Below are 143,508 nucleotides of genomic sequence, written 5' to 3' on the forward strand. Positions count from 1 at the left end.
AAGCTATAGTCACGTCCCTATTTTGATCATGGAGATAGGTGGTCCACCTTGGCCAAATAGTCATTTTACTTTTATTTTGTTAGTTTATTTGGCATGTTGCCATTACTTTGGTTGTTTTCTATTCAGAAATTTTACAAGTTATCCAGGGCTGGTTTTAGGGTGATATAAATATGGGTCAACGCAAAAACGGGATTAGATATTTATCAATTATAATCTCTCTTTTGGGAATAGAACTTGGTTCTTTTTTCTTTCACTCTTGACAGTAGTGAGTTTCCTAGGGATTTGTGGGGTTCTTGTAATGAGCAATTCCTCAAAAGATGTTCCTTACAGTGCGTTGGTGGAACATCCAAATCATGATTGACTCACCAGTGATTGACTCACCAGTGATTGACTCACCAGTGTGTAGGAAGGATTAGGGGATCAAGTATCATAGCCAAAAGCCAAGATCTAAAACAACCTCATGTGAATACATATGGAATCATTGTCATAAAAGCAAAAAGCTTCATTCATTACGGCCACAAGATCTATGCCAAGAAATTCAAACTCTTCGGAAAATTAGCGAAAGGTACCCAACCTAAGGTTTTTAGAAACTAAAGTTGCTGTCTTACTCTCGCCTTTGGAAGGAACTTTAAGGCCACATTTGGATACCTCTTGTTTTTGTATTCGGATTTGGATTTGAGTTTTGGATACAAAATACATCAATCATCTTCATGCTCATGTTGTACAAGAGAGAGAGTGCCACAAATATTGATTTCCAAATAATGTCTTTCAGAACAGATTTGCAAATCGGATTTTTTTCACTGTTGTGGCTGATTTGGAAATCTAAGGATCTGATCCAGTTCCAAATCTCAACTGCAAATGTGAGAAATTCAAATCTAAATTTTTAGGGCATCCAAATGTGGCCTAAGTGTTTTGCTTACCTCCAGTGGAAGAGATTTAAATTCATTATCTCACCACCACTTAAGGAGAAAAGCCTTTGGAAATGCTCAAATCCAATCTTTCAATCCACTCCAGCCGCTTCCTCTCCCACCTGCTTCTTCAAAAAGCATATTCCTTATGAGTAGTAGACAATTCTAGGCAAGGATGAAGAACTGCCTGCTGGTGGCAGCCACTTAGCTTGGACTTTGGGATCACTTTCTCCAGAGGAAGTTATCTTGCTGCAGAAACTACATTATCAATTCCACAAATGATGACCACATTATTGGGGCATAATAAGAAATCATTCTCAATATCATGGACTGGAATAACAACAGAAAATATTTTCTAGTCTAGCAAGGCTAAATGAGAAGTAATGAACTGTCAAAAAAATCTGAAAAGTAAATGATGCATCCTGATGAGAGAGACATTGTTCGAATAATAAGACCCAATAAAATACATTCTCATATTAATAATAATATGGATTCTACTAGTTTATGATTCCAGCTGCGTAACCAAATGTTAAGTAAATATGTTGTCAAACTACTCCTATTGAAAATCTAGCATTGAGAGAGAGGTACTGCCCTTTAATGCCTCCTGCATCCTGATGAGAGACATTGTTCGAATAATAAGACCCAATAAAATGCAATAGCGTTCTCATATTAATAATAATATGGATTCTACTAGTTTATGCTTCCAGATGCCTAACCATAACAAAGACTAACAATTCACCAGGGACCCACAAATGTTGACTAAATATGTTGTCAAACTCCTATTGAAAATCTAGCATTGAAAGAGAGGTACTGCCCTTTATTGTCTCCTTCAAATCTTCCAGGTCCATCACCAACTTTCTCTTCTTTCCATGGTTTGGAACACACCACATTTCCCTCTAACTTCCCTACTATAGAGGCTTGATTCTAAGATCAGTTTTCTTTAGATGTTTGTATTGATTTACGTAAAGCTGATGATTGGAGTGTAATTACCAAAACTTTGGATACCTATAAAAAGTAGTTGCATACAATGTTATGTCACATAAATGGTTTTGAAGTTAAATAGGACCACTTGCAAACATATGACCAGTTGCAACTTGCAAACCCTAAAAACAACGAATCAATGCAAGCACAATTCAGTTCTCAGAGCCTGTCAAAACCCTAAAAGCAGAAGAATGAAGGAGGGGGGAAAAAAAAAAAAAAAAGGATTACCCATGAGTGATGCTTCAAGAAGATTCTTCCCCATGAGAATCTGATCAGTGGGCGAGATCTTATGTAAGTCGAGAATGCGATTCTTGATCTTGAAAATGCTGTAAAGGCTCGAAACCAATACCACAAAAATTATGGCTGAGATTGTCTTCACAATAAGAGGCCCGTTCCCTCGATTTATCAGATCTAAACCCATGATCATCACCTTACGCAAAGGCGTTTTAATCATGAGAAGAAAAACCACAGCCACCTCGGCGGATAAGATCGAAAATAGCAACTGAATCATTTTTATTTTTATTTTGGCTTCCCAACACCTCCCCACAGAAAGAAAATTGTGCTTTCTGATATGCTCCTAGAAAATTGTAGAAAGGGTCACTCAATTCTAGGGAATTTCACGGTCGCAGCTCACTTTTGTAAGGTCCTTTAGAGCTCCGCCCTTGATATTTGATCGAATGGTAGGTATCTATTCAATATTTCCTCCCCAACGTTGCGGGCCAAGGTTTGTTCTAAACCCTTGCTCCGCAAAGCATTTATTTTCAGAGAAACAAAGAAGGATTGAAACAGAATTTTGCTAACTATGACCATAACACTAAACCCAGAACATATAACTCACTTTAAAAGAGAGAAAATAATTTATTACACCAAGGAATACAGAGTGAAAGTTTGGTGGGACATAAAAAATTGTTTAATAGGTTTTGCTAAGGGCACTTGTTAAGCATCATTTAATAGCCTTTTGGATCATGAATTTACAAATGATTTAAGGAAAAAATCTCAAAACTTGTGTCAAAGTATCAAAGCATGTGTAAATTCATGATCCCGATGTCTATTAAATGATGCTTAACAAGTGCCCTTTGGGGTTAGCAAAACCCTTATTTAATTTATTCTCATGAGAGAAATGGATCGTCTTAGATGCTAAAAAATTGCTTGTTACACTAATTCCTAAAAGATACTTATGGGTCTCAATTGTGTCTTCTGTGTAGGGGTATACATGGATATTCGAAAATTCGATTACCGTCCGCATCCGAATCCGTTTAAAGAGAATATTATCTGAATCCGTTTCAAGCGGATATTATCCGAATCCGTTTATAAGATATCTGGCTCTTAGTGGATGCAAATCTGGTAAATTGTATATTTGATCCGTTTAACATATGAATCCGAGAAGTACATCACTTGTAGTTATTATTAATAATATCATTAATATTTCTTTTTAGTAATGACACACTGTCTTTTGTTTTTAAAAGAAAAATATATTTTCTTTTTAGAAAACAAAAAACAAAAAGTGTTTTAGGGAGGATAATCCTATGGATGGATCGGATAATCCTATGGTGTAAGACGTATAGAACTTGTGAGTGCCTACAAACATCTAGGTCTTGTGGCCCACAATATCTTAATTTCTCATTTATCCTGAGAAATTGTATGATGAAAGGCCATATAAATACGTAAAGGTGGTACAACAGAGGTGCCACCCTTGATATTTCATCCAACAGTGAGCTTCCATTGGATCAAATATCAAAGGTGGGATGATGGGTAGGTCATACGTGTTCATGTGGCTTTTCATCATATAATTTGTCAAAAGGATTTTTTAAGTTTTTTTTTTGTATAGGAATTTGCTAGCCACCATCGCCGAGGCCACTTGTCGCCCATCCTTTGCTGCAAAGATTGGCCGAAGTACGATTTGTGCAAAGGTGGGCTAGCAAAAAATAATCATCATTACGGCTATGTGCAAAAAAATTGGCAGAATACTAAGTTTTAAATGAAAAATTACGGACAAATGGAAGCAAAGTAGAAAAATTACGAAAAAAATACCAAAACAATGTAGTAAAATATGACCATTACTGAAAAAACTACAAAGAAAATTCAACATTTATAACAATTACGGAAAAAGGGCAGAATTAAAAGGAGATAGGTGCGTTTTTTGGTCGTATTGTAGGGGTAAGAGGGTCACGGAAATGACGAAAAAAACTATAGAAACCAAGGAGATTTACAAAAGAATAGCTATCAACAGGTGGGACATGAGGAGAATTTCACGAAAAGAACGTGCCGAAAAATATAGGATTCTCCCTTTTAGTATAGTAAGGATTCTAGCCGCGAAATGGCTTTCCGCAAAATTCCCCAACAATAGGTATTTTTGTTACTTCATGAGATGTAATCAATTTTATCATTTTCATGAGATATGGGTATTTAAGCTATTTATAGCATCAATCTCGTAAATTGTAAAGTTATGATCGTCCGATGCACGAGAATTATGATCTATGGTAGAGCCCAATAGAACGAAGACCATTGGACTCCATGTAGACTTTCACTGCCACTACTTATCCACGAAAACTAACCAATAATTCCAATAGGGGAGTGATATCCCTCCCCCTCCCAATCCCCCGAGCGCCTCTGATGGCTATTCCCCCTCCCCCGCCCCGCCCCTCCCCTCCCCTCCCCTCCCCTCTAACAGTTTTCGTTAACTTTCATGCTTTTGGAGTTAACGGTTGCTTCTCCACCCCTTCATAAAAGTTAACGAAAACTGTTTTGGTGGGGGGGGGGAGGAATATCACTGCCCTTCCAATATAAGTACTGTGTTTGGCAGTTCCCATGAGTTTTGGATTAGAGAAGTAAAGAAAGCGTGAAGATACGTGCACAAATAGACAACACAAGGGATCCTTAGCCTTAGCCTACTTCCAATTATTAAATTCCGAAGTCGTTTTACCCGCAGGCCACCCCTTTATTCGGGAGATGTTAAATTCGCTCCCTCTGTACGATGATTCGCACCTTCGTAACATGAATTGGCGTCGAAAAGCGTCAAAAAGTCGTCGACTTTAAGGTCTTTTGACGTCAATTTAAAGAGTGTGAATCATCCTACAGTGGGTGCGAATTTACCAATGACCCCTTTATTTTCCCAATCTTTTTATAAAAGTATGTCGGGAGACTCGTGAGACGCCCCTTCCCAAACAGAACACAACTGGTCCTCATCCAACGGTTAATCGGCATAGACACTGGCACATCCGACGGTTGTTATAAAAGTCCACTCCCGTCTAAAGAAACTGACTTCACTATAAAATATCAGAGTAGCTAAGCTTGCCTGATGAAACCCTGTTTCTCTTCTTTCCTCTTTGTTCACTCCCACTGCTAATCCTCCGATCGGTAATTCGATTCTTTTCTGTAACTTTTCCATGCTTACTTTGATTTCTGACTAGGTTTTTATGCTCGTCTTTTTAGTTCTCAGATCAGATTTTTCTAGTAAGTGATGAAGATATTTCTAGTTTTAGAATAAAAATTTCGTGTAATCATCGGTCTTGTATATCTCAGAACAGATTGTTTAATTTGAGTTTGATTTTTGGGTTTTTTTTGGTAAAAATCCGAAATGAATTTGCGACAAAAACCCTAATTTTTAAAAACTACTTGCGACCATGTCTTATTCTCATTTTTTTTTTTTTTTGGGCTTTCAAAACCCTAATTTTTAAAACCTACTTGCTTTGATTTCTGACTGGGGTTTTGTGCACGTGTTTTCAGTCCTCAGATCAGATATTTCCAATAAGAGATGAAGATCTTTCTCGTTTTAGAATAAAAATTTCTTGTGTAACCCTAAGTCTTGTATATCTGAGAGCAGATTATTTAGGCCCTGTTCGTTTGGGATTGTGGCAACCGATTGTCACCTCTAATCCGATTACTGGACTCAAAATTAAAATGTAATTTTGAGTCCAATAATTGGATTGGGGGGTCCCAATCGGTTGTCATAATCCCAAACAAACAGGGTCTTAATGTTAGTTTGATTTTTGAGCCTTAATGTCTTATTCTCATTTTTTTTTCTTTGAAAACCCTAATTTTTGTATAGTGGACCAACAGCTCTAATGGCAATCGGATTCCCCCAAAACCCTAGGTTTTTTTTTTGGTGTGAATTCCGAAACGAATTTCTGATAAATATTGTTCTACACCCATCATGTCTTATTCTCAATTTTTTTTGCTTTGAAAACCCTAATTTTTGTGTGATGGATCGGCAGCTATAATGGGAATCAGATCCAGACTCATAACGGTCTCTTTGCTGCTTTCTTTCCTTTTGCTGCCCTCGTTTCTTCCTGTCTCTGCCGATGGTTTCGTAAGAATCGGACTGAAGAAGAAGGCACATGATCAAAATTGGCTTGCATCACGAGCTGCAGCAAATGATGAGGAGCCCTTCAGAGCTTCTACTCGGAGGTATGGTCTTCGGGGGAATCTCAGGGATTCAGACACTGATATTATATCGTTGAAGAACTACTTGGATGCTCAGTATTTTGGAGAGATCAGTGTAGGCACTCCACCTCAGAAGTTCACTGTGATATTCGATACCGGCAGTTCCAACTTGTGGGTGCCCTCTTCGAAGTGCTATTTTTCGGTGAGTTTCCTTGCCATGCCTTTTCTGTTCGTTTTTTTGGGTTTGCATTTTCATTTTCATCTGTTCATTTTATTCAATTTTGCTGGTTTGATTGAATAGATGAAAATTTCAATGTTTTTCTTTTGACAGCTTGCGTGCTTCTTACATAGCAAGTACAAGGCCACCAAATCTAGTTCCTACCACAAGAATGGTTTGTTTCTGCCTCCTGTTATCTTTTGTTTACTTCTGAATTTCCAGTTTTCTTTGATTAATACAGTGGTAGTTCCGTATTTATTTCGATCATATGGCTATTCAGAAAAATTGGGAAGTATGCAAAACCTCTTCTCATCTATATAAACGATTAAATGTGGTGGTCGAAATGAGATGCAAAATAATTTTCTAATGGCAATGATATTAATTGAAGAACCATTGGCGTTTTGTAGCCTCTACTAATATGCATAGATTTTATGATTTGTATAATCTCAATCATTATCACGTTTCTGAATTAGTTTATGCTTTTAATCTTCTATTATGTTTTAGTTACTGTGTAAATAATAAGAAATAAAACTTAGACTACAAATAGATAGATTTTTTTTTTCAATTAAGGTATCACCTTGCCCTTCATTGTTCATATCAGTGTATTATAATGCGGATGCGGGTTAAAATACTGCCAAAGCAAATTCTAGTTGACTTGGCACGGCGCAATTGAGTACTTTTGATGCGCCTGAGTCCTCGATGGATGCGGTCATAACTCGGGAGAGTCAAAAGAATTTTGACCGACTTCGTAGGGAAAATGCAGACCCAAACAAGAACACAACCGAGGTAAAAAGGAGTCGACTTAGGCGAGTCGATGATGACATGGGAGAGTTTTGAAGTTATGGTTCCTATAAACAAAAAAAATATTGTAATGAGCATCACTATTTCTCACCTTTTTACCTTTGTAGACTCGTTTTTTAATTATGGAAAGTTTTAAAATCTACAAGTCATTTGATTTAATTGAACCCAATCAATGCAATATGTTCAATGTGAAGTGGCGACCCACATATTGTTTTGTGTCAAATAGTTGAATTCTATAGTTAGCCGAATAATTGCAATTAAAGGAGACATCACACTGAAACATGTCATGGAATAGTTTTCTTGGTAATACTTAATCGGCACTTGGTTTGGTTATTTCTTATTTGACTTTTAGTCTTACACATTGGCACCTAAGATAAATGCTATCTCTCAACTGATATTTTGTATCAACTCTGGAAGCTGTTTGACCCTTTCTTCTGAGTATAGCAATGTGCTAGATACTTAAGCAAGGGTCAAATAGAGGTCACAGCTACACTCTGCCTTCTTAGTCCTTTCTGTTGATGTCTGGGAAGCCTCATCTGGTAATTTAGTAATGGCTACTGGTTTTTCAGAGGTCAATTAGAGTTTGCCGCTATGCTCTGCCTCACTAGTCCTTGATGTTGATTTTCTTTGGTGCTAATTTGTAATTGTTTGGTTCATCAAATACACAACTTAATATTAACTGCTGATTTTCTTGTCTGTACTAAAAATAGTTATGTAATGTATTTGTCTCATGCACAGTATTAGTACTATGTTCCTCAAGTATTTTTTCTGATATCCTGTTATGATTCTCCGTGCATACTTCCTTGTATTTACCTTAAATGTTAGTTACGTCCTTGGCTCGTTACATCTGTGAAACTGCCTAGATCATGGTACTCCTTACTCATGATCACCGATGATCTCGACACTAGCACTATAAGATAGAAATTTTCTATGAATTTTACTTTTCATGATGTTATTTCTGAAGAGCATGATTCAGACATATTATGTGTCCTTTTTTTGTGCAGGGAAATCTTGTGATATTCACTATGGGACTGGAGCAATTTCGGGTTTCTTAAGTGAAGACCATGTACAACTCGGTGACCTTGTTGTCAAGGATCAGGTAAATTCTTTAAAAATTGTCTTCATATGAAAGATCAAAATTTGATCACCCCTAATATTCATTCTGGAAATCTGCCGCAGGTTTTCATTGAAGCCACTAGAGAGCCTGGCATCACATTTTTGATGGCCAAGTTTGATGGCATCCTTGGACTTGGATTTCAAGAAATCTCTGTTGGGAATGTTGTGCCTGTATGGTATGCTATCATATCTTGACTATTAATTGATTTCTTTTTTTTTTATGTTATAATGCGATTGTCTTATTGTAGATTGTGTTGTCTATGTTACTTGCTTTATTACATTAAACATGGATTGGCAGTGGGGTGCTCGGAGAGGTTTGATTTTTTGCTTATAGATGATATCTGTAATGGTAAATCATGAAGTTATAGCAGTAGTTTATGGTTGAGGCTTTAGGGATTACTTAATTGACAATGTAACCCAATTAGCTTATAATTTGGTAGGTACAACATGGTCAACCAAGGTCTTGTCAATGAACCTGTTTTCTCCTTTTGGTTTAACCGAAACGCCGAGGAAGAAGAGGGGGGTGAAATTGTGTTTGGAGGGGTTGACCCTGACCATTATAAGGGCAAGCACACTTATGTTCCTGTGACCCAGAAAGGTTACTGGCAGGTGAGTCTTTCAAAGTCTCACATTCCTACCATACATGATAAAATATTATGTTCTTCTCCAATTCATATTTTTATTGTTCTTCTGTTTCAGTTTGACATGGGAGATGTCCTCGTTGGTGGTCAAACAACTGGTAATTTACGGGTGATTTCTGTTGTGTTCATTTTTTTAGGGACATGCGCCTTTTCTTTTAAGGTTATAGTACCTATTCATTGTTTTATTAATAGGCATTTCGATTCTCAGGATTCTGTGCAGAAGGTTGTTCGGCAATTGCAGATTCTGGAACTTCTTTGATTGCGGGTCCTACAGTACGTATCGGCATTTATATTTAGTCAATTTCTAGGATCTACTTTTTTTTTTTGGAAAATGTCTCATTGGATGCATGTGGTGGCATGCATATTTAATTCATGTCTAATATGGGTGTAAGAGGAAACTTGATTTGTAGTTTTACTTATGTTTTGCATTCTTGTTTATGCTATAATTAATTCTGTGTCTTAGATGCCTTTGTTGTATTTAGTATCTTTTTACATATTTATTGTTCCCTTATATTTTTATTATAATTTGCATTGCAAATTAAGATTTTTCATAATCCAATTGTTGATATGGCGCACTTAATCCCTTACTTCTCTTCTATATTCTCTTGTTCATTTCGATGCATTCTAATGCTCAATTTTTTATAGGATGCTCCCAGGTGTTAATGCTGGTTGCTCTAATTTCACTTTTCCATATTGAGGCTTACTACTTGTTTGTTGTTGGTGGATTCTCACCTAATTTTTGTTATTCTCTTAATTATATGCAGACTGTTATTACTGAAATCAATCATGCCGTTGGAGCTGCTGGAGTTGTTAGCCAGGAGTGCAAAACTGTAGTGTCACAATATGGTGAACTGATAATGGAAATGTTGTTGAGTGAGGTATGTCCTTTAATTTTCAAAAAAAAAAAGTGGTATGTCCTCTAACATATTCAAAGCATGTGATTACCTAAAGAAGGCTTGCTCATTTCTTGATTTATGGGTGTAATTATACAGGCAAATCCGAGAAAAATCTGCTCTCAGATTAGTTTGTGCGCTTTTGATGGAACCCAAAGTGTTAGGTCAGCTTCCTATTTATCATTTTTTTCAAATTTTTTTTCCTTTCATTTTTCATCAATATGTAATACAATGTGATCTTGTCTGTGGACAGTATTGGAATCGAGAGTGTAGTGAATAAGGACGGTAAGGGCAAATCTGTTGGTGTGGGCGATCCAATGTGCTCTGCTTGTGAGATGGCGGTTGTATGGATTCAAAATCAGCTTAGGCAGAATAAGACACAGGATCTTATATTGAACTACATCAATGAGGTGAAGTAACGCCAAGCTTTGCAAACTGTTCCACAAAATGCTTGCATGTTGGCTCATGGTTGTTGGTTATGTTACAGCTTTGCGACCGACTGCCTAGTCCAATGGGAGAATCAGCTGTCGACTGCAGTGTTCTTTCTTCCATGCCCAGTGTTTCTTTCACCATTGGGGGCAAAACATTTGACCTCACCCCAGATCAGGTATGTTATAATTCTGGATGTTCCTAGAATATATCCTTACTTTGTACTTATTTACAGATAATTATTTGTGAGTTGCAGGCGATTGGCCTTCCAGCCCTTCCCTAACCATGTTCCATCCATATTTGGCATGACAATCTCCTTTCCAAAAAAAAAAAAAAAACATTGGCATGACAATCTACCATTTGATCTTGTTTCAGCTTCTTTTCTCCTTGTATATGTCGGAAAAATGACTATTATTTTTGTTGGGACAAAGGCTTAGAGTTGAGTTGAGTTGAGCATTGGAAAAGTGGAAAAACATATTTAAAATATGTAAAAATATAAATTTAATAACAAAATTAGGACAACAAATAATATTGTGAATTTATCAGGATATTTTCGTAGTAAAAAGTAAAATATGAAGATATCTCTAAGATTTTTAAGAATCTCTGTAAAATTTTTGGATTTTATCATTTTATCAAAATATCGCAAAATATCGCGATATTTTTTTGAAAACACCTCCTAAAATATCGGAAGGCTTTTGTGACTATGCCTCACACACATATTTCCATTTAGTCATCCTTGTTATCCTTAAAATTTACAAATGTGGTTCTTTGTTTTCTTTTTCATGGGAAATCTTAGCATTGCATCTTACTGTCATTCTTCTTAAGGGCGTGCTTTGCTTTATCTTCTCCTCAGAACAAGAGATTCATAACAAGAAAAGTAGTAGTCATGTGCTGGACTTCTGTTTGGACTTCATCTGCTTTTTATATTATTTTCTGTTATGTTTGTTGTGTGCATTGGAATTATGTGGATCTCTTACACCATTACACCCGTAGGGATATAACACAAATAATGATCTCTCGCCTTGATTGCGGTGCAAGTCCTGTGTAAATGTTGCATGATAATTCCTTCTTGGAAAATTCTCGAACTTTGCATTCCTCAATGTGGGAATGTGATTCATCCATGAATAATGCGCTGTTTGCCACAATTTTTCCAAATGTTTTGTAGATCCTTCAGCTTTGTTTAGAATAACTATCATGTAAAAACATGCTACTATAACATCCAGCATGTCCTCAAAGGGGAGAAAGATGAAGAAAAGCAGTCCGTGGACGGGGATGTTATTCAAAGATGGTTCCTGATATCATGTTTCCATTGACAAATGTCCAATCCATTGCCGTAATTAGTTCCATTATGTGTAGGGAGCTAAGTACATGACTACATCCAGCCTAGGCACCCAAAAAAACTGTGAAACAACCAGTTACTACAAAAGCTTAAGCTGTTGGAGAAGGCAGTATTTAATCTTTTATACTTTAACACTCCCCCTCACGTTTGGCCCCTCTTTCTAGGGTTGGCCTACACATGGCACGTGTGGCCCCTCTTTTGGGTTTGGCCATTGTGGATTTTTGCTATCGGAGGAGGTTTGAACTCTCGCATTTGCTCTGATACCATGTGAAACAACCGGTTACTCCAAAAACTTTAGCTGTTGTAGAAGGCAGTATTTAATCTTTTATACTTTAACAAAAACAAAGGTTAGCAGTTGGCAAATGTGCCCAGACTACACATTGTGAAACTAGCAGACTTTCTTATCCTTTGGTCACCATTTAATGGTGAGTGCAATAAATTCCCTCTACAACTGCCTTTCTATTCCATCTAAAGCTGTAGGAGCTTATGCCTGTGTGATGATGGGGTATAAAAGATAAAACACTGGCAAAACATTGGGAAACTTCTCTCTTTTATTTATTTTATTTGATTTTGATTCGAATTTTCTGATGAGTTTTAGATGGGGTTTAAGAATTATTTTACTAAACATATTTAGTTTTGGGTTGGAAATGTCTGTTTTTATATTTAGTTATAATCTGAGTTGACCTCTAGAAATCTTTTAGGTCAGTTTTAATGTTGGAAAGTGTCTATGATTTGGAGTCCTTTCTTTGGGAAGGTTTTGGAGTTGTAAAAGAAGTATTTCTTTTATAAGAATTTGGGCTGGTTTTATGTCTATTTTGGGAATTGAGGCAAGTTGGTCTTATTTTTTATCGGCTTTTTTTTCCTTTGAAGCTGCACCTTATCATTTTTTTTCCGGAATGGTAACAGTGCCATTTGTTATTAGTTGAAAATCAGAAAGTGCAATGGGATGAGGTGTCCCTGAAATGGAGAGCATTATGCTTATAAAACCAACCCAAATACAAAACATCAGTCCATAAGAGTCTACTGCTGCACCCAGCACACGTGACTACATGACGTCGCATGATGCAGGATGATCGAATGAATGACTAATGTGTTGCTCTAATACCAAATCTGATGTAGGACCGATGTAGCTCTAATATCAAATCTGATGCAGGATCATCGAGCTATGATACTAAATCTGATGCAGGACAATCAAAGGAAGGACTAATCCTTCGCTCAGATACTAGACTGATGTAGGATGGATCTATACAAGGAACATTACCGTTGCAAATGATGGGCGGGTAATGTTTCGTGTCATAAAATTTGTGCGTAATTGGAAAAATATTTCTACTACGTTTCCGTTAGGTTTAGAAGGGTCAAGACATATGCCACGAAGGTGCATGCAAGGGTTTCATGCAAGATTAAGGGGTGTAGGGTTTAGGTTGAGATGGGCACGGTTTTACATTTCGGCCGAAATACCGAAATTTCCACTGAAAATTCGGATTTTGACTGGGACCGAGACCAAAATTTTTAAAAATACGGCCAAAATTTTATGATTTAGACCGAAATTACAAAAATTTCCACAGTTGAAACTGAAATTTCAAACCTTGGAGATGGGATTAGTAAAAAAACGAAAAATTATGGTTTTGAGGTTTTAGGCACGGTCCCTGGCAGATTGTTTTTGTAGAAGAATAAAAAGAAGAAGAAACATGAAGCGACAAATATCAAAGTTGGAATCTCACCAACCATCGTACCAAGGGGTTTTTAGGCATCACACTTTAGGGAATATCATGGCATCACGCCTTCACAAGAGAAGTTTTCAAAATCTTTCGTCAATCATCATTCATGTATCATCCATTCATCATTGTCATCATCGTTCATAAAAGAAAAGTGTTTTGGGGCTTAAAACATATAAGAAAAAGAAGAGATCTAAAAAGTTCTAAAAACCTAAACAAAACATAACAATGAGGGGGCAGCCCAGTGCATGAAGCTCCCGCCATTGCGGGGTCTGGAGAGGGCTAGATGTACGCAGCCTTACCCCTGCTTTGAAGAGAGGCTGTTTCCGTGACTCGAACTCGTGACTTAAAACAAAACATAACACTGCTAGACTAAAATACCCTCTAATGACTTAAAACCCTCTCCCCACTTAGAATTCTCGTAATACGTGTGTGGGGCCTATTGAAACAAAGTAATGTTAGTAGAAACAAAGTAATATTAGTAGAAAAAGACCATGGTACCCCACCTATAACTTCTTAGTTGTTAGGGATTTGTTTCATTTTGTTGTTGTTTAATAAAGATCAGATTTGATCTATAGATGTAGTGGGATTAGGAAGTTGCAAGTGGAATTGTTAAGAGTTTGAGTCTCAATGTTTAGGTAAGAGTCTATGTAGTGAGTAAGCCTTCTTTTATTTATTTTATTTTTGAAAATCATTGATACTTCTTTTATTTATTTTATTTTTGAAAATCATTGATAGGCAGTGGGGGTTGCCCATGTCGACAACTATAACTTTAATGCATTTTTTGCTCTTTTGGATGATCATAAAATTTAGGGATTGGTTCTTGGTATTTTAGGTGTGAAACCTTTTATTTTCAAAGAGGTAATCTTGAAGCATCTAGGCGGGAAGCCCAGATTTGGGAGTGCGAATCTTCCAGGTTTGATCGTAGTGCGAAGCAATCCTGAGTGTGCGAAGTCTTAGGGGAGATCCTGGATCGATTCCAGGTTTACCCATCATCTTTGCTGTCTTAGTTCTTTTCTTTGTTTATTTTCTTTACTCTTTCAAGATCATTCTCCCATTTTCATATTCCCCTTTTTGTCGTTCAATCCAACAAAATCCCGTCCCTCGAGTGTTTTCCTTTTCCTCCCCCACGTAGGGAATCAACAGCCCTAGATTTGGATATCTGCTAGGCTTATTTAGTCATTGTTGATTCCAATTCTTGTTCTGATCCCAAGATCAAGAACTGTCCTTGAGAACTGTCCCTTGCGGACCCCATAACTTTCGATCCAACGGTCCGATCTAGACCAAAATTTGGGGGTAATTCCTACTCAATAGCTGCTATAACACATCTGAATACGGAAAACTAAAGTAATCTAACGGTTAGATCTGTATCCGAGATCAGATATGAACTGTCCATTTTCCAAAACATGCATATCTTTTTCTTTCTTCCTAGATTGACGATCCGATGGTCTCATTGGCATCTAACTTTGTTAGATTGATCTTAGCTGCCTATATCCGATGATGCACCAGATCCGACGGTCGGATCTTCATATTACTCCAAAATTACAGATATGTCCAGATTTGCAACCTATTCAAACAACCCCAATTCCAGATATTTTGGGTGTTTCATCTCCTTGAGATCGTCCTACGCCAATCCCCTAAGTGATCCCTAAATGCCCCACCAATACCAGCAGATCCATGGTTACTCAAAGATGCTCTATCAAAATTACGCTTAATAGATCTGAAGGATGAAGGAATCCATTTGGGGTGGCACTTCTCCTTCGGCACCCTGGCTAAAACTGGCTAAAATGATAGAAGACCAATTATGAGTACACTCCTTCCGCCGCTAGCCCACTACATGATCAGCCGGCTCATATAACCCGCAGTCCCAATGATACTCTTCGTGTTATCCTTTAAAGTACTATGGTTCATACCTATAAAAAGAGTACTATGGTTCATCTCTTACCGTAGGCACCAATTCACCACGAACGGACTCATGCTCCGATGGATTCTCCCTTTCTGACCAAGGTGCTTACAGTTCCACCCCTCCAAAAGTGGTAGGAAAGAGTGTGGAATTACCCACAAAATGTTGCACCACCTATGAAATGTGTCTCAACTCTCAACACAATTCTGGCAACTGAGCAATGGATAAATAAATAATTGCCAATCTCCTCGTTGACATTGCAGACAATGCACCTGTACGTCGGAAAGCATTGCTTGCATTAATGGATATCTGTGGTATTGATCTTCCATTAGCGAACGTCCACCCAAAGCAAATCTTGTGAGCAACGGACGGCAAGGATGCCTAACCAAACAAGAGAAGAACAACTGAACCATAGCATAACCAAGCATGCTATGACAACACTATCAGGGCCTGGAACAAGAGCCCAAATCCTACATTCCTCAAGGTAGAATGCTATGACAACACTACCAAGACTCCCAATGACATTTTATATGGCAAAGATCTTCACGTTTTTAAGATGACGGCACTCCCATTCCCATCCTCGCACTGAAATCCCACCCAACCTTTCGAAGCAATATCAAACTCTAACTCCCTTCTAATAGACAATCCTATAGTGGCTCAGAAACTCAAGACAAAACAGACTGTGACCCAACTACACATCCTTCCAGAATTGAGGCCTATCCCCCTTCCTCACGCTATTCCTAATAAACAGGGAAAACACCTCTTTGATCCCGAAACACAACTGTTAGGTAACTCTCTTCCCACACTCCCTTCCCAACCCTCCCCATACTTAGCCATGATTAGTCTCTCCAAAGAGAATTGCACTCCTCCAAAGCATTGTGCCGCATTCAATGATTTGAAATGTGGAAAAGACAAATGATTCCTCTGTGTAGATTTTTTCAGGCCTTAAGTTTAAAGTCTCTTATCTTTCCATGAGAATTTCAAATATACTTGTATTGTTCATGATCAAGTCACAATAAGAACGAACATAATCAAAATTCTGTTTTGGTCGTCCTCAAAAGCCAAATTTTGCTGCTGCATGTTATTGAGAACTGATTTTTCGAGTTAAACGTTGCAAATGAAATTTGCTGATAATCTCAATTTGTGATACAATACAACATATTAATGCTTTTGTGTAGACTGACTACTCTCTGAATTGGCCATGAAAATTTAGTTTGGTTCCAGAAATGAGGTAATATGTTTTCCCAGTTGTTTTGCAGGTCTAAGTGGTGGGATGAAATTGGCGAACATGTTTCTTTTAACAATTTTCAATATAGAGAAGGCAGTAATCATAAAAATCAAACTTTCTATTTTTTTCATTTTACTTTTGAAGCCTGGAAATTCTTCTCGACCAGTTTCTATTCAGTGCATATTTTGTTTTTTGTTAGTATTTTATGTTTATCCGATATTCATTATCATCTACAGAAAGAGTCTTTTCCTTTGATTTGATTAGCTCCTTATCGTTAACTAATATGGTAATGGTAATTTTTGTTTGTTTGGTCATCATCTATAGGGCAATGGTCCTATAATGCTATCTGATAGGAAGAAATGATTGCTAATGAAAACCGGGGACATCTGACATAAAACATGATTATAACCTTTTCTAATCAGACATTGCTTACATTATTTTTAGATGTTTCTAACGGTGCTACTGCCCTTGTGAACAGTACATCCTTAAAGTGGGCGAGGGACCTGCAGCTCAGTGTATTAGTGGATTTACTGCTTTGGATGTACCACCTCCCCGTGGTCCTATCTGGTAATTGCCCTTACCAATGGTTCTGAAACCCCTTCTATTTTGTTATTTTTCTAGTGACAATGATGATGATGATGATCATTTCATAGATGATTATATGCAGTTGAATGGTGCTCTTGCCATATATCATTGTATAATTTGTGAGGTATGTATTGTTTCCATGCAGGATCTTGGGTGATGTCTTCATGGGAGTCTATCACACCGTGTTCGATTACGGCAACTTGAGGGTTGGGTTTGCAGAAGCAGCTTAAGCCATGTCTTGGTTACCCGTTGTTAATATCCGACATCTTTAACAAAACTTTTACATGATCTAAGCAGTTCATGTATGATACTTACGGTAATGTGTGCTTGTACATATCTAGCACCTGTCATGTTTGGCGTTTTCTAGTATTATATATAAACAATGAATTGTATTAGACTTGCAATTGGAATCGCCTTTATCATACCTGTCTTAGACTTGCAATTAGACTTGCATCCATTCTCTGATTTTCATGTCAGTTTTGTTGTAGTAAACATTTTCTTTGCTCTCCTATGTTGTTTAGACATAATTTCTTTCAGTTTGTCGGGGAAGAAATGGGAGCTCAAGAAAGATAGCAGAAGGAAGCAGTAGTAGTTATTGAGGAATGGAAAATTGAAGTCTAGATACCATGTAAGGAAATTGGTGTCATTTTGAGTTTAAATCCATCGTGCAACTCGCTTTGAATCAGAGTCAGAGAAGCTCTGGCGAGGGCTACAAATGCGATTACCAAAGCTTTTGGCTTGCGCCCAATACGAAATATGATTCTGTTCTAAGAAACCCATACTTTAGGCTGGTATCAGAGTGAGCTTCCCACCAGTGTCTCCCTTCAATCCCAACCTAAATTGCTTCTATTTTTTAGATCCTTTCCACTGAAAAATAGCGGAGAAAGTAGAGTACATGAGAATTCCTTTCTTCTTCATTTTCTTATTTTGCTCTTGGCGAGGGGCCTTTGCTGAGAAAAATGTAATCTCGCATTGTAGGTCTGCAGACTTGATTTAGGTCTTAGAAAGAAGTAAATATGGTACCCAAATAACGATAGATATGTAAAAAGCAGGTCCGATTACGCCTATTTCTAATCCTAAATGGAATGTAACGACGTAGGGATCCATATGTAAACATAGTATCTATTTACATACGCTCGAATGACCCCTTCTCATAATAAGAATGTACATAACCCTATTCCGGTCTGGTCCGGTATGGAATGAACTTATAATCTGATGATCGAGTCGATTCCATGATTATAAGTTCATAACCCCAGCCCGTTCCCATTTTGGGCCCAACAAAGAACGTTTAGGATGAGCGCTTTTACCAACTGATGACATCAATCTTCTAAATTTGCCAAAAGAAGGCCAACTGATAGGATTTATGAAAAAACAAGGACCCTCTCAGTGGACAGAGAGAGGCATAACAGAGTGAGATAGTGCTCCGGCTTCCCGATCATATTTTCGTATTGCCGATGGTGAAAAATGAGGGTCGGGTAGGTTTAGGGGATGTTTGGATTTAAGCATGAAAATTATGCAAAATAAAAATAAAAATCCAGGGTAGCTTATTGATGTTGCCCTATATTTATGATTGTTCTTACCATTCAAAGTATTTATTTCAAGTGCCATTTCCTTTCCCCCACATTTGCATTTTTAGTACCTTTACGTTTTCATCACAATACACTCCTTTTTTTTTTTAAATGATATCCCCACTCATATTTTCGAGAGATCACATGGTTGATTTTGTGCTTCACGTTGAAATTGGCCGAACACATTGAACCACAACTGGTTCTGTCACCGCCATGAACGCTCACCATTGGCCAGAGTGGTCAGATGAACCAAATCTCACCAACAGTACTAATATTTTTATATATGCTGTGTACATCTTTTTTAGTTCTTAATATAACTTGAAACCGATGTGGTCCACGATTGTAGGGCTGGACATGGTTCCGGTTTTAACCGAAGAACCGAACCGAACCGGCTGCTTCGGTTCGGTTCGGTTCGGTTCTGGAACTTCACGGTTCGGTTCTGGGTCCCGAATCTGGGAACCGATGGCTTTCGGTTCGGTTCTGGGTTTGGGGACTTGGAACCGAGAACCGAACCGAACCGACAATTATATTAACTAATAGTATTAAGTGGGGGGTGTTGATATCATTTTTAACTTTATAACAAATTCGTATGACAAAAGGGGCTGCTGATATCATTTTTAAGACAAAAGAAATTAAGAAAAAAGAAACAAGAAAAGATAAGAAACCAGATCTTTTTTTTTGAAAAGGTTTCAATGATTTGATGCTCCTTTACAGGGAGGGAATGGAGGTAGATCTGTTCTAGGCTTCGGATTTTTCCTTCTCTTACTAGACGGCCTAGTTTTGTTATGGGCACCCATTTTTCTTCCTCCTCACGACGGCCACCGCCACGTCGGCCACCACGGCGATCGCCTCGGCCTCGGTTGCCTCGGCCTCCGCCTCGGCCGAATCCGCGTCTAAATCCGCCTCGCTCGCCTCTTTCAGCCATGGATTTGTTTTTGGGGGGTGGAGGGAACAAAAGGAGGGGTTTTGAGAGAAGAAACCAGATCTTTTTTGCCTCCACTGTTCTAACTTAACGAAACCCTAGATCGTTTCTGCCTCCACTCCGGCATCGATTGCTGCCGTGAGAAGATGAAGAAGAAAAAAAAGAAGAAGAAGAAGAAGAAAAAGAAGAAGGTATGTATTAATCCCTCTTTATCCCTCTTTCAATTTCTGTTTTCTCTTTCTTCTTCAAGAACTTTTTCAAAGAATCAAGGTAAGTTTCATAGTCCTCTGCTTTTTTACTCGATTTTTCACATCTAGTACTTGTTTCCTGGCTGATAAATGGATCTTGTACTCTGATTTTTATTTGTGGTTTTTTTTTTTTTTTGTAATTCCTTTTTTTTACTGTTCAACATTCATATTTCTGGTTTTGATTACATTTGGAGGACTCTGATTTGGTTTGTGTACTAGCAGAACTGTTCATTCATGGATTTGAGATATATTTTAGTCGAATTTGCTCCGAAAATGTCTTTTTGGTAGTGTCTCATGTTTGTTCTACCTAGGGTTTCTGGTTTTGATAGCATTTGGAGGACACTTATTTGGTTCAGTGTTTAGTATGAGGATGTATTTCAGAATTTTCAGGTTCACTTGGTTTAAAAACCAACCATTTTTTTTTTACTGTTGCAAACCCAGAACCGAACCGAACCAGAACCGAATAATTCGGTTCTGGTTCGGTTCGGTTCCAGGTTCACATGGTTCGGTTCTGGTTCCAGAACCTGGGAACCGACAATAGGTGGTTCGGTTCTGGGTTCACCCCAGAACCGAACCGAACCGAACCATGTCCACCCCTACACGATTGGGTATTGCACCTTTTCTTAGCTATTGAGTCGTTGATGAGTCAACTCGTTTTGTTGGCGAGTAGAGTGGTCTTAGACAAGTTTGCCTAGGTATGTGACACGTTAGCAAGTAGTCAACTTGTCCGAGTCTGCCTAGGTACGTAGGAGACTAGGTGGAACCGAACCTGCAGTATGTTACATGTTTAAAGGGCCTAGCCTAACGCATTGCATCCGCTCTGGAGCTTTGGTCTATTGGTTAGGTACCTAACATTGTCCTTTTCCACTTTTCAAGCTATTATTAGATTCCAGTTTTGAAGACAGTGGCAAAGTTGTAAATAAGTAAAATGATTATAAAGTGAATTTTTTTTATTATAATACTTAGGCCCTGTTTGTTTTGGATTTTGAGAATGTGAGTCCAAAACTGATTATTGGATTCAAGTTAAACATAACTTTAAGTCTAATAATCAGTATTGGGCTCACAATCGGTGCTCAAAATCCAAAACAAACAGAGCCTCAGTATTTTTAAGACAAGGCATTTCCATGAAGGGACAGACTAAATGACGGTGTGGATCATGGTGACTTCAAGTGGGTTGGTGAGACCCAACCACTAACGGTGCTCACGGTACTCGCTAGTTGAAGACTCGTTGGTTTCATTTCTATTCAGTCTCAGATCCAAGAGAGAGTGATCTCTGCACTTCATATTCGTTGTTTACGCGAAATGCGAACGTATGAATGAGAGAAAACAACAGAAAAGACGTAGCTTGTGGGTGTCTTTGATTGTTTCCATAAGAACTCACGGGAAAAACTGTCTTCCCTCTCTCATATTTTTATATATTTCATCCCTCGCTTTGTTTCCTTGATATGTCATAATTATTTAGCAAGTCCCTTGAAAGGAATATGCTAGTCTTTTGGCTCCTTTCCTACCAAGTGGAATCCACCCCCTTCACAAGATAGATGAGGCGTTTAAGATTAGTTTTTAGAGGAGAGTTAGTCGGTGACAAGGATAATTTTGTCACGGCAAATCTCTCTCTCTCTCTCTCTCTCTCTCTCTCTCATCTCTAACAAGCAAGACAAGTAGGTGATGATGTGTTGTAGAGGCTTGGAGAGGTTTCGTTTCACATGTTTCACGAGAAAGTTTTTAGGCTGCGTTGGGTGAGATTGGTTGTTGAAATATGGGCAAATTAATAAACAAAGATACCAGACCCGAGAGTTGAGCATCTTTCTCGCTATGTTTGTCGGCATCTAAATCAGTGGTCTAAAATAAACCATGCGTGTTGCATAAGGGACTATTAATTTACACAAACGACCGACATAATGGGGCCAATTTTATCAAATATCAAGGTTGACACCCTTATAGAATGATCTACCTGGCAGGGTCCCACATAGTGGATCAACCATAGCCATTCGATCAATGGGGTCTTACTCATCCTTCATCCATATCCGATAAGTGTAAATTTGGTTATGGCCTACCAATAGTTGGGCACCAGCCCACCAACATATGGAAGGTACAGATTTTCACATATCAAGGTTGATAACTGGGTTCACGGGCAATACATGGAAGGGCCCATCCCATGGATAACCATAACCCTTCGATCAGTGGAGTTTTACTCATGATTATCAGTCTGATAAGTGTGAACTGGGTTATGGCCTACATGCAGTAGGGCCCACGAATCGGACGGTTCAAGAGTTACAGCTACCCTTTAGCTTTGTCATTAATTGACCCTCGACTAGACTACTATGGTATCTTTAAATGAATGCAAATTGGGTCTAATCCCAAATGGGGAAAGACGAAAAAGGGACCCACAAGCCCCTACAATTCTACAAACAAGGGAAACATTTCCTTTTTCTTTTTTTTTTCTTTTTTTTTTTGAATGGTAAAAAAATTAATTAAGGAAAATGAAAATAACAATGGGAAACCCCACCAATCGAGATGATAAAAGGAGAACAAAACAATAACAAACCACCCCGTTGATACAACTCTGGGAGGAAGGAAATCAAATACTTCCAACTCCTACTTAGAGCACCAACATCAATATTCCGTTGTATGCTGCCCCGTATCTCCGCCTCATTTGAGTCTGTGACTCCAATTGGGCCCAAAAATGTCCATAGAGTATTCCCATCTTCATCCTTAAGGATTCCTCCAGTTCCCACCGGTCCAGATTGCCCAAGCTTGATCTATCAAAATTCAACTTTAAGAATAAGCTCCCAGGGGGCCCCAAACTTGGGAAATCGTTGGTTTTAACTCCTTACTATTGCAAACCACTTCACATGCCAACCTTGCCATAACTCATGAGTTGAAACAAGGGAAACATTTCTCACATGGGCGACTCCAATATGAAAGAGATAGTTAGACAACTTTAGTGAGATTTTGGGTAAGTCTGCCGCTATGTTGACTATGGAGATGGCTGAGCTCAGATGTAATCTTTTTCTAAACAATTAAAAAAAAAAAATGCTTAGACAAAAAGGGGTTTGCTAGTGGGGTCATGGTGATTTGCAGACCTTTGAAACGTAAAGAAAGAGTTTGAAAAGCGGTAGGAGCAAGGCATTGTTTTTTAATTTCCTTCTTTCTTTCCGGGAAACTACGTTGAGAGAAGAAAAAATAAATAAAAAATCCCGAGACGTGAGAGAGAGTGTGTGAAAAGGCGGACAACGAAAAGTATCTATTCATCTATCACGGAACATAAATATGATAGAGAGAGAAAGAGAAAGAGTTGAATTGAAAAGGAGGAGGTCTGGTCTGGCCCTTTAAATTTCCACAGCCGTGGGGCTCCAAAGTCCACAGTTTTTCTTTATTTTTGACCCGGCGGTTCTCAATATCTATAGTAATCCATCGACATAGCTCCAACCTTTTTTTTCCACTTTCTGGGTCGGCTGCCAGCCTTGCCACGGGGACTTTTCTCCTCAACATAAATCCTAGTCAAATATCCTTTTCCTACACTACCTTCTCTCCCAAAGCGTTTTCTTAAAGCTTGCATTGATTATTAGAAGTAATTAGGGGTGAAACTCCGATCGGGTTGGGTTGAGGCCTATCCGACCCGACCCAAGGAACCCTTTTTTTCAACCCAACCTGAACCAACACGATTTCTAACCCGACCCAAGGAGCCATTTTTTCCAACCCAAACCCGACCCGACCCGAGTTCAACCCGACCCATCCCGAGTTTTTAAGCTTACAAATAATAATAATAATAATAATTGATAAAAAAATGTGGGTTTTCACTCTGGTCGGGTTACCAAAACCCGAGACCCTAACCCGACCCGACTTTTTTTTTTTCCACCCGAATTGCACCCCTAGAAGTAATAGAAAAATAAGGATTTGGTAGGGACCATAGAAGAAGGCATTTCGCGGACTGCATGAGAGGGCAAGCACCACAGATGAATTAAATGAATAAGACAAAATCTGTTGAAAAGTGAGGCTGTCAGGCTGCGTTCTCATGCAAGAGCCGGCACAAGAAATGTCTTCTGGGATGGTCCCTAGCAAATCCCAGAAAAATAATAATATCACCATCTAGAGAATAGTAAGCATACCTACATTGCATATATATTAAGATCCCCGTTATGGATGGGCATGGATTGGATGATCCTATCCGTCCAATTAGTCATACAAGTAAATAATGATGACTCAAATACACGCAATGCTCAATTTCAAAGTGAAAAAGTCCACTAATTTGGTGGCGGGGATCATTCTGTTTAAACAATTTCACGTGTGTCACATGTATAGAAAAATGGAGCAATGCAAGAATGCCGTTACTTTGGCTCCAGTATCATATGATTTTTCATTTTTCCTTTCTATACATCTTTGTTGTAGTAATAAATCTAAGTTGTCAATATGAATTTGACAACTAGTTGTATGTATTGTTGGAGTTTATATTTATTTCCGTTGGTTGGGAACAAAAGGAAGAAGGAATCCAAATGTAAACATGGATTTAAAATGTCTTCGCTTGTGTTGTAGACGTGACCAACGTTAACTCCTGAAATGTCTTCGCTTGCATCTTCAGAAAATGTCAAGAAATAGGAAGATGTGAAGATTTTACTTAGTATTTCCATAAACTTACGACAATGTGCAATCGGAAAAGTATGTTCTGACTAGGGCTGCAACAGGGTCGTGTTTTTCAAAACCCTAGCCCAACTCTGGATCCTAATTTCTTGGCCCTGACCCGCCCTAACCTTGATCAGGGCCTAAGAATCCTCAACCCAATACCCGCCTTGCAGGGCTCGGCGCAGCTCTGACCTGCCCTGATTGACCCTAGTACAAATACACTCTTTTGAAAAATCAGGGACTACAGCCTACACCATAGGATGATCCAAACCATCCATTTGATGGTTGTGCCCCAAACAGTAATGGGCGTACAGTTCTTTTTTGAAAAATGCTGGACTACACAGCCACACAACATATAAAATATCAAATCTTACCGTCCATTTGATTGTTGTGCCCCAAACAGTAACGGGCATACAATTATTTTTTGAAAGATGCTAGTCAACACAGCCACATAGCGTATAAAATATCAATTCTTCTTAATCCCACCAAAGAGACAAATACCACGTCCCAAAATCTTATATTATATAATATGGTGTAGTTATATGGTGCATGATCTTATTCTCACTATAGTAATTCTCTAAGAAAAAATATGAGGAGCTGTGCTGCAGTAGTACAAGTGGCTATCAGATTCCATTTGAATTAAATACTATCAATGGAACATTTTATGCCCATTTCTTTTAGTGTTATTTTATTCATCTTGCATCCTTCATCTAGTTGTATCTTTGAGCTCATGTGTAGTACAGGTTTGGGAGTTTCAATTTGATGTCTTTGTTCTATCATCAAATGCAGTGGCTTTGCAAGGTCAAGCTTTTTTCCCTCAAAGTGATACATCATGTTTTTCTCATAGTTGTGTTCAATATTCATTTCTAGATCATCAAATATTCATTTCCGGGTTAGGGGTAAATTGCAAAACAGAATCAGGGCCGGGTCGGGTCGGGTCAGGGCGGGTCAGGTGTAAAGTGTAAACATGGCCGGGCCGGGTCGGTCAGGGCGGGTTAGGGATAAAGTGTAAACAGGGCCGGGTCGGTCAGGGCGGGTCAGGGGTAAAGTGTAAACAGGGCCGGGTCGGGTCGGGTCGGCCCAGGGTATCAACCCTGAGCCTGACCCGACCCTAAGTCAGGGCCTAAAAAATGCACCCAAACCCGCCCTTAGGGTCGGATTTTCCAACCCTGACCCTGTTCGGGCCCAGGGCGGGTCAGGGTTCACAGGGCCAAACTTGCACCCCTAATTGTGACGGTTAAAGAGACTAAAATAGACGACATTGTTTTGTGGCGTGAAGAAAGTAGTAGATTGACTTTATATTAGGCTACTTATATTCCCACTGCAACATTTCGATAATTGGGCGAACTCACCATGTCTTTTACTATTTAGGGAAAAATACACCTAGATCCCTGTGGTTTCTGACACATTCAACTTAACCCCTAATGTTTAAAAAGTTACGAGTAGACCCCCTGTGGTTTCAATTTGTGTAAGGTAGACCCCTCAGTTGACGGTTCGTCCACAGATGGAAGGGTTAGGATGATCCTATGGAGCTGATTTTTTGGGCCCACCCTATCTATGTCAGGGCCCATCAAATGAAAGCATTGGATCATCCAAACAATGTGGTCTTCCACTATAATTAGAAAACAAAATTACAAGGATTACAATGAGATTAATCCGCAAACTCGCAATCCGCAATCTGCAACCCTTTTCGATCCTTGTCCTTCCAACCAAGATCATAGAAAAGAGGACCCAAGGTAGTGTTTGGATTCAGGTATGGGGTTTGGGCCCACTACCAAAAACACAGTGGGCCCACATTGTTTGGATGATCCAAAGCTTTCATTTGATGGGCCCTGACATAGATAGGGTGTGCCCAAAAAATCAGCTCCAACGGATCATCATAACCCTTCAATCTGTGGACGAACCGTCAACTGAGGGGGTCTACCTTACAAAAATTGAAACCACGGGGGGTCTACTTGTAACTTTTTAAACATTAGGGGTTAAGTTGAATGTGCCAGAAACCCCAGGGGGTCTAAGTGTATTTTTCCCAATATCAAAATATGGTTGTGCTGATAACATTTCCAAAAATATATTACGGGGCACTTTCGCTGCGAAATAATGACAATTCTGCAATTGGAGGGGTGAAGCAAAAATGCCTAAATATTATAAGGCAATTAGAGTGACAATCTTCGTTAATGGTCATAATTTGCCTAACAAGGAAAACAATATTGTACGAAATGGAACCACTGGAATGTTTACGTTCATCACAAGTCAGGCCCACAATCCCTGATCCCGCCTGATCTAGCCCCTTGTTTCATTTCATGCCTTAATCTTGTGAATGCGATCTCTTTTCGACTTTTGTCCGAGCTTCGATATGGCCCACGAGGTTCCCGGCCCCATCTACATATGGGTCTCAGGTACAGTGCATTTCCTAACCCCAGGTCCCCAGCATGCCTATCACAAAAAACAAGTGCAATTGCTGATTTGATCATTTATATTAGGACAAATTTTGTGAATATATTTTCAGTCGTTCACAATTTTTTGAGAAGATTTGCTAGTGTCCAATGCGAAAGGCATTTCGCAGATGGCCTGTGGCATGTCAAAGCAGCCACACAGGCTTACTTTTCAGCATATCTTGAAGTATTTGCGGATAACGTACTTCTCTGATCCTGTCTCTGAATTTCTTTTTTAGCATGTGAATTTTAAAAGGGTTTAATATTTTTACAATTAAGATAAAATCTTATAGATCATTGAATAGACCACTCAAAATATAATTCTGAAAGAAAATTAGAATATTTCTATTTATTTTCCAAAGCAGATCAGATAGGTTCGAGTTTGGATTTTTGGGATTATGATCAGTTCCAACTTGGGCAACTTTGTGGATAAGTAGAATATCCTCTTTCTCCACCTCTTAGATTTTGCCCCGCATTACTAGAAGGAAAATGATATGGAGACCTAGAGTACCACCTAAAACCGGACCTGCAATGAGAATATGCCACGTGTTAAAGAACAAATTACTTTTTGGTGATTTCCCTAAACTTAAGGAATTGCTCACGTCATTAGTGTTGTTGTGGCATGAAACAATTTGTTCGGTCCCCTTTTAGGTCTTACTCTCGGTTTCCCTAGCATTACTCGAGAAGGTAACCGATAGTGGAACCGAACCGATCTCTCCATGCTACATGGCATTGGAGCGTAGTGTTGCCATTTTATGGAAAAGAAAGCCAAAAAATTAGGAAGTAGGTTGCCCACGTGTGAAAAGCCTAGTTGATCAGTTCCACTGTTTGGTTCCACTCTCAGTTACCATATCATTATGGTTGAGATATAAATCGATATTGGCACCTTCTAATTCCTTTCGAGAACATCAGAAGAAAAATTCCAAATTGGATCCAAAATTGGCAGGTATGTGTGAACTTAGCCATGTCTTTTTGCACTCTTCGGATAGGAATCCATCAATGGTTGCATTTCAAGAAATTTTAACCGCCATATTTTGTAATAAATAAAAAGTTATTATTTTACAATATAAGAAATTAATTAGTGGCAAAACATTAGAGCCTTATGTAGAAAGAAATGAAATTCACCTTAAAATTATAAGTGATAATCCTCAATTAACAAAAAGAAATTACTTAAGTTTTACAAACAGAAATAAAAGATTGAGTTTAACGTACCCTCAGATTCTGCGAGGTATAAGATAGACAACCACCCCCATGATACACGCAAAATCATCATTCTCTTCACAATCTGCATAATCGAAGAGATTTGAACCACGCAAGTAGTAACACTCCTAATTGCTCGATCCAACGAACAATAATGGAATGAAAATATACAAGAAAATTTGCTCTACTTCTAATTGCACAAACCAAGATTAATGAAATGACAATAGAAGAAGAAAATATAGACTGCTTGTTTCATGTTCTTAATGGAAGAGAACAACTCTTCCTATAGCCAAAACACGACTCTTGAAGGTGTCCTTTCAAAATGTCCATTGATTTTCATGAACATATGGCTGTGCATGCACGTGCAGCCCAAAAATACAATGAAACCTACGATTTGGGTGATTTAAATCATTCATTTGTTGTGCTATGACATAGATTAATAGGGCGTGCCTAGTAAATCTTCTCCGTTGGATGATACTAACCCTCCAATTTGTGTATGTTTAAAATGGAAGACATAGTATATATACATCTGCGGATAACAGGGTTAGGATCATCCTATGGAGAAGATTTTCCTGGCATGCCTTCTCTACATTATGGCCCAACAAATGAATGGTTTAGATCTCTCAAACAATGTAGGCCCCATTGTATTTTTGGGTTGCACGTGCATGCACAGCTGTTCCGTATAAATTCTCAAATCTCATGATTGAGGGTGCAACACTTTCATGATCCAAAGGTCGGATCAATAAGATAATCGACAGTCGCATGTGGAGAAATTAATTTGAATAGTAAAATAATGTAATAAATAAAAAATTAACATATGGATAAAAATCACGGATAGCCAGGCAGGACGCATTGTGTGATATTGGGCGTACCCAATTTAATTGATTTTTGGACTGTTTTGCTCAGATCCTTCTACTTGGACCATTTGATGATAGTATATGTAGAGGGGTTTGTTAGGCAATTTCTCGACAAGCCATTTGCAGCTCACTTTTGCAGGAGAGAACAGCCATACAGTCTCGCTTTTCAGCAGATTGTCTTATTCATTTAATTCTTGGAGGTGGCTGTTCTCTCCTGCAAAAGTGAGCTGCGAAATAGCTTTCCCCATTGCATTGCAAATCCCATATCCCAACTGATTCATAATCACAAGTTCTCCTTTTCCACTTGCAAAAATCAGCTTCAAGGACACCCTTATTAGTTGATTTCTGCAAAGTCGACACGGTTTCCACTTTTTTTTAGGAGCCATCCACTTATTTTTGGTGCCACACTTTGCAGAAATTAACCACTAGGGGTCGCCCTTGAAGCTGATTTTTCCAAGGGCACCCTCCATTCTATCATTCTATCATTTCTTTTATTTATAAAACGTCATCTTTATATTGAAATACTTAATATTTCTAGCGTTAATTAAGGCATTTCCATGGAGGGACCGACTAAATGAACGGTGTGGATCATGGTGATTACAAAAGTGGGTTGGTGAGACCCAACCACTAACGTTGCTCACACTACTCAGATACAGGCTTCTCGTTGTATCATCCGTGTTAGTTGTTGCTTAATTTTTTGTAGCTAGCTAGTTCCAGACGTGTTGGTTCCAAAGAGAGTGACCTCTGCACTTAATATTCCTTCTTCTTCTTTTTTTCGATGGGTTCACTTAATATTCCTTGTCTAAGGCTTATCAGTTGATTATGAAATTCAAAATCTAATCAATGAGAGAAAGCAACAAAAAAGACGCAGCATGTGGGCTCTTTGATTGTTTTCATAAGAACTCACGGGAAAATTGTCTTCCCTCTTTCCGTCTTTCATATCAAATCCCCCCTTTCTTTCCCTGTAGTTCTCTCTTTACGTATGACTAGTCCCTTCAAAGATGCTGTCTTTTTGTTCCTTTCTTTCCGAGTGGAATCCACTCCTTTTTGAGATAGTTTTTAGAGGAGCTAGTCGGTGAAGAAGATAGTTTGTCACGGCAGAACTCTCAAGCAAGACAAGTAGGTGACGATCGATGTTTATAGAGACTTGGAGAGGCTTCGTTTCACATGTTTCACGAGAAAGTTTTTAGGCTGCGTGGGGTGGGATTGGTTGTTGAAATATGGGCTGAGAATTAAACAAAGATACCAAACCCGAGACGTGAGCATCTTTCTCACTATGTGTGTCGGCATCTAAATCAGTGGTCTAAAATAAACCATGCGTGTTACGTAAGGGACTATTAATTAACACAAAAGACCAACATAATGGGGCCGATTTTTATCAAATATCAAGGTCGATACTTGATACCCTGCTAGAAGGTGACACTTGGTAGGGGCCCACACGGTGGATGAACCATAGCCATTCGATCAATGGGGTTTAACTCATCAACCGTCCATCTGATAAGTGTGAATTTTGTTATGGCCTACGAATTGCAGGGTGCGAGCCCACGAACACAGGAATGGTTCGATCAGTTGAGTTTTGCTCGTCGATCAACCATCTGATAGGTGTGAAGTAGCTTACGGCCTACAAGCCACGAATCGGAGGGATCCAGAGTTGTCATTATTTGACCACCGACTAGACTAATATGGTATCTTTTGATGAATGCAAATTGGGTCTAATCCCAGATGGTGAAAGACAAAAACAAAAGGGACCCACAAGCCCCTAAAAACAAGGGAAACATTTCTCACATGGGTGACTCCAATATGAAAAAAGATGGAGACAGCTTTAGTGAGATTTTGGGGTAAGTCTGCCGTTATGTTGACAATAGAGATGGCTTAGCTCACATGTAATCTTTTTCTAAACAATAAAAAAAAAATTACTTAGACAAAAAGGGGTTTTTAAGTTTTTTAGTGGAAAAACGGTAGGGGCAAGGCATTGTTTTTGAATTTTCTTCTTTCTTTAATACCCATGACGACTTCCTTCCAGGAAACTACGTTGAGAAAAAAGAATAAAAAAAATCCAAGACGTGTGAGAGAGAGAGAGAGAGAGAGAGAGAGTGTGAAAAGTAGACACCGAAAAGTATCTATTCGTCTTTTTCGTCTATCACGGAACTTGAATATGATAGAGAAAGAAGGAGAGAGGGTGAATTGAATTGAAAAAAGAGGAGGTCTGGTCTGACCCTTTAAATTTTCACCGCCATGGGGCTCCAAAGTCCACAATTTTTCTTTATTTTTGACTCTACTACAGGGTGGTTCTTAAGTTCTAAAGTGATCGACATAGCTCGAGCCATTTTTTTCCACCTTCTGGGTTGGCTGCCAGCCTTGCCACGGGGACTTTTCTAGCCAATATAAATCCCAGTCAAATATATCTATCCTTTTCCTTCACTATCTTCTCTCCCAACAACCCTTTTCTTAATAACATGGGATTTGCTAGGAACCATCGCATGAAGGCCTTTCACGTACCGGCTGTTGCATAAGAAGGCAGCCACCTCAGATGAATAAGACAAAATCTGTTTAAAAGTGAGGCTATGTGGCTGCTCTCTCTTGCAAGAGCCGGCCCACGAAATGCCTTATGGGATGGTTCCTAGCAAATCCCAGAAAAATGATGGGCATGGATCGGATGACCCTATCCGTCCAATTAGTCTTACACATAAATAATGAGGACTTAAATACAGGTAATGCTCAATTTCAACGTGAAAAAGTCTAGTAATTAGGTGGCGGGATCATCATGTTCATGTGTATAGAAAAATGCACCGAAGCATGAATGCCGTTACTTTGCTCGAGTATGCTATGATTTTTTTCATTTTCCCTTTCTATACATCTTTGATATAGTAATAACTCTATGTTGTCAATAAGACTTTGACAACTACTTCTATATATTGTTGTAGTGCATATATATATATTTCCGTCGAATGGGAACTAAACGAAGAATCCAAATGTGTAAACATGGATTTAAAATGTCTTCGCTTGTGTTGTAGACGTGACCAACGTTAACTCCGGAAATGACTCGTTTACGTGCCGTGTCTTCAGAAAATGTCATGAAAGAGAAAGATGTGTACATTTTAATTACTATTCCCAGAAACGTAAGGCAATGTGCAATGGGAAAAGAGTATATACGGTGTGACGGTCACAGAGACTAAAATAGACGACATTGTTTTTTGGGGTGAAGAAAGTAGATGACATTTTATTAGGCTACTTATATTCCCACTGCAACATTTCGATAATTGGGCGAACTCACCACGTCTTTTATTACTGTTGAATTAGCTGTTGAGAGCTTTTTGGAAATTGTAATAGCCTTGGATAGCTTGTTAAATAATAAAAGACAAAATGAGTTAGGCCATTATCAAAACAATGTAGTGCGAATATCAGTAGTCTATATGTATGTATTCCTGGCCACTCAATGTATTAGTGTAGTGGTGGGCCCACCTCATCCAAGCATGAGGTGTAAAACGGTGGGCCCTACCCTAATGCATAGGTTAGGGTAGAGATGGTGGGTTCCACCCCATTAATAACATTAGGGGTAAAATGGTTGGCCCTACCCGATCATAATCTTGTTGTAAAATGGTAGGCCCTCCACCCTATAAAAAACATGAGATTTAAAACGGTGCCCCGTCTCATCACTAACATGAAGTGTAATATGGTGGGCCACACCATATGTAAAATCATTGCTAAACCTATTTTTTAGAGGAAAGAAAATGAATGGCTATTGAAAGAAGGGTTTCGTTAACAAGTCATCGGGGCGCGCACTCGTTAAGGTGCATTCAAAATGTAAATCGACAATAAATTTACATAGGGATTAAGCATTTTACATGGCTTTTTATTATTTTTTTCTCAAACAATGTGTAAATTTACATTTTCAATGCACCTTAACATTGTCCCGAGGGCACCCATTAACAAAGCCTTATATACAGGATATAGTGCAAAATCATATGTTGATAATGGTAATACTCACTTTGTTTTACAATTTTCTTATTCGATTTTGATAGCATCTTGGATATTACATCTGCGTGAAAAGCTTTTTAAAAGTTTAAAACAAAATGAGTAGTGCCATTATTAAAATGTGCTAGTGCGGATATCATTTTCTACTTCTTTTTTTCCGTTCTCCGCAGCAGAAAATCCGCATAAGCCCTTCCGTGAATACTTGCCGAACCCAACCCAAGGTTATCTTAAGTTAGTCTTATTGTAAATGGGATACTAAGGCACATGACGGATTTGAGGACTTTATTAGAAGTGAGACCATAAACATAGTAATTCCATTTTAATTAGCCCATATATATAGTACATAAAGATAAAGATAGATAAGTAGAAGTATTATAGCCATTATTTGCAAACACGTTATTTGCAAATAAGATTCTGTGTAATGGATTATTTTGCCATAAATTCATTTAACAACTAAATATCGATAATTATCGGCCTGTTCGTATTATTTTGTCAATATTAAAACATTAATTAGTGAACATATTAAGAGAACACTAATTAAAAATAATAATAATAATAACAAAAGAACAAAGCCATTTCGCGTCATCTACAAAGTAAAAAGTGAGTAAACCCTAGAAAGTGGCTGCTTTTTTCTTAAGATGGCAACTAATAATCTATGGTTTTGATACTATAGACTACTCGTAGGATGGGGATTGATCTTAAGGTTTCGTTAATCCAAAAATCACTGCAAATGTTACATCTCAATTATAATCTAGCCTAATATGTATTGGATTTAGTCAGTGATGGTCGCTTAGGAAATGGTGGGGCAGAGCTTGTGACTCGGTCCTACCATAGTCGACACCGAAAGAGTCAACAAAGACGATCGCAAAATAAGGGAAACCATATATTCCCCCCCTTTATTTCCCCAACCCACCCCACTTCCAGTGTAAAAAACTAACATAGATACACTAAAGAGGGTGGACTAGGACAAAAATGAGGTGAATATATCTCTAACCAAAAATAATAAAGATCTAACTTCACATCTAACACGTGTGGGCCGAGAGTGCCGGTAAAGAAGACGTCTAGAATCTTGACTGGGTGGGGCCCGTGATTAACCCAACAAGGTCAAAAGAGGCAACGTGGAGGGACTGCTCATCCCAATCGGGTGGGCCCCACTAAGGTCCCACCTTTCGTTGACGTGGCTCTCTCTCCGAGTCACGTGGAATCCCTGGCCCAATCGGAAACTCTGCTTTTTTAGAACGCGTCAACGTGGCCCTTGACTCTCTCTCTCTCTCTCTATACACTTGCCGTCTTTTTGCCGTGTGGCCTCTACTCTCCGCACAAAGTCCAGCTGTCCTATCTGACGCACAGGCTAACGTCATTCTAATAACAATTCAAAGCATGAGTCTTCGTCCAAACACACCCCAATCGCCCTTTTTATTGGCGTGAGATTTGCACCAGAAAAAGACTTCAAACACTTCTCCTTCTCTTCTCTCCCTCTCTTCTTTGTTTATTTTCCTCCAATTTATGGAGAAAGGTGGAGGACTCACTGTTCATACAGATTCTGTTGGATTGTTCGTAAACAACTCCAGTTCATTTCTAAAGGCCATTCAACCCAAGAGGAAGAGAGAGTTTATGGATTCTGCTGATCACTTTTCGGGAATCGATTTTCCAATGAATCTAAATTCCAGAGAGGACCCAGATGAGAAACGAGTTGTTATGGATGAGATGGATTTTTTCTCTGATAGGAATAGGTTGTCAACTACTACTGCTACTATTAATAATAATAATATCAAGGAGGAGGACTCACATGAAGCTGCTGCAACTCGGTTGAAGTTTGATGTAAATGTAAGTAATTGATCCGTTTTTTCTTTTCGTTCTGCTTTTGATCAGTTTCAGTGATTCAGAATTGCTGAACTTTTCTCTATCTTTAATTTATAGACGGGTCTGAACCTTCTTACTGCAAACACGGGTAGTGATCAATCCACGATCGACGACGGGATCTCACCCGATATGGATGGCAAAGAAGGGAAAGCTGAGGTAAGAATGTTTTGAATTTGGGATTTGGGTTTTAAAATTGGGATTGAATTTTTGGGTTTTCTTGTACTAATTATGTTGAATTGCAAAACTCGTTTTCAGCTGGCGGTGTTGCAAGCGGAGCTCGATCGGATGAACGAAGAGAACACACGACTGAGGGGAATGCTTAATCAAGTGAGCAGCAACTACAATAACCTTCAGATGCATCTTGTTTCATATATGCAACAACAAGCAACCAAGAGCGAAACCCGCCAAGAACTTGAGGTACCTTATTTATATCTTTAATATGATGGCTTTAATTATTTTTTAGATATATGATTCATAGTTACTTAGATTGGTTCTTTTCCTTATTTCAGAATCTAGATGAAAAGATACAAGAGAAGAAGGATGATCTCGGTGGAGGATTCATGGTGCCGAGACAGTTTATGGATCTAGGCCCAGCTGCTACAGTTGAAACTGATGAGCCTTCACATTCTTCGTCTGGAGGACGAAGCCAAGAGCGCTCTGGAACGCCTCTTAACAATGTTGAAGTGGTGTCAAAGGAATACCACTCCCAAAATAATATCAATCACAGGAATGAGATAGTTCCATTTAATCAGGATAAGAGTGATGCTGGAATTGGCAAGGAACAGAGCCCAGATCGAGCGTCCCCCGGTTGGACACCTAATAAAGCCCCAAAATTAATAGCCCCATCGAAGAATGTTGAACAATCCACTGAAGCCACTATGAGGAAAGCTCGTGTCTCTGTTCGAGCCCGATCGGAACAGCCCATGGTAATGAATCACCCATACCAAATTCACTATTGATCTACGTCTAATTATCCGTAATTGGGAATAGTTAACTAAATAAGTTGATAATTTTCAGATAACTGATGGATGCCAATGGCGAAAATATGGGCAAAAGATGGCAAAAGGAAACCCTTGCCCACGAGCGTACTATCGGTGTACCATGGCAGCTGGATGCCCAGTTCGCAAACAAGTATGTTGCTCATTTCATTGTTGGATTTGTCATGTTGATTAGTTCATGTAATTAAGTCTGATTAATATGAATTCATCCAAAATTTTATGTATGTCTAATTCGAATTATCCTAATTGTGGCACACCCCAGGTTCAAAGATGCGCTGAAGATCGTTCGATCCTGATAACAACTTATGAAGGGACCCACAATCACCCTCTTCCGCCCGCGGCCATGTCTATGGCATCGACAACATCTGCCGCAGCAACTATGCTTCTATCTGGATCAATGACGAGCACCGACGGGCTAATGAATTCGAATTTCTTAGCAAGAACACTCTTACCTTGTTCAACAAGCATGGCCACCATATCTGCATCCGCGCCATTCCCTACAGTCACACTAGACCTCACCCACACTCCCAACCCATTACAATTCCAAAGGCCACCCTCACAATTCCAATTGCCCTTCCCCAATGCACCTCAAGGCTTCTCATCTCAACCCGCCCCACCCCCACCGCAGATCTTCGGCCAATCTCTCTACAATCAATCAAAATTCTCTGGCCTTCAGCTCTCTCCCAACATGGACCCCGCCCAATTCGCGCCCCAGCAACCTCAGCCCTCATTGGCTGATACAGTAAGTGCGGCCACGGCCGCCATAACGGCTGATCCAAACTTCACCGCCGCTCTAGCGGCCGCAATATCTTCAATTATCAGTGGTGGTCATCATCCCATAAGCAATAACACTACCACCACCACCTCCAACAATAATAGTAACAGTCCCAAAATCAGCAATCCCAACTTCCCACCTTCCTAAAATGTGTAGATGATCTTATTTTTGTTTTTGTCCATTTTTTTGGGGGAGAGAAAAATGAGGATACACACAATTCCATTCTTTGTTATGATTTTACATTGAATAATGACAATCCAAATTGTTGTATGTGGATAGATATTTTTGATATCAGCTTTGGCAAGTAATGTGATTTTTCTCTCTTGCAATTGATTGGGTTGGGTGAAGTGAGTCTATCTCGTTTCCTTTTTCTTTGTTGACCATTTCCCTTGATTGAACTGAGTTTATTACGGGTCAAGGAAAGCGTCCTTTAAACAGAAGAGACTAACTCTCACACGGAAATACGTGTTTGGTGTTAGTTGGAGATAAGATCGGGAGAAGAGGAGACTTTTGTCGTACTTTCTAGGAAGCTGCTTGCGTACACATCAGCATAAGCATCTCGAAAATCTGGTTGCAACGTGGCGTACATATCAGAGTTCTTCCATGCAAGAGAAAGTGACAATGTGTGTTGGATTATTACCAAAGGAACTGATCTAAAAAATGGATTTCACATGGTATGTCCGACCAAAGATTGCGATTTGGTGGTGGCCCACAGTATATGGTGGACCCATTAACAAAAAATCCTTAATTAAAAGAAAATAATACGAATAAAACAAGGGTGGAAATATAAAATACAAAATGCACTCGATCTACAATATTTTTTTTTTTGATGAGTAAGCAGGGGTTAGGCAAGACCCCAACCTGCATTAGGAAAAAAAAGAGGAACAACTAAGGGGGCTGAAAAGCCAACAAGAAGGGAACAAGCTCCCAACAACAGAGAATCCAAAATACAAATTTACAAGACATGGAGGAATTACATTCTACAGAACTCAGTGCCACTCCTATCCGAATCCAGGAGCTGAAGGAGAGCCGGGGGAGACAGGAAAGGAGGGATATCGATCCCTTTGCATGGGCATTTCCATTTGGATAGAAAATCAGCAACACTGTTTCCTTCCCTCAATATGTGAGAGATTTTCCATTGGAGAAAAAGAGATAAGAGCTGATGAATGACCTTAATACGATGGAAGCACCTCCAAGGAATTTTCGAGTTCCCGTTGATCACATCAGCAGTGGTTTTAGAGTCAACTTCCACCCAGATTTTATCGATGCCTAAAGATGCGGCCAGCTGCAAACCTTCGAGGATAGCACGAATTTCCAGAGCAAGAATATCCTCCCCCTCCACGTTCACAGAGAACATGGAAACAAGGAAACCATTTTTGTCCCTAATTGCACCGCCAATACCACCTCCTTCAATATCCAAAGAAGCGTCGGAGTTGATTTTAAAAGACCCAAGCAGCGGCTTGATCCAGGAAACGGCTTGAGGTGAACAGATTTTCGGACATAAGGTACAGCCAAAGTTGGAAGCTATAGAGGGATTGCTTTGGTTATCAACATCCTCAATCTTCAGGCCCTGAATCTTTGATCCTCAAAATGCACTCGATCTACAATATTTGTATCAACACGTGAGGATTGCCTTGATAGGGCAGAGTGGGTCTGTTTTTTGAGTCCCCAATGGCTCAAATTATTAAGGAATTCATCACAACCTAACATCAAATACAGTGTATGCTGAGAAAGATCGGTGTCCTATTAGGTTTCCAAATACACATATTTCCTATTAGGGCCCGTTTGGATACCTCATGCATTTGGATTTGAGTTTTGGATACAAAACACATCAATCATCTTCATGATCATGTTTTAAGAGAGAGAGAGAAAGAGAGAGAGTGAGGGAGGGAGGGATGTCTCGCTGCTGCCAGAGTAACGTCGAGGAGCAGCGATGGTGACGAAACTTGCCACAAATATTGATTTCCAAATAATGTCTCGCGGAAAAGATTTGAAAAATCGGAATGTTTTGCACTGTTGTAGCTGATTTGGAAATCTAAGGATCTGATCCAGTTAAAAATATCAACTAAATCTAAATCTAAATCTTGCTGGTATCCAAACGTGGCCTCAGTGTATTTGTATTTGCCCCCATTTTCTTCCCAGAGCCAATACTCTTTACACTAGAAGGGTTTTTCTAGGGAAGAAAAAGGGGTGACTATATCATTTCCCTTTTTATATCAGAGCGATTACTAAATGCGTCACTTGAAAATCTGGGCCTTAAAAATCGGTGAAGAAAAGTTATTTAAGGCAATATTGGTAGTTAAGAAAATCTTGTGAGATTCTGGTGGCTAGATAAGTTTTGATGTAGGGTGTTACTAGTTTCTAGCAGTTTTTCCTTTTTTCTGTTTTGTTTTTCGTGAAAGGTTAAGGTTTAAAAACATTTTTTTGGAGAGATTCATCTCAGCCCTTCATAAAAAGGTAATAGGCTGATAAAAGGGGTGACTATATCATTTCCCTTTTTATATTAGAGCTATTAGTAAGCGCATCCCTTCAAAATCTGGGCAGTAAAAATCGGTAAAGAAAAGTTATTTAAGTCAGTATTGGTAGTTAATAATATCTTGGGAGATACTGGTAGATAAGTTTTGACGTAGGGTGTTTCTAGCAGTGTTTCCTTTTTTGTGAAAGGTTGAGATTAAAAAGCATGGCTTTTGGAGAGATTCATCTCACTCCTTCACAAAAAGGTAAAATGCCTGATTTTTGGGTGAGACACAGGGTTATGTTGAGCCCGATAATCATGGTCGCTGACAATCGGTTGCCACAAATCTAAAACGAACAGGGCCTACATACTTAGGATTGAATTATAGGCGTGATGATTTGGCATATGAGATCCGAATAAACCTGTACGGGTTTGGCTCTTTGGCTTAAAGTCACGGGTATGCTCCTCATTGATGCGAGTTTGAATCCCCGGGCTTATTCGATGCCTGTGGTTTACGGGTGATTGCGTGCATCCGTATAGGGAATAGTCTCGCCCTAAAAATTGGGTTGGGGATACCATGCCATAAAAAACAAAAGAAAAAAAAGAGAGATCCAAATCCAAGCCAAGTAGGAGGTTTGGTGCAATCAAAGCTGGGTCTTGTTATGCTATAATGAGGACGCGCCTTACCTAAGAACTCCTTTTTGTAGCATAAAAAAAGCCCCTCATTTGTTGTTTTATGGTCAAAACAAGTTTTGGAAAATATTTTCTTAAAGTTGTTTTGAAAAAAGAAAAACTCTTTTTTGAAAAAGTTGCTTTTTAATTTTGTTTTTAGAAAGAATGTAGAAGTGCATTGAAAATATAGTCCCACATTGCTTTGGAGAAAAGTTGGAGATGGGTATTTATAACTTTACCCACTCATTTCCCTTATTTGGTTGCAGAATGGGTCTTAGCCTTTGGGTTGAACCACGGGACTTGTTGCACCAATGAGCTGTAGGGCGCTGGACTTGTTGCACCGTCCGCACGCTGCGCAGTGGGCTGTAGGGCGCTAGTGGTATTTTTTTAGGCTCACTCACTGCAGGATTGATCTGGATCATTGAATTGCGAATGGGGGTGATCTAACGACCATACTTTGCACTCACTCAAGGATTAATCTGGATCGTTGAATCGTGAATGGGCGCGATCTAACGACCAGAGTTCAAACCAAACTGGAAAGACACTGTGCAGAAGTGCTTTTCACAGTGAAAAGCCACCATAGGCTTTATAAAAAGGGTTAGAACCCAACTATTTCAAGAAAGAAAATGAGTCTACCCATTTCTGGTGCAATTCTAAAAGTTCCAGTTCATTTTTTCACTCTTTTATATTCCACCAAAGTCTTTTTTACATACTGTTTTCACTGTTATTTCTCTAATTGCTGTTATACTGCTGAGACAATAATTAAAATGATTCTCTAAGGCTTTCTATCCCACCAAAGTCTGACTGTTATTTCTCTAATTCCTGTTATACTGACAATAAATAAAATGATTCTCTAAGGCTTTCTATCCCACCAAAGTCTTTTTTACATATTGTTTTCACTGTTATTTCTCTAATTATTGTTATACTGCATAAATAGTAATTAGACTGATCCGCTAAGGCTTGTTATTCTCTGCGGGTATTTCGGATTTGTCTCTGCTTGTGCATAGCGTCGTTAAATTTCCTACTGGCTTCATTGTATCTTGGAAGCAGTTCGCGGATCCCCTTTGCACACTTCTGGTGGGGAAGAAATCTGTCTTAAGGAAAGCGATTTCGCACCTTGAAGCAAACCGATTTCTATTATTTCATCTCCAATAGATACAATTCTTCACCAACACTCATTAGATTACATAATTGTGTAATGATTTTAGATAAGGGAAATCTAGTCATTGTCTTGATAATGGCATTCCTCGCTTTGCTAAAACTTTTTTTTATATTGTCTGTTGATCGTTTAATTTTATGGGAATTATGACGGTTTTTAAAAGATAATTAACTAGGCAAGGGCAAAATGAAGAGGCAAGTCTCATTATTAAAACAAGGTATTGCCGATATTATTTCTCATGATTTAGTGCGGAAATAATCTTAAGATGTGGGATTTATGGAATGAAATGACCAAGAAGTCGGCTCGTCAAGACGATGAGTCCTAGGTTAAATTTAGCAACCAAGAATTTTTATCATGATAAATTAAATTTCTCAAGTGGTGAGAGTGATCCGGCGGGTGAGAGGAGAGACTTGAGAGCACGCAAACGAGTATAGAGTGAGAAGTGGCTAAAAACCAAGGAAAACATCTTGAGTAGGGTTTCTTTGTTTCCTTGTTTTTCAGGCTTTTCCTCCCCTCTCCTCACTAGTCTCTCTCGTGTCTATTCCTCTCCCGCCCATTAGGGGCAGGAATTATTGGTGGCCAAATATGCCCTAAGAGACAACTTGCCATCATTTCTCGCCCATCAAATTTGACGCCCGAAAGCAATAAATTGAGCAAAGTGCTCATATTGACTAGTCACAAATAATAAAAGATTGACATGCTTTTCATCTATTATTCCATCGGGTTCTTTCTTTATTGAAGTATTCAGTAATCAAGGGACCTGACTGTGATTTATTTGGGTCCCATTCGTGAAGGGCAGACTAGGTGCACCAGATCAAATATTACCTCCAGAGCTATCTGTAGGAAGCTAATTGATTGGGGAAATGGTTGGCAGTGAGCGGTTGTTGAAACAAGCCCCATTGGTGGAACCAAGGAGGGACCTCATAAAATAAAATGATAGGGAGCATCTTGCATATGCTAAAGGGTAATGGTATTCCACTCTTTAAATTAAAAGAAATAAACCATTTGAAGGGGCGCATTGTCTAGAATGGAACATCCTTGGGCTTTTAAATCTTGAGGAAACAAGAATCCAAAGAAGCACTTACAAAAACACAAGATTTACAAACGTAGGGAATAGTGGCTAATTCTAGGAACATATTCATGATAGCCAGGAGGAGTGTATCTTTGATTTGGGCTCTTTAGCAGGGGCCGATGTACTTCAATCTCGCAAATGAGATCCCGATTTGTTGTCAGGCCCCCACTCACTAGGTTAAGCTGTGATGGTCCATTGATCATCAAACATTATGCCATGTGTGTTGTGCCTTTTTTATATTTCTTTCATCAAAAGGGTATTCCTTCTTGCTAGTCAGCTTCTAATTAACAATGAACAAATCATCGCAGCTGACTTGATTTGGCATTTTGAAATCAAAGTAATAGACACTAGGTCTCTACTTTGAAGACAATTCTCGATAGAGAGGTGGAAGAATGTGTAGGTTATTGGCTGCTATCTATAATATATACTAGAAATTCATTTTTCCATTGTCTTTTGTGTTTTTTTATGATAATTTTTTAATGCAAAACTTTTCCGTGGACAATTATTTATTGCGATTTTTATACCTACCAATGTTGAACTCCATCATTTTACAACACATGTTTTGATAAGGGCTGTGAGGCCCATCAACATACACTCATGCCTAGCATGGGTGGGGCTCAATTTTTTACACGTCATGTGTTGATATGGGCCCACCATCTCTACCCAAACCCATTCATTATGTGCCATCCACCATTTATACCTGTTAGTGGGCCTACCATCTCCACCCAAAATACTTGCATATGGCCGGGCCCACCGTCTTATTGCATGTTTTGATAGCGTCGGTCACACTAACTCCACTCAGATGCATACGAGGCCCACCATTTAACCTCATGTTTTTATGCAATGGGGTCCTTGATCTCCCCCAAGCCCATTCATAGGGTGGGGCCCATCATTTCACACCTCATGTTTTGATGTGGTAAGACCCATTATTTTTCACCCCTGCATAGACGCATAGAATGGGCCCAGAATGCTAATGGTTTTATGAGTGGGCGACTGCACATTGAAAAATTCATAGTGGAGGAGCAAGGCGATTATGCAACCACCATTAAAAAGAGGGTGCCTGTTAAGCTCTCTTTAAGAATCACTTTTGGGGCTACATGTGGACGTGATTGGGTCTAACTAGTGACCATAATTCTGGTCTATTGTCGCTGACCTCGCCTTGATCAGATAAGCTTAGACTCCTTCCATAAAAGTGTTCCATTAAGCTTGTCTCCTATGGGTTTTGCTGGGCATTTTAAGATTCTCTCGAGGAAAGCTAAAACGTTGATTCTTGTAATTGTTTATCTTGGGCATGGGAAATGGCCAAGATAAACCACTTGAGTAATTTTGTGATAGTCTAGAAGATCAACTGTCTCAATTTTTAAACACATGGCCCTGCAAGGACTGGCCGGTGACTTTGCCGTAAGACTTTCTCCACTCTACAAAAGTCATAGTCCATGTTGGGTATTGCCGTATTGGAAGCCCTAATGAGATAATGTGGACAGCTCCTTGGTCAATTCATCATCATTTTTCCTCCATGTTGGGTATTGCCGTATTGGAAGCCCTATTGAGATAATGTCTGACAGTTCCTTGGTCAATTCTTCATCATTTTTCCTCAAGGGTCTCTTTGGATGTATGCACAGTGCAAGGATAAGTAGAATAGAGGGAGGAAGCAGGAATCGGAAAACCCAGGAATTACTTGGCTTTTCCATTGTTTGGTTGCTTGAAATCCAAAATCGCAAAAAAACAAAAAGCAAAATTGTTTAAGCTCATTTTCGGGCACGACCGATCATTAAGAGATCAAATCACCAGATGATTACTAGTTCGGACGGCGTAAAGGAAGTTATTGCCGGGCTAGCATTTAGTGGGAGCAAAGAGAACATGCGAGTGGTGGAACCTACGGAAAATTATTCTGAGTTCCCTCCTACCTACAAGTTCGATCGGTCATGGTGACCAGACTAGGTCAGATATGTGGCACACCTGATGTCACTTGAGGGAATGTGGCCACCTAGAAAAAAACGAGGACACGCAAATAATAGAGCTTGAGATAGGCAGTTACCAAAAGCGTTCCTCATGAGAAAGTGGGGTAATGAGGAGTGGTTACTCGAATAAAGCTGTATAAAGAAATGTCTATCTCCAAGAGAAGGGTCCCAGAACCAACATTAAACATGTTTTTGCATTAATCTTTTATCATTTACTTTCATTCCTCCCGGGCTAGGCTCTCGCTTGTCCAGTTCTGTACTGTCTTTTACTTGTTATAGTTACAGACTTACAATTTTATAGATTAAGGAAGTAATGAATTCATCTTCCCAGGTGAGTCTTTCTCTTTAATTCAATTAACTCTCGCACCCCCATCACTTTTTTTTTTCCTGGAAGATGACTTTTATTAATACCAAAGCAGGTTACAATAATAAGGGGACAAGCGGTTCTCATAATAGAAGGGAAAGATCCCTTCATCAATGCATTAGATCAAACAAAAAGATAGTCAGAGATGTTGATCATAAATGAGAGGATTGTTTATGAAGAAAAATGAATATGGATTCGCATTCATATACATGAGAATTATATAGGAACAAGAAGAATCTTTGATTCAGCAAGTCGCTAACGCATACTTGCAAGGAAGCATGCGGCTGCGAAGAAGCTACACGGGGGAACGTGGGGTTGAGGCGGAAATGCACGCTCGATGCGGCCTGCCTCAGCATGACAGAATGGCTGATAAGATAATCGACCATTCAATTAGTGGCCCCTCACTTTCATTGATCTGTTGGTTAGTTAGATCGAACGATCACTCAACTTTGAAAGTTGTTTGCGTTCAGCATGCATTGGCGGCGGCGTTTGTGTTTGGCACAAATCGACGTTTCAATCAACCCTGAGAGCCGTTCATGTTTTTCGTGTGTCGATGTGTCGTTCACATTCTGTGTGTGACGACATCCCCACCTTTTGGCATAGCGTTTGCATTGTAAAAAGTATTTTCCATCTGTTTAAAAGGCAGAGGAGCCTAAGGAAAGGAATAAGTGCCGTTCCCCTCTTCTCAGTTGCCTGAAATCCAATCACAGCCACAAAAGATGGAAATGTTTCGGTTGTCGACCACTTGAATTAAGTTTCTGATTTTGCCTCTGAGGAGGCTAGCACACCTGCACATCTCACTCACACGCTCACACACTCATTCAAGATTGGTGCACTGACTGACCACGCCGGATCGATTTTAGACCGAACACCCATTCTGTGGCACGCCCGGTGGGACTCGGACCCACAATCGCTTGATTAGAACCATGTTGAATCATTGGCATAGATAGACCCCTGCCAATCATCAAATCTCTTCTGTTGGACAGGCTTGTTACCTTGCCAAAGCTATTTTGTTAGAAAGTAAACCAAGCAATCTGTCTACCTTGCTTGGAAAAAATCATTAAGGCTGTTTAGCAATAATTTTGCCAAGTAGGGACTAATTGGCAAAACTCTCTATTTTCTTTCTAACTTGACTGGAATGAGCTCTAAAACATTGATGAGCATGATGATACAAATTCAAAATAAAAAGAGGTGTGTACCTATACAAAAAAGGGGGCCTTCAACACTCAGTCTACACTCTACACCATAGATATAAGCTTTGGTCGAGAAAACTCTAGTCAGAATTACTAGAACACTTGCAGTTCTGGCTACCATATACTGGAACAACGTCTTGAACCGCCTCTCAGCCTCTGTGGCCCACCGCCACATTCTCCTCAGTTACTCCTCCATGCTCAAGGACGGGGTTCCACCTGACCCTTACACATTTCCCACTTTACTCAAAGCATGTACTTCCCTCGGCTTGCTATCACATGGTCGCTCAATCCATCAACATATCATTGTCCACGGTTATGCTTCAGATGTCTACGTGGCCTCTTCTCTCATCCATCTCTACGCTAAATGTGGCGATTTTCATAGTGCCCAGCAAGTGTTTGACAAAATGCCCCAAAGAAATGTTGTTCCTTGGACCGCCATAGTGGGCTGTTATTCGCAGATGGGTGATGTAGATATGTCCTTTTCTATGTACAATCAGATGCGGCAACAAGGAATTCAACCCAACTCGGTTACCATTTTGAGTTTGCTATGTGGGGTTTCGCAGTTTTTGCATTTGCAATGTATACATGCTTGTGTGATTCTATCTGGGTTTGAATTCGATATCGTCGTTGTAAACTCTCTGTTGAATGTGTACTCTAAATGTGGAAGAGTAGAGGTGGCAAGGCATTTGTTTGATACAATGCATCATAGAGACATTGTTTCATGGAATTCTTTGGTTTCGGGTTATGCCTGGAACGGATATGTAACAGAGTCAATTGATCTGTTAAACAGAATGAGGCTTGGGGACGCAATGCCCGATCAGCAGACCTTTGCGTCTCTGGTATCTGTAATTGCAGAGGAGGGATCAATTGAATTAGGAAAGGTTATTCATGCTCAAATTGTAACGTCTGGATTTGAATTGGATATGCACATTGAAACTACTCTAATAGGCATGTACTTGAAATGTGGAAATGTGAACCAAGCTTTTCAGCTATTTGAAAGGATCACGGATAAGGATGTGGTTTTGTGGACAGCAATGATCTCGGGTCTTGTTCAGAATGATAGAGCCGATGCCGCACTATATGTCTTTTATCAAATGTTGAGATCAAGTTTGACGCCCTCCACTACCACCATAGCAAGTGCTCTAGCAGCTTGTGCGCAGATGGGTTCGTTCGACAGAGGAACTTCGATCCATGGCTATGTTATTACGCACAGAATTCAATTAGATGTAGCTGCCCAAAACTCTCTTCTCAGTATGTATGCGAAGTGCGGCCATCTGATAGAGTGTCAGGCTCTGTTTGATAGGATGCGCGATAGAGATGTGGTTTCCTGGAACGCAATAGTGGCCGCTTACGCTCAGAATGGCCATTTGAATAAGGCTTTCTTATTCTTCAACAATATGAGAATCGCATGTCAAAGACCTGATTCGATCACTGTCGTTTCCCTTCTCCAAGCTTGTGCTTCCCTGGGGGCGCTCTATCAAGGAAAGTGGATTCATAATTTCATCCTCAGAAACGAGCTGAGATCGTCTATCTCAATCGACACAGCTCTAATTGACATGTACTCTAAATGCGGCAACTTAGAAACTGCTCAAAGGTGTTTTGATGAAATGCAGGAGCGAGATTTAGTCTCGTGGAGTACAATCATTGCAGGATATGGGAGTCATGGCAAGGGGGAGATTGCCCTGAGAATGTACTGGGATTTTTTGCTGACCGGGATCAAGCCTAACCACATCATTTTTCTATCTGTACTTGCAGCATGTAGCCATGCAGGACTTGTTTCTGAAGGCTTAGAAGTATACCAATCTATGATAGAAAATTTCAGCACTGTACCCAAAATGGAGCACAATGCGTGTGTGGTTGATCTCCTGAGTCGAGCTGGGAGGTTGCAAGAGACATTTGAATTCATCACGAGGATGATGCCAGAGCCCACTGCAGATATTCTAGGGATACTCCTTGATGCTTGTAGGGTTCACAGAAATGTGGAACTTGGGGAAGTCATCGCGGGGCAAATCCTTGCATTGAAGCCTGACAATGCTGGAAATTACGTACAGTTGGCACACAGCTATGCTTCAAGGAATAGATGGGATGGTGTTGAAGAGGCATGGATGCGGATGAGATCCCTAGGGTTGAGAAAGGCACCTGGTTGGAGTTTCATTGAGTTACATGGGACCGTTACATTGTTCTTTGTAGATCACACCTCCCATCCTCAGTATGAGGAAATGATGTTGACTTTGAAGATATTGGGCATTGAAATGAGAGAGATGAACCTTAATTCGATGCCTGCTGGCAATAGATTTAGAAACCCAGAAACCCAAGCCCCAAAATATACTCTTGCAACCTATGGTGTTCAGTAGGGTGAGAAGTGGAAGAAATACCTTGAACACAAGGATTGGTATCAATCTCAAATACGTAGAACCATGATTGCTAACAACATGACCCTGACCTTTGCTCTCAGCTCATCAGGAACCTCTGTGACCTCAGATGGTTGAGAATCAGCAATTGATGGCATTGATCCCTCTTGAAAATTATCCTTCATGCTCTCCATGATATCCAAGATATTGACATCATCGGGTGCAGAACTACCCTTCCCTCTCTCTACCCACAAGACCCATCTGTTTAGCCCCAGAGAGATTTGAGGCAGCAGCAGTCCCCTTACAACCTGACTCCAGTAAGTCGGAAAGTGGAGAATCTAGTGCTGAACTGATAGACGAGATAATGACTCGCATTGTGGGAACCACTCTTCATCATAGATGCGAACATCTTTGCCCGTTTCAATCTCTCTGCCTTCTGCTTCTGCTCTCTTGTTAAGCACACTTTAGATGAATTTGCTTCATTGGCAGCCACAATGGCCACTGTTTTTGCAATAGCCTTGGATACTGATACATCACTGGTTATCCACACTTTTCTTTCTGATTGTCTAACAGATTCAGACAATTCAACTGGCATGGTAGAACCTGGGTCCCCATTGGAAACAGGCTTTGAGATGGAACTGTGAGAAATAAATGGAAACGAAAAAATGCCACTGCTTGAGGTGTGTCCACCCTCACTGATACTCAGACCTGTACCAGAGTCATCAAAAGATGTCCTCAGGAGGTTGTCCGATTTGGGGTCCCTTAGATCTCTAGTTGCTGCCAGAAAGATAACAACAGCATCTGCACTCACCCTACATTGTCGATTGGTGGATTTGGAAGGCTGATCCTGTACGTCCTTTGGTGCGCCAATTACCATCTTGAACTTCTCTTTCCTCTCACAATTATATGCCCCTTCCAATTCGTATGACATGTTTGCTACTTCTACAATAACTCATCTAATGCTTTGCACACATTGGCATGCACTGTACTGGCCATCTCTCAAAACAGATTATGTAGATACACCAATCTCATGAACAGCCCAGAAAATGTTTGAAGTGCATGGTAGAAGGGGCAGCTGCAACTGAATTTTGATGAAAGAACAAAGACACGACACCCCTACCCATGCTAGACTCAGGGTGTCATATCTAGTCAAAGCAAAGCTAATTAGCATTTCTATTGGGATTGGTACACTCGCACATCTACCTATTGTAGTGTTATACATCAATTATGAAGCCGTAATTGCTATCAGATGGCTCAAACTTATGCAATTAGCTCTCTTTTCTTTCCTGGACAATGGGCTTTTTTTTCCCAAAATCCCTTGTGATTGAGCATTTTCATTGAACATTCACCACTGGATCTATCATATTCATAACGGGCTGATACTTCAGCAGATAATTTGGTAAATTGTAAACGGTTTGAAATTGAAGTTCTACAATTAATCTTCTGTTTGTGCCAGACTTGTAACAATCATTAGCTTTGCTCTTGCTCCGAGTTATTGTCCATATCTTGTTTATTTAATAAATTGACCACTGCTTGTGAAAAAAATAATTAAAAAAAGATCCAGACCATCCAATTGGTGGCCTGTAGCGATCTGTTAACAACTGATCAGATGGCTAGGATCATCTGATTGATGCAATTTGGACTCTAGCCCATCCATAGCAGAGCCCATTGGATGCACAATTTTGATAGCGGGGCACCTCATATACGGCGCAGCGCCAAGCTGATTGCAAATTCAGGAGTATGAGTCTTATAGATCCCATGGAACCCAAGATGTTAAAGCAAAACTGTGCGATTTCGGTACTTAACACACCAAAGCCCCAACAAAGGATGACTCCTTTCAGATCCAAAGTCAGCCTATTGATAGAACACCAATCATATCTATATCAGTAATTCAACTCTAAACATCATAAATCTTCATACACACATAGATTTTATAGAGAGCCGGTCTTTAAGTAGAGATACTTCATAAACTTTAAAAAAGATAGTTTACGATAAAAATGGTGTAAGCTAGTCATGGAGATAAGTAGCGAGACATCCAAGAACGAAAACGAGACCATGCCAACTCAACAGCTTCATTGCCCTCATGGTACATCCCCATTTCCTTCCTCCTCTTGACACCATCAGAGGATCTGTTCATAAAGGCATGCCCAATGCCAGGGTAGATATGCAGCTCACAAGGAACGGCTGCGGATTTCAGTTTTTCGTCCAGAGCCTTAGCAGCCTGAAAACAAAAATGGAAAGCAAAGAACAAATGAAAATATATAAACAAGAGTTTGAGAGGTTTAATTCCTAGCAACTTCAGTCTTACACCAGTTATATCCATGCACAACAAATAAATATCAAACAGCAATTTCTCTGCGTGATATTATAGAATCTATACATAGTAGCCATGAGGACCGGGTTTTTAATCCATTTCCTTTAATAATATTCTTGCCTTTGCTCTAAGAAAAAAAATTCCAGTGACTGTGCTTGCAAGTTCTTTCTATAGAATCTACAATAATATAAAGAGTAATGTGCTGTCGTCCTATCTCTCATTACAACAAACAAATATGTCTAAGCTTTCAACTGTTTTGTTGACCATTACTTCTTTATGTAGGGCAGCTTTCTTCCTTCTACATGCGAAGTGCACCCCACAAAATTTCATTGGTTACTTTTATCATTCTTTTGTTCTTTTTCAGGAATTGGCCTACCTCTGGCATTGCTCAACTAGTTTCTCTTTCAGTTCTTGTTCTAGCAACCTTGTCTCAACCCCCATATTAGTTCAGGCCTTATCTGTAGCACACTTCCATGCACGGATATAGCCTTCATATTTTTTTGTTTATGGTAAGTTAACTAGCGTATTGAGTTTGCCATTACTTTTTTACTATCTTGAGCATAATTTCAAAACTCCCCCGCGTCGACTCCCTTATACATTGGCCACGTCTTTGTCCGAGTCCATGTTTTGTCCTATAAAGTCAATGGAAATTTCTCTGACTCTCCCGAGTTATGACTGTGCCAACCTAGTGCACAGCTGTGCCAACCAAGAATTCGACCGCGTTGTGCTGAGTCGACTAGGATTTGCTTTGGCCCCGTTATGATCCGCATTCATGTTTTGAAACAGTGATCTTGAGTAATCTTTGGTGACTCTCAGACACAGTTTTAAAACTCCCCCGCGTCACCATGGACTCCCCCGAGTTGACTCTACCGAATTATGACCCCATGAACCAAGTACTCAGCCATGTTAGCCTGAGTACTTGATCACGTCGTGCCGAGTCGACTAGGATTTTCTTCGGCCGCATTCCGCACCGCATCCACGTTTTAAAACACCGCTCTCCCAAGTTGATAGTCATTTAACACTCAAGCCTTTGCAATTTTAAGACAGTTTGAAAAGTAATTTTTTAGATGAAGAAAACATAGATCAATTCCTTCATAATTTGCTCAAAAAAATTGAAGTATTATCTCACATACTCAAAACTTCATGAGCAACTTCATATAGCCTTCATATTTTTTTGTTTATGGTAAGTTAACTAGCGTATTGAGTTTGCCATTACTTTTTTACTATCTTGAGCATAATTTCAAAACTCCCCCGCGTCGACTCCCTTATACATTGGCCACGTCTTTGTCCGAGTCCATGTTTTGTCCTATAAAGTCAATGGAAATTTCTCTGACTCTCCCGAGTTATGACTGTGCCAACCTAGTGCACAGCTGTGCCAACCAAGAATTCGACCGCGTTGTGCTGAGTCGACTAGGATTTGCTTTGGCCCCGTTATGATCCGCATTCATGTTTTGAAACAGTGATCTTGAGTAATCTTTGGTGACTCTCAGACACAGTTTTAAAACTCCCCCGCGTCACCATGGACTCCCCCGAGTTGACTCTACCGAATTATGACCCCATGAACCAAGTACTCAGCCATGTTAGCCTGAGTACTTGATCACGTCGTGCCGAGTCGACTAGGATTTTCTTCGGCCGCATTCCGCACCGCATCCACGTTTTAAAACACCGCTCTCCCAAGTTGATAGTCATTTAACACTCAAGCCTTTGCAATTTTAAGACAGTTTGAAAAGTAATTTTTTAGATGAAGAAAACATAGATCAATTCCTTCATAATTTGCTCAAAAAAATTGAAGTATTATCTCACATACTCAAAACTTCATGAGCAAGTTATAAATGAAAACTTACATATTTTCCTACAGATATATTCCCAGATCTTTCCTAAGCCTTAAACGCACCCTAGATTAATGTAAATTTTGACCACACCATTAACACTACAAATGCATTTTCACATGGTATCATAAGATCCATTATTTTTCAGCAAGATTGTCCAAGGAAAATCTTCTTTTGGTCTTCAGATAAGACATGTATATTTCAAGAAGTGATATGATGCTTACACATTGTGCATGAATGGGTGAAATAAAATCTGAGGAATTTTCACAAATTTCATAAATCTTATTGAAGGGATAGAAATGTGTTTATAGCTTATTTTCTGTACGCCAGATGCATGTATCCTTATTCACTTTAAAAAAATAAAATAAAGAATCATAATTGCTCCCAAGTTCACCATTGACATAATTAATTTCATTTAGATCTATTCACACAATAAAACAATAAGCTCACTCTAATGAAATAAAAGAAAAAGTTTCTCATGCAAGGACTTTAAACATTTGGAGTTGCACTAGTGTAACCAAGAGTATAAATGTGTTTCCACATCCAAAATTTCAGAATAAAAAATCTAAACTGTGTTTTACTTTGACTCAAATTGAGTTTCATCAACATTCTTCAAATTTAGAGTATGAGCATCTTCTAAACAAGCCAGATAAGGAAACATAAATAATTTTAAAAAGAGAGTACATTACAAAATGTAAATATAATTATCTAACGTAAAACTGTAAAGTAGAACAAAGATACCGTGATGTCTGAAAAGCCGACAGCGTTATCAAGCTCTCCAAAATGAGCCTGCACGGGTGCCTTAACCATTGAGGGATCTGCAAGCTCTGACGAGGGGACCCCATAGAAGGCAACAACAGCATCAACCTCGGGGACAAGAACAGCACTTGCAATGGACAGAGCACCACCCATGCAATATCCTGTCACACCTACCTAATTGAAACCCAAAATAAAGTAGAAGGCTTAGGCATAACCATTGTTTTGAAAATCTTACTATTTACGGTTCGATTTACGATTCGATTTACGATTCTTAGGCAAAATGATTTGAATCCCATGATTGAATCTTAATATGTATGAATCTTATGTTTTTTTATTGAATCTTACGATTCGATAGTAAATCGTACGATTCATACGATGTATGCGATTTATCCAAATTAAGCTTTGTATAAAAAAATATGTCTTTCTTTCAAAAGATCTCATTTCCTTTCTATATTACAGGAAGCCTTTGACATCCCTCCCATTAGAAGGAAGAAGACAGAGGAGGAGTAGGACTTCGAACGAATCGAAACCAATCGAGCACAAATCATTTGTTGAGGGCATTACTCACATCGAGGTGGGAGTCGAGGTGGGAGACTACCATAATAAAGACAACATTGATTCCCGTCTTTTATGATTGATATTTATCATTTGATGTTTGAGACTTTGAGAATTGATATGATCTTGTGTCTTTTTTTAAAGATTATTAACCAAGATGCATGGGTTTGGATGAGAATTAGATGATTAGTATGTGTCAAGTTTGTCAGTAAACAAGTAAACAATTCATATTCTGATATTGAATGGTAATCATGATAGTTTCTGTTTGAATTAATGAATTTTGATGAAAAATGAATAATTGGCTTATTTTATTCTTTAATTTATTTATAATTCTTTATTATACATAGTTTTTATATTTTTGAATGAATCTTACGATTTACGATAAGATTTATAATCCGATACGATTCGACCCCGATTACGATTTACGATTCAATTCCGATTTTCAAAACATTGGGCATAACAACAATTCAAATCAATTCAATTAAAAGCATTGCTTTATTTGAAATGAAGTTTAAATTCATCTATTGTAATATTTGAGCTTTTCAGAAAGGTTTTCATATTATACTTGAGACATGACAACTTTATTATCAAAATGTTTGGAAGTGTATAAGCATATGCAAAGCAGTTACACCGAGGGCAAAGACTGTGCAGTACATGTGTCAATCTTAGTGCTTCTTTGGCTAGAAAATCTGTTATTTTGTTCACCTCAGATTACATGATTAGACGACACTTATAGCCCACTCTCCACATCCATGATCTCCTCAATGATGCTAGCTAATCTCCACAGCCAGAATCATCTTCAATGATCACATGGTGGAATTACTTGAATCTTCTTTCATTACCAGCTCCGGCATGGTATAAGTGGAAGGAGGCGACAAAAGGGTTAAGTGAAACAAAAATGGAGGTATCTATAAAATGCAGAACTGAGCATCGATTTGAGGTAATTACAATTTAAAGATTGAAGAGGCTGTTTATGTCCAAATATTTGAATGAAATAAAATATGGCACAGACTGCACAAGTTATGTGTGAGCATGCTGAAGATGGGAACGTACACATGGGAAACCAAAATCAATGTTTAAGAACTCAACTCAGAGAAGAACTCAACATACAATTTGAGTCTACTCAACTGAAGTCAATGTTGTCTGTCCGAGTTAAATGAGTCAATAGAAATAGTAGAACTGAGAAAATCAGTGCTACACTAAGTTCAGATGCTGCTGTATCTCAACATAAAGCTTTCAACAGCATACTTTGCCCATTTGTTAACCCCAATCTTTTTGAATGTGGGAAACTCATCCCACTAAAAAGGAGTGTGTCTTCCTCATCTCATGGCATCGAGTAAAGAACCCACAAGGAGGGCAATGACCCCAAAAACATCACATTGTGTTCAATGAGGCAAAAGATTGACCTTTCTTGAATGGTGACGATTTATTAAAATGAAACAGCAAAAGCGCCTCAACTGAGCTGGTTAAGGATAACACCCAAACAAAAAAAAAAGAAATTATTGATAGTTTGTGGCATGTAAAAAAAAGCCTCATTCGTCATGGACATGGAATTCCCAATGGAAGATACGTTTCTTTCCTGATTAGTTTCTTTGCAGTTCATGAGTTTTTTTTTTTTTTTGGGGGGGGGGGGAGATTCTAGCATTTTCCATGAGTTACAAATTAATTTTTCTGGAGAGCCAATTCAGAGTTAGGAGGAGGAATCTTTGAGTGGAGAACAAATGCCTACTTTTGTAATATATAGAAAGGGGCTTCGGGGCCCTTATGCCCCCAAGCCCCTCTGCCTTCATCCACTGCCAAAGCCATGGTCTGTTAATTATGTGGTGAAGGGACAGAAAATAAGTCCTTTGAACTCTATTGATGAACATTTCTTCGAAGTCTCAGAGGATAGGATTGATGCATTATGTGTTCTTTATGAAGCTTGCAAGCTGACTGAGTAGAAATACCGCTGTTTCTTTATTGGAAATTCAGACATAAGAGAGCTGACCGATGGGGCTCCGCTCTTATTCTTTCACATAGTTGAGCTCTGTTTGCAGAAATGTATCAAAGCAGGGGTAACAAAGGTAAACTGTTTTTACAGATAGGAAAGATGGGCTGTAGCAAGGGGTAATGAAAGAGGGTTTTGGGTTTGCAGTGCATGATTGTTACATCAGTGGGACGCCTTGTCCCCGTGAATGTAATCTGATTAGTGCTTAATAAAGTCATTATCTTTCAAAAAAAAAGGACACGAGAGCTGACTCCAAATATCTTGCCTACTGGGTCAAGTGGATGTGGAGAGAACTTCTGGATTGTTGTTGAAGGAACATCATTAGTGTTAAAGATGAAGGGATTGCAACGGAAGCAAAGAATCTGGCTGGTAGAAAAAGTCTGTCCAAGTCGAGATGAATGAAGGATATTCAAGACATTGTGGCTTTAGACAACCAAATTTTGAGCTGAATTCACGTATAAGATCTCTTAATACCATATTTGACAGCGCAACTGACAAGTTATAAAGATGCTGTTGTCAATACTTCTGATGATAACGATTCTCATGGCCGGACAGTACATTCTGATTACATGTGATATGCAAGGATAGAGAACTTATGAATTATCATGATGGGCCATGGAAACCGAAGAATACGGTGGTGGTACACGGTTTGGATTTGAACAAAGGATTCCCAAAGAGTTGGAATCACTGGGAACAGCCTTTCTGGCAGAAAAGGCCAGTATAGACATCCCAAAGGTCGATGTTTATGTTACATCAAGATATGAGTCTTGGGGAGAAACATCATCATACCATTAGTGGTATACTGATGGGATACAGAAAACCCCAAAAGTTAATGGCATTTAGAAAAAAAGCAAGGAATAAAAGATATAGTAAAATGAAAAGAGGTAAGCTGCCGAGATAGAACCAAACCATTTCAGAAAGAAGGAAGAAAGATAGAAGGTATGCCCCTGACTTCAAACTCACAAGATCAAAGCAAAAAGGTGAAAAAATGCAAAACAAAGAAGAAACTCAAAAGGAGGAAATTAATGAACAAAACTTCGCTCCAGAGCAGTCTGGAGGAACTTCCTCCAGCACCCTCTAATAGCAGGGGGTGTGGAAATATCAAATCCATGGCTACTTTTTATTTTCGAAAGGAATTGATATTTCCACACCCCTTACTATCACACTATTTGCAAGGGGTCTGGAAGAACTTCCTCCAAACCAGTCTGGAGCCAAGTTTTATTCGAAATATACTTCCTGCAGAGAAAGAGGAAGACAGATAAAAGGAAAGGGGAGCAAAACCTTGGGACCAATATACCTTTAGATGAGGATCCCCACCTCAAAGAATGGCAGGTTCATGAAGATGAGCTTGAACTGTCAACAAGTGCCTAGTTTATATGCAGATATGCTTATTTAGAATATTCGAGCTTGAGCCTCAAGACAATTATAAAAGTTCAAAAGCAAATACCAATCTCTCATCAACAAGAGTCGAGCCTTTATTATCCTATTCAGAGTCAAACTGCGGTCACGAATCAGTCTAGATCTCAGCAATTCACATAAAAAATAAGACCAACTTCTTGATTAAGTAATGATCACAGATCATATTCTAAAAGCCAACACACACCAACAAAAACAAGCTAAGGCAATAAAGCATCTACAAATGGGTCATCCCCAACAGATACTAAGACAACAACAGTAGCTAATACGCACCTTGTTACAACCATTTTCCTTGAGCCAGCTAACTGAAGCACGTATATCCTCAACAGCGCCTTTCCAATCAAGACCTCCCATTAAATGCTGTGCTTCGGCCATATCCAAAGCAACCTTGCCACGATACAAACTGAACAAACAAACACAATCATAACCAAAAGTAGAATCCTAATGCCTAAATTAACAAAGAGAAGTAACCAATTTTTAGATGCAAGTTGAGTTTCCCAATAAAACCCCACTTCTTGCAAGAAGAATACACAGCAAAAACTACCAAAAGTAGAATCCTAATGCCTAAATTAACAAAGAGAAGTAACCAATTTTTAGATGCAAGTTGAGTTTCCCAATAAAACCCCATTTCTTGCAAGAAGAATACACAGCAAAAACTACCAAAAGTAGAATCCTAATGCCTAAATTAACAAAGAGAAGTAATCAATTTTTAGATGCAAGTTGAGTTTCCCAATAAAACCCCATTTCTTGCAAGAAGAATACACAGCAAAAACTACCAAAAGTAGAATCCTAATGCCTAAATTAACAAAGAGAAGTAACCAATTTTTAGATGCAAGTTAAGTTTCCCAATAAAACCCCATTTCTTGCAAGAAGAATACAGAGCAAAAACTTGGTTTGGGGGGGGGGGGAGAAATCATACTCTGGAATGAGTGTTTTGTATCCGGAATCGAATTTGGAAATGTCCAAAGCATGGTTTTTGATCTCAAAATCGACCCCCCACCATTCCTGCAAAACCACTATACCAGGAGCGTTGTCTTTGCCAACCACGTAAGCATCAAATATCTGAAGAAAATCAATGATCGGAGAATAACAGATAGATGGGTGTTATTAACTTTTAGAATTCCCAAAAGTAAGAGAGGGAAATGATATGTATGTGCAATCACAGCACTCACTGTGTTGTCGCCTCTGCTAATTTGGACTTTCTGAAAGTGGGAATTTGCGGAGTCTGCCATGGAACGAATTGGAGTGCGGAGAGCAGAGATTACAGAGGGTCGTACAAGGGTTCTCGAGGAGAGAGTTATGGCGGCCACTACCAAGGACATTCTTTTTATACTCTTATACGCTTATACGCTTATTGGCTAGAGAGAGGACTTTTTGGAACTATCAAACAATCATCTTCTTAAGAAAGTAGCCGCAGGATATTTTTTTTTTTAGGGAAAAGTGAGCGTACTCGGTCGAGTACTTGGTCGGTTAAAAACAGTGGGGGCCCACATTTTTTGGGTGATCTAAACTATTCAAGGTCCTTACCTAGATACCTAGATAGGGTGTCCATAAAAAATCAGCCCCGTAATATCATCTTAACCTATCCAAAAGTAAAGGGAAAAATGGGCAGATTTGTTGACAAACTGTGTTTGTCCATTTTTCCCTCCACATTTGGATGGGTTATGATAATCTTATGGATCTGATTTTTTGTGGACACCATCTTTCATAATTGTAGCTTCAGCCAATGTGTTGGTATTTACATTATAGAAGTGAGAGAAAGCAAATCTGACCATACTATTATTATCTCCGATAATACTTCAGTACCAGATTGTCTATAGCTGCACCGTTGACATTTAGCTTCAAAAATCGCGACTAGGTTTTTTTCTAGTAAACCAAAGACAATTTATTCATAATTGGATCTTTAATTCTAATGCTAACCTGTTCTAGAGTTAATCTTTCCATGAGGTTGCATTTGGACGTCGTTTTTGTGTTATCTCCTAGATCCTTGAGTCATGTTCTGATTTTATTTTTAATTTCATTAGTATGCATCTTTTGATTTTTCATTCTTCTTTTATATCTTTCTAATATGAATTATGATAGATGGGGAAATTTTGATGATATTAATATTGAATGATGAGTTGCCTTTCTTACCTTTTCATACCAAGATTGAATTCTATTTTTAATGGATTGGCTAGAGATCAAAGAATAAAAGAAGCTCCAAAGATCATTAGCCGAATTGCTTTTAGGGAATTGCTAGCGTACATCGCAAAAGGATTTTCGAGGCTAGTCTGTCACATGTCAGACCAACCACCTCGTGAATGAAGGCAACAGCTTTTGTTCCCATTCACGAGGTGGCTGGTCTGAAGTGCTACAGACCAGCTGCGAAAAGCCTTTTGCGATGGACCTTAGCAAATCCCATTTAGGAATTTTTTTTTTCATGATAAGTTAGCTTCTCCAAGTAGTGAGCGAAGGGTAGGGAGGTGGAAGGAGACACTTGAGAGGGCACGATCGAGGAAAATTGAGAATTTTAATGTGTTTCAATTCCAGTAATGAGAATATTGTGGATATAAATAAATCCAGTATTTTTCAATGAGAATAACGTAAAGAACTCTGGGCAATTTTTGGATGAGGACAAGTGTCTTGATACAGATACAAATAAATTCATTCAATTCAAATTATTTCTTTGGCCCAATTATCGATTAGAAGATTTAGCTTGTATGAATCGCTATTGGTTTGATACAAATAATGGCAGTCTTTTCAGTATGTCAAGAGGGTGAGAAGTGGCTAAAAAATTAGGGAAAAGTCGATCAGATTTTGAGTGGAGTTTTTGCGTGGAGTTTTTTTTTTTTTTTGTTTGTTTCCTCCCTCATCTATCCCTCTACCACCCTCCATCACCTTTGGATAATCTCATATTCCAGGAAAAATCCAGGGTAGACAAACGTGCCCTTAGAGGCATAATCATTGCTAGTTTAGGGCTTTCAACATGTAAAAGTAGTAGAACATATCTGGAAAGGAATGAACAGAAATGGCAATTTTCTTGTGGATTATGTGGTGTTCCTTCCCATGGTAGACTGCTACTCTACTGAAAATGAGCTATAAAAATAAAAGAAAGGAAGGTATAAAAATAGAAAAATGAGTTAAATGTGGTAAATTTTGTTTTTAGGGTTTTGAACTCAATGTAAATTCTAAATATAGGCTATGAAAAAGGATTCAAATGTTGGATTGGATTCGAACACTAGAATCCTAACAGATTCATCACTAATTAAAAATTCGATTCCATTCCAGCTTAATGAGGACGATACCACATGCTAGGATTAGAATTGTCATTCTGTTTACATGAGAATTGGAATAGGAATGGAATGAGATGCTGATTCGAGTTCCAGATTCCATCAATCCAGTCATTAGTATTTTCGGCAAGCATAGGGAACCCCAGTGGTAACTAGCAAATAACTGGTAACCTTGGGTGTAACAATGTGTGATTGGGACGAGAAGAGAGTGGAAAAGCGAGCCAACTCTCTCATATCCTTCTTTCCACGCAGAAAGCAAAAGCAAATGAAAGAACAAAAAACAAAGAACAAAGAGAAAAAGGAAAAGAAATCACACAGAGCATCCTCCACCTTTTGATGAATGTGGCTTTTAACCATGTAATTCCTCACAAACCAAGTCTTCTCTCAAATCTCTCCATGGCTTTTCTCTTCCACAAACCCAAAACCCCAAGTGGGTTTTCTCTTCCCCTCCTCTTTATCTCCATCCTTCACTTCTCCTTTCCCTGCATTGCTCAATCAACCCTCTGTAGAACTTACTGTGGCAACATCCCCATAAACTACCCATTCAGTATAGACGATGGCTGTGGTAGTCCATATTACAGAAACATCCTAGTCTGTTCAAATTCCACCACACTCCAACTCAGAACCCCTTCTGGAAAATACCCAGTTCTCTACATAAGCTATTCTGATCCTCACATATTAGTCTCTGATCCTTACATGTGGAATTGCAAAGATGGGCCCCGCTTTCGTAGAACCAGACCCTTCAGTCTTGATACCAGCACCCATTTCTCCCTCTCCATGAAGAACGACTATCTCTTCTTCAATTGTGATCCCAATGCCGTTATCGTCAAGCCCAAGCCGAGCTCTTGCGAGCGATTCCCTGACCAGTGCGACTCACTGTGTGACAGTTCAAGTTATCTGTGTCGGAATTTGCCCGAATGCCCTTTTGTTTTAAGTGAGAGTATGTTAGAGTTCCCACATTGTTTGAAATTTAAAATTTAAAATAAACAGACAAGCGACTTTACTGTGTAATGGGTGCAGGTGCCTTTCGGACCTCTTGCTGTTCTTATTACCCCAAGGCGTCGGAGTCTCTGCGTCTGATGCTACAGCATTGTGCTTCATATACGAGTGTGTATTGGAAAACTGTTAGTGCAACTCCTCCTTATGATCAGGTACCTGAGTATGGGATTCGGGTTGATTTTGATATTCCGGTGACAACTCGTTGCCTTCAGTGTCAAGATAACACGAGGGGTGGGGGAACTTGTGGGTTTGATACTCAGTCTCAGAGTTTTCTGTGTCTTTGCCAAGAAAGGAATGTGACCACTTTCTGTACAGGTATATGTTTGATTTTTTTTTGTTTGGGCAATGATATTTTCACTCCCCCTGCATTACGCATGCGCTCCCCTTATAACGAGATTTGACATTAACGCTTTTTGACGTCATATCACGTTATAAGGGGGCGCATGCGGGTTTGATACTCAGTCTCAGAGTTTTCTGTGTCTGCCAAGAAGGGAATGTGACCACTTTCTGTACAGGTATATGTTTGATTTTTTTGTTTGTTTGGGCGATGATATTTTCACTCCCCCTGCATTACGCATAAGCTCCCCTTATAACGAGATTTGACGTTAACGCTTTTTGGCGTCATATCACGTTATAAGGGGGCGCATGCGGGTTTGATACTCAGTCTCAGAGTTTTCTGTGTCTGCCAAGAAGGGAATGTGACCACTTTCTGTACAGGTATATGTTTGATTTTTTTTTTGTTTGGGAGATGATATTTTCACTCCCCCTGCATTACGCATGCGCTCCCCTTATAATGAGATTTGACGTTAACGCTTTTTGATGTCATATCACGTTATAAGGGGGCGCATGCGGGTTTGATACTCAGTCGAGTTTTCTGTGTCTGCCCAGAAGGGAATGTGACCACTTTCTGTACAGGTATATGTTTGATTTTTTTGTTCTGTTTGGGCGATGATATTTTCACTCCCCCTGCATTACGCATGCGCTCCCCTTATAACGAGATTTGACGTTAACGCTTTTTGACGTCATATCACGTTATCAGGGGGCGCATGCATAATGCGGGGGGGGGTGAGTTTTGGCTTTTTATGATTGTTTTTTTTTTTTCCTGTCCATCCATTTCATGTTTTACATTAATAATTGATGTTAGATCTGGCACAAAACTGGTATATGATTTGATGATCAATTGGTGGGGGCATTGGTTGTCAATATCAGTTTCTTTCCGGAATATGATCTGGTGTGAAGAACACATGGCAGATTTTTCCTACGGAAGGGTCTCATCACCTGCCAATCAAGATTTGGTGGTGATGGAAAGTGGGTCCCATTCATTTGGCTGTTTAGGAGTTGGTGTGGTAGGATCAACTGGGGTCCAACTCTTATCTTAAGCTGATCATTAACAGTTGTTGATAAGTTTCATCCATTGCAAACCTTGGTGATGATGGCCTTTCAATTTTTTTTCCCACTACGCCTATGATATTTCAAGAAGTTTCAGTCTTAAAATATTCTTGACATCACATAAGAGAACCCCCAGAATTTCTTTTATTGAATAGTGGTAAATTTAATTTAAAGGGGCATAACCCAATGAGCGAGGTGGCCAGGTGCAAGTTAAAGAAAGGAATAACGAAAAGAAGGGAACATATCAGCCGCACTTATATAAAAGCAAAAAGAAGTGGGTAAATACTAGGAATCTGATCCTCTCATCACCTAAAGTGGCACCAGCTCTGCAGGATAATCGACCCACTGGACACCACACTGCAGACTAAGGCAATGTTCGTTTGAGATTGTGAAAACCGATTGTGAGCGCCCAAGCCTATTATCAGACTCAAATTTAAATGTAATTTTGAGTACAATAATAGGTTTTGGGCTCACGAGATTGGTTGTCACAATCTCAAACGAACAGGCCCTAAGCTAGTGCATCTGCTTCTGAGGTGAGGCTGCTGACCGCCACACATGATATATCTCGGTACTATGACCCTCCAATCCCTCTTGGATTTCCTCTCTAGTATGAGTGAACCTCCAAGGTGGCTAGCCTCACCTCTCAGCCCCCACCCTCTGCCCCCCCCACCCCGACCCAAAATAATCATTTGATCCAGCTGTTTTGAGTAATATGACCCCATGGAGTAAGGCCCGAACCTCCGCCTCATTGCGTCTTAGATCCGTATTGGACTCTAAAATGCCCAAACCATATTGGTCTTTGCCGATCAAAGAATGCCTCTTATACCCAAGAATTTATAGTTATTGAAGTAGATAAAGTTAGCGTTGGTGTTACAAATTCATAATTTCATCTTGGGTAATTTTCAGCGAATTTCAGTTTCCTTTCCTCTATCTTGCATCTTTACTGTATACAGCTTCAGAGTCAACCATTTGTATCCCTGATCATCAGGCTTTCAAGTGTTTGCTGTTTTTGTTCAAGAGGCATTTCATATTAAAATGTTACATAATCTCCACTAACCAGGTGCCTCTTCTTGGCAGATCACATCTATTATCAGCATAGAAGTAAGGCTGGAGTGATTGCAGGTGAGAGTGAGCATCCAAATTGGATTGACTCTGAGTGTATTTGACTGGTGATGATCTTCTAATTAATGATTGTTTGTTGCAGGAACGACTATTGCAGTTTCTGTTGTAGGGGCTATTGGTGTTGGAGCTATGGTGTGGTATCTGAAAAAGGTGAGACCAATCAAGCCTGTAACAACTGGGGTTCAGAGCAATGAGAATAGGCTCTTTTAAAAGGGAACGGCTACTTTATTCTTCGGATGAGATTTCCTACTTGGAGCTTGTTAGTCTCTTTTTACACTATACTGTTCTATAGATGAAAGAAGGTGGGTGAGAGAACTGTTTTCTCACTTTTTGTTTGACAAGAAATGAATTGCCAAATTGGTACCCAAGGATTCTCCACAATCAATCCTACATTATATAATTTTTTTTTCATGGTGTATGTTCTAAATATTTAAAATTGAGAAAAAAAAAAGTGTTGATACATATGAAAAGTACCTTCCATAAGATGTAATTGGGCCCATCCATGTCAACATTATCCAGACAGTTAATCTGTGAACCTGTTTGCATTTCACAAGTTCAACGGTTCGATTATAAATGCCGGCGACACTGATTCAATCATGGATATTGTTGGCCATCACAAATCCGGTCTATTGCTCTTGATCCCACTCTCATCAGATGTTTCTAGATAATTGATCGCATGATGAAAACGGCATCCTTTAAGCCGTAGAATTTAGCATGTTTCAATCTTGTTAATGGGATCTCCGTTCATCGTTGAACCTAGACCCAATGGGTCACCCTGTGATGACTCAACAGATCAACCTAGACCCAATGGGTCACCCTGTGCTGACTTATTAGATCAACCTTCCGATGACTGAGCACATAAGCCATGAGTGTGTTGAAATTAAAGGGAAGTTCAAGGGCACCATGAATTCATTTTAGGGAATGCCTCAAAATCTATCTGCGAGGGTTGTGCTTCTGAACAGATGTAAAAATGGTGCAAACTCTTGATTGATGTAACAAAAAGTGTACGAGAGCGTGTCATATACTCCTCAGTAGTCACTCTAATATCTCTAACACTCCTGCCAACACAACCACCAAGTAAACCACATCAAAAACCCTTTTAATCACAAGAGGCTTCCTCTTCCACCATCAACATTCCAATTCAAATTCAAAGTCAAGAAGCACCTTCTTTTACAATATGCTCATCAGAGCTCCTCTCCATTTTGGAAACCCGCAACAGGCCATACTCCTCTTCATCAACATGCTCACCCACTAAGCCCCACACAGCAGCCACCTCTTCCCTTCCCTCAACAAAGCTGCCTCCCTAACATTTTCCTCTATAGTATGAACCATCCACATCCAAGCCATCAGGCGCGGATTATCAACAGACCGATTCATTAAAAGCTGTTTCGGTCAAGATGAATGCAGGGGCTAGTAAAATAAAAGTAATAAAAATGAGATCGAAGTTGCAAAATAAAGAGTAGGCTAATTAAATACTAATCAGGATAAAGTATGTAAAACATGGGGTCTTGTAGGTCATGCCATTTAAAAAATAACTGCTTTAACAACTTGGTAATTGACACCACTTTCCATTGGGAACTGCTTCTAATCATGCAACATCCTTAACTTCTCTTGCTGATGTGAGTATTTTTTGTTTGTATCTTGGTAATTGGCGCCACTTTTCATGAAATTTTCCGCTTGGTTTGTCAAGATCATCAGGGTATACCCTCTATCAGGATGAAGGTAGTGCCAGTATCAGATGGTTTGTGGATCTTCGAACTCTATGGCTATTGAGAGAGAGAGAGCCCCAAAAGGAGGAACCTTCATAATTATCTCTCTGCAATTGGTAGTTGTACGCTACAAGTGTAGAAACCTTCGAGTGAACAGGGGGTGAATATCAGATAGAAATTGAGGGGAGGTCCTTTGTGTGTGTCGACAAATGTTTGTCTACCAAATTCAAGGTGGACTGTAGGTACTTGTTATTTACGTTCAAACACGACTTTGCAATTGCCGTCAGTTTTGAGCAAATGAGAGAGATTTCTTCACTTCCCTGCAGAATACATAATGTCAAACAAACAAGCAGCGATTAGTTGATAATTCATTCCGAATGAATTATCAATTAAGTTAGTTCAAGCTGTATTTATTGTATGAGGAACCTACCTCAAAAGACGATATGATACAATTGCAAGCTTCAAGTGCCAATTTTCCACGGGCAACCTGGGGGAAGAATTATCATTACAAATTTTCTGACAAATTAAAAGTGAAAGAAATAAGGCAAATGGTGACACTTAACTGCAGATGGCTCCTGCTCAATGCCAACCACCAGATTTTCAAGAATAAAACTGGAAATAGAGAGAATTTCCTCAAGATAGGATGGTTCTCCTAAGAATAGTTGATCATTGCCCACAACCTGGATCAGATTGGCAAATAAATGATCAAATGGATAGTGAGAAGTCGATGAAAACAGAGAAAACATGTTTAGAGAGCAGCAGATTTTAACATGGATATTAATAATTTGATTCTTGTACTTCTGAAAGCTGGAATTTTCAATTTGATACAAAGAAAAGGTCGTAGAGTTTCCCAAGGCAATAAATTCTCTGAAAACATTCTCGCAGAACTAAAGAGTATGGAGGAGAAGCAGTTCCATTTTTGTCCTTTTTTGAGAGGTAATGGTAAGCTTTATTGAATAAAAAGGAATACTCTGTCACGAAGGAGATGAACCCAAGAAAAAAGGAAACAGACAATTTCCTCCTGAGCAAGAGGATCGATCATTAACATATGAGGGATGCGAGCTATGGAGAAGCAAAGACCCCGGGGATCTCCACGATGGAATTTGTTAATCTCCAAGGGCATGGTCTTCATCTCAATGCCCAAGAAATTACATTGACGAGTTGCCCTCCACCCAAAGGGTTCAGAATAGATCGGGACTTTAAGATACTGAGGCTTCATTTTCAAAAACAAAAACAAAAACAAAAAGATACTGAGGCCAACAACTAAACTGCGGGCCCCTGCACACTTGCCTAGGTTCACGAAAGAAATATACATTGGACAGGACCCAAGTGTTGGAACTGACAGAGCTAATGACTATCTAAGAATAAATTAATACTATACATCCTGTCAAAATTGTTACTATACATCCTCTCAAGATTCTACAATCACGGGAGCATAATCACCTCATAAATTAACTACAAACTTTCAGGTCATTAGGTGCAATCAAATAACCGTCTGATGAGAGGTGCCACAGCAAATGAAATTGTACCTCTATACTGCTTGAGTGGTATGGAAGCTTATTTTGAGAGATTGTTGCCGCTAAAGAAACAATTGCACAAAACATCTTTATCCTCAACTCTGGTGTTATCCTAAATGAATAAATGTAAGAAATAAAACAGAAATCCTAGCATAAAAAAGCAGATGTCAATATCAAAAGATGAGATGAAATGCTTACCATGACTGAGAATTAAATAGAGACAATATCTTCCTGGGTGTGTAACCAATTCCTTGTTCAGAATTACCTTCATACAGAATAATAGCTTCAGAGAAGAGCATGTCAAACATTGCCAAACACAGAAAATTTTATGTATTTTGCTAAAAATTTGTACAAGAGATGCATTGATATGCTCTTTTATTACAGTCTATTTTACATCCTCTAATTCAGACAGCCAAAAGAGTTAGTTCAAGGCTCCCTTCAACAAAAAAAGGACTTACTTGAAGGCTCAGTAGCTTGAGTCAACAGTTATGTATTTGGCATTATCAGAGCTAATCATAATTACTTTCCACAATGATGCACATAAATTGTAGATTTGGTACAAAATAAAAGGTCAGCATATTAGATCCATGTACCCAATCCTAGTGCATTAGTTACAAGATTTTATCGAAGAAGTTTCTAGAAAAAAGGAACCACATTTGTTTACTTCAATGATATTCGAGAATCAACACAGATTGTACCCATTTTCAATTGTTTCCTGAAATAATCTAATATTCACATGGAAAACATGCATCCCAACATAGAACCAGAGTATCAATTTCGGTAGACGTTTTGATTGTGATGGAAACAGAAACATGGTTTTTGATGGAAATTTCATTGGAAATCTTATAAATCACAGAAACATATAGAAACATGTGCAAATGATGGAAAATTGAGACGAAACTTCAACAAGTGCGAGAATAAGCACAAATACACACCAAAAATCATTGCATATGCAAAAAACTACCCACAATGGTTTAACAACTTTGAACACCTAGTGACATGCTGTCGTGTATGTCAGATGATTCCATACCCATTGTTTTGAAAATCTTACGATTTACGATTCGATTTACGATTCTCAGGCAAACCGATTTGAATCCCATGATTGAATCTTAATTTGTATGAATCTTACGATTTTTTATTGAATCTTACAATTCGATAGTAAATCGTACGATTCATATGATTTATGTGATTTATCCAAATTAAGTTTTGTATAAAAGAAAATATGTCTTTCTTTCAAAAGACCTCACTTCCTTTCTACATTACAAGAAGCCTTTGAAATCCCTCTCATTAGAAGGAAGAAGGCAGAGGAGAAGTAGGACTTAGAACGAATCGAACCAGTCGAGCACAAAGCATTTGTTGAGGGCATTACTCACATCGAGGCGGGAGACTACCATAATAAGGACAACATTGATTCCCGTCTTTTATGATTGATATTTGTCATTTGATGTTTGAGACTTTGAGAATTGATATGATCTTGTGTCTTTTTTTAAAGATTATTAACCAAGATGCATGGGTTTGGATGAGAATGAGATGATTAGCATGTGTCAAGTTTGTCACCAAACAATTCATACTGCGATATTGAATGCTAATCATGATAGTTTCTGTTTGAATTAATGAATTTGGATGAAAAATGAAAAATTGGCCATTTTTATTCTTTAATTTATTTATAATTTTTTATTATACATATTTTTCATATTTTTGAATGAATCTTATGATTTACGATACGATTTGCAATCCGATACGATTCGACCCCTATTACGATTTACGATTCGATTCCGATTTTCAAAACATTGTCCATACCACATTTCACATGCAATTCATATAAAATTAATTATGTAACACATACTAGTTTAGTATACAACTAATAAATTAAATGATGAAGAAAAATATTTATGCCTTTTTAAAATAATTTTTAACAATTTATAAAAAACTATAACAAAGAAACTAGCGAGAAAATACAACATAACTTTTAACATGGCATGGCTAAACTTGCACATGCCTTGATTTTTAACAATTTATAAAAAATTATAACAAAGAAACTAGCGAGAAAATACAACATAATTTTTAACATGGCATGGCTAAACTTGCACATGCCATGATTTTTTATTTTTTTATTTTTTATTTTTTGAATGACACATGCCTTGATTTTGTTAGTTTTTCTAAAATTTTAATAATTTCTTTTTAAATTTTTTAATCTATTATTTGCATATGCTTCCATATTTTTCGTGATTTTATAGGAATTTTATAGAAATTTTCAACTAAAATATGCTTTCAAATTTTGACCGCAATGATGTAGTACAGAAGCTTACGGTTTTGGTTTCGATGTGTTTCAGTTTCAGTATGCTTTTCACTGGAGATGAAAATAGAAACATTTCGGTCATTTTGTATTGATTTCGATGAAAATTTAAAACTATGCTCAGACAACCTCTGAATTAATAGGATTTTGAGGAATCTGATGGAAGAACTGGTAATGGGGATCAAAACATAGGAGTGTACTAGCGATGGAGGGACAAAGGCAAGCAAATGACTTCAAACTGGATGAACGGCCAGATTCTTTGATCTATATGTCCCAGATCGACGATCCAACGGCACAAATGATCCACAGATGTTGCAAAGACATTCCAAATGCCTAGCGGTCCCACATATATTTTCAGAGATGATTCAGATGTCACACGGGACCCGTCTGGATTCCATATCTTCTTCAGAGTTTTGATTTTACTTACAAGGGTTTAAATGAGTATTTTATGAGTCTTTTTAAGTTATAGGGGATAATAGGGTCTTTTTCCATCAAAATAGGTTCTTCGAGGTATGACCGTTTTTAGGTGCCACACATGTATTATCAAAATTTAAGTGGGAGCAACTCTTAAAGTCCTTAGACGTAGTTTAATCCTTAAGAGTTTTTATTTTTTTGATATAAATACTTTATGCTGGGTTTGGAACAGAGAACACCGCATTGATTTGCAATTTGATATTGAGAGCTTTGTGGAGAAATGACCTTATCTTCTTCTTTGGTGAGATGCCTAGGATTCTTTGGTGAGATGCCAAAGAAACTCATGGTGTGAAGCCCTGGTATAAGTAGATTAATTATTATTACATTTCATTTATCGTTTCTACTAATCATCTTTGTGAAACGACCGGTTACTCAAAAAGCTTAAGCTATCGGAGAAGGTGTTATTTATTCTTTTATACTTTAACACTCCCCATCACGTGTGGCTCCTCTTTTAGGTTTGGCCATGGCATGTGGATTTTTACTATCAAGGAAGTTTGAACTGAAGACCTTTTGCTCTCATATCATGTGAAACTACCAGTTACTCCAAAAGCTTAAGCTGTTGGAGAAGGTGTTATTTAATCTTTTATACTTTAACAATCTCTTTTCTCTCTTTGGAGGGAGGTGATTGATAGCAAGTATGGGTCAAATCCCATTACTGGTATTCAAATGACAGTTTCTGAAATAAAGATATGACGGTTTGGAGGGATATCATTAAACATAACCACATTTCCATAAAGGGATAATGTTCAGATTTTATAAAGGTGACCAAATTAAGTTTTGACATGACATATGGTGTGGTGAAGTACCCCTGAGCCACGTGTATTTTGATATCATGATGGTAGATTATTTCTATTTAATAAATAATCACGTGTATTTTGATATCATATGTATTTTGACACGACATATGGTGTAGTTAAGTGGATATAGTAGATTATTTCTATTAAAGAAACTCCTATTAGGATGAGTAAAACTCAAAAAAAAAGAGAAGAAAAAAGAAACTCCTATTAGGATGAGTAAAACTCAAAAAAAAGAGAAGAAAAAAGAAACTCCTATTAGGATGAGTAAAACTCAAAACTGGCTGCAATTGCAAAGTTGTGGTGGCAGTATTCATAAAACAAAAAAAAACAAAAAAAAAACATACAAAATAGATCTAGAAGTATCTAAGAGATTCCATAAGTATTGGCAACTTCACACATTCATAAGAATCCATATAACATGGTTGAGAACTTAAGTGGGTACGGACCACTAAATCTACAAAGTGCACAGATGTATTTAGTGTGAGGTTATTTTTTAATTTGATAGGACTCGTCATTAGGATGGCCCTAATGCTATTTTTGTAATATTCTTCAGAGAATTTATAAATGTGTGATTTCATGGGGTTCACAGATAACCCTCATGAATACTTCCTTCACTTCTTTCTCTTTATTTTGTTCTTCATCTCTCTTCTACTTCTCTTTCTATTTCCAACTAACACAATGGAAGGTTCCAAATGCTAACATACAAAATTAGGAACGAGTACAACATAACCCAAAAACAAAATACCAAAAATAAAGGTTATTGGTGTGTAAAGATGGAAAGAAACTATGAAAATTACTTTATATCAATTAGTGAGTTAATAGGAAAGATTATTCATATTAAGAAAAGCACTTGAGAGTTTTAGAACAAAACTAAGAAATGTTATGCATTCTTGAATAACCTGGAACCATAACTAAAAAGCTGCATAATTTTCGTGTTGAGGAAAGAATTCCATGCGCATCAATTAGCAGCCTAGAGCCTGAATAAAAAGAAGAGTCCATAATTAGAATGGCCATATTGACTATAAAATTAACTGAATATAATGAATAATTGGCCATCTATGAAGTTAGAACACTGGGATGGAAGGATAAACTAAGATATCAAAATACAAAAAGCAAGAATTATTTCATACAAATAATTTGCACAGGTAAGTTCCGTTTCTACCATCATGGGATCATAAATATCTTATCGCAGCTCTCAATTCTCATAAACGTATCCAACTATAGATTATAGATTTATACTGAAGCCATGTACAATCAGGAAAAAAAAAGGAAACGAAAGAAAAACTACAGCTCATTCCTAATAGCTGTGCTGAGGTGTCTCCTACATATATGTTTGGCACTGCAGTTCTTTTAAAGGAAAGTAGGGAACAATAAGTTCACTTTTATTTCAACTTGATGTATTTTAGATTACATAAAAATCCGAGGTGCTATATGTAAGAGTTCTAGGAAGGAAACTACACATGCTTAAGGATTTAATTATTGATATTGATTAGTATTGGGCCTATTGGCTATGTATCAGTTGACACACCTGGGATACTTTTTTTTGGCACGCACACAAAAAAATAAACAACCAATACATTGTTTCCACCATAGATTCTTGTTTATTTTTATTCTTAATGAATTGGTCAACATATATCAACGTCTTGATAATTGTTATGCGATTGGTTTCGAGTGTGCAAGCGAGCATGTTAGGTCCTGTCCTGCATGCTTGTCTATCGATTTTTGTCCCGCTACTTGAACTAAAAGTGTAGAAACACGTGAAAAACTAAAAACGTGAACACTGAAGAGTATAAGTAGGAACTACACAAATGCAACTACATAAATGGCACAACACAAGGTACTAGTAGGTAGTAAGAACACTTACATTGTTACTCTGTCACATGAAAGTACTCTACTCAACTCAACTCAACTCAACTCGACAAAGCCTTTGTCCCAAACTAGTTGGGGTCGGCTAAATGAATCCTTTAGAAAAAATTCATGAAGGTAAAAGGAATCTACCCGGCTCTAATCCTGGTTCTAGTTGGGTTCTTCTACGTGGATCATTTTCTATCACATGAAAGTACTACAAGCTAGAAATAACAGCATGGAGAATTGAAGATGGGAATCCTGTTTTGGATGCTTGATTTAAATAGAACTTAATTGGAATTAGTCATAGGACCCTTAATCCCAGAAAAAACACGAGGAAAATGAAGAAAAAACTGAAAAAAGACACGTTTTTTTATTCAAATTCAAACCCCCAAAATACAACATTGCCCCAAACCAATATAAAATCTTGTTGGCTGATACGGGTCAATGTGGCCAATACGCTTGCGTATCAGAACAGTGTGCCCAATACTGGGGTTGATATGCATTTTTGGCAGGCATTAATACAGGGGTCTAAATCATATCAAAGCCCAAAACTTTTTATACGAATTGGATGATACAAAATGTATCATCAACTGCTTTTAAACCATGCTGACACAACATTTCAACTCCATTCTAGAAACATAATAAGAGGCCGAACCTACCTTAAATAGTGAGGAGTCAGGGCAACTGCACGATACCTGACTAAACTTCTTATGTCCAGCATAACAGCAGTTGTTGTTTTTTTTTAAACATAGTAGCCAATTTTATTGAAGAAGACCAAGATTATCAAAGTACAACATAAAAAGAGCTAAAAGGAACAAAACAAGACACTACGAGAAATGAAAATACATTCAAGGAGGGAGAGAATAAAAAAGAGCCAAAGTCTCCTTCGAGACACCTTCTCTAGCTAACCCATTCGCTACCTAGTCAACGGATCGCCGAACATGATGGAAAATCATAGTAGAAGATCTCTCCCAATCAAACATCTCATCGAAGAACCTGTCAAATCTCGACAGATGTTTCTCCGATTTGCCTAACCAACGGATCACATTCAAGGAGTCCCCTTCTATTACCACATTAGTTAGACCATCTCTAGTCAATAGTTTTAATCCTTGGTGAATTGCACGCACCTCTGCTTCCAAGGCGTCCGCCACACCAATGGGACCCGCGAACGCCCAAAGGACCTCCCTGAGTTCGTTTCTCAATACCCATCTGATCTCAGCCGGGCCGGGATTGCCCAAGATAGATCCATCAAAATTTAGTTTGAGGTAACCACTATGAGGTGGCGACCATTCTTGCACAACTTATTCCTTCTTTTCCTTGCTAGAGCAAACTACTGTCCAATCTTCCCATAAGGCATAAGCAGTTACAAATTTGAAGCATGGAACTATGGAAGGGTTTTGACCAATGAAATCGTCAAAGCAATGACTTTAATAAAGAGAAACTCCAAGCTTTTAGAGGTCCCATAAAAAAATTCTTGTGTTTCTTTCTTTCCAAATTACCCATAAAATGGTTAGGAAGGAAACAGTCCATAATACTTTGCCTCTTTTCTTCCATGGAACTGCCGACCAACCTTCTAATAGATCTATTAGTTTTGCAAGGAAAACCCAATGAATACCAAATTTGCATAATAGTTTACTCCATAACTCTCTCGCCACCTTGCATTGTAAGAAAATATGATCCACAGATTCCCCAACTTCTATGCATAATGAACGATGATCTATGATAAGAATCTTACTTTTATGCAAAAAATCCAGCATAACAATTGTTGCGTGACTAAACTTCTTACGTCCAGCATAACATTCTTTGTAAAAGTTTCAAGTAACATACTTTCTTTTTTCTCTTGGTCTTAAAAGACACTAAATGAGATTGGCAAACTTAATCATATCTGATCTGTAATTACCATAGAGGTTCAGGTAAGTAGAAGGGGCAGTAAAGCATATGATTGAAACTTGAAATGCAAAATTTGGATGGAAATCAATTTTACATATTAACATTCATAAATAAAGGATATGATATCGACCAAATGTGTTGATTTCTGTAAAAGGGCTATGGGGCACGCATTAGGAAATTTAGACTATGAGAAAAGACATGGAATTGTACAAAACTACAATTAAACATCAAATTTCATGAAATTGCTATACATGGTTCGATTTTGTTCATATGGTGAAACTTGAAGTAGCTTGTTTCAAACCATAATGAAAATGTTTTGTCTTGCTCTGTAAACCAGGGTCAAAATGTTTTGTTAGCTCTGCAAACCAGAATGAGAATGACTTGAATTTTTTCCTATCAATCAAACAGGAGAACAGGTCCTCTGCATTAGATGATGCGAACCTGAACGTTGAAATGTCACAATAAAAGTCAGCCGTGTCAGAATTGGCTCTATCGTATATAGCAAAGTCTGTTTGGGTTGCATGCAATAAAATTTCGGCTGAAAAGTAAATTTCAGGAGAAATTTTTTTTTCAAATACATTTTCCTGAAATTTCATCTGAAATTACTGTATTGCTGAAATTTCGGCCGAAATTTTGGATTTGGGCTGAAATTTCAGATTTAGGTGATTTCAGTGTCAATCCCAACCGAAATCCGAAATTTTGACCGAAATTTAAAACGATAGTTGCATGAGACTATGAAGCAATGTGAGAGGAGCTGATAAGGAGAAGTTTTTTGCAACAATGTTATTGGGAATCTCTTTGAACATGCCATAGCTCTAATGTCGTCGATTTTTTGTGGATTTGATCTGGGATTGATGGCCCTACGGACCCTACAATTTGAAGAAGTTTGTCGGATGAGCTCAACAATGTAAATACTAAAGTCAGATGGCAATGGCAATTTCAATATAAGTCTAGCAGAAACTCGACAAGCATAAGATAGCTGTCAAAAGGAGTTCAAGGAAGAGGAGATTAAAAAAATGATTTTTTTAGGATTGAGGGTGATAAAGCCTAGGGTCTCTACGTGGTTTCTCAGTGGATGGCCTTCTATCGAGAGCTTCGAGGCCTCATGAAAAAGCAAATACTACAATGACAGGGAGTTGATACAAATGATCAATAAATTGCAAGTTAGGATACAAATCAGTGTAGTGAACACTACATTAATCATGCATATCCAAACCGAGAATAAGATAGAGGTCAAGGATTTCTGTCGTATAAGCCTTGATAAGCGCCCTTTACAAAATACAGGCCAAAACTACATTTTATTAGATTGAAATGCATTATCCTTTCTCATCATTTCTCCTACCCAAGCTGTCTTCACTAGAGTCCAGAGAATGGAAAATTCTTGACGTAGTCATAATTGCAAATGAATGCATATAGTCGATATTCCTTACAAGGTCGGTTAGGCACAGTTTGCATGATGGACTGAGAAAAAAGCTTACAGCCATGCATAGTAATTTTCTCGATTGTGTATTGATGAGGATAAATTCTCTGGGGAAGTGGAGGCATTAGATATTCAAATAGTTATCCACGATCTCTTACGATATTCTTATTAACAGAAGCTCCATTGGTTATCTCTATGTTGGTATTATGAATTTTGGAGAAAGCATCAAGAGGTTCGAAAAGCTCCAAAGAAACATTCTTTGCGAAGGAGACGAGGAGAAGAAAATTAAACAACGAATGGGAAAGAGGTGTGGAAGCAAAAGAAGAGTGGTGAACATGGTGTTGGGGTAACGAGCATAAGAAAAACGGTTCTTTTGAGAAATGGCTTTGGCAGGTAAGGAGAAATAGGCAGTTCTTTGGGTCAAAATCATTTTGTGTAAGAATTGGGCTAGGCGAGTTGGTGGAAGGGGATGGGGGATTTACCATATAGGATACTTCCACCTAAGGTACCAGCTTAAGGGTGTGGAAATCCAGCCAATGGCCTTGGGGTTAATTTAATGAAGGGGTTAAGTTTAGGTTAAGGGAAGGGGAGGGCATTAGATTTGCGAGGATATAAAGTTTGGCCCTGTTCCGTTATGCCATTCTTAATCCTAGCATATATAGGATAAATGTATGTGTTGAAGAGAAAGAGAAGTATGACAGTATGAATGGGTCCTTCCTCAGCTAGATTTGTTGGAAAACATGCATCTCCCTCTCACATGTTAGATAAAAGGATACAATATCTAATATCTCAAGGAAGTTTTAGAATAAAATCTATCTTTTTCCACCCTATTTGTTCTTAGAGTGGAAGCCTTTTGTCAGGGGCTCTTGGTAGAAATTTGAATACGTGTGGTATGCCCAATAAAAGAGATTTTGGCTAGCTAATTGTTAAATTTTATGAAAAGAAGCAGAAGAACCGAAGGACCATCTTTCTCTTCATTGTAGGTGGATTATGGAATTAGGCACCCAACCACTAGAGCTTCAACATCCATTGCATTTTTTCGACAAAAGTGATAAACCTCTCCTTGGTGGGCATTCACTACATTTGTCGTCAAATGACGGATCCTTTGGACTTCGGAGGATAGCATTGTATTCGATTTTATGGGTATTGTGAACCAAGAGGAACAATAGAATTTTTGAGATTGCAACTCTTCGGCTGGGAGAACCATTGGCGATATCAGAGTCTCTATTGTTGGTTTAGCCCAATGCAAAGAAAACATTTTTTGAGTTTGATGGTTGCAGATGTAATTCATAATTGGAGACCCATATCCTTCTTCTTTTTTTAATCTAAGATAGTGGAAGTTGTGGCTAGATGGATCCACCAAACACTGGATTCTCTCACGTTGAATTACAGTGGAGCTTACGATGGTCATTTGAGTTTGTTTGAGGGTTGGATGAATGACAAGAAACTCGTGGGAAAGTTGAGAAGCTGTTCCAGGTTTGGAGTTAAGGACTCCATGAAGTAGACTCTATGGCTCTCCTTACTGCTCTACACTTGTTTAGGAAGTACTTATTGGATGGTTCTAAATCTCGACCGAAAATAACACGAAACAACCAACATGTTTCCATTTCCATTCCCATTGATGCGGAATCCTTCGGTAGACATATAGAGATATTGGTAACATTTCTGTCACGTTGACCTAAATGCTACCACTTAAGTATATAAATTACAGAACTCGGTCTACATGTCAAAAATCAGTATATAAATTACAGAACTTGGTCTACATATCAAAAATCAAACCCTACATCAAACGCTCTGGTAGGGACAAAAGAGTATGGATCTGGAACTCGGGAGGGGACTTCTCAGTTAAATCTTTTTATCATCATTTGGTGCCATGTTCTTCATCCTCTAAAGTATCCAAGGTATGGAGCACCCAAGCTCCTCCTAGGGTTCAAGCATTTACATGGGCGGCTATTCTTCGAAGAATTCAAACTGTGGATTTCCTAAGGAAGCGAAATATATTGATTATCGATCATTGTCCTTTGTGCATCGAAGAGGGGGAATCGGTAGACCACTTGTTATTGCAATGCAGGTTTGCTAGAGAGGTATGGAATAGATTAATTATCAAGATTTGGTGTAGCATGGGTTCTCCCAGCCAAGTTAGAGGATTTGTTTGATGATTAGGAATTGGTTCCATGGAAAGGTAAAGGGAAAATTCTTTGGAAGGTATCCTTTCTTGCCACAATATGGGTCGTTTGGAAAGAAAGAAATGAAAGGGTGTTCAAAGGATTCTCTAGGAGACACCTCTTTCTTTTTAATAAGGTCATTGCTCTCATTGTGTGTTGGGTGAGAATCATTCCTAGCTTTGCATTTGTGTCGGCATACAATCTTTGGTATGAGTGGAATGTGATATGCAATGGGGCTAGGGAAGCCTCAACTGTGGATCAGGTATGGGAACCTCCTATGCAAGGAACTTGGAAATTAAACTTTGATGGTTCAAGTTTGGGAAACCCAGGACCATCCAGAATTGGAGGCGTGTTGAGAGATGACCAAGGAAGAGTAATATGGGCTTACTCGGGACCTATTGGGTTCTCAGATGCAAACGAGGCTGAGGTGCGAGGAATTCACTATGGTATTAAGCTATTATCAAATGATGACCTCACTAAAGTTGAAATTGAAGGCGACTCAAAGAATGTGATTAGCTGGATTAGTGGATCACACTCAATTCCATGGAGATTTGCAGCGTGGCTTTATGAAATTCAAGACATTATCGGTGATTCTCACATACAAGCCTATCACGGAAAAAGACCTGCTAATGTTGTCGCTGACAAGTTAGCCAAGGATGAAGTCTCAAGGGAACGCATTCAGATATTTGATTTCCTCTCACCTTGATTTTTCTTCCTCTGTATTGTAGTGATATCCATTTGTACCTCTTCTTGGGCCTTTGGCCCCTTTAATATATGATACTTACTATTAAAGAAAAAACATGTAAAAAATCGCCTCTTAAATTTCACCAAGCCCTGCATAATGCTACCACTTCAGTTTTTCAGATAATTCCATTTTAAATTTCTATTATTTGCATGCATTTCCATAAACTTTCATGATTTGACCAGATTTCCACCGAAATCAATGACTGAAACCAACATTTTCCATTTCCATGGCAACTAACATGAATACCAAAACCACCATTTAAAACCTTGCTTGTCAGGCACAATTTCTATTGAGGGACTTGTTGGATGTGATTTCATGAGTATCTCAACCGATTCGATTAGGGCACTAACTAAATTTTATTATGTTGATCGTTGTCCTATGTAAAGTTCTTTTGCCTGTTGCCAAGCACATACCACCTAGTGCTAATGACATGGCAGACTTGCAAGCCATTGATGGGCTGGCACTCGTGTTCTTTATTCAATACAAGATGTAGTTAGAATCATGGATTTAAATTTCGGTTTCGGTCCCTACTGAAACCAAATTTATTTATTTTTCAAATTTCGGTCATTTCAGCAGAAATTTTTACAATTTCGGCCGAAATCCGAAATTTTCAGATTTCGGTCCCAACTAAAATCAGAAATTTAAAACAATGGTTAGAATGCAGTATCAATGTAACTAAATATACCACCAAATTGCCGCTAATTTCTAAGAGCTCATGAAACTAACCATCAATTATGTCTAAACTTTGTAAAGTGCTGATTGCTGACTCAATAAGTCCATCTGTATGTGAAAATAAGCCACCTAGCAGAGCAACCTGATAATTTAAACAGAAGATATTGTTGAAGGATAGACATTTGAGTAGATTATAATGTCAAATAAACAAGAAGGAAATGTGTAACCTCTGAAGTTTCGAGATAAAGATTCATACGCCCAATAATAGCTGCAACAGAAGGTATTGTCACTTCATTGAATGCTATACAAGATTTGACAAAGCCCAAAAACTGTTCCTTTGAAACCTTAATAGCTTTAATTGCTAAATAATTGCTCGAGTGCACAAGAGTTTCCTATCAGTGGACAGCAAGTTAGAAATAAGAATTAGTGCAAGAAATAGATGAAATAGTAAGGTTTGAAACCACATTCATGATATCAAAGCCATCTGCAATCATATTGAAATGAAGGAAATAGACAACTCATTTACTTCCATCAGTAATGATAAGAACTAGGATTGGACCATACCATTCCAATAAATGTTGCGTACAATGTATTTAAGAAATAGAGATTCGTCCTCTCAACCATTAATTGATAGAATGAACAATAGGAACTTTAATATGATTGTTGGAATATGTAACTTGCCTAAGGGCATTTAGGACTTTGTACATTCCTTTATGTTTTAGTATAAAGATATGAGTCAGGGGGAGATAATCCTAACTCATTTATTTTCTCTGTCTAAACTTTCGGTTAACATGGTATCAAAGCCTTAGGGTTTTCTGACCCCTAGGGTTCTCTATCAGCCTCCATCTTCTCCGCCACCCCCCCCCCCCCCACCCCTCTCGCCGCGAAACCCAACTCCGGGCCAAGTTTCATCCGAGGCACACCGGCACGCTATCTTTTTCCTCCTGACAAGGAGTCGTTCTCTCCGAGCCGAAGGCACTAGGCCCTCCCTCCCGCCACGTTTCTCCTCCCCTGCGCATAGCTCCTGGTCCTGTACCCCCCCCCCCCCCCCCCCCCCCCCCCGGCATTTTCTACCCAGGGCGGCCAAGAACGAGGATTTGCAACCCCCCAAAATTTTCCAAGAAAATATTTTCTCCCTAACTTGGAAAACTTCTTCCAGGATCGAGGATTTGCACCAAAATTTTCCAGGAAAATAATTTCTCACCAACTCGAAAAATCTTTTCCAAGACCGAGGATTTGCACCCCCCCCCCCCCCAAAATCACTTTCCTGGAAATAAGTTTCCAGGGCTGCGTTTCGCCTCGCATCAGAATTATTTTTTTTCCAGCCCCCAATTCCTAGGTTTGTTGGTAAGCCTCACACCCCAAGTTTTTCAACCCACATCATTTTTCCTTCTCTTCCTTTCATCCCTTGGTAAACCCTACCACTCTTTTCTCCATGTTATTATGTGTTAGATCTTCATCTCTTACCCTACTTTGATTCTAGTTTGTCTTTGCGGCTCCCCTCTGTGCCTCATGGCTTCCCTCTTGTCAAGCTTCGTCGATGCCCGTCATTCTTGGAGCCGCGTCTAGCTTTCTTGGCGTATCCTAGTTTGCCCACCTATTCTGTTATCTCTTGTTATTCGTCTTGGTTTGGATTGTCTGTTTCTTTCTTGCTTGTTGTTATGGAGGAGGTGCTTGACAATCCTTCCACAGGAGTGGCTCCTGGTATTCGTCTGACACCCTCTTTGGCGTCTTCTCCGTCATCATCTCTCTCTGTGGATGGATCATTCCCACATATCACTACTGTTAAGTTGGATGGGGCAAACTACATTACTTGGAAAGCAGCCGTCGAGAAGTATCTTATTACCCGTGGGAAAGCCCACGTCATTCGTCATGATCCTCCTCTTACGACGGATCCCACCTTTGAACGATGGGAACAGGAGGATGCTCTTGTTTGTACCCTTCTGTGGCAGAGTATGGCCCCTCACGTCTCTGGGCCCTTGATGCTTCTGCCTACTGCGAAACGGATCTGGGATCAGGTTACTCTTCTTTACTCTGGCGTGGCAAACATTAGTCGGATATGCTCTACCTATTCTGAGTGGGTGCGTTTCCGCCGTGGTGATCTTCCTCTTGCCACCCATTACAGCCAATTCGTTGGCCTCTGTCAGCAGCTTGATGTTTACATGCCGCTTACCACGGATCTCACAGAGGCTGCTCGTCAGAGGGATCAGATCTATGTTGTCCAGTACCTTAAGAGTTTGGGTCCAGAGTACATGCATCTTCGTCAGCAGATTATCGGTTCTGGCGCTATTCCTTCCCTTACTGAGGTTTACTCCCGTGTCCAGCAATGCTCTCCTGGTGATCCAGTGATATCTGTTCCTATTGATAGTTCTGCTCTCGCGACCTATGATGGCAGTACTCGCCCGCCTCGTGGTGGAGCCTCCTCTGGTCGTGGTCGTGGCCGTGCCGGCCGTGGTGGTGGTCGTTCTGGTGGTGGTCGTGGCCATTTTTTTTGCACTCACTGTCAGCGCGAGGGACATTATATTGATCATTGCTATACCCTGCATCCCGAGCTTCGTTAGGCACGCTCGGCTCACATGGGTGCTACTACTGCTTCGGCTTCAGATTGCGCTCCCTCTGCTTCTGTTCCTGCACCAGCTGATTCCACCTATACATTATCCCGTGCCGATTATGAGGAATTCCAGCGTCTGCGGCTCAGTTCTCGTCCTCCCTCTGCAGGTTTCGCCCAGCCAGGTAGTTCACCCACTACCCTTCTATCTAGCTCAGGGTCATGGATCATTGACTCTGGCGCATCCAATCACCTGACTGGTAACTCTTCTCAGCTTCATTCTTTTCGCTCTTTCTCGTCTCCCTCTCAGTCTATCACCCTTGCTGATGGGTCCACTACACCTATCACTGGTGTTGGTCATATCTCCCCTCATCCTGCTCTTACCTTATCTTCTGTTTTATGTGTACCAAAATCACCATTTAGTTTACTTTCAGTTAGCCAAATTTCTAAATCTCTTCAATGTTCTGTCTCATTTTTCCCATCTTACTATTTGTTTCAGGATCTCTCGACTGGGAAGACGATTGGAACGGGTCGTGAGGTAGATGGACTCTATCGTCTTGACTGCCGGCTGCCTACTGTCTTACATAGCTCTGTGGATACATTTCAGTGGCATTGTCGCCTGGGGCATCCTTCACTTCAGCGGCTGCAGCAGACTTCTCTGGTTCCCGGATCTTTTTCTAGTTTTCAATGTGAGTCCTGTGAACTCGGGAAGCACCGTCGTGTGTCGTTTCCGTCCCGGATCATTAGTCGAGTGTCTAGTCCATTTGAATTAGTCCATTCTGATGTATGGGGACCCTCTAGGGTCGCGTCTAGTACTGGCTTTCGGTATTTTATTGTGTTTATTGATGACTTCTCACGCATGACCTGGTTATATTTACTGAAGAGTCGATCCGACGTGTTCTTTGCTTTTCGTACATTTCATTCTGAAATTAAGAATCAATATAATTGCAATATTAAATGTCTTCGTACTGACAATGCTAGAGAATATTTTTCTGATACTAATGGCTTTCAATCCTATCTCTCCCAACATGGGATTTTACATCAGTCTTCATGTGCATACACATCTCAACAGAATGGTGTTGCTGAGAGGAAACTTCGTTATTTGCTTGAAGTAGGTCGCACTCTTCTTTTTCAGATGGGTGTTCCTAAGGCATACTGGAGTGATGCCCTTCTCACGGCGTGTTTCTTAGCAAATCGCCTTCCTTCCTCTGTCTTAGAGGGTGCCTCTTCTTTCGAGATTTTATCTCGTGGTAAGAAACAGTTTCCTCTGACACCTCGTGTAATTGGATGCGTTTGTTTTGTTCATCACCTTGGACCTGGCCGTGACAAACTCGATCTCCGGTCTGAGCGTTGTGTCTTTCTGGGGTATTCCCGAACGCAGAAAGGCTATCGTTGCTATAGCCCTCGTCTGCGTCGCTGGTTTGTCTCAGCCGATGTTACGTTCTTTGAGTCTGAGGCATTCTTCCAACATGGCGCGGCATCTTTCGCCCCTTCTCTCGAGTCCGAGGTCTCGCTTCCCTTACCAGATCTACCTGCTTCTCTTCTGTCATCTCCTATTTCCGTGCGGCCAGCTTCTGCAGCTTTTACTTCTTCTGCCACGTTGGAGAAGCCAGCTCCACCTAAAAGAACAGCTCGAATAGCATCTACTAATATAAAATTACACAGCAGTATCAGCGGCGCCAAGTTACAGATAGGTCTCTTCTACCTCTCGCACAATCATCTTCTGAGCCGATGATTCCTCTCTCCCGCTCTCAGGATCTTCTCTTCCGCCTTCCTCTGTTGTTTCTGATTCTCCTATTGCATCTCGTACGAGATCCCGTTCCACTGCACATCCTATTTCGAATTTTGTTTCTTATGATAAGCTCACCAGTACCTTCCAGAGCTTTGTTTCCACCTTGTCTTCTATGTCTTTACCACAGTCAGTGGCTGAGCCTCTTGACCATCCTGGCTGGCGTGATACTATGAACCTAGAAATGAGCGCTCTTCATAGTAATGATACATGGGATCTGGTTTCCCTACCCGCTGGTGCCCGTCCTGCTGGTTGTCGATGAGTTTTCTCCATCAAATACCTCCCTGATGGTACTGTCGAGCGCTTAAAAGCACGGTTAGTCGCAAAATGATACACTCAGACTTTTGGTGTTGACTACACTGAGACCTTCAGTCCAGTTGCGAAAATTCCCTCTGTCCGTGTGCTCCTGTCTCTTGCTGTTAATCATAGCTGGCCCCTTCATCAGCTGGATGTGAAGAATGCCTTCCTCCATGGCGACCTGACTGAGGAGGTGTATATGGAGCAACCACCAGGGTTTGTTGCTCAGGGGGAGACTTCCTCCTACGTGTGTCGCCTACGCAAGTCACTCTATGGCCTCAAACAACTCCGCGTGCATGGTTTGGGAGATTCAGTGAGGCAGTCATGCGCTTTGGCATGAAACAATGAGCAATGGATCACTCAGTCTTCAGTTATCACTCTTCAGCTGGGTGTATTTTGTTGATAGTTTATGTGGATGACATAATCATCACAGGGAGCAATTCACAAGGTATACAACGTTTGAAAACCTTCTTGCAAAAGGAATTCTCTACTAAGGATTTGGGCCAGCTCAGGTATTTCTTGGGGATAGAGGTTGCTCGTTCTTCTAGAGGCTTGTTCCTATCACAGAGAAAGTATGTCTTGGACTTGCTAAAAGAAACAGGCAATCTTGGAGTTAAACCAGCTTCTGCACCCATGGATCCTAATGTGAAACTCGTTTCAGAAGAAGGAGAGTTGTTGGAGGATCCTGGCAGGTATCGCAGGCTTGTCAGTAAACTTATATATCTCACGGTTACTCGGCCAGATACTTCATATGTTGTTGGAGTTGTCAGTCAGTATATGAGCTCTCCACGTACTTCTCACTGGGCTGCGGTGACACAGATTCTCAAGTATTTGAAAGGGGCTCCAGGGAAGGGATTGATGTTCAAAAGACATGGCCATATGAAAGTTGAAGGCTTCTCTGAAGCAGATTGTGCTGGATCCCCAGCAGATAGACGGTCCACCACTGGGTATTGTACATTTGTAGGTGGCAATCTTGTTTCATGGAAGAGTAAGAAGCATGATGTTATAGCTAAGTCCAGTGCACAGGCTGAATACAGGGCAATAGCACAGACAAGCACAGAACTTATTTGGCTACGTTCACTTCTTTCTGAAATTGGCTTCATTTCATCTTCTCCTTCGCAGCTTTATTGCGACAACAAAGCTGCAATATACATTGCCAACAATCCAGTCTTCCACGAGCGCACCAAGCATATTGAAGTGGATTGTCATTTTATCCGTCAAAGAATCCAGAAAAGAGAGATTTGCACTGTGTTTACTCAGTCAGGGGACCAATTAGCTGATATGTTTACAAAGTCCTTAAATAAGTCAAAATTGAGTGATATATGTAACAAGCTAGGAATGTATGATATCTACATTCTAGCTTGAGGGGGAGTGTTGGAATATGTAACTTGCCTAAGGGCATTTAGGACTTTGTACATTCCTTTATGTTTTAGTATAAAGATATGAGTCAGGGGGAGATAACCCTAACTCATTTATTTTCTCTGTCTAAACTTTCGGTTAACAATGTTGTCTGTGAGATTGAATTAAGATAAATAACAATAAAAATTCACAAATTGTAGATTAAAATTTTTTTTAAAAAAAACTATTTTTCTGTTTTTGAATAGTGCAAGTGTCCTGAAGAAAAAATGTAAAACATGTCTATACATAAAGGTAGTTTAGGCTTCAAAGAGACTGAAACCTGTGCTGGTTATATTGCCAGGATAATGGGTTTCTCCGTAAAATGAATAATATTAAATTACAAAAACAAACAATGGTAGGATAAATATTAGAATAGATGCACTCAGAACACCATGATGCAGTATGAATCTAGTAATGCAGAAGTTACTTGCCAACTCGTAACCAAAAGCTAGGCTTTCTGAAAGTTATTCTTTTATTCTTTTCTGCTTGTTGGCCCTAGCCGACTATTTCTGAACCGATTCAGGTTGGATGTATTGTGGGCTATTGCAAGGCAGTTGTCTAGCGATAAGGGCTCCATATTGCTGGAGGTATTTGAACACGAGACCTTAGACAAGGTTCATGAACCCTTACCACAAACACAACATTTAGGCAATCTTTTCCTGTTTCTCCCTGCAAGGTTAATATGTTAATTGTCCGTAACCTGTTGAGCTTTCCAAGGATTCTTTCGGTGAAAAAGAATAATGAATGTATTCAATTTGACAATTTGGGACTAACGAGCAATATAAGTGCAAATCCAATTTTCTATATATTAGAGGTTTGAACAAAAAAAACCAACAGGTTATCATGATAGATGTGAATACAAACCTTGAGCTCATTAATGCTACCAAAAGCTGCGCGGCATTCAACTAAAAATGCTAGATGGCGTTCCAAATCAGCTCCAAAGTCAACCTAAAGTAAATGAGCATTCATAATTGTCACCCAGTGATCCTCAACACCATAATATAGTTCTAAAGTATAAATGGAAAATATAAAAAATTACCATTGAGACAAAATATGAAATGAGGCGCCCTGTCTGTTGATGATCATCATCTCTGATGCTTGAAAAGTCCATACCATCGTGAAGGGCTTGAGAAATTTCAAAAAGCAACCCTATAATTGTGGCATCATGAATGTAACTGCCTCTGTCCAATAAAAGTGGGACAAAATGTAACTGACATGGAATATTTCCCACAGCTTGAATTATTTCTAGACCCAAATTACATGGATACATAAATTTCTTTTACACTGAAAAATGAAAAGTTCCTATGATTAATCAATAATAGAGAACCATAATAATCATAAGTTTCCATATCTTATGATTTAATTAACAGTGGAGAACCAAAATAGTCATAGTGACTACCATTCATAAGCAGCCTATAATTAACAAACATTTAATTGTCTTGACCTTTTCAATAGTACCGTCGTATAAAAATATCTTAAACATAAATTTGGAGACGTTCAGGTTTGGGGAATCCAGGATATTTGTAATAGTGTTGAGAGAGTAAACATAAATTTGTTCAAGAATGGGAGCCTTCTCCTCCGGATTTCGTAAAACTCAACTTTGATGGCTCTAGTTTGGGGAATCCAGGTGCTACAGGAGTTGGGGGTGTTCTGAGGAATGAATTTGGAGAAATTCTTTGGACCTTTGCGGGGCTTATTCGGGTGGCAGATGCTGTAGAAGCAGAGGTGCGTGCAGTATATCAAGGTATGGAGCTTGTAAAGAAAAATCATAATGTTAAGATCGTGGTAGAAGGGATTCATTGAATGTCATTCAATGGCTCAAAGGCCCTCAAAAACCGTCGTGGAGATTTGATAGGTGGTTTGATGAGCTGTTTGACTGGGTGAAGTCCTTAGAGGCAGTATTCCTTCATGTTCGGCGCTCTGCTAATCAGGTAGCAGATGGGTTAGCTAGAGAGGGAGTTTTGAAGCAAGCACTTTTCTACACCCTCCCACCGTAATGATATATATTTGTAAATTTGGAGTGTGGGTGTTTTTAATTTCTCTTTTGTAATCTGACCATCTCAATCTTTCTTTTAATATATTTGGCTATCATTTCAAAAAATAAATAAAATCTAAAACATTACCATGCTATCTGGTAATAATGAGCACATAAATATGCATTAAATCAAAGTCAGATGTTCAAAAAATGTGGCGTTGATAAAGCAAAGTGCAATAATAAATGAGTGGGTATCATGAGAATCCAAATACGATGGTCTAGATGAGAAGACGGCCAACCCCCCTAGGACCTGGGCACCTAAATGTTACCTAGGCACCTAAGGAGACACCCAACTATATGCACGTGTGTGACTAGAACACACACACACACACACACACATATATATATAATTTTTTATAACCGTGTTTTCAAACAGAGTAACAGCTTACTTGCATTATGACTACTAAAATTTACATATAGTTTATGGCATAAGGTTGATAAAATTGATGTAGTTAGGGGCACTTTAATCTTTCCATGTAAATAAAAGTGTTGAGTCATAATCTATGATTCGTGGACACTTTACATTTTCAGCACAGACCCGTTTCGATAAGGACACGGATGTGGATGCGCATCGACACGTCCACGGAATTTTCGGGTTTCTAGTCATTCCTCCTTCGTTATGCAAGAGATGCAAAAAGTTCATTTTCCTCCTTCCGTACGGTAAACAACAAACATCAAGAGAAATTTTCCGTAAGTTTTTGTTTCCTCTTTTCCTCCTTTGTTGCGGCAAACAGCAAACAATACAAACAAATATTATAGTTTGTTTTTCCTCAGCAAACAATGCGCAAAAATTAATTCTAGATCATCACGGCACCACACTAAATCTTTCCTCTTTGTAATACTTTCTTGTCATTAATCTATTTCCTCTTTCATATTTACTTTCCCCTTTCCCTTTCGTATTAAACTATTAATACACACACACATATACATTAAACTATTAATACACACACACATATACATATCCCTCTCCGTAAAGCTTTCTCCTCGATCCAATTTGCGATTTGTGCCGCTACTGTTGGAGATTGGCGTGACTTGATTGCAATTTGCGTTGCCGCTGTTGGAGATTAACGCGACTATTGCAGCAGCTCCACTGATATGCCTTAGCTCTAAACCGCCTCCCCCTTCTCTCCCCACCCCCTCTCAAGTGAGAAATCATAGCCCCGTTTTCTCCAATCTTAAACCCATCTATTAGCCCCCTAGCACATTTTTTTTTACATCAATCTACTCAGAGTCTCAGGCACAATCACAAAAGAGGAAATCGATGACACTGAAGACAAATCGAAACTTCTTAACTTATTAATTCCTACTCCTAGTTAAGGCTTTGGAAAATTTGGAAATCGAAGAAGTGCTTATTTTAGAGAAAAGGAGACAAAGGATCACCTTCTAAGACCTCTAGAAGACATAAAAAGCCTTTAGGGGCACCACTGAGAATGACAGAAAACCACGTGGATGATAAGCATTTCATGATCCAAAATCTCCATTTACTGCCAAACCCCATTCTGCCTAGCAAGTAATCAAGGCAGTCCCATTCTACTCAGTCGTATGCTTTTTCCATATCCAAATTACAAACAATGCCCCTTGCTCCCTATGATTTGTGGACACGGACACGAGTGTCGCGTGTCGACACGGACACGGAGTGTCGGACATGGCAAACTCCCAAAATTTAGAAACGGGGACACAGCTAAAATAGAAAGTACATATAGTCATGATTGTGGACACAGATTCGTGTGCTAAGTTTCGACACGGATACAAGGTATCTGACATGGAAACCCCTAAATATCTAGAAATAGTGGCACAATCATACACGTACACACACATATAAAGTTACTGACACTTCTAGCAGTACACTTAAAAATTTCTAAAGGAGTGTCAACACAGGTGGACACGGGTGTCGTGTCAGACACGACACAACACGTGTGTCAGCAATAAATTCGAAGTGTCGGCCAAATCATAGCTTGCTCCTATCTTAGAGTAGAAATCCACGGCCTCGTTTGCTACCAAAGAACAATCAAGTATTTTCCTATCCAAGCCGGACTGGCTAGGAGAAATAATCAAGGGGAGGATCCATTTCAATCGTTCTGCTAAAACTTTAGCAAGTACCCTGTACAAACATCCCACGAATCTAAAAGGAAGGAATCTGCAACTTTTGATGCCCCTCTCAATTTCGGAATCAGGGCAATGAAAGTAGCGCTTGTTCCTTTATCTAGATCCATTCCATCATGAAATTCTTTGAAAAAATCTCATAATGTCTTCCTTTACGAAATTCCAACAACTTTGAAAAAATGCGAGGCAAAAACAGTCGGGTGCTCATGCTTTGTCCCTACAGAAGGAAAACACCCCTTTTCTATTTCCTCCTCTGAGAAAGGCTTTACCAAGCTTGCCTCAAAATCCTAGTGACTGCGTAATCCCAGACCATTGATTTCTGCCCTGCTCCAATTTGACATCTTAGTCTCTTGAATACACAAAATTTGGTTTGTAATTCCTAACCAACTCCGTGACATGAGCCTTTTTCTCTAAAGAGCCCCATTCACATTCCATGATAGAATCTTCATTGATTACAACTTCTAAATTTTCCTTTCCCCTTGGAAGAACCTCTGTCTCCCATTTCCTTTCCTTTTGCATTCAGCTTTCTTTGATTTGTCCCATCGAAGTTAATCCCTGACTGTAGCCTTGTCAATTCCCTTAACATATTCTTTGTCGTTTCCAAATTGTTCGAGTATGATAGATCTCTTTGTTGAAACTCTCTTAATTTTGCCTGTCTAAAGAAACCCCTTAAGCTCTCTTCCAATCCACAAAGGCTAAGCCTAATATCTTGCTAGTTGACAAAACATGTTTTATGAAAATCTCCACTTCATCTGCTTCTGGATTCTGCCATGCAATCGGGATTATATCCTCCTCCGGTTGAAATATTATAGCCAAGCTGTCATAATTTCCTTCACCTTCTGTTTCTTTGTGTGCTCCATCTTTTTGTATCTAGACACTATAGGGCTTCTTATTTTGTATTATCTGGAATATCTAAAGTTGCGTCTAAAGGATTTACATCATTTTATGTTTCTATATTATCTCTTTAATAATGTAGATAGTTCTGGAGAAAGAAGTCTCTTCTAGTCACCAATAAGTGGTCTTTCTATTGGGAACCTCTTAGCTGTTCATGTGCACATGTTTCGTTTAGTGGGCTCCCAACAAAGAATGCACGACAATGTAGCTGGCTCATGCTACAAACATCGAGCCAACAAATGATGTACCCGACAACCAATGGGATTGAATGCGAGATTTTTGGATCATTAGCTAGTCAAAATGTAGTCCATCCATTGGTGGGTCTTAGTTGATCAAACATGTGCCAGGTGTACTACTAGGATATTCCTATAGGAAGTATCTATTAGCGACTCATAGAAAACTCTATCCCATAGTTTTATTGTGCTTCTATTTATGTGGACTTTCTTTTACACGTTTTGTATTTAAATGAACCAATATTAACCATGGTTTTAAATTTCCACCGAAACTGACATGAAACGACCGAACTGTTTCTGTTTCCATCCCCACCGAAATGCATACCGAGATTGAAACACATACCGAAACCAAAACTGTGTGTTAGTGGTATATTATACCCATATATGTCTTCTTTTTTAATGGTAAATACCCGTATATGTTAAATTATTATATTTATATAAATTGCATGTGAAATGAGGCGTGAGTATTATGTGTGAAGATTTATATGAATTACATGCGAAATGTGTTATGTATAAATTTATCCGACATGTCCAACAACGCCTGTATGTCACAACGTGTTCAACGTTGTTAAACCATTGTGGGTAGTTTTTTGCTTATGTGATGGATTTATATTGTGTATCTGTGCTTATTCTAGGACTTCCTGAAGTTTCCTCTTAAATGTTCATCATTTGAAAATGTTTCCATTTCCTTCATGACGAACATGCATACCGAAACCGAAACTCGAAAACTTGGCATCAACACATCTTTCAATATTAGGATATAGTTATATGCATGTTGGAAAGTGGGGTTGCCTTTGTTTACTCTCTCATGTCTGCATCAGAACTAAAACATGTTTCCATCTCTAAATTCCATATGTTAGAGAAATGGCGCAATTAATTGGAATCATACCTTGTTGCCTTAATAAGGATATGCCTATTGACCATGTTCCTTGAGCTTCCATGCATCACATCCAAGATCTCCATAAAGTGATTCTACAAAACAGCACATAACATTATAAGAAATGATCTTGAATTTTTTTCTTGTGGGCATTAAGTTTTTACATTAACGGTTAATCTGAGCTCATTGGCAAAGTTTAGAAGTGACTGAGACAGACAATAAATGAGATAAACCAGTCAGGACCTGCCATTCAAAAAAACAGTAGGGACCTAACAATAAACTTTAGCTGCAAATAACAATTCAATAGAACCATGTGGACGATAGGTGTCAACAAATAGAATTAGCAAAAACACTGAAAGAAGAAGGATCACACATCCTCCCTCACTTGGTTTGTCATAACCCACGAAAGGGTAGTAGCCTTAAGTGAACATAAAACCAAAATACATTTAATAATCCATAATATTTTGGGATCTCAGTAACCAAAATCTCCATCAAATGAGTAACTTCAACTCAAGAAATCCAATTTTCATTCACTCCCCACCCCTCTCCAAAGTCCAAACCGGATCTTGCTACCATAATGAGCTGTTGATTCCATGATTACATAGGGTCCGACATTAATTCAAACCCCTTTCTACTTGTAACTTTATAAACTTTAAAGTTTAGATAGACCTAATCACATAAAGAGCACACTTATGCAAATTTTGAAAATTTTTACATAGGCCTTAAAAAACTTACTATGGGTGGGTTCCAATGAGGGTATATATGGGGTAAAACATCTGTTTACCCCTTACACAAAAGTAGTAGCATAGATGGTTATCTTGCTTATATGATGGTTTCTAAGTGTGCATTTCTGATTATTCTAGAATTTCATAAAGTTTCATCTTAAATTTCCATCATTTGCATGTATTTCCATAAAATTCTATGATTTTATAGGATTTCTGTCAAAATCTATGACAGAAACTGGGAACCAATAATATGCATATCAAAACTGTCATTTAAAACCTTGAATATCTCTGTCTTTCAAACACATTGCAAGGAGTGCCAATGCTATGGAGAATTAGTTGGGCAGGGATGGAATGGACACTGTTAGACTTGAAATTGGCATATGGTGCCAGTATACTGATTCAGTTGTATCCTTGTCTTATTTATTATTTTAGTTATCTCGTGATCTTGTCCTACTTTTTTTGGTTAGGCAGCAGTGCTTCAAAGGATACAAACCATCGACTTCCTAAGATAAAGAAATATTTTGATAGTCAACCATTGTGCCCTTTGTATGGAGGATGGCGAAACGGTGGATCACCTTCTAGTTCGCTGCAAAGTGGCTATGCAGTGGCTACATGGGGCTGATTAATGGCTAGATTCGAGATAGCTTGAGTGTGCCCAGCTAAATTCACGGGGGCTATGGGCTCCATGGAAGAAAAAAGGCAAGATGCTTTGGCAAGTTTGCTTTTTAGCTATGATCTGGGTGCTTTGGAAAGAACGCAATGCAAGGACCTTTAAGGGAAACTCGACGGGAGCACAGTTCTATTTAATAAGGTGATTGCTTTAACTATATATTGGGTTAAAACCAAGGTTGCCAAGGCGGGAATCGAAAGCGGGATTCGAAGGCTCCTGGGATGGTTGGAAGCGGGAATCGTGGGTATGCCAGAGATTCGACGGGGATTCGACGGGGATTCGCCGGGGATTCGCTGAGAGTCGTGGGGAGTTGGGATTCGCTGGGGATTCGCAGGGAATCGCCTGGGAATCGGGGTTCCTATAAAGTGGGAATCGGGGTTTCCATAAATTGGGAATCGGGGTTCCCAAAATTGGGAATCGGGGATTCGAATCGAATCACGGTTCGGATTCGCAATTCGGGGATTCGCGAATCCCCAACTCCAGGAACGAATCCTGCTTCTCTGGTTAAAACGTTAGAATGCTTCAGATTTGTATCGGCATATGATCTTTGGCATCGTTGCAAAGAAATATGCATCGGATCTTCAAATAATTCCAAAGTAGGTCAGAGGTGGTCGGCGCCTACGCAAGGAATTTTAAAATTGAATTTCGACGGCTCTAGCGCTAGTAATCCGGGTCCTTCAGGTATCGGGGATCTATTGAGGGATGAAAGTGGAGGTGTACTATGGGCTTTTAGAGGTCCTATCGGAGTAGCGGACTCCAACGAGGCAGAAGTACGCACTGTACATCATGTGATTAAATTGCTCCAAAATGTAGACCTAGATAAAGTGATCGTCAAAGGTGACACTCTCTTTACGTCATTAGGTGGTTAAGTAAGAAGGTCAAAGGGAGCTCCGTGGAGATTCTCCTCACTGTTTGATGAGATTCGGGACAGGATAGGGATGGAAGCTATTTCTTTCAACCATGTAAAGAGGTCGGCAAATGGGGAGGCGGATAAATTGGCCAGAGACGGTGTTTCTAGGGAGAGCATTGAATTTTTTTTATTTTCTTCCCCCCTAGTTTTCTTCTTTTCTTTATCCTTTTTCTGTTGTATCATCCTTTTGTATTTGTGGGGATTGTCTTGATCCTTTTGGTTTCAATAAAATTATCCTTACCATTCAAAAAAAGAAAGCAAGTGTAGAGTACTATTTCTAAAATACTATAATTGTACACAAACAAAATAGGGACGGCATTGTAACTTCCGTAACTCCAGTCCACTCAACTTGGTTTTTTACACAAGAACTTGCATTTTCTGCCTTTGTTTGTGTCATATGGCATAGGGAGGTAGTGGAAGGCTTTTAAAGCTTTCAGGGGTAATGGCTTTTCTATGTGGTTGATGGAAGATTTGACTTCCATGATGTTTCTGATTGGGCCAGTTACCAATAAATTAAAAAATATGCAGTATTTAAGAATAAGTATTATGAAGAAAACTAATGCCCCGATATGCAAAAAAGTGTGTTGAATCCCTGCCTTGCAATGGCAACTCAATGATGAAATGCATGTAGTAGTTAAAGGGAACTGTGTCCCTTCAGTTCTTATATTATGTTATATGCATACATTGGTTTGATTTACTTTTCACAGAACAGACAACATATTCTTTTTCCATAAAACATATCAAAGTGCAAAAATGCTAAAGACTGTCATTACATAAGAAAACAAAGAATGCATCCCAATATTAAATTGAGAAGCATGAAATATATCGCTAGGATGCCACATGTTGAGTGATCTTCCTTTGTGGCACCTTATACATGGTATTAAATTTCGGCCGGGACCAAAATTTAAAACCGAAACCATAATTTAAAATTTCCGTCTGAAATTATAAGATCTACACCAAAATTTCCACCAAAACCGAAATTTCATTTCTCAGCTGAGGCTGAAACCAGAACCAAAACCAAAACCAAAACCGAAACCGAAACTGAAACTGAAATGTCAAAACAATCAATTTCATTTTTTTGGAAAATCAAATCCAATGAAGTTCGTGTGATATTCATAGTAACGGAATAACCACGTTAAATGCCTATGATAAAAATTATACACAAGCTGATAAGTCTGTTTTTGTGAAAGATTGCTACGAGCGTATTGCAGGTAAAGTTATATGGCACCCTCTTTTTCGTCGGAACTTCTTTGATCGCGAATTGCCCTCGGTGACCAATCTACTTCAGATCCTTGATCAGGTTTATATCAGCTTTTCAGGGGAAGACAGAAGGTTGTGGGTATTAACTTCTTCAGGCGGTTTTTCGGTCAAGTCTTTCTATAATCGTCTGTTGCCTTTTGAGGTAAATGCCCTGCTAGCAAAGGTGTGGAAATCAAAGGCTCCCCCTAGAGTATGTTTCTTTGGATGGTCAGCGTTAAGAAATAGAATACAAACAGTGGACTTTCTGAGAAAGAGGAATATGCTGATTATTGATCACTGTACTATGTGTATTGAATCAGGGGAGTCGGTAGACCATATTTTCATCCACTGTCGAGTAGCTAGGGAGGTTTGGGGGAGGATTTTAGCAAGGTTTGGCATCAAATGGGAGTTTCCCTCCTCTCTTCAAGACTTGTTTGCCGGCTGGACATGCACACCTTGGGGCAGAAAAGGCAAGCGGTTGTGGTGGCTCTCTTTGATGGCTTTTTTATGGGTTATCTGGACTGAAAGGAACTCTCGAGTTTTTGAAGGGAAAGCCAAATCCCCTTACTTTCTATTCATTAAGATCATTGCTCTTACTATCTCTTGGGCTCGAGCACTTCCGTTATTCCGATTCGTTTCGGCCTTTGAATTGTGGGAAGGGTGGGGTGTGGTTTGCAATAGCCAGGAAATTATGAATGTATCCAATCAGCAATGGTGCCCTCCTCATGAAGGGATCGTCAAATTAAATTTCGATGGATCAAGTTTGGGCAACCCTGGCCCTGCAGGGATTGGTGGAGTATTAAGAGATAGTAATGGTGGGGTACTTAAGGCTTTTTCTGGTCCAATCGGTACAGCAGATTCAAATGAAGCGGAGGTAAGGGCAGCGCATCAAGGTATTCTGAGCTTGGCTAGGGGCCGATCAGAAAGATGTATTGTGGAGGGTGACTCGCAGAATGTTATCAGCTGGCTTAGGGGCCCTCGGAGTTCCCCGTGGCGATTTCTTAAATTCTTTGACGAGATTAAAGATATCTTACAAGGGCTTCAGGTCTCTTTCCAGCATGTGAGAAGATCTGCTAACGAAGTGGTTGATAAGTTGGCAAAAGATGGAGTATCGAAGCAGGATTTAAAACTTTATGATTTTCTCCCTCCTTAATTGTATCTCCCGGGGCAGTTTCAGTTCCGTGGGAGTGTTATGTTTTTCTGTTTCTGTAAGGGGGACTTCCTCAGTCTTCATTTAATATATTCTGCTACCATTCAAAAAAAAAGATGTCACATTCTCAAAAGGAAGCAATGTTATGCAGTGAATATTACGGTTCAGGCATCAGGAAAAAGCCTCTTACCAAAGCAAATGCATCTTCCAAGTCAGTAAAGTGAATGAGAATTTTAATCAAAATGGATTGCAAACTGCCGAATTCATTTTCAGTGACTCCCTTACTGGATGCTCGCATCGAGACACCATCTAAAATGTCGGTCAGATATTTTCCCTGTCATTGATTATCGGTCAGATATTTTCCCCGTCATTGATCACATTTTTTAATTGAAGCAAAGCTAACAAATAATAAAAATAAAAAATCTATAATAATAATAGATGACAATGATAAATGATACCAAAAGCATGCAGTTATCCAAGTATGGAGCTATGTGCCAGAAACCATATCTTTTAAACAGCAATGAAATATAGAGAAAACAATCTACTAGAAGTTGATGTGATCCACTAGAAAAATTGGCCAAGACTTGATTAGGTAAAGAGCATCCTGTTGGGGAAAAAATCCCTTCCATCTATTTCTCGTGTTATCAGATTTCAATCCAGCTTTTTTTTTTGAAAGTTAGATTTCAATCCAGCTTTTTCTTGAGATACTTTAAAAATTCATGATTTGCAGAGTCAATGTGGAACTCACCGTGGAATTGTCCCTGTTTATTGATGGGTTTGATTTAGATTTCTTAAATATGGATAGAGAACGTGATATGAATGTTAATGTCCTGGTTAAAATGGCAAGATACATAGCAAAGAATATGTCAAATGTATACTTTCTAACTAACATCTCAAGCATTTTTCATTTTTGAATGGTAACAAACATCTCAGACATATTTCATATATCAAAACAAAATAAATTTTAGTTATTTTCCTTAACAGAAAAGATGAACAAACTTTTCAGAAAATAGGAGAATAGACACCTAATCTGAAACTTCAACTGATATCATAACTTTAAATAATGAAACTAAGTATAAACTCGTAACCGGTAATAGATTCTGACAGCAGAATTATCAGTTTAAATCCTTATTCCCACATTACAGACTCCTGCAAATCCTTTTTTTCATCCAAAATTAATCCCTCCCAGATTCTTACAAATTGTACAATTTACGGTCGAAAAAAAAACAAAAGCAAAAAGAGGGGGGCTCATATCAACACTACCATATTTTGATAATGGCACTACTTTCTTCATTTAACACTTTTTAAAAAGCTGTCAAAGACTTTTACAATTTCTAAAAAGCTCTAAGCAGCCAATCAGAAAAGCGCCACTGCTTTCTTCATTTTACACTTTGTTAACAAGCTGTCAAAGGCTATTTCAATTTTCAAAAAGATCTAAGCAGCTAATCAGAAAACGATAAAACAAAGTGATTAGTGCCATTACCAAATTATGGTAGCGCGGATATCAGTCCCATAACATAAACATATAGTGCATATGTTCCCTGTAGCAGAGATATGGTCCTTTTTTGGACATAAAGTGTCTAATGATGACGTCTAAATACAAGCTACCTAAGAAAACCAACCTATGCCAAACCTCATACAAGCATGAAGTTAATAATAATTCCTAAATAAATTCAGTATATAGTAAGCAAAAAGCAACATGAACTTCAGAAAACACGTAACAGAGCTCCCTACTGGCATATGCTGAAGCACAAAAAGCAAGCAACCAGAAAGATTCACCACCTTTATCCACTACTCATCTTGAGAATGTCAATGCCCCTCCAAAAAGATATTGCACAACACCATATAGAGAAAATATCTTAAGCAAGTAACATATTAGTCAAGAATAGAAACTTGTAAATGGAAAGGAAGGAACATACCATCTGACATTGAAGTACAATGTCCAAGTAAGCATCTGCAACCTTTAAATACTCATCAAGCTCACCATATTGACAAACCACCTGTAATCAGAGATACGATAGTAACCACTGACGCACATCGAATTACCTCTTGTATTAAATCAATCAATTCATGTTTTGCAACAAAGAGAGGAGCCACCCCTCCGCCATGACGCCTAAGGCGTTTTTCCCCCTTGGACAACCAAGGTAAGCCTTCTTTCCTCCATCTCTTCATGGAGCTAGAGAAAATAAGAGGCCATGTGTCGAGAACTAGTGTTCGGACCAAGTTATCTAGGATGTCATCCAATTCTAAAGAGCTTGCTAAGATAAGATTTTACTAGGAATTGAAGTCTCTATATTGCAATCTAAGGATATGTGGTGCATGCATTTCTGAGTATTCCTTACAGAGGTTTTAACTTGGACTTCCAAAGACAGGATAGGAGGAGACCAAGCATGTTCAGGTAGACACTAAGTTTGCCACTGCCTCATGGAGAGGATGGCCAGTGCTTCTAATACACTATTAATGACGAGAGAGAATTCAAAACGCCAACATTTTCAAAGACTCCAGAAGCAAAAAATTAGATTAAAAATTTTCATTACTACACAGCGAGAGCATTAAGAAGGGGATAAGCCTCGAAATGTTATGAAGGCTCAAAAACGACTCAAGCCATAGAGAGACAAACACCGGCACTACTGCATAGTAAAGCAATAAGAAGAGATAATAAGCTTGAATACCTGAAAAACCTTATCCAGTATAATATCAACAGAATCCATTGTGGGTCTGCTGTCACAAAGTTTTAGTCCAAGCAACCTGTAGTTCAAATACTGCACACTGAAATATCAAAAACTGCTTATAAGGGAGCACTCATCTCATAACACTTACGGGCCATTTGGATATGCGGATTTTAGAATCTTGGATTTCCTCAAAATCGTAGATGGGAGACGAAAGAAGGAGACCATCCGTCGTTCGCTGATTTCTCGCCCTTCTTTCCGTCAGCAAGAGAGTAGGAGATCATCCCATGTTTCCAGGTTTTAGAAATCTCAAGATAGGGGAGAGATTTCTAAAAAGTAAAACCTGGATTTCTTACTTAAAATCCAAGATTCTAAAGAGAAGAGAAACAGATGGTCTCCTTCTCTTGTCTCCCATCCAGGATTTTGAGGAAATCCAAGATTCTAAAATCCGTGCATCCAAACGGCCCCTTACTACTAATGATGTATAAAATAAATATTCTGTGCATGACATGAAGGTCGTGTAACACACCTGATCAAGGGAAATATCCTTACTGTACTCGATAAGCTGTACAATCTCCAGGGCATTAATATTAACAATTTCAGAGGGAAGTTCCTTGAGGAGATGATGTAAAACAATGGAAACACACGGGACATCCCCAGTCAACTTTGATACATTCCTCCATAAGTCACGCCCCGCAAGAATTTCATCGACCTTGCACATTCAATCAAAATTTCAACCAAATGTCAGTCGTCGAAACTTGTATCTGGTAACTAAAAATGATTTTTTAAGTATATAAGAAACAAATGCCACACAATAAAGAACTGGGAGACCTACACCTATTAGGATTAAGTCGGAGTTGTGGTTTATAAAGATTTACTAGGCCAAATGGTGCCACGGTTTAAAGAGACCTGGTACCATTGTTTATAAGGCAATGCCAAGCTGATAAATTACAATTATAACACAAGGTTCTTCATTGCTAACCTGACATGCATTCTTAACAATGCATTTCACAATCCACTCAATGGTTGGGTCCAGTAGTGTCATGAGCAACTTTTTATTCTCATGAATATTTTCGTGATTGCTTCCATTTCTTGAAAGAATCCGTTTCAGTAGAATTGTGATGTCACTAATGGAAGCAATGAGATATCCTGAAATAATTAGAAAAAAATCAAGAAAAAGAAGAAATGCAAGATCCATGAGGAAAAACATGGATTATTTGATTTGATAGCTCACAAAGCTAGCAAGTAATATGACCTCTTAATCACTATTATAAAGAAAAATTCCAAATTAGATAAAATGAAATTGAAGGTCTGGTTTAATGAGTGCAAGTAGATAGATATCAGATACACTAACTTATGAACAGAAAGTAATATATTCGTAACTTCTCATTATGAAAAAAAATTGGCAATTTTGCCATACAGTAGAAAAACCTTACTATTGGAGCAGATGTTTGCCTAATCAGAATTTATCACTAAGGCAGAAAATTATCCAATGCAAAGATGTACGTTCTCTGAAACTTTGAGTTGGAACACGGACAAATTGCTCCAAAAGTATCTAGTCAAGTGACACAAAAAAAATCTTCCAATCAGGCATCATGTGTATTCAATCCCATCTAATCACACTAAAGCTAAAATGAGGAAGAGGGAGGCAATGTGGCAATCATGGAGAATAGTGGAAATTCAGAATTTACACTTTATGAAATGGAATAGTCAATTTACATGTGTTTTCTTTTTCTTTCTTTTCATCTTCTTCTTTTGGCATTCGGAAATAAATGGTTCGTTAAAAGAGCAAAAGAAGAGAATCATAAAAACCATTAATAAACGGGGGAAAAGGCGCAAAGAGTGGGATGAATGTCTTTATTATAGGTGGTATATTCTTTTTTGTTTTATACACCATTTTTCCATTGTGATCCCTCACATAAGGGCACTATTTTCCTTTTTCATTTTATACACCCTTTTTCCGTTAAATGCCTTCTGCGATGGACACTAGCAAATTTCATTTTTATAACTACTTTTAGAAAATTAATATAAGTGGGATGATTAACCAAGTCCAACCCTCCCTCCCTCCCTCAAACTTATCAACACTTTACGAAACAAACATAAAAAGCAGCGGGAGTATTCAATACTACATAAACATAAAGGTTCATTATAGCTTTAAATGAATGTATTAATATGTATGTATGTTCGTGTTGCATACATGTCTATGAATGTACGTATGTATGCACGCATTTATTTTCCCACATATGCATGTAATAACGTGTGTAAATGTGTGTATGCAAGTATACATGCGTGTCTATATGCACACTTCTATAATATGTACATGTATCTATGAGTGTTCTTGTGCAAGTGCATGTGGTGTGGCGTATATGTGCATCATCACATATGCAAGCATACGTTTGGAAGTCATACCCGTATCACATAGAGGCAATGTCTGTGCACAGCGGGCCATATATAGACGACAATAAGCAGATGCAAGTGGATCTGCTAACCCCCTTATCATCATAGTCAAGCGTTCAAGGATCCCCAAAGAGTTATCTTGAAGAAAATGCCAACAACGCAAAATGGCCAGCTCTAGATAACTAATACAGGATTAAAAACAGAGAAGAATGACATCAGAGTCATTTAAAAATTGAAGATAAAAGTATGAAATTATTGACCTTAGTTCAAAAGTTCTTGAAACTAACTTTGGCACTTTTTGAAGTTGAGTGGGATTTACAATAAATCCCTGTAATCAAGAACATTTGTAGTAAGATTTTACTCAATGTGATACAACATAGAGACAAATATCATTCTTGGGTGTTTAATGTCATAGTATTAATTGGAGGATTTTAAAATTTTTGAGGATTTTCTCAGGATATTATTGGGAAAATGTTGTAGAAAGCGAAACAATAAACCCAATACATAAAATATATCTCTAAATAAATGGCAATATAGAAAGTGACATATATATATATATATATATATATATATATATATATATATATATATATATATATATATAATGAAATATCATTAAAATATTCCATCATATATATATATAATGAAATATCATTAAAATATCGGTATGATATTGGAATCTATCGGGAAATCTTGAAATAATCTCATTCCTTGAAATATCAAGAGATAATCAGTTTTCTAAAATTATCATAAACAGAATATTCAAAAAAACATGAAAATATATTTTACAAATATCCAAGATATTGTCACTATCAGAAGAGTATACAATGTTAAAAACAAAAGGACCTTGAAGGAGGATACATAGGAGAGATTAGCTAAAAAAGCAACCAACTACAGCCATACTTTTCCTATCCTAAGTTCAAAGAACCATAGGTATCGACCCCTTTGTAAGGAACATTATTTACATTTTATAATTTCAATTTTGGAATTAGGTTGTTTTTTGATAAATATCACTGCTATTTATGAATGAAAATATGAAATAGAAGTATAAATGACATATAGCCAAAGATTTCCTAATATATAAAACTTGTCCAAATGTCTCTACATCTGCTACCTCATTAGCATGAAGTAAAATGTAATCAAAGGATACATTGATATCACACTCTCCAAATCCCTAACCTCGTCAATGATGCAAGCTCTTTAAGGAGACACTTCTCTTCTACCAATTAATTGCATGCAAGCTCTTCAAGGAGATACACTTCTCTTCTACCAATTAATTACATTTTAAGAATCCCTTCAACGAGTAACTTCCAATGCGGCCAAATACTGAAGAAACTTAAGCCATCAAATAGAACCCAAGCTTTTGCTTCATTAGAACCCTGCCTAGAGGGCCCAGAAGACCTAACTTACCATAACTATCCCAGCACCCCTCTCATCCTCCCAAGCCCTACAAGCTCCCATCAACATTGAAGTAGATAAAGCACATCCTGAGATTCCAACCTGAACTATCAATTCCTTTCCTAGTCCTCATATCACTTCCCTCCCCTATTGACTTAGGTTTTGAAACTAACACCCCAAAACTCTTCCCAATGGTGATTGTACAACCATGCACTTTATCATCCATACTAACCTCCATATCGATGTTACTTCGTCTTTGATGTTCTAACATTTATTTTTTCCCAAAATCCCACATAAAGTTAAGAAGTTACGAAGTTTCCACGAGGTGCCATCCTACTTCTCCCCAAATAGATCCCCAACCTTTCATAGAAAGAGACAAATCCGACATAATCCAACATAAGGATAAAATGTCATGCCACTTAGCCATTGCACACAGAATGAGAACAGGGTTCACTTTCTCTTCCCCTTTTCTACACACAAAGCACACATCCCCAAATGCAATCTTTAATTAACAAGGAAGATCATGCACTAGAATTCTCTGTGAACATGTTTAACAAGAAGCATCACCTTTGCTCAGTGATGAGCTATAAAGGCAATCATTGCATAATTGACCCTATCTATACATCAATTTTCTTCCCTATGAGTTCCAGTATTGATAAGAATTCTAGTTCTTACTCTTCATATGTTATGGTAGATTCCAAAGTGTAAATCATTAATAGTCGACCAAATTGAGAAATGTGGTGTCAAAAACAAACCTATATGGAGGCGTGTCTTTACTTTTTAAGTGATGGAAGAGTGATGTTAATATTTGTGTTCATGGAAGGCATAAATATAAAGGAATTGATACTAACACCTTTTACTTTTTATGTGATACCCTAACACCTTTGATACACTCTCTTTTTCCTCTATTTGAACACCTTCATCGGTTGTACAACTCATCGTGAATCATGACAGCCAATGAAAGAAGTTTAAAATAAAGATAGACAGGTGCAAATAGGAAAAGGATGAATATGAATATCAACCACAAAGATTAAATGATTTGGGCAAAGAAAATATACAACATTATCTAATTCATTGTCCACCCAGAGAAGGAATTTTTGTTTTTCTTGTGTAAGGTGATTGCTACTATCGAAATTTAAGATTGAAAATTTTTAACTTTGTTTATTCATGCTCACTACTAATTACACTTAATGCAATAGCTTATGTTGAATGCTATTTTTTTATTTTCTTTTGAATGGTTGTTGAATGCTATTTTGACTTGTCGATCATCCATGATACATATAAATTATTTTTTTTGAATGGTTCCATGATACATATAATTATTCACATTTTTGCTTCATTTTCTTTAAAAGTAAAATAATGAACACACAAACACAGAGTGTGAAAGAAAAATATAAAAGAACATCACATTCGTGGAAGAAGCTCGTGGATGGAACCAATTTTGTTGAACCAGTTAATACAGGTTTCTTTTGCATCATGGCAGATGTCACTGGCTTTAAAGTTTTCTGCAGTAAACCAAGAAAGGTTTAATGAGAAACAGAGTTTAAATTTAAAAGAACATGCAGATACACTATCATACTATTAGTTTTATTTATTTTTTTGAAATGACACGCTAATACAATTATTAGTAGCATAAACAGTTTCAAGGAAATTCCAATATAGGTATAAAGAACATAAGGGAATGAACATATTGTAAAAGGTACATGTGTATATTTATATTCTAATTTTTTATAATTTTTTCAAGAAGAGAAAATGAGGATGAGTATTTGTTTTTTTTTTAATGATAGCTTATTATATTGAGAAAGTAAAGGGAGAACCCGCAACTGAGATGGTCAATGCAAAGAAAAAGGAACAAAAATACAAAGAAAAGAACTACAAGAAGCCTAGGACCACAAGGAGAGGGGGGGATTAAAAAATACGCAAGACACCCCTACCAACTACAGTATGAGCTAACATACATGCACCACTGTTAGCCTATCTCCTGACATGCTGAAAACAAATCAGATAGCCTGCCCTTCTATCCTAAATCTCGTCAATCATATGAGCAAATCTCCAAGGAAAATGGTGGCTCCCATCGATCCACCTGATGACACTAAGCGAATCTCCATCCTACCCAAGCCTCAGCTCTCGACCAACCATAAGCACTATAACACCGCCCTTAGTTCTGCTTCATTGGAATCTGTGATCCCAATGTTGCCAAAGAATGCCCACCTAGTCAGATCCCTCTCCCCTGAATTACCCAAGCTCGACCCATCAAAGTTAAGCGTCAATGACCCTGGATCAGGAGGAGTCCACCGAAAAGCAAGAAACTCCTCACCACTGAAGATCTCTCTCCAACAACATCTGAGATTGGAACTCGAGGTAAACCTGACGCAAGGGAGGATTTTCCCCCAGGAAATGTTGAGCGAAATGGACTTCAGGTAAATATAGTACGGTCTTTTGACCAAATTTCTAAACAGACGGTTGTTTCTTTCCTTCTAAATAACCCTAGAGTTAGCCAACAAAACTACCTAGATTGTATGTATGCATGTTATATTATGAATGAGGTATGTTTGCATTATTGTATGGGAAAATGGTTAGGGGTCACCAGGCCAAACTTAATCACAAGTTTAGTAAAAAAAATGAATAGCTCAAATCCAGTTTCTGCCCGATTACAAAGTAAATTCGGATCTGATTAGCCGATGGGTCCAATTCATTTGATAACTTACATATAGGAACAAAGCCAAAAATGATAAAGACCAACCAGGCTCACAGATTTCAAAAAGGACAGTAAAAGAAGCAAGTGGTTTGGTTACAGGTATGCACTATCTACCACACATTCGGATGAGGACATGTCGCATGGCTACTTGGAGAATGTTTTATTGGCGAGATGACTTGATGAGATTCCTAATGGACAATATATGATGAAGTTTTCTCCTTTGATTATAGAGATCCTAACATGGAATAACTAGGTTATAATAGGAAGACTTATTTTACATATGACAATGTCATAAGATTTTCAAAATGGCTTGGTCGCGCATTAATCTATCAGAATATTTAGTTTCATACAATGAGATTATCCTATTAATAGTGTAATGTTACGTTGTATGAATAAATACCAAAGTTAGAGAGAGTTCCCAAAATGCTTGTAAGAATGGCTAATTGACAATAAAAATGTTGATGCATGTGAAGAAGGGAATCATCAAAGAGGAATTAAATATGGCAGAAAACATACAAAAAAATTAAATATGGCAGAAGGGATGCCCCATAAGGTACATTGGTTTTCCTCTTTTCTCTTCCCATCTATCATATTCTGAATGCATCTCTCTCTTCATAAGGTTGGTCAGAAAAATACCAACTGTAAAGCTTAATTACTATCTTATGCAGATCACTTGGAGCTAATTGAAACTGTTCAAATAGTTATAAGATCTTTTTTATTGGCTGCAATTCAAATCCCAATATAAGTTACCAATGATAATGAAAGATCACGGCTGCCATATCCGAACACGACCATATTTTAATAATGGGGTGAACTGACCGAGTTTTATACTTTTTAATTGGCTGTTGAGAGCGTTTTGGGAATTGTAATAGCCTTTGACAGTGGGTTAAACAATGTAAAACAATAGGTGAGTTCACCCCATTATCAAAACATAGCCGTGCAGATAGCAATAGCCAAGATTAATTAGAAACTTTCTTTGGGCAAGATCATCTCTGTTAAAGAAGTAGCATAATATCAGTTGGGTCTTATTTCCAAACAAAATGTTGATGTCGGCGTTGGCATTTAAAGGATCCAGGAAAGGAATAAAGCCTCTCTCATCCATTACTGGTTAATTTATAAAGAAAATCGCTCCTTATGGATTAATTGGATCTCAGCTATATATATAAAGAGCCGTGAAAACTACCTCTTATGCGCCACGGGGTTGAAGAAGTGTTTTATCAGTTCAGAAAAAAAATTTGCCTCTCATCTTTCACCTCATCAGCAAGCATAATATGAGATACTTGTTTGATCCTGGGTCATCAAAAGGGCGACTTTTTTATATTTGGGGAACACCACATTTATGACCTGGGACTGCCTAGAGATAAAGTTTCAATGTTTATTGAGAATTAGGAGTAGGAATTTGATCATTTCCCAAATCCATTACTCTCAGGCTTAAAGGATACCATGTCTAACACCTGTGTCAGTAAAAACTCTTCTCATACTGTTGTTTGGACCCTAATCCAAAGGGCCAGTATAATCTTACAGCGCTTGGAAGTTGGAACTCTACCCATTCTTCCTATCTGTAGCCACTTTGGATCTCCATTGTTTAGAATAAAGCATAAGTTCCAAGACATGCCATCTCTGTACGGCAGAGTCCACTGGGAAAAATAAACACTAAAGATTGTGTTCTTGTTATGGGAAAGAGAGTAGATCCTTATTACTCTGTATGCTTCTCTGATGGGAAAAGGCTGGATCATTTATTTTTTGTTGCCCGTTCTCGGCTGATTTGGTGGCCAACTCTATTCAAATTCCATACTAGGCTCCAACCTCGCTTCCACTGCCAAAACAAAATCAAGCGGATCATCTAAAACTCCTATGGATCTGGGCAGGTAGTAATGCTCTTAAAGTTGCTTTCCATTCGACCTTATACCATATTTGATTGAGCATATTCAAGGGTTCAATGTCACGATTGTCACTTTGGTCAACACACAAGATGAGAATTCACCACCATGGTCTGAAAGAATTCTAGGATTTTTTATTTTATTTTTTTTGAAATGGAATTCTAGGCTATTTGATCAAAAAAATGTCCTAAATAAGCAGTCCTTGAGTTATGCTATCGGATGTCCAGTGTTGAGGGCAAAATCTACACCCTCGCCAAGATCCTGACACATGGCGGAAGCATGCCTTGCGGCCCCCACGCCTCTGTCCACCACCCCCTTGCAGGGACGTCCCGACTACCTTGCCCTCCACCTCCTTAGCACACGCCGCCACCCAAAGTAGGAGAAGCTTCCTCCCGCACGTGCGATGACAGAGATCGTGCTCCTCTTCCCCCCAAGGATGACGCCATGCGGTGTATGGCCATCATTGCCCCTAACCAATAAGGCCTCGACACGTCACGCGTACACCGAACTACGGTGTATAAGATCACCGGGTATAAAAGCTGCCACGCTAAAAAACAGAGGATCCTTCCCGTTCTCCCTGGGAAGGTTCTCTCCGTCCGCACTCCATCTCCATCCCTCAAAAACCCTAAGATAAGCCACCCTTTCCTTGTGTTCTTTCATCATCCCATTCAGTTAGTGATACCGATTTCTGACTTGAGCGTCGGAGTGGCTTCCCGGAGCCATAGCTCTGGGACCCCTAACGCTTTCTCTGCACTCACAGGACCTCACAGGTTGACGCCCAACCAGCCCTTGGATCGAGGAATCGGATTTCGGCATCATCATCAAGTCATGCTTGCATTTTCTGAATCTTCATGGAGATGATAATCCAAAGACTGCATATATTGTCCTGCGACGTAACTTCCCACTCAAGCCAAAAGTCAAGATCTCTAGCACCTGCTAATGGGAGAAGCCAATGGTAGACCAAATTAAAACTAATACAAATGCTTCCTCAATGATGGGTCCCATTGGAGGTATTTTTAGAAACTCAGGGAGACTATAGCCGCCTTTTCATGCCATGCTAAATAGGATGAGATCATTATGCTCGAATTGCAAGCAATCTATAAAGCTTTGAAAATTGCCCAACAGGAAGATAACCCATATGAGGATTGAAACAGATTTCCTATCTTCCTTTCAAATAGTAAAGGGTGACATTATCATTCAAGAAAAAGTAAAGGGTGACATTGTCTGCCCTTCGGAAAGCACTCCTTCAAGCCCATATTTGATCTCCAGTTGGCAGATTTCTTCATTAGACAATATCTCACACTTGGAGAGAAGCAAAATTTGTGGCTACCATCTTGTCAAAACCTGATTTCCATTTCCCCTTTCATAGTTTTGACTCTAATTTCTCTCGTCCCCCAAAAACTCAAGGATAATATTTGTGACAGAGATGACATTCAAAAAACATATATGTGACATAGACAAGTGTAATGAGAAATATGCATGAGATTGTAATTCTTTTCCTTATTAATTATCTGGTAGGGGTTCCACTCCCACCAAACCCCAGCTTACCTTCTTCTTCTTTTTTGATAGGTAAGCTGGGATCGAACCCCTGACCTCAGGGTGAAAGAACATAGTCTTTACCAAACACCAGCTTAACTACCAAAGATAAAAAAGGGAAGAACTCTCACTTTGCATGAGATAATATGCATTCAATCTACAGAATGGGTTGATAGAGTAATTAGCATTGGATTATTATATTTCAAGTAATGAGATACCCCTATTGTAGGTTTATTGTTAATACGCATAGACAGTGTATAATAAATGGTTCCAAAATTCGACAATCTACCAAAAACAGCTGAACAGAAGAGAAACAGGCCCAAACTGAAAAAACAGATTCAGAAAAGGACCTGGCAAACAGCAAACTGAAGTTCCGTCGTCAGCATATTCAGCCTTTCTTTTGATGCGTTCCCAAACCAAGTTGCCGAGCATATCCAATACATCTGTAACTAAAATGACAAGGGTAGGATAAAATTGTAAAACAGATGTGTCCATCAGGAGCCTAGCAACCTACACACAAACACAAAAAACGTATTATTTCGACGGCAAATATATTCATGCTATGAAGTGGAATACCATTTTTACTATGCTAAGAAAATATAATAGGAAAATACCTAGCAAAAAGTCAAGATAATAGGTAAACCTTGCCTACCAAAAATAAATAAACAAAGCTTAGCTTGCAGAATTATTCAAATGGACATGGTTCAGAACATCAACTAATTCAAAAGCATGGGACTCGATGAATTTAGTACTGTCACACAAAAGTAGTTTGATTTGCCAATCAGCAGACATTTAGTGAAGGCTAAAGCTTTAGGGGAATATATATATGCCGAGAACGAAACTTGAACCATCATGGAAAGTTGGTAACATAGGTGATGGAAGATGTTGCAATGGAAGATAAAGATAATATTCAAAGGGGAATATGTGCCAAGAACAAAACTTGAACCATCATGGAAAGTTGGTAACATAGGTGATGAAAGATGTTGAAATGGAGGATAAAGGTGATCTTCAAACATAAATTTGCTAGGGACACCATTTATACATAAACAACAGCACTTGATAGGAACCTGGGTAAGTGATCTTTGCCCATAATCTATGACAGGAAACTTGGGTAAAGTAAAACCATCACTCAATCACCTTCTTCTTAGTCTTTTGTCTAAAGGTGTGTAAACACCTTTATTATATTTTTCATTGCTTCCACTTTGCCCACTAACAATTGAAGGATCTAATGGAAGTTCATAATTCGCATGTTCAACTATGCATTAGTAAAAAAACCCTCAAAAAATATGTATGCATACGCAATTTAAGTTTGATCTCCTTGCCTTAATGGACAACTTAAGAGAAGTTACACGGTCATCAGTTCGCCAAGCACGGCCTATTTCATCTTTAAGTTCATGTAATCTTGAAACATACTCCTGCCGTGTAATAACTTTGACTTCTTCTTTCGCAAATTTCTGTGGATCATCCAACTCCTCTAGATGCAGGCTTGACAAAGATTTATCTGTTGCTGCATGAGCTCCCGATCAAATAACTCAAATAAGAATTTATGGCTGCTCTAACAAACTATTTCAAACGCAGACCCAAATCAAAAGTTACTCTTCCAACAAATGAAAATCCCCCTAGTTACTGACAAGACATTGATTTCATACCTTTGCCACTTCTTACTACGGCATCAGAGACCTGCAAGAGGCAACATATCTCATTGTCACAAAACTACATGGCAAATAATAGGGTCTATTTTGTAATGAAAAGATCGGTAGATATTTGAATTTGGAAGAAACCAAGAAAAATATAATAGAAAGTGTCACAAATACTTCTAATTTTAAATTACCAAATACACTAAGAAAAGAGAGGGTAATTGAGCATAGACTAAGAAAAGAGACTAAGGTGTCAGAGAATCAGTTTGGCTTCATGCCTGGACGATTGACTATGGAAGCTATCTGGATTCGGCGGTTAATGGAGAGATTTAGAGAAAATAAAAAGGACCTTCATATGGTTTTTATTGATTTGGAGAAAGTGTATGATAGGGTTCCCAGGAGTGTTATGTGGTAGGTCCTTGAAAGGAAAAAAGTGCCTACTAAATATATTGATGTGATTAAGGATATGTACGATGGAGCAGTAACTAGTGTCAGAACCATGGATGGCACGTCTAGTGAGTTTCCAATTACAAAAGGACTGCACCAAGGATCAGCTCTAAGCCCTTATCTTTTTACGCTAGTTATGGATGAGCTTACGGAGGGTATCCAGGATGAGATGCCGCGGTATATGTTATTTGCAGATGACATAGTATTAATCAACAAAACCAAAGCAGGAGTAAATGCTAAATTAGAGTTATGGAGAACTACTTTGGAATCTAAAGGTTTTAGACTGAGTATGACTAAGACAGAACATATGGAATGCAACTTTAGTAATGTAAGGAGGCGGGACGAGGATGTAGTAAATATGACTGGACATGACGTACCTAAGAGGGATATTTTTCGCTATCTTGGTTCAATTCTACATAAGGAAGGAGAGATTGAAGAGGATGTTAACCATAGAATAAGAGCAGGTTGGTTGAAGTGGAAGCCTGCCTCAGGAGTTCTATGCGACCGTAAAATCCTTACCAAGTTGAAAGGAAAGTTTTATAAGACAGTTGTGAGGCCAGCCATGCTGTACGGCTCAAAATGTTGGGCCACCAAGAAGCAGCATATGCATAAGATGAGTGTAGCGGAGATGCGAATGCTTAGATGGATGTGCGGCCACACAAGGCTAGATAGAATTAAAAATGAAGACATTCGTAAAAAGGTGGGGGTGGCTCCAATTGAGGAGAAGATGAGAGAGCACCACTTAAGATGGTTTGGACATATTCAACGTAGGCCTTTGGATGCTCCGGTGAGAAGAGGCGACTCGTGCCAAATTGATGGAGTAAAAAGAGATAGGGGCAGACCGAAAACAACTTGAGTAGATACAGTGAGGAAAGACTTGATAGCTAGGAACATAACAGAGAGTCGGAGAACATGACCTTGGATAGGATAGAATGGAAGAAAATGATCCACGTAAAAGAACCCAACTAGAACATGCCCCTGATTAGAGCCGGGTAGATTCCTTTTACCATGTTCATGAATTTTTTTCTAAAGGATTCATTTAGCCGACCCCAACTAGTTTGGGACAAAGGCTTTGTTGAGTTGAGTTGAAATACACTAAAAAAAGTCACGGGTTCATCAGGAATGGACCAAGTAGAAAGATGTTTCAACCACCCTGTTAAATATGCCATAGTGTAATGCTTCAAAAATCCTCAAACTCAAATTATTGAATTTTGGTCCAAAATACTAACGCCTTGTGTTGTATGTATTGAACTGGGCTTATTTTCTCTAATTGCTACCCTAAGAAATTCTTTCATTACCTTTAACATGCCTAATGAGATAGCAAATAGAAAAAGAGATCAAATTTTCATAAAATATGATTTCACAAAGAATACCAAGCTCACGGATGAAATAGAAATTGTCTGGTTGAAGGGAAACTTCTGCGTCAAGGATCTCTTGAAAGCAGCCCATTCTCTAACTGACAGTTGAACAGTTTCGCGTGGGCGACACCTCGTAACAGTTTCATGTATATTTACATCCTGTTTATAAACTTCAAGGTTCTCAGAAGGCTCTCTCAGAGGATCGTAGAAAGCACCCTTCTCGTGATCCGCAACATTCACCTATCATAAAATGTCATAAGTTCCTGGTAAAGCACAGAGAAGAACTAGAAGAAAGCCTTCAAGTGAAAAAAAAAATCATAGACACTCTGACGAACTACTTAAGATAAGACAGGAAAGGTCCACTAATATTAACAAACTCACACTAATGTATGGTATAATTCATATCATGCACAAGATGGGCCTTAGTGGCTATTAGGGCATAACTTGGAAGTTGTCTTTTAAATAAAAAAGAGAGTCCGCCATGATACATTAGTCTACATCTCAGACAAATATTAGAGATATAAAAGAATGTTGATCAGAAGTGAACATATCCTTCAAAATGTTTAAGCTGCTAATGTTCCAAATCAAGTAATAACAACCAACCACTTAAATTACAAATTAGGTTTTCATAATGTAGAAACTTCCTATCAAACAAAAACGCGTTATGCAAAAGGACAAGCAGATGGATTAGTATCTGAACTTTTCTTGACGAGTCTCCAAAATTGTTCTTGAAAATAAATGAGACAAAAAAGTTCAAGGAATGGCTTCATTGCTCATGAGTTTCTGAGATAGTGCACAAGCACAATTTTGATTTGATCCTGTGAGGGAGAAAGACCAAGCAAATGTTCGGAAGCACGCACTTCCAAAAGAAAAATAGCATTATGTTTATCACAGAGAAATATTGGAGGACAACTATAGTACACAATGATCTGAGAACTATAGCTTATATTGTAAGTAATTGATGACACCAGACATTAGATTTGGTGAACTTGCCAACAAGGTGTCATTTCTATCATTACTGAAAGCATCAGTTTGGAAATTTGCTACAGTTCCATTGGTATAGAACGTCAAGTGTGGCTTCAACCCCTTAGTATAGAATTTTCTGATTCATTATAGTAGAATTCTGGTTAGAATGGCTGATCTTCAACTCCTTATATTAACTATAGCTTGCATTTGTGATTAAGAAATTTTTTTTCATGATTTTTTTAATGGTGGGAACTTTATTAAAAAGGGGGGCAAAAACCTAATGACTGAGGTGGACACAGAAAGTACAATCTTCTAAGCAGTAATCTCATGAATTTTTCACATTACTAGTTGATTCTAAACTTTTAATTGCCGTTCACTGTATGCACATTCAGGCTCCCCACTTGATACATATAAACACGAGGACGCTGCATAAGAATTTTCAAAAAACTTGGAAGAATTGAAAAGTGTATCTAGTGGCACACCAACTAGAACTCTTTGTCCAATATTAGCATTTGATAAACATGGTCCCAAAACATCTCCCTACTCATCATGGTATCAATAGTTGGAAAATAAACGATTTGATCAGATGCATTGGAATAGTAACCATAAAGGCAGGCATTCAAAAGTTGCAAATGATGATTCTATTCAATATGATTTTGAGATGGCTCTCTAAATTTAATTATGTGAGCTCAAAAGACGATAAACACCTAGTTTAGAGAATTCTAGGCCGTGTTGGCATGTGAATTGAAATTTTAGGGTTTTTTCGCTTGGTTTTAGAAAGTGAAACTAGTTAGTTGCATCTGACCTAAATTCACTAGTGCTTTCACATTATCTATATGTTAATCACCAAGCACCATCAACAAACGAAATGTTGCAAAAAAAAATCGTGGGAAACGGGTGAAAGAAATTCAACAATTGATGAGGAATCAGAAAAGAAGACGAGAACCTTATAATTTTTTCGATGTATACCTAGGTCTGTCTCTTCAACAACCAAAAAAAATCTAATAGGTATTATTGTTAACTACACCCGATTCGAAATTGCAGAAGAAATCCAAAAACAAAACAACGAGGAAGAAGAAGAGGAAGTAAAAACCTTGTGCGAGGGAGGGCGAGCGGCGAGAGGATGATCGTGCGTGCGCACGCGAGGGAGTGCATAGGCAGCTTCCTCGGCACTATAATCCCGAACTCTGAATTTCATCCCTCTCTCTCTCTCGCTCTCTCTCTCTCTCCAGTTTATTTCAAGGGACTTCCTAAAACCGCCCCCCTCAGGTCTCGTCAGTTCAATCCAAAACAAGCCCTAACCCAGTTATTTTACTAATCCAAAACAGGCCCTAACCCAGTTATTTTACTAAGCCCTGTTCGTCTTGGATTTTGATAACTTGATTTTTGAGTCCAGAGCTGATTATTAGATTAAAAAAATGTGTTTAATTTTGAGACCTACAATTATTTTTTGACTCAAAATCCAATCCAGAACCGGGCCCAAATAAAATCGGGTTGAACTTAAGATTGAAAGGGAAGTGATATAAGCACAACCACATTTTGATATTTTCACTAATTCAACTTCTCTTTTAGGGGCCATTTGGATACGCGAATATTATAATCTTGGATTTCCTCCAAATCATAGTTGGAAGACAAGAGAAGGAGGAGACCAGCCGCCGTTTTCTGTTTTCTCACCCTTCTTTCCGTCAGCAAGAGAGCAGGAGATCATCCCGTGTTTCCAGGTTTTAGAAATCTCAGGATGTGGGAGAGATTTCTTAAACTTGGATTTCTTACTTAAAGTTCAAGATTCTAAAAGAAGTGAAGCAGTCGGTCTCCTCCTTCTCTCATCTCCCAACTACTATTTTGAGAAAGTCCAAGATTCTATAATCCGCATATCCGAACGGCCATTTGAAAACAGTGTAAAAGAGGGTTCATGATCAAGTTGTTGTATGCTGTCCTGAAAGCATTTCTTAGATTTTAAGTGAGAAATTCAAGTTTTAAAAATCTCTCCTGCATCCTGAGATTTCTAAAACCTGGAAATATGGGAGGATCTGCAACTCTCTTGCTGACGGAAAGAAGGGCATGAAGTCAAAAAACGAGTAAAAAACGACGACTGGTCTGCTTCTTCTCTCGTCTCATAGCTACAATTTTGTAGGAATTCCGGATTTTAAAATCCGTGTATCCAAATGGCCCCTAGTGTTTAAAGAGCTGTCAAAAGGCCTTAAATTTCCCAAAAAGCTCTCACGAGCCAATTAAAAGAAGAAAAGGCTGCTGAGTTTGTGGAAATATCAAAATAAGGTTGTGCTAACAACATTTCGCGATTGAATGGGACTACATTGGATAATATGTGCAAACTTGAATATTACGACTCGACAAAATCACAGATCATAGGGCACGTTTGGCTAGCATGGGTTTTTTTTTTTTTCATGACAAGACGATGTCTCCAAGTGTGGATGACGGTTAAGTGCCTAAAAATCAGGAAACAAAAAGACTGGAAACTAGTGTCTCCAAGTGATGAGAAGTGGCAAAAAATCACGGAACAGAAGAACTCTACTCAAAATCAGAACTACTTTTTCTTGATTTTTGGCCATTTGACACGCTCATCTTAATCATGTCCTCTCAAATGTCTCTCCTTCTTCCTCTGCCCTATTCCTCTCTCTCCACTTGGAGACCTTGGAGAGAACGGTTTATCATGAAAAAAAAAAAATCATGGCAGCCAGGCATGGCCATTATGTAATATAATTTACAAGATAGTGAACACACATTATGCGTGAATGTAATCCGGACGAAAACATAGTGGGCATTCATGGGTCCGTTTGGGCTTGGACGAAGGCCGAAATAAAGGGTCTATCCAAATCCCTCTCCCTCATGTAGATGGTTCCATTAAGATTTCTTTCTTAAACAAATTATTTATTTATTTACTTAATCCATTCCATGACCGAAACAAAAGGGGATACATGTTACACCTTAATTTTGAATTATAAGATAGTAGGGCATGGACTTAAAAGTTAGCCCATAGCCCACCTTACGAAATTAATCATTGGACTTTTCTTTCTCAACTTGGGCCCACAGATGTTTTTGTAAATCCATTTCAAAAGATAAATATTTATACAGAATATATATTTGTTGAAAAATATTTGATAAAACTATATTATCAAACCTTATAGAGTATTACTACGTACCCTAGCAGAAGTGATCAGAACTATATATAAATGTCAATTTAGAGTTATCTGAAGCAATTATTGTTTAAGGTTATTGGGAGGGGTGAGAGAGAAATAAGCGCGTAATCCTAATACCATGGATAGTGAACCCCTTGGACACAGATGCACAACAGGATCTCGTAAATCTTGTTTTACTTTATGTTTCCGCTCAAATTAATTTACTAATCAATTGTTTTTGTAGATTGATCTGGGTTTGCGTTCATAGTTTTCAATCACAATTAGCTATCATTGTGTAACAGACATAACATTGATTTCTCCATCTGATTCTTGTGAGAATCACACTTCTTTTTTAGTTACATGGCACTAGTTACGTACTTTGCATGCAAAGTCTAATTAAAACACAAGGCCGAAAGATATGTATCAATTGCAAGATACTAATTTTCTTTTACAAATGACTCATCAAATCACCTATATTACTGACTAATCGCAATACGCTCAATAATCCCGATGATCATATCCGTCTGTAATTTATGTTGTAGTGGATAATCTCATCTATAACTCTAGGAAATTAACAGAGTTTGCTATAAAATGAACTAAGATAGTCACAGCTAGCATGCTAATTTGTACAAGGATTTCCAGCAATACATCTAAGAGCTCCAGCATCTGCAGTGAGACTAGGCACCATCCATCCTCGAGCAACACTGAATGATTGAGATGGTGAATAAGGAGGAGCACAACTTCCCCATCCAGATTGAATGAAGTAAGCACCATTTAGAAATACATCCATGGAAGATCTCCATTTCCAGTTTTCCCACCCACCACTCTCTCGCTTAGTTACCTAGAAGAGAAGAGATATATAGAGAGAAAACATCAAGCTTCTATCAATGGACTGAAATTTTCCCATTTTAATTTTGATTTTCACTTTTATTGCAGGAAAGCAGAGAAAACCCAAGACATTAATCATGGAAACAAAAGCATTACATCCTAATTTTGCTGAAGAATTTTGATGGGAGAAGTTCAAATCTCTAGTTTGAAGCAATAAGATTTGGAGTAATAGGGGGACTCCTTGAAAGACATTGTTCAGCTAATTAAAGGAGGCATTCTCCTATTTATTTTATAGTTTTCTAATTGGCTATTTGAAGTTTTAGAGGCTGTTAGAAGTCCCTTTGGTTGCCATTGAAATAGTGCATTCAAACGGAAAGCCAGCATAAAACAGGGGAGCGCCATTATCAAATCACTGACCATTTTCCATTAGTCAAAAGACAAAAATGATGGCAATGCTGGATCATCTCACCTGCTTGGCATTGGGATTATTAGGGGCAATGAAGTAGTTGCCTTCACTTAAGATGGTCGGATTCGAACTCCCACCAATAGCGTACATCTCCCACTCATCATACCTATTGTTTGCTACGTGCGCGTATCCGTATCGAACTCTGCATGAATTTAATTAGCTAGGATTAGCATATGAGAAATGGTATTTCCACACCCTTTCCCTTCATTCCCTCTCCATTTAATTTTGGTGGTCATTCATGAAAATGCAGTTATTTTTCAGAAGAAGACAAACAACAGGGGTGCAAATGCAGTTATTTTTAGGAAAAGACAAAACAGAAGGGGTTTGGAAATACAGCTAAAAGGGATAGAAGCATCACCTAGGCATCCTTTGTACTAAACCTGACCCAAAACGATTGTAAACAATCGTAATCTTCATAACCATGTCTGCAACATAACCATCCTGGTGACCTAACAACATCACCTGCAAATGCAACTTTTAAATGTCTACGAGTTAAAAAAAATATATGTAAAACTCGGACTCAGATTGATGGAGCGAGTCAACTCGAACGAGTAACTGAGGGATTTGCTAAGGACCATCGCAAAAAATCTAAAAAAATGTGTTGCATGAAAGAGCAGCCACATATGAATAATGACAAAATCTATTGAAAAGTGAGCATATGTGGCTGCTCTCTCATGCAACAGACGATCCGCGAAATGCCTTATCGCAATGGTCCCTAGCAAATCCACTAGAAAAAAATATTTTGTGGGTTAACTTCATGGGGGTTCTTCTACTTTTACATGGCTGATGAATATTGGCGAGTCAACTCAGACGAGTTTTGTGTTGACTCGGAGAGTTTTAGTTAAGGTTAAAAGAAAGGAAGAAAATTATTGAGGTTGTACCATAGTTAGCAAAACGTGAATCCGCGAAAAAAACCCGGGACAGGAAAAATGGTTAAAAAAATGTAGTAGAAAAACGGAAACACAAAAAATGCTTTTAAAACAATTGTAATTTTCAAAATACAGTGCGGTAAAGTTGGTAAGTTGGCCAATAAAACACTTTTAATACTTTTAAAACACGTTTTAAACAGGTTTAAAATGTTTTCCTCAAAAAGACAGTTTTTTAAGGTAAATTGTTTTTTGATCTGCAAGCTGGGGTTTGGTAGACGCCGCAGACCCTTACCTGTTCATTAATAAATAGAATTACAATCTAGGTAGATAGTACCATGGCTATGCATAGATACAATATCGAACAACATGGGAGAAATTATGGGGTATGGGGATAGGAATATCATTCGCTTTACATGGGCAATCTTCCTTGGACATGTAAAAGTTTTTAACCGCAAACCAATGAAACATGCATGTTTTTTTTTTTCCTTAAAAAAACGCTATTTAAAATGGTATTTTATGGGTTGTACTTACTTTATCATGGTTGGAGAAGTAGTTGTTAGAGATGGTGACAAAGGTGGAACCATGAGTAACATCGGTTAAGCCGTCATCCGAACTCGATAGCGAACAATGGTCGACCCAAACGTGCGAAGAAGCCATTATAGTAATGGCATCGCCGGAAGAGCCAAGACGATGGCCTAAGTGCGTTGGGGTACTCCGAACAAGACCTGCCTTTCCAGGCTTACAATTGTGTATGTTTATCCCGTGGATTATGACATGGCTCACACCTTGCACCATGATGCAGGGGCCATGAGCGATCTCCACCGTCACCCCTCGCCCGTCTATTGTCTTGAAATTGTTCATTATTAGCTCATTCTTGAGCGTAATAACCATGTTGTACTTGAAAATTATCCATAGGGGCTCTGTTTGGATGGCACCATAGCGGAGAGTGCCAATCTTGGGATTGATTGGATCATCGGAGGGATCGGTCACGACATAAATTGCTCCATATATCCCTCCTAGAGCGGCTTGGCCGAAGCCTACAGCGCAATTGGCCAGGGCACGGTGGTTAAATGCCCAATTGGGATTGGAGCGCCAACAAATGTCGATTTGGTTCATGATTTTCAACATGGAGGTGGGTTGCGGTCTACTTTCATAGTAGGTAGGGAAGGTGTCGTGTGAGTTTGCTTGGGAGGAGAGAGGCCCCCATGAGAGTAAATGAGAGAGTAGAAGGAGAAAGGTTAGAGTGGCCATGTTCTTGGTGGTGGGCTATGGTTTCCGTGGAAGAAAGCTTAAAAAGAGAGGAGATTGTGATGCCCACGACCATGGCTTCTTTTTATTTTTAGTTTTCTAGCTAGTTTGATTGGAATTTTATGGAAAGTGGTTGCATGAGCTCTGGTTTATTGTACCTGGTATGATATTTGATATATCTTGTCAATTCAGCACATTTTTTTTATCTTTTCTCAAAGAGCATTGTTAAATTTCATTAAAAGAAACAAGTATTGTAGGGCATGGATCTATTGCCATGTGAACTATCATCAGGTCACAAGTCTGGCCATCATCCTTGGTCCCACGCACATATTAAAAATATGACCTGAACATTTCATTCTACAGGAATATCAAAGGCCCAAATACAACGATAGATGGGACCCACGAGGGAAAGAATTGTGTCAAAGCCTCACCGGTTGCCAAACGCGCTTCATGCGCTAGATTGAAGGTCAACCTCTTTAGTTTTTTCTTTTCATTTCAGTGCTGAAATTTGTCAGACTTGAAAAACGGGTGAGCCTAATTTAGTCAAATGTACAAATGTGCAGGCACAGACTCACAAGTCAAATCTCACCGAGCATGAGATATTCGCACTCCTTGTTCTGATAGGTACACCTTCATATCAATTCTCTAACAGCCAGTGAGGGAATTCTAAACTAGATAAGCCCGTCCTCTATGTTGTCTCCTCTCAGCCAATGAGAGATGTGACGACCTAAAGTGGGTACATCCAAGGTTTTAACATTTGACAAAATTAGGGTTTCGGTCAACTAAATTGGGTAAACTAAATTTTGACCAAAGTCCGAAATTTCGGGTTTCGGTCAACTAAATTGGGTAAACTCAAAACGTTACAAATTTTCGAGTCCAAATTTGCGGTCTGCAATTTAAGGAAAATCTCCAAAAAATTTGGATTTTTTTCTTTTTTTAATATTTGCCGGAAATTTCAGCTGCTAATTTCGTTAGAAATTTTGTATGAGATAAAATATTATTTTATTTGATTTCGTCGGATTTCATCCAAAATTTCAAATTTTCAGCTGAAATTTCGGTTTCGTTGAGGTACGAAACGCATGAAACCGAAATTTGAAACCTCGGGAAATCTATCAAAACAACGGCATGCGAATATCGCGTTTCTTCTTCTCATCCAATTTGTTAGGAAGAGTCTTTCTTCCCTCTGGAAGTTTGAAAAAAACTTACATAATTTTGAGAAATTGGCTCTCTTTCCGTTTAAACAATTGTATATATATAAAGGTGCAACGTAGTGCTATATGTAAATTATATATAATTGCAATGTGCTCTCTCACCTTACACGTAACTGCATTTTCAAAAAATATCCGCGTAAGAAGCCCTTGTATTTGAATTCTTGTAAAGTTAAAATAGCCTAACTCCCCCACCCATATTTTCCTTGCAGAAAAACTAGCCGTAGAATTGGACCACCCATATTTGAATTCTCCAGTTTGTTTGCCCTATAAAATCCCACCCCTCTTCTTCAAGTACCCATTCCCAAACAAGACTTTCACTTACCTGTTTTCCCTTTTTTCCTCCTTTGAACTCCCTCTCTTTATAACCATGAAGCTAGTTAAGCTCTTATTTATCATGGCAATAGCCTTAGCTTTAGTTATTGCTAGTGTCAAAGCTACTATTGAAGTGGAAGAAGTTGATGATGAAGAAGAAACAGTCACAGACCTCTCATTCCCTAAAAGCCAACAATCATCTCTCCGCCGCTTCCTCGCACAGAAGAAACCCCAATCACTCAAATGCAACAAGAACCCAAGAATTTGCCGAGCTAAGGGAAGCGCCGGGCCTGATTGCTGCAAGAAGAAATGTGTGAACTTGATGACTGACCGACTCAATTGTGGGGTATGTGGGAAGAAGTGCGAGTACACGGAGACATGTTGCAGGGGGCAATGTGTGAACTTGGCTTTCGATAAGAGGCACTGCGGGCGCTGCAACAATAGGTGCGGCAAGGGGGATTTCTGTACATATGGGCTGTGTAATTATGCTTAAAATTTGTTTCGTTCGACGTAAAATGGGCATCAAACAAACTTCATACACATTTTAAGTGAAAAAATGGGTGTAAAACAAAATTTACACCCATTTTCAAGTGAAAAAAAAAATGTGGTAAAATTTGTTTTACACCCATTCTGCATCGAAAGTAGAAAGAAGTCGAGCCTTAGGAAAATCAAAATTCTTCATTTATTTGTAATAATAAGCTTAGGTGTGTAGTTCACAAATGTTATGTAAGTGCCCTTCCAAGTCTTAAACAAGTATCTATTGTTAAGTTCACCATGCCGCCTTGCCCGAGTCGGTTTGCCTTTTGCAACGTGTGTTTGTACTTGGAAAGCATTTTCCAATATCTGAAATTCAATTCATTGTAATGATGTTTAGTTCATCAATGTGTGTGTAATTGGAAACCATTTTTCACTCTGTTAAATTTAATTTATTGTAATAACATGTTTAGTGTGTGTACTTGGAAACCATTCTTCACTCTGTTAAATTTAATTCATTGTAATAACATTTTTAATTCATGAAGAAAAATTTATATCATAAGATATGCATTACCAATTCACTTGATTTTCGAAGGATATATAAGATTTCCTTAAAAATGGAACTTTTGCCTTATGATAAGATATGATCAAGGGAGCTGATATTGAGACTCTTGTTTGGGTATTAACACCGTTGTCTTTTTCTTTTTTAAACTTTTTATGATTGGTTGTTATAGCTTTTAAGAATTGTGACAGCAAGAACAGTGCAAAGTTGTAATTGGAGTTGGAAACCCATCCGAGTTGACTGGATTCGCAAAACAAGTTGAGTCTCAAACAACTCATCCTAGTGGACCTCCTATCTAAGCCATGATTGTTTGACAACCATGATTTTTTTCTATGGAATATTAGTTTATAGTGTTGTAAAAGAGAGGTAAGGAGGTTGCCAAAGGAGACTAGAGAGGGCTTGAGTAAGGAGAGGGTGAGAAGTGGCTAAAAAGCTAGGAAAAAAATGTGTTGACACATTTGGCTAAACAATCAGCCAAATCGTTGACACATCAAAATATATTAAAATCTCATATATAAGTGGTATCATAATAATTATGGATAGCTCTTTATATGAGAAACATGACCTCGCACCCTCACATGATGTCCAAAATTGATCTGGATCATTCATTTGAGGGCCCCCAACTTATGGCACTCAAACGTTTCCATCTGTTCAATCTTATTGTTCTTATATTTATCTTAATCATCTAACTGCAGTCCATAGATTACACACTTGGATTGCCCACAATGGTTAAAATTGAAGGAAATGTATATCATGTGGCGAGCCTAAGGGATAATAAGTGTCGACCCCCTAGGACCCATCTCAGTGAATGAGGATTGGAGGAAGGATATACACATGCATAGAGATGTGATTAAAAGGGTAACTTGGTAATCTGGCAATCATCTTCATGGCAACCTTCTCGTGAGGGGCTACTTGCCTAAGTTCGATCGTAGTTGGACTACAGAACTTGGTCGTAGTGGGGCTTTTCGAATCCTGAAGGATGTGTCGTTAGATCCTTGCGATGATCCCACTCAAAACTCACTTGACCAGTAAGAATTCTTAGAGAATTCAAGTCTTGGATTTATAGATTGCATGGACGCACACACATTTATATACATGTGTATGTATACTAGCATTATGCATGGGTGTAAAATAATGAATCCCATGTGCAAAATGGTGGACCCCACCCTATGCTGATATATGTGTGTGTGTGTGTGGAGCATATATACACTAGCATTGGTATCTACACGAGTGCATATACTGTAGTATTGGTGTATGAGAGAGATTGATTAATATATTATTAATTAATTAATTACGGAAAAAAGAGAAATAGAGTTAGAATTCTAATTGGCGGGGAGAGAGAGAGAGAGAGAGAGAGAGAGAGAGAGACTTCTCTCTCTCCCTCTCTGTCTGATCCTTTTCATCTTAGCCCCTTGGATTTTCATCTCTTTCATCTTGGTGTTTTGGCTTGGAGCCTAGAGAAGGGGCACCATGATCCTCTGTTATCCATGTATTCGAAGGAAGCCACTATTTCAACTTCTGAGGTTTCCATCTAGGGAAGATCGAAAACCAAGCAGGGAGTAGTTAAAGCAGAGAGATAGTTCTTTCTAACTTCCGGTATATAATTCTAGATGTCTTGAATATATTCTTAGAACCTAAATTAATCTAATAACTCAGAGCTTGGGCAGGATAAATGGAAAATTTTAAAACATGTTTTTTTTGCAAATTTCTTTGTTTTTCTGCTGCATTTACGATCCTTTTTTCCCAATAGAACATATTTAGGTTTAACAACCAAATAACTTTGGAATGAAATTATAGACTATTTTACATATCTAAGCATAGTTTAAGATTTTGAAATCAATAATTACAGATTCTGCCCCAACCTATAAGTATAAACTCTTAGGTAATGTTGCATGCAATGTCATACACCGTGCTCTCTCAAGAAGGGTTTTATTTGTTCACTCCAGTATACCATTCTTCTGCGGCCCAATTGGTTAAGTGAATACCTTATATTTTCATATAAGAATCCATAATCTATTATTCAAATAATAGTAACAATAATACCAGCAATAGTTGGGAATAGCAACAATAGAAATAACAGTGACCGTAAGGTTCTTTCAAATGGATCAATGTAAATTGGTGTCAAAAATCACTTTCATAAACAGTAAAAATACAATTTCGGGTATGTGCGTTTGGATGGACAACTTTTCAGCAAAAGATTCAGACCATAGATCACCTCCGCCGGTGTCATACGAGGAGATTTGTCTTAGCAGGAATGTGAGGAGATTGCCACCCATAGATGGAAGCCTCCTGATCCTAGATGGAGGAAGCTTAATTATGATGGCTCTACTTTGGGTAATCCGGGTCCGTCAAGTATTAAAGGGGCCGGTCCTTAGAGATGAAAATAATGTTGCTACGTTGTTGGCGTTCTCTGGCAGAAAGGGATTAAGAGTTCGAACGAGGTGGAAGTTAGAGTGATTTTCCAGGGTATTAGATACTTGGAGGGCGGAGGGTTTGACAATCTTATAGTGGAGGGAGATTCTCTCAATGTCATTAGATGGATGGAGGGAAGATCTCCCCCATCCCATTAGAGATTCTCGAAGTTCATCGATGAGATCCTCGACCGAGTGGAGGGTCACGTAGTCCAATTTCATAACGTCCCGAGATCAACAAGTGAAGAGGCGGACAAGGTAGGTCGAGCTGGACTGTCTAGCTAGATCAGAGTTAGAGATTTAAATTTGATATCTTACCCCCTTGAGCTATATTGTTTTTTAGAGCCTTTTTTCTGTTTCTTGTTCTCTCTGACCGTCTCGGTCTTGCCTTTCTAATAAAATTCCACCATTTAAAAAACAAAATAATAATAATAATACAACTCCATCTTCTGCACAACAATTCCATAGCGATGAAAAGTCAACTAGGCTCCCTTACAGTTGACAAGCGATGAATGTTCTTACAATTCTTCATAATATTAAATGACCAAAATAGTCATCCAATATAGGTAAAAATACAACTGCATCTTGGATACAAGAATTCCATAGTCGTCCTTTCCCCTCACGTAACTTGCTCTTCTTTTATATAGTGGGTGATTACCAAATATAAAGGTCATGGTTCAAAAAAGTACGTCTAACCATTCCATTTTTGCGAAGTCATCTAAAGTTCGGTAGCATTTGTTCTCCAAATTCATGATCGGAAAATCACCAGTCAAGGGATAGGAATTCCCTTGTGGCTTAGCTGCTATGTTTTGACCAAATAATGGGGTCCCATTCCATGTATTTACAAACTAGTATGTTACTTGGCTGGTAAACGTACGATTCACGTGTAGATACTCCGGCTGGTTTGGGTGGGGCTGAGGCCAATCCAAACCCAAATATGAAGACCTAATCATGTTTAGAAATCCAAACTTCTTGTCAAATCCCTTCCACTATTTAGTGTGACTAAAATACCCTCAACCAAATATATGGAGACCTTCTCTCTCTTACCTGCTGCCAATTTCATGGATCTGGAAAAATTACATTGTGGGACCGACCATGGTTGTGGCCTATTTGCCATCTATACCAAACTCTTGTGGGTGTGCCAGAGAGAGAGAGAGAGAGAGATGGGGCGGACGGGTGTTGGGTGGATTAGGGAAAGGGTATTTTGGTCAAACTATGTAAGGAGGGAATATACGTACTGAAGGTTAGTGAAATTAAATCCACTATGCTTGACGACTATGTTAGACAGCTATGCTAGATTATGATTTTTTATTATTTTTATCTATTTCTCGTTTCACCCTTGAATATAGGGACATGTTTTTTCACCCCCCTGTAGGATGATGTGCCCCCCTGTTACCGTGAATTGTGGGCAACTTTAACGCTTTTTCCTATCAACCAAAGGTATCACCCACGATAACCAAACGGCCATTTACCCCAAGACCATAGAGCATTGATGTCTGTGGGTGACCTTCATTACTTCATAGATTTCTTAGGCAACTTTCCATTAAGGTCGAAACTTCAAACTCTGTCACGAGAGTCTAACTTCCTTTTGCTTGAACCAACTAAATTCCTCAACCTATTTCAACACAACATACCGCTGAATTAGACCATCCCACTAAATCCCCAACACCTATAAAATCTCATCCCTTCTCTCTTTTCGATATCCCCAAAACTTCTTATTCTTTTTTTCTTATAAAAGTGACTTTTTTTTTTCCAATACTCCTTATTCTTCCACATTGCCCTTTTGACACCATGAAGATGTTAAGCAACTTATTCGTAGCAGCATTAGCCATGTCTTTGGCCATTACTCTCACTATATCTGCAACTCCTATTATTGAATACCCCGATCCCTTAGCCCAAAACGAAATGGATTCTTTGAAAGTGGGAAGCCGCTTTCTCGCCCAAAAGAAGCCTGGAACCTCACTTGCTTGCGATAAATACCCTATAATTTGCCGTACTGCGGGAAGCCCAGGCCCTGTTTGTTGCAAGAAGCAATGTGTTAATGTGTTGAAAGACCCCTTAAACTGTGGGATGTGTGGGAAAAAGTGTAAGTACACAGAGACATGTTGTAAGGGGCAATGTGTGAACTTGTCGTTCGATAACAAGCACTGTGGGAGCTGTAACAAAAGGTGCAACAAGGGGGATTACTGCGTGTATGGGTTATGCAATTACGCTTAGAAACGTTAGGGTTTTAGATTTGGATACGTGGGTGTTGTATAGAACATAGTGAATCATCTTCATATTGTTCGATTTACGTGCATATAATTGTGATATGAATATTCTTAATTAACTAAGTTAGGGTTTAATTGTTTAGCAAAGTGACGTGCTTGGAACAGTTATGAATATTAGATACGTGTGATTTTTTCTATGTACGTAATGGGCTTGCCAAATGTGTTCAGAAGATGTTGTCAACAATAGAGAACTATTTATCAAGTTGTAGATATGATCTTTGTTTTGTGATTCTGTTATTGTATCAGTTGAAGCAGACAACTGTTTGTCAAACCACCTGTTTTCTAGGCTTAAAATTTGTTTTACATCGTTGAAAGAAACAGAACCTAAGGCCATGTCTGGGAACCATGATATTTTTTTTCATGATAAATTAGTTTCTCCAAGTGGTGAGAGAGGCGTAGTGTGGTTGCTAGAAGGAGAGACTTGAGTGTGGGCACGGATGAGTAGAGTGAGCTGAGTCGATCATACTTTCAATTGAGTATTTTGTTTCCTGGTTTTACGGCTTTCCCTCTCCTCGCTCAGTCCCTCTTGTATCTATCCCTCTCACAGCCTCCCTCCCCATTGGGTAAGCTAATATTCAAGGGGGAAAAAAATTCATGGTAGCCAAACTGCCCAGGTGAAATTATTACTATAAGTAATAACCACCTCATAGAGGAAATAAGGTAGTATGCTATATGTATCCGTTTATTGGAACTCCTTAGACCATTTCATCTATGGGAAAGCAAGCAAGTGCGGCTTTAAACTCTGATACTTATTTCAAAGTATACAAGGAAAGTGCTGCACGCGAAAAAAGAATTTTATGATCAAATTTTCATGAACTAGAAATTGAGCTTCGGCTTAAAGTACAAGATATTTAGGGGCAATTTCGCAAAAAGCTATTTCGCCTCTCACTTTTTTTAGGAGGGAAAACCACCTCAAATGAATAAATTGAATAATTACGAGGTAGCTGTTCTCCTAGAAAAAAAGTAAGCCGCGAAGTTGCTTTCTGGAAAATTTTCTTGTAAATCCCAGTAAATTTACATTTAGCGTTTTGCAGGTATAAAGAAATTTATTACTTTTATAAGATATTTAATAGATAACCAAAACAACACCCCCCCCCCCCCCCGCGCCGCGAGAAAGATAAAAAGAAAGAAAGAAAGAAAAACACTCTCCCTGGCCTAATGGTTTCTCAACCATATGTCCCCAAAACACTAAAAGGGGTGGTCATGGTCAGAATAGGGGGGCGGATTTATAACAAGCCTTTAAATTGATTAGGCAGGAAACTTTAAATTTATAAGATTTGAAATAACTTCATGCCATCAAAGTTTTCCCATTACTATAGTATATATATATTTTGAATACTCTATAAATGGGATGATACGGTCAGATTTCTCTTAAAATAGCTAGAATGAATTTTTTAAGAAAATAATGCTAAAATGAGTTTAGGATCCACCTGTCCCACGTGGATGTGATCGGACCCCCTTGACTTAATCTCTGACTGGCAAATTCCAGTGAGAACATTTTGATCGGATCATCTAGGCCCTTGATCTAACGAACTTCATTTAACTTTACTCCAACAAAACCTAAAAGTTTGATTTTTGTAGTCCTCTTACATGGATATCCAATGGGTTTGTGATGACCAAGACCACACGAACGTCGCTTCAATGTGTTCTACAAGATCAACGTCTCTTCTTCACATATTCATCCATATTCAAATGAGAACATATTGATCGGATCATTCTAGACCCTTGATCTAATGAACCTCATGTACTCCAACGAAACCTAAAAGTTTGATTTTTGTAGTCCTATATCTTACATGGATGTCCAATGGGTTTGTGATGACCAAGATCTCGAGCGTCGCTTCATTGTGTTCTACAAGATCAATATTACGAACCGGTTTTGATCTTCTTGGAGGAAAGATCGGCCTCTTGACCCACTTCGAGGGAAGGGTCGTCCTCCTTTGTGCCACGAAAACACAATTTCTCAAATTAAATTCTTCATTCTTCAAAAAGTCTGCATACATGAAATTTATAGAAAATCTCTAACCTAACTAACCCTTATCAACAACACTCCTACTTATCCAAAACAACTAGAAAGCAAATCCCAAAAGCAATAAAATCTAAACAAACTTAATTCTTCCAAGTGGGCACCTAACAATCAATGTCTCTTCTTCACATATTCATCCCTATTCAAATGAGAACATATTGATCGGATCATCCTAGACTTTTGATCTAATGAATCTCATTTAACTTTACCCCAACAAAACCTAAAAGTTTGATTTTTGATCTAATTGAATCTCATTTATCTTACATGGATGTCCAATGGGTTTGTGATGACCAAGACGACGAACGTCGCTTCATTGTGTTCAACAAGATCAACGTCTTTTCTTCACATATTCATCCCTGTGTGGGGCCTAAGAAGTGATCGTTATCGCCCATCCCACAGTAGCTGTCCTGTTTACTAAAGGGGATTTCATAAAAAATCTTAAGCAATGTTTGGCAACCATAAAATTCCATGGAATACTTGTGGGCCAATTATGTGGGAGAGGTGGAGGGTGAGGGAGAGAATTTTTTAGGAAGTAGTGGAGCGATCATAAAAAATCCCTAAAAAAATTACCTATTTAAAATCAATTTTTTGTTTTCCTGACTTTTAGGATTTTTTTTTTTATGCTTCCTTTACCCACCTTCAAGATTCCCTCTTCCGCTCATCTCCCACAACTAGCCCAACGAATATTTAATGGAATATTTTTTCATGGTTGACAAACATGCCTTAGAATTAGAACAACACCCATGTTAAAATAAAAGGAAATCAAACAAGACAAACTGATATGGTGGAAATATATAGTTATCAATACCTCTAATTTTCACCGACACATGCTACCTTCCTGCGTGTTGCCCGGCGAGTGTAACTAACAAAACTCATTCGTCAACCTTATGACTTGAAATCTTAAAAATAAAGAGAGAGCCAGTGTGGCAAAGAAGTCTTTCTAGGTTGATATCTTAAAGTAGACACATGAGGAGGGTTAATTGCACAAAGAGTTAATTACCTTTTGTTGGAAAACAAGATATATGGCATGTGATATAGGCACCTTTGGTGGGAGAAGCATATGTTTTTAAGGCAAACATGCGAATTAGGCGCTTTTCATGGGAAATATACTATTCTTAAAGCCATACGCTTTGTCTAATTGTTTTTGTCTTGAAGCAACATTCTGAACGAGAGATTAAAGCTGTCTTTCTTGGCTTAAGAACAGGATTAGTCCTGCTAAAAACTTGTAGTTAAGAAATACAAATGGGTCTTTTCTTTTCATTCACCCAAAGTAATTAGAGGTTTAGTATCTTTCAATCTAATGTTCTGATCCTGTTTGTAACCTTATTTGATAATACTTTGGAATTTGGAGGGGTTATTGGTAAGAAGAGGGTTGAGCATGTTTAATATGGATTTTTTGCTGAATTGGGTAATTTGGATTTATGAATGGGGAATGGGACAGATATAAGCATAGAAGTCCAGTTCAATTATATTTTTCTTCTCCTAAGTAAACAAGCTGCAAGATAGATCTATCCGATCAAGATGATAGGTCTTACAAGTGCCTCACGCCTACACGCTCCAATCCATTGGGTGCACAAATATTTACAAATAGATTGAAAAAAAACCCTATTAATTTGTTTGATTAATGTTTAACAGTGAGAATTAGGCACCGTTGATCATTTTCCAAGTGTCTTAATGTGTCATGCTTGAGATACTTAGCTTTTCAAGAGTATTAATTTGTAGAAAAATGGCAAAAAGACTGACACTGTTAATCTTCCCAGGGGATACTTTTTAGGCCCCTTTTGCGCCATGTTTCCATGATGAAACCCATTGATCTAAAGGCAACCACAAGTTCAGACCGTTGAGAACACCATGATCGGATGATCCTAGGCCCTTGATCCATCACACCTTGTTTAGGGTTTGGCCAAGAATATCCAAACCAATGATTTTGTAGTCATTTGTCTTTATATATGAGATGTCAATTGGGCATGGAGCCAATAGCTTGTAGGCATCTAATGATGCCCTACACGATCGGCGGTCTGGATTACACGTACACATTTGCGTAGGATCCAAAAAACGATCATTATCGTTAATCCAGACGGTGATTGTCTGCCTAGTAATTGTCTAATTTATATTCAAACATGTGAGTCGTTTCAATCCGGTCCTTCAATAACCCTTTCTCTCTCTCTTTCTAACCACAATAAAATGAAGGGTCTTGAAAAATAGTAAGTACGTAATATTATTAATTTGTTTATAAGTATGTCAATTGAAACTATAGATACGCATTACAAGTAGCAAAGCCCTCACTGTGTACAAAGAGAAGCCAGTAGATGGACCTCCACCAAAAGAACATACGGTGGCCTTTATTGCTTACGAATGAATATTACCATACCTTCCAAAGCTCATTAAGCATAATTGCACATCCTAAATATACAATCAACCCCTTTGTGGCACTTATTATTGCAACGCCCACAGTGCCTCTTATCGAAAGCCAAATTAACACATTTCCCTCCGCAACATTCCTCCGTGAACTTGCACTCGTGTCCACACTTCCCACAATGGTTGCTGTCCGTTTCCAAATCAACGCATTTGTTTTGGCAACAATTGGGCCCTGGGCTTCCAATTCTATGGCAAATTTCTGGGTCCTTTCTGCAGTGGTGACGGCCGTTAGCCGCTAGGAAACGACTTATCCCTCGAAGAGACGAGGATTTGAGTTCCTCTTGAGGAGTTGCAGTGGTGAGATTGGTGATTAAAGCTAAGGCTAGTGTTATGAGGAATAAGGTATTGAAAAGCTTCATGGTGAGAAAGAAAGGGAGGGAGAGAAGGAGAGGAGTCAGTGCAGATGTTGCACTGAGAGCCTAGGGGGGGAGAGAGATGGTGGAATGTGAGGAAAGGGAAGTGGGTTTTTATAGAGGAATGATGGAGTGAAGAAGGGGTCCGGGTTATAAAGTAAACGGGGTTGATTCAAGTAACGGGGAGCTGGGCTCTTTTTCACCTTCAAACATTCAAATTAAGGAGGCTGCCACACGAGGAGAGAAATAAGGAAAGTTGTGAGGAGAATATTAAAATTCAGGAAGCAAATAAAGAATGGAAAATGCTAAAAAGAAAGGCACTATTATAGTCCTTACACTTAAATTGGGCCCCACCTCTATCTCGTATATGTAATCGGATCCATTGTTGCAGGATGCCCGTTAGGGGTGGAACCAAGACCATGGGTTACCTCACGATGTTCTATTTTTCTTAGAATATTTTTTGGGATTTGATTTATATTTAACTTTAGGCTATTGATATTGGCACTACCGGTTTTTTGATAATTGCACTAACTCATCTTGTCTTTTATTTAAACAGCTTTCAAAGGCTTATAGTACCAAAAGGCCCTAAGAAGCAAATTAAAGAAGAAAGACAAGCTGAGTTGTGCAATTATTAAAACATAGTAGTGCCAATATCAGTAGCCCGGAATTTATTGGGTTGTGTGCATAATATTATTTCACTTGTGCTTAGGAACTAGTAAACTGGCAAGCACGATGCGGAATCTAAAAGAAAAAAAGAAAAGAAAAAAGAATCCTTCAAAGTCCAAAAAGATTAAAAATAAATAATTGTGATATAAATAATATATACATACATATATGTATGTATCTACATGTGAATATAATGTCTCGAGAAATACACAACATATCAATAAAAATTAATTGCAATTTTTTTTTTCCATTTTCTACTTTTTTATTACATTTTAATTCTAATTTTCTTTTATTTAAAAATTTAATTCTATTTTTTTTTCCTATGTCCTACCTAGTTTCATATTTAGGCATAACCCCATTTAGGACCGTAACATTTCACTACGCTTTCGCATCCACCCTCTTTGTTCCCACTGTGTACGAGCTTTCACTATGGCCCTTTTTTCAAGTAGCCCTTTAGGTGGGTTATTTATTTATTTATTATCAAGTAGTCCTCTAAAAAAGTCATCCCTTGCGTAACTCTAGCACTTGATCTTGAACATGTGACATGCATGGTGGCTGTTCTGATATCAAATGTGCCTTTGTTAGGCATCTAGCCAATGTGTGTTAGATTATGCCCTCTAAACATGTCCCATGCTTGGATGGATGGGTCTCACCTTGTCCCATACCTATATAGGCAGGCCCCAACTCAAGATCGTAATAGTGGATGGAGGAATTTTGATGATTGTTCATGGATTTGCTTTTTCAATCTCAAGATTTATTCACACAAGGGTCCATGCTAACTGAGTGCTCGAATTAACGACTTCCATTCGTTGTGGATTTCCTACTTCCATTGTTTACGTGGTTCTGAGTGCTCGAATGACTGCTTGCTTGGTGTTCGACTGAAAGAATGTGGAAATTCGCCCCTCTTGTTTCCATTTCATTTCCCAAGTAAAATTGCCCATAAGTAACAAAATAAAGATTTCTAGGACTACCAATTCGGGCCCATTTGGATACCTCCCATTTTGTATTTGGATTTGGAATTGAGTTTTGAATACAAAATGAATAAATCCGGCAGCTCATATAGAGGAGGACAGAGAGGGAAGGGGGTACTTCCTAGTGGAGGGGAGAGGTTGAGGCGCGAAGAGGGTGAAGGAAACTGCCAGATCTGTGGATTTCCAATTTCTTATTTCCACAGCAAATTTAGAAATCTGATTGTTTTCACTGCCAGCGGCTGAATTAGAAATCCAAGAATTTGATCCGATCCAAATTACAATGCAAAAAGGGCTGCAAATGTGAGAAATCTAAATCAACTTCTTCTCAGCATCTTAGGGCCCGTTTGGATACCTCCCATTTTGTATTTGGATTTGAAATTGAGTTTTGAATATAAAATGAATAGATCTGGCAGCTCATATAGAGGAAGACAGAGAGGGAATGGGGTACTTGCTAGTGGAGGGGAGAGGCTGAGGAGCAAAGAGGGTGATGGAAACTGCCAGATCTGTGGATTTCCAATTTCTTATTTTCACATCAAAATTTAGAAATATGATATTTTTCACTGTCAGCTGCTGAATTAGAAATCCAAGAATTTGATCTGATCCAAATTACAATGCAAAAAAGGGCTACAAAACACATCAATCATCTTCATGATCATGTTTTAAGAGACAGAGAGGGAGGGAGGGATCTCTTGCTGCTGTCGGAGTAACGTCGAGGAGCAGCGATGGTGATGGAAGTTGCCACAAATATTGATTTCCAAATAATGTCTCGCAGAAAAGATTTGAAAATCGGAATTTTTTGCATTGTTGTAACTGATTTGGAAATTCTAAGGATCTGATCTAGTTCAAAATATCAACTAAATCCAAATCTAAATCTTGCTGGTATCCAAACGTGGCCTTAGAGAATTTGAAATTAGGGCTTGAAATTATTATAGGGCAGTATTGTTTTTTGGTCCGTGGCCCATCTTTTGTAGGGATCTTGAACTCTTAATCACCAAACACTTGTATCGTTACAACTTGCAAGTAACGATCTTGGAGGACCCACAGAAACTGATCCTCTGCTTGAGGAAAAAGTACCACATGGGGTTTAATGTAAGACCCATATACAAGAAAAAGTTTAGAAGGACCCTTTCTATGTAGAGTATTTTTTTTTTTTGTTTGAATGGCATGTAGATTATATATTTAATATTTGATTCACTTATAAGTAATGGAATGTTAACGAGTATACAAACATTACTTATTCTAGCTCACACTGTGTCTTGAGGAACCATCAAAAGATCGCTCAAATCTCAAACCATTGAGAAATTGGACCAGAAAAAAAAAAAAGCACTGATCTCTTTAGGCTACTGATATTGGCACCACCATGTTTTTATAATTTCACAAACTCAGCTTGTCTTTTCTTTTTTATTGGCTTCAGTTCTAAGAGCTTTTTGAGGAGTCACATTGTGTCGTGAGGAACCATCAAAAGATCACTAAAATCTCAAGCAATTGGACCAGAAAAACAAAAGCACTAATATCTTTAGGCTGCTGATATTGGCACTACCATGTTTTTATAGTTTCACAAACTCAGCTTGTCTTTTCTTTTCAATTGGCTTCTAAGAGCTTTTTGAGGACTGTAATAACCTTTGACAGCTGTTTAACTAATAAAAGACAAAATGAGCATGTCAAGGGGGGGTATTTTCATAAAATTAGCCCACAAGTCTAATTTTCTTCCTTCAGCCATGCCACATTTAATGGGCAAGTAGTTGTTTGTACAAAGCACACTAAACCTTCTTTCTCCACAAGGCCTTGCTACATTGATCCGGATTTCTCTCTTACACTTTCTTTTTTGCGCATGTGTCCATTTACAATCCGCACTACTCTCTTGTGCCATTTTTTATTCATCTGCGCGTTCACTTGCTCGTCATTAAGAAGCTCTTAATTGAATAAACTAGCCGATTCCACACATGAGTTAACATGGCTTCAGCTTTCAGCTAACCCACCTAAGAAATTTAAGTATTAGATCTTTGGAAGGCAAATGCAAAATCCTTAGATCAAATCAATAAACTTAAGGCCAACGCTACAAAATGTTTATTGATTTGAAGTTAATTATAAATACTCTTCAAGTCTTCGGTATATCTTCTAAGTCAAGCCCCATATGGAAGACTTCTGGCTTCAAGGAAGTCGGAAACGAGCCTGCTTTCCTACAGCCTTGCATGCCAAATACATCGAAGCCACTTAAACAAAGTTAAGTCGTAAAGCTTCATAAAAAAACATCCCTAGAGTAACATGGAAGCAATAAGCCTTATAGATTTACTTAGAAAAACGTTTAATTAGTTTACATGGGTGAGCTTCGCATACTTAAAAAAATGTTTAGTTTACATGGGCGAGTTTTGGTTGTACTCCATATTGCAATTAGGGGCATTTTAGATTTCAGCTTCTTTTTTTTTTCTCATTTGTTGGATGTTCAATGCATTCCAGGGATTCTGCAGCAAAACCTAGCACAAAACAATTGCTAAGTTCAGTAATATTAAAACTTGATGTGTCAACTCAAAACTGGGTGAGTGGACTAGACAGCAAAATGGGTTGACCCGTCCAAAACTCGAAGTGTAGATATTGAAACAAGCATTAAATCAAATATTAGCACAATTTTCATACATAAGAATATAATATTTTTAAGCCCCCATATAATAAGAGTAAAAATGGCTTTCCAGGATAAACAGCTTGTAAAGGAGAAAAAGACAGAAAATATAACAATTCTGATATGCTAACTAATACCAAATGATATGTTCTTGTTAGAACTTACAAGAGCTCTTGGTCTAAGGTGATGTGAGGGCTCGATAGCTCCTTGGTGGTTTCACCAAGGACCATTTGTGATCGTGATGGAGAAAAGCAGAACAAGATAAAAACAACATGAGAACCTGAGGAAGAATGACTAAACAATGGGAGCAATGCTGAAACCATAAGAGATCTTCTTCACTTCACTTCAGTATTTTTCTTCATACATGACCTCCTTTTATAGAACTTTCCAACCACACTATTGATAATTACCTAAGAATTTGAACTATAACAACTTCTACATTCCAAGAAAATAACAACTTTCAAAACATATGTATAAACTCCTATATTCCAAGATATATAACAACTTCCAAGACACCGGCCATTACCAAAATGCCATGCATGCAAAACTTGAGTTCTAAAACTTCATAATACTTTGACACTATTATGACACTAAAATTGAGGTCCATCACGCTAGGCACACATGTATGCCACCACATGTGCTACATCAGACCAACATTATTATAAATGAATGAGGAATTTCAATTTTCCTAATTAAGCGTAATTACATAGCCCATATGTACAGAAATCCCCCTTGTTGCACCTATTATTGCAACGCCCGCAGTGCTTCTTATCGAATGCCAAGTTCACACATTGCCCCCTACAACATGTCTCCATATACTTGCACTTCTTCCCACATACCCCGCAATTGAGTCGGTCGGTCATCACGTTCACACAGTTCTTCTTGCAGCAGTCAGGCCCGGCACTTCCCTTAGCTCGGCAAATTCTTGGGTTCTTGTCGCATGTGAGTGCTTTGGGCATCTTCTGGGCGAGAAAACGGCGGAGAGACAATGGTTGGCTTTCTGGCAAGTAGAGGTCAGTTAAGGCGGTGCTGAATTTGATAGCCGGTTCTTCTTTTCCTTCTACTTCTACTTCTACTTCAAATGTGGCATTGACACTAGCAATGACTAGAGCCAAGGCTAATGCAATGATGAGTAAGTGCTTAAGTAGCTTCATAGCAGTAAAGAGAGGGAATTCAAAGGAGGGAAATTGGGGAAAAAAATTAAGAGAAGGTATGGTTATGGAGATGGATGGTTGAAGAGGTGATGGGATTTTATAAGGCAAACGAAATGGAGGGTTGGGGGAGTTGACTCGCGGGATATGCGGCTGATAAGTCAAATTATACGGCCAGTTTTGTGAGAGTTCCGTTTATTCAAGCAGAGGAGGAGTTAGGCCCGTCTAACTTTGCAAGAATTCAAATAAAAGAGGCCACCGTACACGGAGACATTGTATTTGCGCGTAAGGTGAAAGAGCACGTCCCAATTATTCTGCATCAACAGTAGTAAAATGTATGTTCATAGAATACGGAATACAGTGTGTATATATATATATATATATATATATATATATATATATATGAGGAAAGTGAAGATAGCTAACTTAGCTACATCGCCGGCTTAAAATACAATGGGCCCACATTGTTTTGGTGATCCAAAGAATTCATTTAATTGGCCCTCACATAGATAGGGTGTCCACAAAAAATCAGCTCCATAGGATCATCCCAACCCTACGATTTGTGGAGGCAAAAATGAACGTGTAAAAACCTTCACAAATTTGTCCATTTTTGCCTCAACAGTTTGAAGGGTTGGGATGATCCTATGGAGCTGATTTTTGGTAGACACCCTATCTATGTGAGGGCCAATCAAATGAATTCTTTGGATCACCAAAACAATGTGGGCCCATTGTATTTTAAGCCGGCGGTTTAGCTAAGTTAGCTACACCGGTGGTGTAGCTTCACTTTCCTATATATAGGATAGAGTTGCTGCGCTCAAGCACAGAAACAGGGTGGGGCCACATTTTGGGTGGGATCCAAAGCATTCATTTGATGTGCCCTTTCATGGGTAGGGTGTCAACCAAAAATCAGCTCCATTGGACCACCTTAGGGTGTCCATTTGTGGGGCAAAAATGGACAGATTTGTGGACAAACAGTATTTGTCCATTTTGGCCCCACAAGTGGACACCCATTGGTGATCCAATAGAGCTAATTTTTGGTAGGCCCCTCCATCCATGATGAGACCTTCCAAATGAATGGTTAGGATCACCCCCCCAATGGCCCCACCCCCTGTTTCTGTGCTTGAGCGCAGCTAAGCCGCAACAACCCTTTTCTCATATATATATATATATATATATCGAGAGAGAGAGAGAGAGAGAGAGAGAGAGAGAGAAAAGAGAAGGTACTCCCTAGAGTAGATAACTTATCTACTCCCTAGCTTAAAATAACAGTTGGGGCCACATGGTTTGGGTGATCCAAAGCATTCATTTGATGGGCCCTCACATAGATAGGGAGTGCCCAAAAAATCAGCTCTATAGGATCATCCTAACCCTATGAACTGTGGAGGCAGAAATGGACGTGTATAAACCTGCACAAGTCTGTCCATTTTTTGCCCCTTCATAGGGTTAGGATGATCCTATCGAGCTGATTTTTTGGGCACACCCTATCTATGTGAGGGCGCATCAAATGAATGCTTTGGATTATCCAAACAATGTGGCCCCAACTGTTATTTTAAGGTAGGGAGTAGATAAGTTATCTACTCCAGAGAGTACCTTCTCTTTTTAAGGTTAGGATCACCCCCCAATGGCCCCACCCCCCTGTTTCTGTGCTCGAGCGCAGTAACCCTTTTCTCATATATATATATATATATATATATATATATATATATATATAGAGAGAGAGAGAGAGAGAGAGAGAGAGAGAGAGAGAGAGAGTTCCTGAGGTTAACCTCATATAAGCTTATATCACAAAACATAAGACGGCCACTTTGTTTGGATGATCCAAACCATTCATTTGCAATGCCCCATCATAGATAGGGTGTGTACCAAAAATCAGTTCCATTGGATCATCCTAACCCCTCCAAAAGTGGGGAAAAAATGGGCAAAGTTGTGGGCAAAAAGTGTCTATCCATTTTGCCCTCCACTTTTGGATGGATTAGGATGATCCAATAGAGCTGATTTTTTGTACACACCCTATCTATGATAAGGCCTTTCAAATGAATGCTTTGGATCATCCTAACAATGTGGGCACCTTATGTTTTGTGAGCGCCACCTCATATAAGCTATATGAGGTTAACCTCAGGAACCCTATATATATATATATATATATATATATATATATATATATATATATATATATATATATATATATATATATATGTATGAGAAAAGAGAAGCTACTCCCTGGGGTCGATAACTTATTTACTCCCTACCTTAAAATAACAGTTGGAGCCACATTGTTTGGGTGATCCAAAGCATTCATTTAATGGGCCCTCACATAGATAGGGTGTGCCCAAAAAATCAGCTCGATAAGATTATCATAACCCTATGAACTGTGGAGGCAAAAAACTGACAAATTTGTGCAGGCTTATACACGTCCATTTTTACCTCCACAGTTCATAGGGTTAGGATGATCCTATCGGGCTGATTTTTTGGGTACTATGTTAATATTCCGGGCCCATTCTATGAATGGATGTAAAATGGTGGGCCCTAGCCTAATGCATAGGCTTGGGTAGAGATGGTGGGCCCACCCATCAATAACATTAGGAGTAAAATTGTGGGCCCACCCTGTGCATGGGTTTGGCTAGAGATCCCTATCAAAACCCGAGGTGTAAAATAGTAGGCTCTACCCGTTCTTGGGTTTGGGTAGAGATGATGATCCCACCACATCACCGGAGCTGTAAATGGTGGGCCCAAGCCCATGAAAAATATGAGTTGTAAAACGGTGCTCCATCCCATCAATGACATGTGGTGTAAAATGGTAGGCGCCAGCCATGATAGGTTTTAATATATAACTGAATTTTTAGAGGAAAAGGTTTTCCAAAAAAAAATTTCTTAGAAAAATGAGAAAAAGAATGAAAAGAAACAGGGTTAGCATATACAATAGATATATGAGAGAACATTTCCTACACACTTGTGTAGGTAAGTTACCTACACACTACCTTAAAATACAGTGGGGGCCCACATTGTTTGGGTGATCCAAACCATTCATTTGAATGCTCCTCACATAGATAGGGTGTACACAAAAAATCAGATCCATAAGATCATCCTAACCATTCAAACTATGGAGGCAAAAAATGGACTAATTTGTGAAGGTTTATACACGTCCATTTTACCTCCACAAATCGTAGGGTTGGGATGATCCTATATCCCAATTTCTCAAACGTACCAAGTTTTGTTGGATACCATTTCGAGAAGGCTACTGATATCTGCACGAATCATGTTTTGATAATGAGACGAATCATCTTGTTTTACACTACCATTGTTGGCTGCTGAGAACTTGTTGGGAATTGTAATAGCTTCTAAGAACTGTTTAAAAAAGTCTAGACCAAGGTGATTCGTCCCATTATCAAAACATGACTAGTCCCCTGACAAATGATATGGTGCGGAATACACATCCCAATGTTTGTTGTGGTAGCTCTCAAAACCGATTTTATAACCAACTATGAAACCAAGTAAATGAGTTATTGCCACGACATCACGAGAGCAGAAATCCTCTGCCCTTGGCTTAACTTATACCGGAAAACTTACCAAAAAGGTAAGTTCTGTTTGTCTGGTACTAGAGTTTCTTTTGCGAACAATATTAAGGAGAAACCATCCAAGACCACCGAAATAATAAGCTGCCGAGCTATCCTCCAACGAGAGAAAGTTCAGTGATACTCACATGTCCTTGTTTTGATAGACACACCCACTAGATCTCTGCTTCTATCATTTCTATCATTGGTGATAGTGACAATATGGAGGACAGTTGTATCTAGCTTAAACTTCTCTCATTGACTGTCACACAATGAGAGAATCGGTGATCTAGAAGAAGAGTGTAAACAACGGGTGGTTAATGTCAACCTACCAAAAGAAAAAAAGGACAAAACCGTAGTGCTTCCTGAACTGTGACTATAAATTAGTTAATATTTGACTAATAAAGCCTAACATTTTGAATTTTGATAAACTGTAGTCATAAAATGAAAAAAAAAGAAAAAAGGTTGACCTTCAACTATTGAAATCTAAGAACCCTTTAATCAAGGGAATGGGGGAGACAGAGAAGGCTTTGATTCTGATTAAAGTAGACTCATTTCACGTGAGATTGTGATTGGGTCTTGCTTTGAGCATTAATAAGTTAAAAGTGTCGTCTAAAATATTTGGTTGAAGATAACTTATCCTAGTTCGAACTCATAATCTTTGTTGGGTTTTTCCAAAAGAAACTAGAACTGGGCAAATTATGAATAGGAAGTGTAAAGTTAATCTATAAATTAACTTAATAATAAGATATTGTTTCACCATTTGTTAAGAATGGCAATATTTAGGTGGCCATACAACCAGCCCAAAATAGAAGATATAATGAGCCAAATCATGGAGCCCAAATCTTGGCTGAATAGATACAATCTTGGCTGTAAATTGAATGTAATATTCTTGTAATAGTAATTACCAAATATTGGGTGTAAGATTCAATTTGTTTCTAACTTTATCCCTAAGGCTTGGGGACAATTGTAAAGTGTATAAATACATATGTAAATCAGTGGAACGGTATTACTTCTTCCCCCAAAATTACTTTCTGCAGTTTTTCATGGTATCAGAGCATATGCTCCTTGGGTAAACTTCTGACGCATTTCTCCTCAATTTTTTTTTGTGACACACTTCCATCACGTTCTTCCATTAAGCTTCCATTGATTGTGACGCATTTCCGTCTCGTCTTTTCCGCGATTCAGACGTATTTCCGTCTCATATTTTCTACCTTTCTGTCGCATTTCCGTCTCGTATTCACACGCCATTCCTTTCTGGTGCTCGGTACTTTCTCACCATTGTTGACGACTACACTCGTTGCACGTGGGTATTTTAATGGGCCATAACTTTGAGACTCGACATTTGCTCACATCTTTTGTGCAAATGGTCGAAACTCAATTTTCTCATAGGGTTAAAGTCATTCGGAGTGACAACGGCAAAGAGTTTGACACGTTTTGTTTCTACTCAGAAAAGAGAATTATACACCAATCTAGTTGCAACGCCACTCCACAACAAAATGGAGTGGCGGAGCGCAAGCACCGTCACCTCCTTAATGGGGCACGCGCTTTATTATTTCAAGCCAATTTGCCTAAACAATTTTGGGGGGATGCAATCCTAACTGCTACATACTTAATAAATCGTATACCTACACCCATTCTATCCGGAAAATCACCTTATGAGATGTTATTCAAAAAGAAACCTTCATATAACCATCTCAGAGTTTTTGGGTGTTTGTGTTTCGCTTCAACACATGACAAGAAGCCCTCCAAGTTTGATGTGCGTGCTACACGTTGTATATTCCTTGGCTACCCATATGGTTAGAAGGGGTATAAGGTCTATGAACTTGACACAACAAGATTTTTGATGACATTTTCTTTGAAGACCAATTTCCTTCTACTCAAAATGAAACAACTCACCCCCACCTAGTCTTGCCTTGTCCTACTCTGGATGATGTAACCTTTCCAGTTAATTAAACTCCCATTCCACCTATGGGCTCACCCACTAGCCCAAGCACAATCATGTCTCCTGACTATATAAATCAGCTACCTACTCCTCCATCCAACCACACCCACTTTGCTCCTAGCAATGATGTTGCCATGCCTCCTTCTCCTATTCCAGCCCCACTGCCACAAGCAACTCGAAAGTCAACTCGATCATCCCACCCGCCAAGCTATCTGCGTGATTACCATGTTGGGCTTGGCCTCCCGTCCCAACCATCTCAGCCGTCTAACTCAGTGATGGTTGAGTCCCTCATCTACTTTTCTCTCATATGAACATTTATCTTCCACTCACCGTGCTTTTGTAGCCTCCATTTCTGTTGAGTTAGAACCTTGTACCTTTGCTCAAGCTGTTAAGGATCCAAGATGGAGAGATGCTATGAAAGATGAAATCGATGCTCTTGAATCCAATCACACTTGGACCTTAACTACACTTCCATCTGGCAAAGAACCCATTGGTTGCAAATGGGTTTACAAAATCAAATACAATTCCGATGGCACAATAGAACGGTACAAGGCTCGTTTGGTTGCAAAGGGCTACAACCAAAAGGAGGGCCTCAACTATCAAGGAACTTTTGCTCCACTTGCTAAATTAGTCACTGTTCGAGGTTGGCACCTCCATCAACTTGATGTCAACAACGCCTTTTTACATGGTGATCTCAAGGAAGATGTATATATGGCTCTTCCTCTGGGATTCGGACGAAAGGGGGAGACAAGGGTAAGCAAACTTTACAAATCATTGTATGGACTGAAACAAGCATCCAGACAATGGTTTATAAAATTCTCATCAGCTCTTCTTGATGCGAGATATAAGCAGTCAAAGGCAGATTACTCTCTATTCGTCTGATCCAATGGAGAAAGCATCACCATTGTACTTATGTACATTGATGATATAATCTTAGCTGGCAACAACTTGGAGCACATTAGATAGCTTAAGAGATTCTTAAATGATCGTTTCAAACTCAAGGATCTTGGCTCTTTGAAATATTTTCTTGGGATAGAGGTTGCTCATTCGAAGAAAGGAATATGTTTGTCAGAAAGAAAATATGCGTCGGAAATCCTTGAAGACGCTGGTTTCTTGGGGGCACGGCCAGCAGAGTTCCCTATGGAACAAAACTTGAAGCTTAATACATCTGATGG

At 38.7% G+C, this 143,508-nt stretch overlaps 12 protein-coding genes across 23 annotated transcripts in view; 6 read left to right on the forward strand and 6 right to left on the reverse strand.

The window, feature by feature from the left end:
- LOC143861105 (uncharacterized) overlaps positions 1-2,680 on the reverse strand; it is a 4,706-nt gene extending 2,026 nt beyond the window's left edge. The window contains exon 1 of the mRNA XM_077372001.1: positions 2,118-2,680. Coding sequence (XP_077228116.1) covers positions 2,118-2,400 — 283 coding nt within the window. The 5' untranslated portion in view covers positions 2,401-2,680. The remainder of the gene's footprint in view (positions 1-2,117) is intronic.
- Positions 2,681-5,061: 2,381 nt separating this feature from the next.
- On the forward strand, positions 5,062-17,561 carry APA1 (aspartic proteinase A1). Its single transcript, XM_077370839.1, has 14 exons — positions 5,062-5,246; positions 6,104-6,474; positions 6,604-6,664; positions 8,295-8,389; positions 8,470-8,582; positions 8,847-9,015; positions 9,106-9,145; positions 9,256-9,320; positions 9,812-9,925; positions 10,040-10,104; positions 10,194-10,350; positions 10,428-10,547; positions 17,033-17,121; positions 17,285-17,561. Exons 2-14 carry the CDS (start codon positions 6,109-6,111, stop codon positions 17,367-17,369), a joined length of 1,539 nt encoding a protein of 512 aa, XP_077226954.1. The 5' UTR covers positions 5,062-5,246; positions 6,104-6,108; the 3' UTR covers positions 17,370-17,561.
- A 16,824-nt stretch (positions 17,562-34,385) lies between these two features.
- On the forward strand, positions 34,386-36,926 carry LOC143860269 (putative WRKY transcription factor 31). Its single transcript, XM_077370838.1, has 6 exons — positions 34,386-34,788; positions 34,882-34,980; positions 35,080-35,241; positions 35,334-35,750; positions 35,842-35,955; positions 36,085-36,926. Exons 1-6 carry the CDS (start codon positions 34,468-34,470, stop codon positions 36,742-36,744), a joined length of 1,773 nt encoding a protein of 590 aa, XP_077226953.1. The 5' UTR covers positions 34,386-34,467; the 3' UTR covers positions 36,745-36,926.
- Positions 36,927-37,570: 644 nt separating this feature from the next.
- On the reverse strand, positions 37,571-37,954 carry LOC143861210 (uncharacterized). Its single transcript, XM_077372146.1, has one exon. The coding sequence runs from the start codon at positions 37,952-37,954 to the stop codon at positions 37,571-37,573; it is 384 nt and encodes a 127-aa protein (XP_077228261.1).
- Positions 37,955-44,977: 7,023 nt separating this feature from the next.
- On the forward strand, positions 44,978-53,430 carry LOC143862513 (Tetratricopeptide repeat (TPR)-like superfamily protein). Of its 3 annotated transcripts, none has more exons than XR_013240335.1 (2): positions 44,978-48,746; positions 53,186-53,430. XR_013240335.1 is itself a non-coding variant. In XM_077373576.1 (1 exon), the coding sequence occupies exon 1, from the start codon at positions 45,668-45,670 to the stop codon at positions 47,825-47,827; it is 2,160 nt and encodes a 719-aa protein (XP_077229691.1). In that variant the 5' UTR covers positions 44,978-45,667; the 3' UTR covers positions 47,828-49,279. The 3 variants fall into 3 exon arrangements, 1 of the variants encoding a protein (XP_077229691.1); XR_013240334.1 differs by having other exon boundaries at positions 44,978-49,009; positions 53,186-53,429; XM_077373576.1 differs by lacking the exon at positions 53,186-53,430 and having other exon boundaries at positions 44,978-49,279.
- Positions 49,682-58,061, reverse strand: LOC143862514 (uncharacterized). The gene is made up of 5 exons (XM_077373577.1): positions 57,857-58,061; positions 57,604-57,746; positions 56,958-57,087; positions 52,709-52,900; positions 49,682-50,045 (listed from the first exon to the last, which is right to left on the reverse strand). The coding sequence occupies exons 1-5, from the start codon at positions 58,004-58,006 to the stop codon at positions 49,836-49,838; spliced, it is 825 nt and encodes a 274-aa protein (XP_077229692.1). The 5' UTR covers positions 58,007-58,061; the 3' UTR covers positions 49,682-49,835.
- Positions 58,062-60,312: 2,251 nt separating this feature from the next.
- On the forward strand, positions 60,313-63,995 carry LOC143861403 (wall-associated receptor kinase galacturonan-binding protein). 2 transcript variants are annotated; one of them, XM_077372328.1, is made up of 4 exons: positions 60,313-60,887; positions 60,974-61,267; positions 63,419-63,463; positions 63,546-63,995. In XM_077372328.1, the coding sequence occupies exons 1-4, from the start codon at positions 60,350-60,352 to the stop codon at positions 63,671-63,673; spliced, it is 1,005 nt and encodes a 334-aa protein (XP_077228443.1). In that variant the 5' UTR covers positions 60,313-60,349; the 3' UTR covers positions 63,674-63,995. The 2 variants fall into 2 exon arrangements, with proteins under 2 accessions (XP_077228443.1, XP_077228442.1); XM_077372327.1 differs by having other exon boundaries at positions 60,314-60,893; positions 63,546-63,993.
- Positions 63,996-64,874: 879 nt separating this feature from the next.
- Positions 64,875-114,242, reverse strand: LOC143861401 (uncharacterized). 9 transcript variants are annotated; one of them, XM_077372323.1, is made up of 23 exons: positions 113,944-114,235; positions 111,900-112,124; positions 110,092-110,122; positions 109,765-109,949; positions 108,793-108,952; positions 103,737-103,833; positions 100,943-101,112; positions 99,516-99,682; positions 99,063-99,245; positions 98,537-98,626; positions 97,784-97,864; positions 96,055-96,198; positions 91,183-91,265; positions 86,068-86,209; positions 85,893-85,976; positions 79,224-79,388; positions 79,051-79,138; positions 71,169-71,233; positions 66,888-66,954; positions 66,702-66,790; positions 65,736-65,852; positions 65,603-65,659; positions 64,875-65,492 (listed from the first exon to the last, which is right to left on the reverse strand). In XM_077372323.1, the coding sequence occupies exons 1-23, from the start codon at positions 114,046-114,048 to the stop codon at positions 65,340-65,342; spliced, it is 2,748 nt and encodes a 915-aa protein (XP_077228438.1). In that variant the 5' UTR covers positions 114,049-114,235; the 3' UTR covers positions 64,875-65,339. The 9 variants fall into 9 exon arrangements, 7 of the variants coding, with proteins under 7 accessions (XP_077228438.1, XP_077228437.1, XP_077228436.1 ...); XM_077372322.1 differs by having other exon boundaries at positions 66,702-66,801; positions 71,156-71,233; positions 109,765-109,943; positions 111,909-112,124; positions 113,944-114,233; XM_077372321.1 differs by having other exon boundaries at positions 66,702-66,801; positions 71,156-71,233; positions 111,909-112,124; positions 113,944-114,233.
- A 2,245-nt stretch (positions 114,243-116,487) lies between these two features.
- Positions 116,488-119,394, reverse strand: LOC143860846 (Pectin lyase-like superfamily protein). Its single transcript, XM_077371685.1, has 4 exons — positions 118,682-119,394; positions 117,640-117,743; positions 117,285-117,423; positions 116,488-116,828 (listed from the first exon to the last, which is right to left on the reverse strand). Exons 1-4 carry the CDS (start codon positions 119,276-119,278, stop codon positions 116,607-116,609), a joined length of 1,062 nt encoding a protein of 353 aa, XP_077227800.1. The 5' UTR covers positions 119,279-119,394; the 3' UTR covers positions 116,488-116,606.
- A 1,582-nt stretch (positions 119,395-120,976) lies between these two features.
- Positions 120,977-121,414, forward strand: LOC143861212 (uncharacterized). The gene has a single exon (XM_077372147.1). It carries the CDS (start codon positions 120,977-120,979, stop codon positions 121,412-121,414), a length of 438 nt encoding a protein of 145 aa, XP_077228262.1.
- A 4,745-nt stretch (positions 121,415-126,159) lies between these two features.
- On the forward strand, positions 126,160-126,585 carry LOC143861213 (stigma-specific STIG1-like protein 1). The gene has a single exon (XM_077372148.1). The coding sequence runs from the start codon at positions 126,160-126,162 to the stop codon at positions 126,583-126,585; it is 426 nt and encodes a 141-aa protein (XP_077228263.1).
- A 9,793-nt stretch (positions 126,586-136,378) lies between these two features.
- Positions 136,379-136,890, reverse strand: LOC143859944 (uncharacterized). Its single transcript, XM_077370413.1, has one exon. It carries the CDS (start codon positions 136,838-136,840, stop codon positions 136,379-136,381), a length of 462 nt encoding a protein of 153 aa, XP_077226528.1. The 5' UTR covers positions 136,841-136,890.
- Between the last annotated feature and the right edge of the window lie 6,618 nt (positions 136,891-143,508).

Source organism: Tasmannia lanceolata, unplaced genomic scaffold, assembly GCF_043159265.1.
Source record: "Tasmannia lanceolata isolate RefF3 unplaced genomic scaffold, GAP_Taslan_0.1 ptg000037l, whole genome shotgun sequence".
NCBI classification, from domain to species: Eukaryota; Viridiplantae; Streptophyta; class Magnoliopsida; order Canellales; family Winteraceae; genus Tasmannia; species Tasmannia lanceolata.

Excerpts from the sequence above, each read along its gene's own strand:
- APA1 (XM_077370839.1), top strand. The coding sequence starts at position 6,109 with ATGGGAATCAGATCCAGACTCATAACGGTCTCTTTGCTGCTTTCTTTC. Across the intron at positions 6,475-6,603 it reads CTTCGAAGTGCTATTTTTCG|CTTGCGTGCTTCTTACATAG; the intron begins GTGAGTTTCCTT and ends TTCTTTTGACAG. Across the intron at positions 9,926-10,039 it reads TGGAAATGTTGTTGAGTGAG|GCAAATCCGAGAAAAATCTG; the intron begins GTATGTCCTTTA and ends GTAATTATACAG.
- LOC143860269 (XM_077370838.1), top strand. The coding sequence starts at position 34,468 with ATGGAGAAAGGTGGAGGACTCACTGTTCATACAGATTCTGTTGGATTG. Across the intron at positions 35,751-35,841 it reads CCCGATCGGAACAGCCCATG|ATAACTGATGGATGCCAATG; the intron begins GTAATGAATCAC and ends GATAATTTTCAG. Across the intron at positions 35,956-36,084 it reads GATGCCCAGTTCGCAAACAA|GTTCAAAGATGCGCTGAAGA; the intron begins GTATGTTGCTCA and ends GGCACACCCCAG.
- LOC143861210 (XM_077372146.1), bottom strand. The coding sequence starts at position 37,954 with ATGTTCTCTGTGAACGTGGAGGGGGAGGATATTCTTGCTCTGGAAATT.
- LOC143862513 (XM_077373576.1), top strand. The coding sequence starts at position 45,668 with ATGCTCAAGGACGGGGTTCCACCTGACCCTTACACATTTCCCACTTTA.
- LOC143862514 (XM_077373577.1), bottom strand. The coding sequence starts at position 58,006 with ATGTCCTTGGTAGTGGCCGCCATAACTCTCTCCTCGAGAACCCTTGTA. Across the intron at positions 57,747-57,856 it reads TTAGCAGAGGCGACAACACA|ATATTTGATGCTTACGTGGT; the intron begins GTGAGTGCTGTG and ends GATTTTCTTCAG. Across the intron at positions 52,901-56,957 it reads AGGAAAATGGTTGTAACAAG|GTAGGTGTGACAGGATATTG; the intron begins GTGCGTATTAGC and ends GGTTTCAATTAG.
- LOC143861403 (XM_077372327.1), top strand. The coding sequence starts at position 60,350 with ATGGCTTTTCTCTTCCACAAACCCAAAACCCCAAGTGGGTTTTCTCTT. Across the intron at positions 60,894-60,973 it reads CCCTTTTGTTTTAAGTGAGA|GTGCCTTTCGGACCTCTTGC; the intron begins GTATGTTAGAGT and ends TAATGGGTGCAG. Across the intron at positions 61,268-63,418 it reads TGTGACCACTTTCTGTACAG|ATCACATCTATTATCAGCAT; the intron begins GTATATGTTTGA and ends TCTTCTTGGCAG.
- LOC143861401 (XM_077372319.1), bottom strand. The coding sequence starts at position 114,048 with ATGAAATTCAGAGTTCGGGATTATAGTGCCGAGGAAGCTGCCTATGCA. Across the intron at positions 85,977-86,067 it reads TTTCATATTTTGTCTCAATG|GTTGACTTTGGAGCTGATTT; the intron begins GTAATTTTTTAT and ends CATTTACTTTAG. Across the intron at positions 65,660-65,735 it reads TTGAGCAGGAGCCATCTGCA|GTTGCCCGTGGAAAATTGGC; the intron begins GTTAAGTGTCAC and ends TTCTTCCCCCAG.
- LOC143860846 (XM_077371685.1), bottom strand. The coding sequence starts at position 119,278 with ATGTTGAAAATCATGAACCAAATCGACATTTGTTGGCGCTCCAATCCC. Across the intron at positions 117,424-117,639 it reads TTAGTACAAAGGATGCCTAG|AGTTCGATACGGATACGCGC; the intron begins GTGATGCTTCTA and ends AAATTCATGCAG. Across the intron at positions 116,829-117,284 it reads ATAATCCCAATGCCAAGCAG|GTAACTAAGCGAGAGAGTGG; the intron begins GTGAGATGATCC and ends CTTCTCTTCTAG.
- LOC143861212 (XM_077372147.1), top strand. The coding sequence starts at position 120,977 with ATGAAGCTAGTTAAGCTCTTATTTATCATGGCAATAGCCTTAGCTTTA.
- LOC143861213 (XM_077372148.1), top strand. The coding sequence starts at position 126,160 with ATGAAGATGTTAAGCAACTTATTCGTAGCAGCATTAGCCATGTCTTTG.
- LOC143859944 (XM_077370413.1), bottom strand. The coding sequence starts at position 136,840 with ATGAAGCTACTTAAGCACTTACTCATCATTGCATTAGCCTTGGCTCTA.